The 144,179-nt window shown below is 43.3% G+C and overlaps 3 protein-coding genes across 7 annotated transcripts; all 3 read left to right on the top strand.

The window, feature by feature from the left end:
* Positions 1 to 27,443: 27,443 nt before the first annotated feature.
* LOC119525821 (arylsulfatase L-like) lies at positions 27,444 to 52,716 on the top strand. 3 transcript variants are annotated; one of them, XM_037824612.1, is made up of 11 exons: positions 27,444 to 27,784; positions 33,853 to 33,891; positions 34,532 to 34,681; positions 35,339 to 35,460; positions 37,818 to 37,940; positions 39,198 to 39,621; positions 40,844 to 40,980; positions 45,110 to 45,244; positions 47,598 to 47,760; positions 49,817 to 49,938; positions 52,012 to 52,716. In XM_037824612.1, the coding sequence occupies exons 2-11, from the start codon at positions 33,869 to 33,871 to the stop codon at positions 52,365 to 52,367; spliced, it is 1,755 nt and encodes a 584-aa protein (XP_037680540.1). In that variant the 5' UTR covers positions 27,444 to 27,784; positions 33,853 to 33,868; the 3' UTR covers positions 52,368 to 52,716. The 3 variants fall into 3 exon arrangements, with proteins under 3 accessions (XP_037680540.1, XP_037680541.1, XP_037680542.1); XM_037824613.1 differs by lacking the exon at positions 37,818 to 37,940; XM_037824614.1 differs by lacking the exons at positions 27,444 to 27,784; positions 33,853 to 33,891; positions 34,532 to 34,681 and adding an exon at positions 36,703 to 36,912.
* A 2,215-nt stretch (positions 52,717 to 54,931) lies between these two features.
* On the top strand, positions 54,932 to 93,367 carry ARSD (arylsulfatase D). Its single transcript, XM_037824611.1, has 10 exons — positions 54,932 to 55,267; positions 55,687 to 55,832; positions 64,697 to 64,818; positions 71,649 to 71,771; positions 75,469 to 75,892; positions 76,114 to 76,250; positions 77,813 to 77,938; positions 85,491 to 85,653; positions 86,607 to 86,728; positions 88,907 to 93,367. The coding sequence occupies exons 1-10, from the start codon at positions 54,980 to 54,982 to the stop codon at positions 89,281 to 89,283; spliced, it is 2,028 nt and encodes a 675-aa protein (XP_037680539.1). The 5' UTR covers positions 54,932 to 54,979; the 3' UTR covers positions 89,284 to 93,367.
* Positions 93,368 to 98,529: 5,162 nt separating this feature from the next.
* Positions 98,530 to 135,177, top strand: LOC119525839 (arylsulfatase H-like). Of its 3 annotated transcripts, none has more exons than XM_037824642.1 (11): positions 98,530 to 98,683; positions 102,050 to 102,124; positions 109,191 to 109,331; positions 112,660 to 112,781; positions 114,344 to 114,466; positions 117,991 to 118,411; positions 120,821 to 120,957; positions 121,239 to 121,373; positions 129,342 to 129,504; positions 130,598 to 130,719; positions 134,084 to 135,177. In XM_037824642.1, the coding sequence occupies exons 2-11, from the start codon at positions 102,102 to 102,104 to the stop codon at positions 134,446 to 134,448; spliced, it is 1,752 nt and encodes a 583-aa protein (XP_037680570.1). In that variant the 5' UTR covers positions 98,530 to 98,683; positions 102,050 to 102,101; the 3' UTR covers positions 134,449 to 135,177. The 3 variants fall into 3 exon arrangements, with proteins under 3 accessions (XP_037680570.1, XP_037680571.1, XP_037680572.1); XM_037824643.1 differs by lacking the exon at positions 98,530 to 98,683 and adding an exon at positions 100,321 to 100,363; XM_037824644.1 differs by lacking the exon at positions 98,530 to 98,683 and adding an exon at positions 105,690 to 105,842 and having other exon boundaries at positions 102,053 to 102,124.
* Positions 135,178 to 144,179: the final 9,002 nt, after the last annotated feature.

Below are 144,179 nucleotides of genomic sequence, written 5' to 3'. Positions count from 1 at the left end.
AAAAGCAATAAGGAGAACTCTTGATGGAGAAGACCTTATCATGAGTGAGAAAGAAGAACTGCAGACAGGAAACCACAGAAGCAAGCTCTTTTACCACTGGGGAGTTTCCATGAATCCTATGGGAAACTCTAAGACTGCAGTGAGAAAACACCACCCATAAAAAAGAGAATTAGTCTATAGGGGCAAAGACCCATTATGGAATCACCAAATATTTGGGACAGTCAGCAGCAATTTCCAAGTAAAATAGTTTATACACAAAGTTAATTAATAGACCACTAAGTTCAGGGCCTTATTTATAACTATAAATATAGTTATAGTTAAATTCCTCCAACAAATAAAGGAATGGTATCTATGAAACAAGAATAGGAATTTCTGCTATAGGAATAGTTGGTTATGAAACTGGGATAAGCCCGAGTCTTGGAAATGGTAAACCTAAGAGTTGAAATTTTTTTAAAAAAATTTAAGCTGCAAGTCTGGCTGAATCAAAGAATGGACGTAGCTGAAGAGGATATTGTTAAACTGGAAAATTGAGCTGAAGATTTTCCACAGGAAGCTACAAAAAAAGGAAAAGAGGTTGGAAATGCTGACATTCAGTCTTTCTATTAAGACATTGAGTGGATAAAAATTAAAGCAGCTGGAAAAGCTGAAATATTTGACGAAATATGGTTGATAATTTTCAAGAACTGAAGGAAAACCCAAGTCCACAGAATGAAAGAGCCAGTGAATCAGATAAATACAAAATACCTATACTTTGTGCTGAAGTGTCAAGATACAAAGAAAGTCCAAAGAGCAACTGAAGAGAAAATTGGGTGAGACTCAGACCACATTGGATGTCTCATCGTAACACTGTATACAAATTGCAATGGCAAGACAGTCACATTGCTGAGCTTAATTTCTCTGTAAGTATAATTTGATACTGAGCCCAGACATCAATTGATGCACACATTTGAGAATTGCAGCTAAATAAACACATTTTCAGGGACCCAAGGACTCAGAATCTCTCTGAGGAAATCAGCAAAAGATTTGCATCAGCAGGAAAATATGCATTAGCAGCACACGGGGAGATGTAAGATTAAATGGCGAGCAAAGCAACAGGAAAAACTTCTGTGTTGGGTTGAACCGCATCCCCCAAAGTTTACACCCATCCAAAGCCTGTGAAGTGACCTCACATGGAAAAAGGGTCTTCGCCGATGTGATCCAGTTAAGAAGAGGTCATACTGGATTAAGGTAGGCTCTAAATCCAACATGAGTGGAGTCATAAAAAGAGGGAAATTTGGGCACTAACAAGACACACATGGAGAGGATGGCCATGTGAAGATGGCGGCCGACATTGGAGTGATGTGTCTGCAAGGCAAGGAATGCCAAGCAAGGAATGCTCAGAGATGGCAAGAAGCAGCTTCTTCCCTAAATCCTTCAGAGAAAGAACAGCCCTGCTGCCAACACTTTGATTTTGGACTTCCAGCCCCCAGAATTGTGAGAGAATAATTTTCTGTTGTTTGAAGCTAGCCAGACTGTGGCACTTTTTATTGGCACCCCTGGGACACTTGACTTTATGACAACAGACACCAGAAGCAAAGAAAAAGGGTGAATTGAAGAGAAGGAAAAAAATGTATCTGCAGTATTTTCTATAAATAAATGAGAAAAGAGACAAGCAAAAAATTGGAAAATGGACACGGAATATAAACAGACAATTCACAGAAAACATACAAATGATCAAAAACATGCAAAAATATTCTTTTCTCCCCAGAAACCAGAAAAAGTAAATGTTAACCCTAATGAGTTAGCATGTCCCACATCTGAACACCAATATTTTTTTTCCAAATATTCAAAGTTTGATAGCATATGGCTTTAACACAGATAAAAAGAAAAGGTTGCCTACACACTGCTGGTGAAAGAATGGATACAACTCTGTGAGGGAACCTGGCCTTATTAAAATATAAAAATAAATAAATAAAATATGTAAATATATGTTATATAAAATATAAAAAAAGCTATGACTGAGCAATTCCACTCGTCACCCTAGAGAAACTCTCAGTCAGGGAAACACAGGAAGCAGCAAGAGGGATGCTCATTGCAACATTGTTTTTAATTAGAGGAAAATTGAAACCCACAAAAATAGCTACTCTCTGGCTACATAAATTGGAATATATTCATACCATGGAATTCCATGAGTCAGATAAGAATAAGATAACTCTGTGAATCAGGAGGAGTTCATTTCCAAGATCCATAGCAAAGTTGCAAATAAAACAGCAAGTTTCAGAAAAATAGATACAGTATGACACATTTTATCCAATGTCAATGATTTCCTTCCCATAGATACTTGTAAAAGCATGTAAAAGTTATGGAAAGTTATGACTCATTACATTTGTTACAGATAGGTAGAGAAGAGACCAAAATAGAGGGAGATGGTGGGGGCAGGCAAGAACTTTAGCTTTACTAATAATCACTGTTAAAAAAATAAACTTAAAAAAAAAAAGCAGATAGTGGCTTTTGCATATTAATTCACTGAGTGGCCTTTGCAAGACTGCTTACTTGATCTGGGTTGCTGTTTCCTTCTGAAATAAAAGAGTTGGACTTAAAATATTTCCTTTAAACTAAGGAAGATGAACTAGATGATCTCTAGGTCTCCAAGGGTAAAGTTGTATAATATTATAAGGCATTACCCAAGCATGGGTGGAATAAAAACAATAATTACTTTTACAGGACCTTTCATCCAAGGAAATGGCCATGCAAACTGGATATTATCTCCTTAATCTTCTCCCCTTCTCAGTGAGGGAAGATGGTAGACCCATTTTTACATGGATAAAATGAGCTACATGGGGGCTGGTGTGATTTAAGTTCAACCAATAAATTCCAATGTAACCTCTCCACTAATTAAAATATTCTATGTATTAATATTCATTAAACAAAATAGTGTAGCCACTGAAACTACTCTTACAAGTGCTTGCATTCTTTTAGTAGAAAAGAAACTCCTTCCTTCCTTCCCGTATATGCCTGAAAAAATTGCAGTCATCTACAAAACCCAGAGCAAACTTCCAGAGTGGGAGCTAAATGTGACTTCACATTCAATATATGACGAGGTTATCTTGGTAATAATGTTTAGTGTTTTGAAGAGCACGTCTCAATTGTAATTACAACCCAGAAGACATCCAGCAAAATTCAGCAGTTTATATCCTAAATTGGGGGGAAACAACTTATCTCGCTTTTCATCTTAGCCTCTGCTTCTTTTCTTTGCTGTAATCTCAGAACCAAAATGTGGATGGGGGTCAGTAAAGCTGGAAAATGGCTAAAGCAGAGGAAACACCCCAGTGATCTATACGGAAGTAAAATTCCACATGGGTGAGGCAGGTAGTGGAAGATGCACTTGGAAAGTCGGGCAAAATTTGCTGCCCATGGGTTCTCAACCTCAGCACTGGTGATATTTGAGCACATTCATTTTCTGTGGTGGTTGCGTCCTGCATACTGTAGGATTTCAGCATCATCCCTGGACTCCACCCACTAAAAGCCAGTGACTTATCCCCCCCCACTCTCAGGTGGGATAACCAAATACACCCCCAGACATCAACAAATGTCCCCTGGGGGACAAAACCACCCTCTCCCCTCCCCAAAAAGCATGAAAGGAGACTGATGTGAAATTATCGTCCTGGATGGGATGATACCAAACACTGTCTATTAATGATTCAAGATTCAAAGAGTCATTGGTTTAAAACATAAGCCCTATGATTCTTTTCTCTTACTTATATTTAAATATTTTAATAATTATAAGTTAGCAGTTTCTCAATTGCCTTATTTTTCTAATTCACTCCAGGAAAGAATTTAATACTGTTGGATTTTTGTTTTCTCACAAGGTTCCGCATTTGCATAAGATTTCTAAAGAAATTCACATACATTTCCAAACATCCCCCAAACTGCCTGATATTCAATGATTCTTAGAGTGTTATAATTATAAAATATGTTGGAGAATACGCAATAATTGTGACAGTTGTAAATGAGTGTATTATTAAAAGCATCCTTTTTCTTTTCTAATCATTAGATTTTACCTTTTAGCTACCCCCATCATTTAATTTCCATTAAGAAAAGCACTGAGAATAAAAACATTTAAATATAGCCAGTATAAAGTAATTTCAACATAAAGAAAACCTGGCCAATAAAGTGGCAAAATTGTCATTTTATACTGCATACGTCAATTTCTGATTTTTTAAAAGTGGAGAAAATTATAATATTTGGCTTTCATTTTATTATTGTAATGCCTGCTTAAACCCCTTCAGACATCAAAAAGATACCCTTTCAAAAAAACTAAAAGGCAAATCTTCCAACTGATATCGGCTTCATAATTATACAACTAAACAACCATGGTCTTAGATATACCTGCTTAATTGTTTTCCTAAGAATAACACAAATATTCTTAAACTCAAATGCCACGGATCGCTATAGAAAACATGAGTCGACTCTCCCAGTGTCCACACACAGGTGAGCGAATAAACCAACCCTGGGGCAGACAGAAAACCATGACACAAACTACTGATACAGACAATATTTTGTGGATCTCAAAATGATTACACTGAGTGAGTGAAGCCAGGCAAAAGAGTATATATCATAGGATTTCCTTTATCTAACATTCTAGAAAATGCAAACAAATGTATGATTTGGTAAAATTCAAAAACATTTCATCACTTTCAACCCTGTCAATCATTAAAAAAATAAATAAGGACATGCAACTGGAATTATAATAAACTTAACATATTTTCCTCACCTGCAACAGGCTGTTTCTTCAGCTCCTACATCTGTGGACCCTGGTCTTGGAAAAGGTCAGAACATCAGCTCAGAATGACTGTCTTTATTATTATAATTAAATATTTATTAAGTATGAAGATTGGACACTGCCTTCACCTAGTAATTATTGTTACATTTAAACATAACCTACAGTAACATTTCTTATATAATTATTTAGGAAAGGAATCTTTTATTTCAGCATTTTGGCTCATCTAAGCATGAACATACAATTAAAGGAATTTTATGAAATTCAATAGGTTTCACCCCAAGATAATTAGGGAAAAAATCTTAAATAGGGATGACAGTTGTTCAAAGAAGGCAAAGGGAATAGAATTATATAAAACAGTGCATTCCTGCATTTTAATCAATACTCCTGGCTTTTTAATGCAGTTTTTGTCTTCCAGTCCAAATGCATCACACAAGCATTGCATAATTAAGCCTGGAGTGGAAGAGGGTCATTTGCTGCTTTCTAGACAGAAGTTATCCCAGCATTAACTAAAGACATCCTTCATACAAGACTGAGTTAGAAATTCAGCATGAAACTTCTCCCAGACCCTTTCCTCAAGTAATTTCACTATTTATTAAGGTCTCATTAGGTATGTGATAATGGAGGGTTTGGGTGAGGGTGAGAAGGAATGCAAACGTGAGACTTCCCATGAGAAAGACGGATGTGCAAACACCCAACAGTATTGCAAGCCAAGTCATCATAATTTTGGAGATGCAGGCCAGAAGCTCATGTTGAAAGAAGACCCTACCTCGAGAGCAACTCAATCTTCTTGTCCTCCGAGGCCTCAACCAGGTCCCAAAAGGCTTTTATTCCAATGGACACCTCAGTAAGGCTACAATAGCCGCAGGCCACTACCAGTTTTCTAAAATTAGCCAAGCCAGAGAGATGGTTCACAGCCCTTTCTGTAAGCTCTCAGCCTCCTAAGGCAGTCATAGCAATTACAGGATATGTTAGAAATTCAACAAAATCCACCGCCACTGCTAACACTTCATTGTAGCTGGGAGTTTTTTTTATTATTATTATTACTAGTATTGATTCAATAGGTTTTACCCCACGATAATTAGGGGAAAAATCTTAAATTGGGATGACAGTTATTTGTTCAAAGGAGACAAGAGGGAGTAGATACTCTAACAACAATTTAGGTTTCTTCAGGGGTCTGTATTTTAACGCTAAGTGTGGTCCTCCAGGAACTCCACAAGGCTCTGTTTCACTTTAAATGATTTTCAGGGTCTGCTTATCCAGAGGCCAGAGATGATTGAATGCAGAAAATATGTAGATAGATGACTCACCGTCTAAGTATTATTTAAATCCACCAGCAGAGGCTGGACACATGAAAAATCTGAAATAGTTGTGGGTTTGAGTTTCTTGAGGCTGTTGTAACAAAGGACCACAAAGTGGGTGTCTTAAAACAGCAAAGATTTATTTTCACACAGTTCTGGAAGCAGAAGGCTGACATCACAGTGTGTGCAGGGCTGTGCATGTGTTCACATGCAGATGTACTCATAGGTGTGCAGTGCATGTGTGCATATGCAGGTGTGCTTGCTCAGGTGTGCTCACACAGGTGTGCAATACAGGTATGCACATGCAAGTGTTCACATGCAGGTGTGCTCACACAGGTGTGCAATGCAAGTGTTCACACAGTTGTGCTCACACAGGTGTGCATGCTCAGGTGTGCCTTCAGGTTTATGGTGATGATCCCAGAGTGATGGTTCCATAGTTGCTGCCTGGCCACTATAGGAAGTCCCTAAATCCTACTTTACATCATGAAAATTACTGGATTTGAGGGATCCCACCCTGCAATAGATTAAAACTCTGGCTTCCAGTCTGTAGAGTGTGTCCAAATTGAAAGTGCCCCTTTGTGGAGATTGCGGTCGCAGTTACATTGTCTGGGGGGATGGCGGCCGGTTGCTGAACCCTCGGCTCTCGGCGTTGCTTGGAGGGCACCGGCGGCGGGGGCTCTTTCCCGGAGGCGAGGGCGAGGCGGGGGACTTGGCCAGGTCCCCGGCGGTGGCGTGCAAGGTGTTGAGGGCGGCGAGAAAGGAACAGGCGGGACGCTTTTCTTCGATGGTGAAGAAGCCAAGAGAGTTTATTAGGGGAGAGTACAAGCTTATATCGGGCGGTTTAGAGGGCGGGGTAACTGTAGGGGTTAAAGGCTTGGATTGGTTCTGAGAGGGCGCGGAGGTTGATTGAAAAGGGGCGGGAGTTGCTATGGTAACGAAGAGGGTGGAGGGTGCGGGTAAGGCACGGGGGGGGGGGGGTGTTTCTCCGGCAAGCCCTCCCCAACGATTGTACTTTGGGGTGAGGAAATGGGGCCTGCATTCGGCTCCACTTTCTCAGGCCCGGGGGGCCGTGGAGGGCGCTACCACCCGTGCCCCACTACCTTTCCTAGGGGCTGATCAGTTCCCCTGGCCCAGGCCCGCCAAGTCGGAACTCGATAACAGTGTCCCGCATTTCCCCCTTCTTTTCTAATTAGAGGAAGAAGCTTACCGGAGAGATCCGCCAAGGGATGAGGGAAAGGGGAGGTGGGGGAAGGGATAGGGGTAGATGGTAGTCAGAGAGGCTGGAGCTTGACGTTGGTGTGGCGCCCGGGCGTTCGAGAGGGGCCTCGCTGCTTGCGGGATGGACGAGGGTGGCGACGCTGCGGAGGGTTAGTTTCTTTAGTAGAGGCGAGTTGTTGATACTGGATTTGCACAAATGATGAAAAGACAGCATCGGCTTGGTTCTTAGCAAGCTGGACAATTCTGCGGATAATGCAGGGCCCTAGGGTGAGAGCTAGAATAATCATTAGTAGGGGGCCGAGGAGAGGGAGGAGGTAAGGGAGGAGGGGGGTAAAGATGTGGGACCAATAGTTGGTGGCTTCACGGTTTCTTTTGCGTTGTTCCAGTCCCTCTCGGACCTTCTTTAGGCTGTCCTCGGCGAGACCTGTGGAATTGGCATATACACAGCACTCTTCTCCTAGGGCGGCGCAGAGGCCTCCTTCTTTGAGGAGGAGAAGGTCGAGACCTCGGCGGTTTTGGAGCACTACCTCAGAGAGGGAATTGACAGAATTTTTAAGATGGGAAATAGCGTCTTGTAGGTGACGAATGTCCTCGTCAACAGCCGCCCGGAGGTGAGTTAGGGCGGAGCCTTGACTGGCTAATGCAGCGATTCCGGTGCCAGCGCCTGCAAGACCTAGGAGGGAGGCAATCGTGAGGACGGTGATGGGCTCTCGCTTTTGCAGTGGGGCAGGAGCTGCAGTTCTTTCCAGGCGGAGGAAGAAGTCTTCCTCGCTGTGGTATAGGACCCTAGGGATAAGGACAATTAGGAGGCAAGTTTCATTAGTTGTATTAAGGGTCTGCACGTTAAGGCAGGGGGTAAGTCTTGTAGAGGAGCAGAGCCATTGGGAGGAGTTGTGAGGAATAAGAAATTTGGCAGAGCTGCTGGGAGATGAGTAGTTGGCACAAGCTGTGAGGTTGGGAGAGTTACTTGAGCGAGGGCGGATGCACTTTCCTGTAAAGGAGACTGAATGAAAGGTTAGGGGGACGGCAGAGGTATTCCAATTGCATTCCGAGGGGCTGTTCTCTGTATTTTCTGAAAAGGAAAGGTTGGAGGCGACGGGCTCATACAGGGAGGAAGAGGTGGAGAGGCAAAGCCAACAAGAGGAGGTAAGATTGGGGTTGGAGGAATTCACTGAGGTGAAGGCCGCTTGGATAAGGCCGAGGAGGGGAGAGGAGTAACGAGAGGGGGGTAGGAAAGGTTGGGGCGGTGGAGTTGGCGATGCGCTGTTTGCAGCTGAGGTGCGGCTGGAGGGCCGTGGATTAAGGGGGTTAAGGACTTTGTTGGGGCCAACGCCGCTCGGATCGGTGGCGGTGGGGTGTCTTTTTTGTATAGAGAAGAGACCACCCCAATCATAGCCCTCCATGTAGAGGCGGAGGCCATATGTGCGGCCACCAAGCCAATTGTCCTCGCCGGGGTTTTTTACCTTAAGGGTTATATTGTGCCAATTTGGCTTTGTCCATGACACTTGGAGGTGCTGATCTCTATTGGGAGCTTCAGACCATCCGTAGGCCATTGTTTCACACCCCCAGGAGGGGCAATAAAAATGCGAGGGGTCAGCACAGCCTTTGCCTGTGGAGGGACATATGTAATAACCAGAAACGAGGCCGCCTTGACATTGATTACGTAACCAATTATTGTTGTATAAACCTGTGAATTGAACAAAATCACAAATGCTGGCAGTAAACGAAGGAGCCTCGGCTGTAACATTATAGAGGAGGTCCTTCTCTATCCCCCCCATGATATGGACTGTCCAATTAAAAGGTTGGTGTAGTGAGTTGGCCTGGGTGGAAGAGGCGAGGGTAAGCATGACCATTAGAAGGGAAGCAATGCTTGGGTGGGGGTTATGGAGGTGTAGGGGGCTGGCTTTTGCCTGTCTGTATAGGCGCATGATTTGGACGATTTCTTGTCTTTCCTCTCGCGAGTTTTCAAGCCTCTCCGGGGGTGCTCTCGGACAGCCTTCCTGGTCCAGTTGCAAGGTTGTCATCTGGTACGTTAGGCTGCGGAGACGGCGGCGTTCTCGTCTTGTCGGCCGTCTGGCTGCTGGTGGCGGGTCGGATTGCTTTTCCCGGGATCCAGATTGGTTGTGCTGCATCATCTGGGAAAACACAAGCAAACCCGCGCCCCTGGGCGAGGAGTGGGGAGGAACCCTTCCAGGTATTATTCTCTGGGTCCTTCCAGTAGACCATCGGGGCCTGGGTGGGCCTATACGAGGGCCCCCAATGTTTATGTAGGGGCGAAAGCCCTTCTTTATTGAATGTGAGTAGATTAAGGTGAATAAGGGCTGCTATGATAGGGTCCCCTGGAGTTTCCTGGGGGAGCATTGCCCTTTCTTTTTCAATTTGTGTTTTTAAGCGGCGATGGACAGCTTCCACAATGGCTTGCCCCTGTGGATTATAGGGGATGCCGAAATGATGGGTGATGTTATATAACTGAAGAAAGGCCGCAAAGGAGGCACTGCGATAGGCAGGCCCATTGTCCGTTTTTATGTCCCAGGGGACTCCCATGAAGAGAATTCCCTGTCTTAGGGCCTTGATACAGTGTTTGGCCGTTTCCCCGGCGAGGGGGACTGCATAACACATGGCCGAGAAGGTGTCAATCATTACGTGTACATACTTGAGGCGCCCAAAGGACGGAACGTGAGTTACATCCATTTGCCATCTAGAATTGGGTTTTAGGCCTCGTGGGTTGACTCCCTGAGGTTGCAAGGGGCCAAGCGGTGCAAAGGGCGCACAAGTTGCACAATTGCGGACAAGATGTTTACAGGTATCTAGGGGGAGGCCACATAAATGATGCAATGACGTAGCCAAAAAGTGAAACCTGGAATGCAATAACTTGGCCTGGTTAACAGCATCCCCCGGAGGGGCTGCCGTGTGAGTTAGCATAGCTTGGGTATTCTGAGCTGAGACCGCTTGGTCTACTATACTATTGCCATTAGCCAGGGGCCCCGGAAGGCCTGAGTGACTACGAATGTGGCTAATGAACCAAGGATCCTGTCGATGCTCCAGGATGCTCCTGAGGTCAGAAAGTGCTTTATCAATGGCCGAGTTCCCGGGGAAAAAGGTGGAAAATGCGAGGACTCGGCAGACCTGATAAGTGTAGAGGCTGTCAGTGAAAATGTTAACTGGGTGGTTACAGTGGGTGTTTAGCGCGTATGACACCGCCAGGATTTCCCCCACTTGGACTGAATGAAGGTTGACATAACTGAATAGGCAGGGTTCCGGGTGGTCCTGGGAATAAGAGAGGAAGGCGAAACGGGTTTTGGAGGCGTCAGTAAAGACGGTAGTGGCACCCGGGATGGGTGCAGAGGAGGGGAAAGGGTGGAAGGGGCTGTGGAAGGGAAGCTTGGCGAGCCCCTGTAACAGTCGATGGCTAGGATAGTGGCAGCTGAATTCCCCCTGGAATCCTTCTAAGAGGATTTGCATGTCCGGGTTATCACGTATAAGCAGGCGGGTTTGGCCTGCGTCCAGGGGCCAAACAATTTTTCCCGGCAGCTCTCCAAATACATGAACAGCCAGGGTGACTAGATCTGAAGCTAGGCTGATCCAGAGCCGCACTGCGGGGCAGATTTTCCTGAGCCGACTTTTAGCGGGGTGCGCCCAAAGCAGAGGGCCATTTTGCCACAGGCAGCCCATGGGTGTGCCGGGTGTAGGAAGGATGAGTGCTATAAGATTGCCCTCTTTAGTGCTGAACCTGTTGAGACAGCAGGCGGCGAGCGCCTTGTTAATGGCGGCAATGGCCTCCTTTGCCTCCTGGGTGAGCTTAATGCGCCGGGAGATTGCTAGCGGCGGGGCTTCTGGGACACTCAGCAGCATAAAGAGTGGTTGGAGCTGCGCGGTGGTGATCGGCAACGCAGAGCGGAGCCAATTGATCTGACCGCAGAGCTGTTGAAGCTCAGTGATAGTGACCTGATCCAGTATGTCCAGCTGGGGAGCGGATGGGGCAATGGTTTTATCAATACTAAACCCTAAGAAGGCTAATGGTGGCACAATCTGAACTTTTTCGGGCTGAACCGTAAGGCCGAGGTCAGCTAAATTAGTGGTGAGGTCTTTAAGGATTAGAGGAAGCGCCTTGGCGTCCTCAGAGGCCACCAAGATGTCATCCATGTAATGGATGAGCATGGCCCGCTTTCGCAGGGGGGCCACTGCGTGATTAACATACATTTGGCAGATGGCCGGACTGTTACGCATTCCCTGAGGGAGGACTTTCCATTGGTACCTGCTAGCCGCGCCCGCGTGATTGGGGACGGGAACTGTAAAGGCAAAGCGAGGGCGGTCTCGCTCATGAAGCGGGATGGAAAAGAAACAGTCTTTGATGTCAATGGTGGCTACATGATAGTGGGCTGGGATGGCCACCGGATGGGGGAGACCAGGCTGCGGGGAGCCCATGGGAAGAATATGCTTATTGATTTCCCGCAGATCATTGAGGAGCCTAAATTTCCCTGTGGCTTTTTTATGAATAACAAACACTGGCGAATTATAGGGACTAGTAGAAGGTTCTATGTGGCTAGCGTCCAATTGTTCTTGGACAAGGGCTTGGAGTGCTACTAATTTATGCGTGGGAAGGGGCCACTGCTCCACCCATATAGGTTCCTCAGTATCCCACTGCAGAGGAACGGGCGCTGGAGGTGTTAAACGAGCAGTGGCGCACATTATTGGGGGGGCTGCGTGGTAAGCACTGCCCCAGAGGCGGCGAGGATATCACGGCCCCATAGAATTTGGTCTATGGTGTGTAGGAATAACGGGCGGAAGGTGCCTGAGTGGCCCTCTTCATCCTCCCACTTAATGGGCCCTATGGCCTGAAGAGAGGTGGAGGTACCAGTGGCTCCCACTACCGAGGGACCATCGAGAACCATGCACATGGTGGCATACTGAGCGGGCATGCAAGAGACTTCTGCCCCTGAATCGAGCGTGCCCATGTACCATTGCCCCCCTATTTTTAATTTACGGGTAGGCTTTTCCGGAGTGATAGGGACTGTCCAGAGAAGCGTTTTATTGCCGGTGAGGTGATTAGTTTTATTAGAACCGGCTGGCACGCTGCCTCTTAGGGGCGGGGCTGAGGCTTGCCCCGCTTGGAGTTTAAAGCTTGCTCAGCGTTTTGGCGCTGATTGACACCAGGGCAGCGGCAGAGGGTTTTGGGGTTATTTTTGCAATCGCGCGCCCAGTGATAGCCACGCTGGCAGCGTGGGCAAGGAGTGGGAGGGGGGCGCCCATTGCGCTGCATGAAAGGCGGGCGGTTGACCTCTGCATTGGGGCACTCCCGGGCAAAATGACCGCTCTGCCCGCACTTAAAGCAACCGGTGGTGGCGGCTAAGGCGGCAGTGACAGCGCCAGAGACAGCCTGGGCTAGGGACGCGGCAGCTGGGTCAAAGGCGCTGCAGGCGAGTACCCAATCATGTAGGCCTTTCTCCCGCAAGGGAAGAATAGCCTGCTTGCAAGGGGGATTGGCTCCCTTGAGAATGATTTCTCGAGCGAGAGCCAATTGGGCCTGGGGATCACTAACCTTCCGAGCGCAGGTTTCTTCAACCCTGGAGACAAAGGTGGCAAAAGGCTCATTTGGCTCCTGAAGGAGCTTGGTGAATTTGGCAGGCTGACAGGCGGAACAGCTGGCAAAAGCTCGCAAGGCGATTCCCCGAAGGATAGGCCAAAAGGTGGCAGGTGCATTAATATAAGCAGATGCATTTATAAACGCTCCCGTGCCCAAGTAAGCTTCGGGGTGATGATAGACTCCAGTGGCTGTGTCTTGCTCGCTTTGCTTAGCTGCTTCCGCCTGGAAGTGAGCACGCCAATTAACAAACTGGCCGGGGTTAAGGATGGTACGGGCAAGCGAGGCCCAGTCTTGGGGGAGGCAAAAGTCCATGGCGATATCCTGCAATAATTGGGAAGCGTATGGGCTACCTAACCCGTCTTCCTTGACGGCCCTGCGAAGCTGCTTGATAGTATCCGAATCAATGGGATACCAGTCCTACGGTTTCTGTGGTGTGGGGGTAAGGTTAAGGGGAAAGCAGCGAAAAGCACGAGAGAAAGGAGGACGCGCTTGCAGAGGGCCTGGCACGGGAGTGGGGGTAGGGGGAGCGTTGTCCCAAGGGTTGCCTTGAGGTGTAGAAGGCACCCAGGGGTTGCTAGTCGGCAGGGTGGGAGGAGCGGCGGCAGCTGCCAGTAGCGGCTCCGAGGGGGAGCTCGCCGAAGGGGGAGGCGAAAGTGGGAGGCCCCAAGCGTTGCAAGATGGCGGCGCGGTGGGCATGGCTAAGGCATAAGATGGCGGACTAGCCCCGTCCTGTGAAAGGGCGGGGCCTAAGGCGTAAGATGGCGGACTAACTCCGCCCTGTGAAAGAGCGGGGTAAAGCGCATGCGGTTTTCGGCTCAGCTTAGGGCTGACGTCATCACTAGAGCACTTCCTCCCCTCAGTGGAAGAAGAAGGAGGAAGTTCGCCATTTTGGAGAGGCTTAGTATTGCTTTGTTTTTGGGGGGCGACTTCGAGCGCGTTGTTAATCTGCTCGACTAAGGATTCTGCGTCCGAATCGTGGTCTGCATTGGTCTCGCTGTCTGAATCTGTTGACTGGGTTGATAGGGCCTCCTTGGATTTAATGGGGCCTCGATCAGGGGGGAGGGAGCCTTGAAGGCAGGAGCGGACGGTTATTAAGGTGGGGAGCAAGCCAGGAGGGAAGCGCTTGCTCTCATGTTCCATGGCGTTGGTGACCCGATCAATAAGGCGATTATAAGTAACAGGGTCCCAAAGATGGCAAGTGGTGAGCCATGGGTTAAAGGGCAGCAGGAGGTCCCAGTATACTTGCAGCTGCCGGACAGACACCTTACAGCGATATGTGTCTAGGAGACCCGCCAGAGCGCGAACTTGAGGTGCTTGGCATGCAGATAGACGATTACCCATAGCGGAGGGGGAAAGAAAGAAAAAAAAAGGGGGGGGTTGATTATTGAGTAAAGAAAATGAGGTAAACCGTGGCCGCGAGGCCGAAGGAGACGGCGAGAATAGAAAGCAGGACCCTCTGGTAGCGAGAGCAGTCTGGGGGGGGGCGGTTGCAAAGAGGCACACGGCGCCAAACAAAGAAACAAAGACACAAAGGACCACAGCAAAGTGATGGAGGGGAAGAGGGAAAGCTACTGGAGGAAGAGTGTTAGGAGGAATGGGGGGACATAGGAAGAGAAGACGAAAGGTAGTCGGGGGCAAAAGCCGGGTTAATGCGGGAAAGGAAGAGCGGCCGGGGCGCGGAGCGGCGAGGGAGAGGCGGCTCCGGACGTGGAGCGGCGAGGGAGAGGCGGCTCCGCGGGGCGGCGAGGGAGAGGCGGCCCTTACCTTGCAGGCGAGGAGAAGGGGAGTTGGAGAGGCGTCCGGGCGAGCGGGTGGTTTTACTGGACCGCTGCGTGGAGAGGACCTTCCTCACACGGGGCACCAGTTGCGGTCGCAGTTACATTGTCTGGGGGGATGGCGGCCGGTTGCTGAACCCTCAGCTCTCGGCGTTGCTCGGAGGGTACCGGCGGCGGGGGCTCTTTCCCGGAGGCGAGGGCGAGGCGGGGGACTTGGCCAGGTCCCCGGCAGTGGCGTGCAAGGTATGGAGGGCAGCGAGAAAGGAACAGGCGGGACGCTTTTCTTCGATGGTGAAGAAGCCAAGAGAGTTTATTAGGGGAGAGTACAAGCTTATATCGGGCGGTTTAGAGGGCGGGGTAACTGTAGGGGTTAAAGGCTTGGATTGGTTCTGAGAGGGCGCGGAGGTTGTTTGAAAAGGGGCGGGAGTTGCTATGGTAACGAAGAGGGTGGAGGGTGCGGGTAAGGCACGGGGGGGGGGGTTTCTCCGGCAAGCCCTCCCCAACGATTGTACTTTGGGGTGAGGAAATGGGGCCTGCATTCGGCTCCACTTTCTCAGGCCCGGGGGGCCGTGGAGGGCGCTACCGCCCGTGCCCCACTACCTTTCCTAGGGGCTGATCAGTTCCCCTGGCCCAGGCCCGCCAAGTCGGAACTCGTAAACAGTGTCCCGCAGAGATGAGACGGATGACATTCTGAATCACCCAAAAAGGAAGGTGCCCTGGCATATTTTTGGAAGTAAGGGGTTAAATGCAACATGTATTCTTTGCTGAGAAGCCAGGAGCTCATGGGTTAAGTGCTCAAGCTTGGGTCCAAGACTACCTGGCATCAAACCACTTACTAGAAATGGTTTCTTGGGCAAATTGTATATTCTGTTTGATCTATTCTAAGATAAAATTTTACCCCCATTTTTTTTCATTTTTTTGTTGTGGTAAAATACACACAATATAAAATTTACCAATGTAACCATTTTAAAGTAAATAATTCAGTAGCTCAATATATTCACAATGTAGTGCAACCATCACTTCTTTCTGGTTCCAGAACTTTTTAATCACCTCCCAACAGAAACTGCATACTTATTAGCTGTCAGCCCCCATTCCCCCTTCTCCCAGCCCCTGGCAACCACCAATCAACTTTCCGTCTCATTCTGGACATTTCATGTAAATGGAGCCATACAATATTTGTCCTTTTGTGTATGGCTTATGTCACTGAGCATAATGTTTCCGTGGTTCATCTGTGTTGTAACATCATCAGAACGTCATTCCTTTCTATAGCTAAATAATAATCCATTGTATGGCTAGACCACAAAATTAACTCAAAATGCTTCAAAGACCTGAAGTTAGGGGCTAAAACATGAAAACTCTTTGACGAAGACGTAAGGGGCAAATTTACTTGAGCTTGGATTTGTCAATGGTTTCTAAAATATGATACCAAAAACACAAGGAATAGAATGAAAAATTGACAAATTGGACTTCATCAGAATGAAAAACTTTTGTGCATCAAGGGATGCTATCAAGAGAGTGAAAAGACAACCTGCAGAATGAGAGAAAAGATTTGCAAAGCCCAAATTTTAACGCCTCCGAAATCAAGTTGTACCTGATAGTAACTTCCACTAGGTGGCACCCACAAACCAGCTCAACAGACACCTTCTCGAAAGATCCAGAAAGTACCGGCTTCAGAGCCTCTTGGAGCTTCATGCTTGAGCAGCTCATCCAAAATTCATCGTATCGTTATTTCAATTTTTTATGCTGTCACTTGTCCCAGAAGGCTAGGTCAAAATCTCCCCCTGAGTTATAAGTAGTTACATATATAAATTTTAAGTAATTTCCACTTGCATTCCCCCATGGCTTTAGCAACCTAGGGGTGCTATGGAGTCCCAGTGACAATGCAAACCTAAATGAGCTCTTCTCCTGCCTCCAAAGGCCTCCTCCGTCTTTGGAGGAGTTTTGTGGGGTGCCTCATGTACTTGCAAATATGTCTGGTGGGAAACCCCGAGACCCCTACCTCTACCTGGGATTACTGGAGCCCATGCTCCTTCTACATGTGCCATTCTGTCCAGGCTCTTTGTGGTACCCAACTCTTATGTTGGAGCTGCAGTGATGGCTACTTCCACCTCTCTGTTGTCCCTCTTTCCCCAGGCAGTAGTAAGTGCTCCTCCTGTCCCCCCCGGGGTGATTTCAGAGGAGAGCTAGCGGAGAGTCAGGACTTTCACTCTCACCCAGGAAAGACGAGGCCACCATTCCTGGGGATGTCAGTAGAGGCCACATGGTATTTGCAAGGATGCTTTCCCACCTTCTCCTGCCTGGGAGATACCTGGTGTTGGCTGCCAATCCAAGGCATTCCTTGACTTGTAGACATATCACCCACCTCACTGCCTCTGTCTTCACATGATCTTATCCCCGAGTGTCTATCTGTTTCTTTTCTCCCCTTCTTAAAATAACACCCATCATATGGGATTTTATCCACCCTACTCCAGTATGACCTCACCTTAACTTGTCTACTTCTGTCTGCTGTGACCCTATCTCCAACTACATTTATATTCTGGGGCCCTAGGGGATGGGACATAGTTGTATATTTTGGGGGACACAACTGAACCCATATCAGCTGCTCAGCAGTAAGAAGGAGGCTGAGTAGGGGACTTAGATGTCTACCTCCATTTAGCAGTAACAAGGTGCCCTCCCCCCTCATTTCTGCTGCTGGGGCAGTGCCATAAAAATCCAGCTAAAACGGAAGGTTTACATGTGATCCAGAGCCTCATAAATGTCCATGTTTCAATCAAGATTCGCTTGTCACATCAAGAACCAGGAAGATTTCAAACTGAAAGAAAAAACACAATCAATAGATGTTGTGAGGGTTTGGATATATTATGCCCCCCACAAAAAGCCATGCTCTTTTAATCCAATCTTATGGGCTATTCTGATTAGCTTATTTCCATGGAGGTGCTGCCCCGCCCATTCAGGATGGGTCTTAGATCACTGGAGTCCTTCAAGAGATGAGAGGGAGCCAACAGTGATGTTGAGAGATGCTTGTAGATGTTTGGAGATGCTGTCCCAGAGATTGCCCCAGAGAAGCTAAGGGAGGACCCCCAGATGCTTAGAGAGAAACACCCTGGGAGAACCAGCAAGGATGCACAGGAGCTGAGAGAGAGAAGCTAAGAGAAACAGAAGCCCAGAGACATTTTGGAGAAGGCCATTTTGAAACCAGAACCCAGGAGCAAAGGACCAGCAGATGCCAGCCACATGCCTTCCCAGACAACAGAGGTGTTCGGAACACCATCGGCCTTTCTTCGATGAAGGTATCCTCTTGTTGATGCCTTAGTTTGGACACTTTTATAGCCATAGAGCTGTAACTTTGTAACCTAGTAAAAAAAGTCAATGCATTTCTGGTATTTTGCATAATGGCGGCATTACCAAACTAGAATAGATGTCAACACCATGATGGCAGAGATGTTAGAACTATCTGACAAAGGTTTTAAATCATTGACAATAAAAATGCCTCAACAGGCAATTATGAGCACACTCAAAAGAAATGAAAAAAAAAATATAGACTCTGCAACAAAGAAACAGAAGACATAAATCAACAGCTTCAAACCTAAAACCTTTGCCCTGTACCATCAGCTTGCTTTCTTATTTCTGAAGTCAAGAGCCCACATTACTCCAGAATCCCTCCATCCTTAGAAAATGATCGTGATGCTCTTCTTGAAATAACAAGCCATATTGCGGATCGACATAATTACTAACAACTAGAAAAGCAGGTAAAAGAGTGAAGAATTAACTAATTAGTATCAAAGATATGATTGTAAATCTAGGAAAATGACACCACACCATTTTTCCAGTGTGTCCCTGGGAGGCTTTTTACAGTGATGATCAGAAAAGAAGGGGCAACTGCAACGTACACCTGGTCCTCAACTTCCTGGCTGCTAGGACAAATATCACACGGTGGTTTGGCTTAAACACTAAGAATTTATTGTGTCAAAATTTCAGAGGCTGGAAGGCTTGCTTTCTCCTTCTGGCCAGCTGGCAATCTTTGGGTTCCTTGCTTTCCCTTCCCATGGTGATGTCCTCACTTCTTCCTTCCAGGCCCCATTGACTTCCAGCTTCTCCTCCTCCCCATGACTTTGTTTTCATGAAGGGTCCAGTTGGCCTCACCTTACCCAGAATGAGCATCTCCAAGAGGTCCTATTTACAATGGGCTCACACCCACAGGAATGGATTAAGATTAAGAACATGTTTCGTTCTGACTAAGCATCTCAATCTACACACACATGGACAATTACGCTGAAGGTGTCCCCTTGCAGAAGCTCCCTCCTCTGGAGAAAACATGTTGCTTTGTCATCCTTAGCTTCCTCTTTGCCCAGACTTCCCATGTTATGTGCATACTAATTGCCTATGAGGGCTATTTTCTGCATAAACACTAACCATCCAAGAACCTCTGTCCAGGTGTTGAAAGGAGCAATTTCCCTGCCAACAGGTGAGCACTGAGCATGTTTACATCATAGACCCAGCTTGGAATGAGTTGGAATGAGTAACAGAGAGAGAATGATGAAGAGACTTCTAGCTTGGAATGAGTAATATAGAGAGAACGATGAAGAAATTTCTATCTCATGGACCACAGTGGTTTTTGTTCTGCCGCAAAGCCCACCTTGGCCATCTCTACCCTACTCTCTTTTCTGGAATGCCTAATTCCTCTCCTCCCATCGCCCCTTACCTAGCCTCTCCCTCCAGTAGACTCTTGCTGTCTATTCTCCCATATTTCCCCACTTCTGCCTTGCCCTCACCCACTTCTTTCTTTTTCTTATGAAAAACATTTTAGCTCTGGGCCAGCTCTCCTGGAGTATGATATACCATTATTCCCCATCACTTAATGTGTTCAAAAAAATTTCATTAGGAGGATTTGAAAGAGTGAACAATATATGGCATCTATTGATAATACTATGACAGAAGACAAGAATTTAGCTTTCACACATTCTAGACCCCCTAGGCATGCCCTCATAAACTTCTATTTCCACCCTCCCAATATAACTATTTCATAGCTTGGGGTTAAAGATCCAGAACTTATTTTGCACTGGCTAATAAATATAATTCATAGTTTCCTCTACTAACAACTTAACTGATAATATTTTCAGTCTTGTCAATTAGTCAGCTTTCAACATTTTATAGAAGATAAAGCTTCTCTGTTTTCCCTTAACCCTGTGTATTCTTCAATCCCTTTTCTCTACTTTTTATGAGGTTTCAGAAGGCAAGGGAGATAAATGCATTTATTTATTTTTGGATGTTTAGCTAGAAGTCTTGTGAATATCTTTGTAGTTTGTAAAATATTCATGTCTTATGTTTGATGGGTGATTAGAATTTCAGTGTGGATGTGCCATGAATTCAGTTTTTAGCCAATATCCCACTATTTTAAAAATGAAGTCTCACCAAGAACAATCAGTCATATTTGAGCAACTTGAATAAACATAACATAAGATGGGCTATGTCTCTATGAAGTTAATTATAAAGCTTTATTGAGAGACATTGCAGAAAACATAAATAAATGGAGAACTCTTAGAGATGAAGGTCTGATGTTGGATAAGAAGTCATGTCTTCTTGATACTGGATATATCCATCTTAATATTGGATAAGAAGACTCTTGGAGAAGATGGCTTAATATTAGAGAGATGTCTCCAAATTGATTTATTGACTCAATACAATTCCAGTAGGATAAAACTGAAAAGCAATGCTTTTTTGTCATTGTTTCATTTTGTGAATCTTAAGAAGCTGATCCTAAGCTTTCTAAGGAAGAACAAAAGATCAAAATCAGCTCCACACTTAAGGAAGAACAAGATGGCAGAACTTCCCGTTCCAAGATAAACAATGGTGATGGAACCTATGTGATATTGGCACAGATGTGGACAAACAAGCAAATAGAATGACAAAGAGATTCTAAAAACAATTTTATGCAGGGCAAGCTAACAGGAAAAGAGTGTACTGTTCAATGAATGTGAATGGACACTCAGTTATCCTTACAGAGGGCACAGAACACGTAAGGTCCTGGAGGATTTGGTATGAGTTTTAGATTTCATTCTAACCATAATAGGATAGAAACTTATGTTGTGTTCATTGTGCAAACATTTGCATCATCTTTATTTTCTGACCTAAACTTCCTCAGTAGCACTCAAGTTGATGGGCAAAGAGTAGGAGCAAGGAGAGTGGACAACTTGACAGTTAAAGGGGTCTCAGCTTTTCCAGTTTAAAACTCTTTGTGTGCATCTGTTTGTTTCCAGTAAATTCAGAAATTTAGGGGGTAAGTGTCCTTCAGCTTTTATCCCCTACCCACAAATTGATTGCCTGATTGGAAGGATTGTGGTTGACCTTCATGGTAGAAGGGAAAGGTAGAAGATCCCTTGAATCCTGTTGCAGACAGATTAGCAGGCCAAATATGTTACCCTACCTGGTAAAATGAGCACTGCAGATGGGATTAAGTTAAGGGGTGTTGGGGAAATTATCCTGGACGACCCAATGTAGTTGCAAGGGTCCTTATAAGAGGGAAGTAGGAGAGGCAGATTCAGAGAAAGAGATATTAGAAGATACTTCTCTGCTGGCTTTGAAGAAAGAGGAAGAGGTCATGAACTAAGAAATGCAGATGTTCTCTAAGAGCTAGAAAGGGCCAGGAAACAGTTTCTCCTGGAGCCTCCAGAAAGTCCAAAATGGGTTGGTAATGCAACCTACCAACCCATTTAGGACTTTTTGACCTCCAGAACTGTAAGACAATAAGATTGTGTTGTTTTAAGACCCTCTGGTTTTCATACTTAGTTATAGCGGCAAGAGGAAATGCATTCAGATACACATCATATTTTGCTGTCCCCACATTCAGGTGGCATCTGCTGTAGGATCTTCTGGCTAGTGGCTAGTGACATCCATGGTTTGCTTTCTTGACACAGGTATTGATAATGCACAGGAAGGAGCTTGGAGAAGGTCCTGAAGTCTGGTTGGGCATCCCCATTCATGAGATCCTTAGCAACTGGTGGTCAGGACACAAAAGGGTGGATAAATCACCTACCTTAAAATTGAGAGTGTCTGCTCATCAAAGCACACCTGCTATGGATTGAATCATGTCCCCCACAATGACATGTTCAAATCCTAAATCTGGTCCTGTGGGTGTAGACCCATGTATAAATAGGATCTTTGAAGATGCTATTAGTTAAGATGAGGCCATACAAAAATGAGGGAGAACACCATCCAATATGGCCTGAGTCCTTACAAGCAGAGGGAATTTGGAAGCAAGAAGGAGTAAGAGAGAGACAGTGTTGTGATGGAGCCAGAGGTTGTGTTGCAATTGCCCACAACCACCCCCAGAACTTATCTTCTCTATGAACTGAAGGTCACAAACCTCAGACCACTGAAAGGAAAATGCTATTAACCCCCAAAGACAAACCAATTCTGTATTTTTACCAAGACTGGTTTTTCTTTGTACAGCATGTTGTTTTTCCCCAGAACATCTAAATGCATCACTTTTTGCTTGTGTAAGTAATGATGTTGTCCCTTCTTTTTGCTTTCCCTTACCTTGCTCTCCTCTATCAATCTGACCCTGCCTGGTGGTTATTTTTCAGGACTTCTTCAGGTTTTCTAGCCCACAATATGTCCCCTTTCTTGTTTTCCAGCATCTTGATGGTTGAGAATAAAGGCTATCTATCATCTCACCTGTCATTTCAGCTGACTCTCCACAGAGGTGGCACACGGACATCCCACTCAGTCCACTAGCTTGACCAGAACAAATTTTTTTATATGATTTTGGTCATTCCCTTTTATTTATTTTATTCCTATGATTTGCTTACTCATGAATTTTACTATATCCCAATGGTTAATTTTATGTGTGGACTTGGCTGAGTTATGCTGTCCACTTATTTGGTCAAACACTGGCCTCGATGATGCTATGGAGGGGTTTCATAGATGGAATTAGCATTTACAGTCAGTTGACTTTAAGTAAAGGAGATGGCCTTCAGTAATGTAGTGTGAGTGTGTGTATGTGTGTGTGTGTTTGGGGAGCTCATCTGATCAGTTGGAAGCTTTACGAGCAAAGAACTGAGGATTCCTGGAGAAGAATTTCTCCATCAAGACTACACCTTCCTCTGCTCTCTGAGTTTCTCTCCTATTGACCTGCCCTGCAAATTCTAGACACAACACTGCAAAATTAACTTACTGGAATTTCCAGTCTACTTACCTACCTACAGATTTTGGATGTTCAAGCCCCTGTGATATGTCCACACAGAGAAATATTTAGAGCAGTGTTATTTATAATAGCCCCAAACAGAAATAATCAATTGTCTATCTATAAGGGATAAAGAAATGGATTCCTATTGATGCAAAGGGACACTGTTCAACAATAAAAAGAAAGAAACTCATGATGCTCTCAATGATATGGATGGAGCTATGAAATATTAGGCTGAATGATAGAAGCCAGACACGAAAGTGTGTGATTCCATTTATGTGGAATCCTAGAACAGATGAAACTAATCTATAATGAAGGAAAGGAGATAGGTGGCAACCAGGAGCTCATGGAGTCAGGGGTAGGGGCTGGGTGGTGACTGATCACAAAGGAGCTTGAAGAAACTTTTCGGGTGATGAAAATGTTCTATATCTTGTTTCTGGCAGTGGTTACATGGTTGTATAACTAAGTTCCATCTTATTGTTACCAGACCGAAAAGGTGGATTCTTTGCCCAATGTGCTCAAATGACCAATTCCTGAGACACTGAGGTTTCAAAGAGAGAGTTTATTGTTAGGGGCAAAGCAAAAGAGAAAATGGTCTATTGGTCCAAAATCTGTCTCCCCAAACTGCAGTAATTCTGATAGTTTTAAAGATCAAAAGATGGGCAGGTTTTAGGATAATGAATACAGTGGCCCCACATTATGTAATTGGAGGTGATCTAATTATCGAGCATGCACAGATTGATTACATGCTTATTTATAGAATGTATGTAAGAAAATGGCAGCCTTAATATGATGATGGGCATGATTTTTATTATTATAAGAAGGTATAGATGACTTCTAGATTAAAGTCTAAGCTACTGTGCATGTCAGATGGCCCATTTTGGTTAGATCCAGCTTTGGTTATCAAGATAACATTGGATTGGGGTGGGCTGGTTCTAGGCTGACCCAAGACCCTTCATTAATAAACATTAAGGGCTGTTTTTAGTGATCATAAGATTCTAAAGTAGAAAAACTGGATAAATGGATACAAGTGAAGGTCACCCACAAGGTTTTTACAATCACGAGGGCACAAGATAAAGGCCATACAATCATTAACAGAGATCAAGACAGCTGGATTACAGTTCAGGTTCAGGTATTTCCCTCTGTCTACTCTAACATACCTGAAAGAAAAAAGGAATATCTATGCAATGATTCAGTAATTGTAACCAGCCCTTAAATCCTAACTTCTCGATTACATTATTGAGCTGGATGCTTAACCATTGTACTGTATGCAAAAGTAGACTTCAATAAAATTGACTTTTTTTAAAAAAATTGAAATTAAATAAGAATTAAACAGTCTTGAATTAAACAATTAAGAAAACCTGTGTAATTGTGTTTCCCAAGCTTAGAGAATATTGCTATTTGGTATATATATTTATATATATACTAGTATATGTTTTATTGTATATATAGCATAATATTATTATACATATTTAAGGTCCTATATAAGATATATTATACATATTTAATGTTCTGGGGAAGAGATTTCTGCAGGAAAAAGCTGACTGCAAAGCAGCAGCTCACAAGCTTGGTTGTCCGCAATCAACTGGAAAGATTAAAGAAAACTTATCCTGACTTCAACCCTAAATCTATTGATTCAGAAACTCTGGGAAAGGAATCTGGAAACCTATAATTTTAAAAACTGCCTCGGGCAATTCTGAAGCAGAGCCAACATATGGTTTTGAGCTGTGTACTACAAAGGGTACAGATCAATTAAAAAAAAAATAATAAGAGTATAAATCTCTATGATTATAAAGAAAATGTGATAGTTCCAAAGCACTTGCAACCCTTGAATATGGAGGCATTTTTCCACAGGGGTCTTTGCCAACGGTCACAGTCCAATATCCACCCCCTTTCCTGGAGAAACCACGAAGCAGGATTTCCTGGCGGTTGTGATGTGTACTTACTTACTTGCCTCTGATCCTGTAAGCTAAGAGAGCCCCAAGTTAGCAGGATGTCTTCTCCACAGGAGAGGTTTATTTCCTGGTTTCTGACAGAGACTCCTTAGGGGATGTTTCCTCTTCCATCTTTCCCCTTTGATAAAGGTAGAAATGGGACAAAAGGCACTTACCAAGAAACATTGTAGCATTTATGTCTCCTCTCCTATTCTTTGTGGAGCCCAGCTGGCTTAAATTCCAGAGTTTGACGACACAGTATTGAATCCTCTCTCTGTTGTTTGCACAAAGTGAATTTGGATCCCTTCTTCTTTCCCGAGGGGCCCCTTTACTTCATTTTTTGAAATTGTCATTGCTAGTTTTTAGGCACATTTTTTCTCTTAAGATTGATGATGTGCAATATAAGTGCAAGAAACTTATTGCTACTTCAAGCTAGAAGCAAACACATCCAGCTCTCCTGACTCACACAGCTTGAGACGTGGGTGTTACCGGTGTTACAATTCCTAAAAGATTAGGAGATTTGATAATTTGAGATGAAATAATAAGGACCACATTTTCCAAGATTTGTTGGGCTCTGCTCAAAATAAAGGATAATTGAGATAAAAAGCAGCTCTTTATTGATTTTAAAAAATATGTCAACATACATGACACTTTCTCATGAGAACAAACCATCAATTCTACTCTGATATGTAATTTTTTTTCTTAATAACTTCAAAGCTGAAGCAACTACTTTTAGGAACAGGGATTTCAAGACTGTCTCTCACGTGAAACCCAGATGAAAATTTCCTATTTTCCCTGAAAACTTTCAAGTATTTCCTGTGCAAGCAAAATGGAAAGTGATGCCTGGCTGTAGAAAGCTATTTCTTAGCACCAGGGAGTTGTTCCCTGTGGACCTCGTAAAGGTAGATGTTTACACCGCAAGGAGGACTAATCTAGCAGAAGCAGAATATGAAGTGAAAGGAGGAGGAGGGGAATAAGATGAGGAGGAAGAAGATGAAAGACAAGGAGGAGGAGGACAAAGAGGACAAGAAGGAGGACAAGGATGCAGAGGAGGAGGAGGAGGGGTGGAGGAGGAGGAGGAGAAAAAGGAGAAGGAAAGAAGGGAAGGAGGAGGAGAAAGAGAAGGAGGAGAAACAGAAGGAGATGGAGGAGGAGAAAGAGAAGGAAAGTAGAAGGAGGAAAAGGGGAAGGAGGAGGAGGAGAAGGTGTGGAAAAGAAAGAAGGAAGGAAGGAATGAATGAACGAACGAACAAAGGAAGGAAGGAAGGAGGAAGGAAGGAGGGAAGGAAGGAAGGAAGGAGGAAGGAAGGAAGGAAGGAAGGAAGGAGGGAAGGAAGGAAGGAAGGAGGGAAGGAAGGAAGGAGGAAGGAAGGAAAGAAGGAAGGAAGGAGGAAGGGAGGGAGGGGAGGAAAGAAGGAGGGAGCATAAAGAAAAGAGAATGAAGGAAAGAGAGAGAGAAAAAGAAAGAGGAAAGGAAATGAAAATAAAAAGTAAAAGAGAGAAAAGAGAAGGAAAGGAGAAGAGAAGAAGAGAAAAGAAAAGAGAAAAACAAACTGAACCGGATCTCTTACCAGGTGCGATTCGGGGGAGGTTGACAGAGCTTTCAGGTGCTGGAACATCCTTGTATCTCTTTGTGCCCTTGGGGAGAAAATTTGCAAAGTCATTATTGACACATTGGCCTGCGGCATGCTGATAGGAACTGGCCATTCAAGAATAATGTGTCCACGTCCTTGTAACCAGAGCCTTTTGGAGATGCTAGTGTTATCAGCGCCTCTGACAATGGGTGTGTGCAGCTAAGAGCCAAGAGGTCTAAGCCTCGAGCCCACACGTGCAGGGTCACAGGTTGGCGGGGTTCCATCTTCAAAGGGCCGTCGGAGTGTGAGAAAGAACGAGGTTGAGGTGGGTCACTCCGCACTGGGCTGTAATTAAACATCTTCCAGTCATTTATGAAATGTTTTATCAACAGCGGTTCCCAGCAGGGTGATTCTGCCTGCAGGGAGCATTTGGCAATGTCTGCACACATTTTGGTTGTCCCAGTGGAGAGGGGGTGCTGCTGGCTTCTAATGGGTGGGGACCAGTGGTGCAGCCAGATGTCCTGCAATGTATAGGACGTCCCCCCAACAAAAAACGGACCCTGCCTCAAATGTCATCAGCATGAGCGTTTTGCAAATACGAGTCTCAAATCAAAACCCCGTGGATGGTGAAAATGCATGAGGCATTTCAGGAATGGATATTTTTATGATTAAACACCTAGAAACGTCCACAAAGTTCTAATTTGGAAAAAGTCTTTAAAGAGCATCATTTTACATCAAAAGCGGCCTGAAATACATGTTCTGCTACAATACCAAACACTGTGTTCCCTAATGAGTGAAAAAAGAAAAATTTTGGCATTAAACCCAAAGGAGCTTCACATCTATAGTTACATAGTTATGTAGTTAAGCAGTTATAAACTTATTGGGGTGGCTATAGCCTGGATTCAGAATTCTTCTGTGTCCTCTTTTCTATTTTTACAACAAAAGCCAGAAGAGAAAAAAAAAAAAGACTGAAATCCAAGGGCTGGTTGAGTGACAGTTCAGGGGAGATTTGCAAGACAAGTGCTTTCCCACTTTGGGGAGGAGCCAGCCAGTGTCCCCTCTGGCTTTGCTCAAAACACCGGAGGGTTTCAACCCATTTCCTCTTGAAAGACTCAGTGTTTTGGGCGAGCAGTCTGGAATCCTTCTGTGACTGCTATTTTGGAAATAAGAACAGACACTCTTCAGTAGTAACCCGGGAAAGAACAAACAGCGGACCTCTGGAGACTGGCCTGTCCCTTTCCGGTGACAACCTACCCCGGGTTCTGAGGAATTCCTTGTCGCGGCTTTTGGAGTGCCCAGCTTTGCGTTTGTGTTGAGCCAGGCTGGCGGGTCTACTCCCGGCTGCTGCTGCTGAACGAGCCGGCGAGTGTCTCTCTCTTGGCAAGAACATTCCCCTTCGTGAAGCAACCCCACCCCTGCATCCCAGCCAGCCTTCCGTGAAAGAGCATCAAACTAAGGTAATTGAGCTTCCTTATGCTACAGACGAGCTGCTCCAAACAACGTGCTCTTTGAAACCTGTGTCTGGCAAAACTTCAAAAGCAATCTCCCTTTAAAAAAAAAAATGAAATATGTATTTCAGATCTTGGGAGATTTCTAAAATTAATGCACGAGTGCAATCAACTGGAGAGGATACATAAACACCAGATTATTTTCTTAAGACATGGGGAGGGCATGTGAGTGGAAAGTCGAAGACGTCAGAGATGAAACACGAAACTAGGTTTGGGACCAGGGTCCGAGCACGCAGTCGAGTTCAGGCTGTCTGCCCAGGAGCTGGAGGGCAGCGGGCTGGGGAGTTGGCTGAGATCCTCTCACGTTGGAAGAGAATCAAAGGCTAAAACCTGGCTCATACTTGAAGGGCTTTTCTGTTTCTTTATTTTTCTTGGTACAAAGTTTTTATCTGGAAACATATGAAATATCTAGAATAGACAAATTCATGGAGACAGAAAGTAGATTAGGGGTTACTAGGGGCTGGAGGAGGGAAAAGGGGGTTCTCGCTTAATGGGTGCAGAGTTTCTGTTGGGGGAATGGAAAAGTTTTGGTCTTGGAGGGTGGTGACGGTGATTCCACATCATGCGTGTAACTATGCCACGCAATTGTACACTCAAAAATGGTCAAAACGGCAAATTTTATGTTTTGTATGTATGTGTGTGTATATATGTATATACATCTATATGCATAGATGTATATGTGTATATATGCATATGTGCATAAATATGTATATATGTGTATATATGTATACGTGTATACATATGTATATATGTATATATGTATACATATGTATATATGTATGTGTGTATGTGTATATATGCATACATGTATACGCATGTATATGTGCATATGTGTATGTGTATATGCATACATGTATACGTGTGTATGTGTGTGCATATGTGTATACATGTGTATGTATGTGTATACATATGTATAGATGTATATATGTACATGTATGTATATGTATATGTATGTGTGTGTATATCTATATTTCCACCATAAAATTTTTTTAAAAGTTTTATCAGTAGCCAACAGCCAGACTGACATAAATTATGCAGATTTCTGAGGCTTAAAGGGCTGAGTTCTTTGGAATAGAGAGATATGCTTTTCTTCTGTAGATCAATGTAAAGTTTATCATTGAAAGGTAGACAAAAGACTTGATGCAGCTATACCTTATGATTTTCAACCAAGAGTGAGTCTCAGAGATGACAGACAGGTAGGGAAGGTCAGGTAACAAATAACAGTTGCATCCCCAGAAAAGTTAGAAGGACATTGTATGAGTTTCCTAGGGAAAGTATAGGTTTCCTAATAGGAAATGATTTAAAATTTGAAGTCAAACATCACCAAGTGGAGCAGACAGAGGACAGGGCTATACCTATGGGACAAAAAGAAAGCAATTCTAGTCTCCTATTCCCTTCAAGGCAAGCCATTGAAACCATCCACTCGTAAAAACAAGGCAGGTAAATGACAGCCTCAGCGTTCGTTAGAGGATGCGGAGATACCATCAACGACAGAAGCAGATAGAGGGACCAGGTCTACATCTGTTATATAATTTCTCATAGACCCAAGATTGTGGCAACTTATCAAAAATTGCTGGACCATATGAAATTGAAATCTGTGTTTAAGTAAAAAAGGTTTGACTATTGGCAATTTTGAGTATTGAACTTCATAGATAAACTTTCCAACAATGTTTGATGGACTCACAAATTGTTGACTGCCTAGTTGGTCTTTTAGAATGTTTTATTAATTTTAAATCAGAATTGTCTGGATATGATGATATTATTGCCAACAGCTCACCTATGACAAAATAGTGGTATATAAGATCACTTGGTTTGGTGAAAGTATATGGCTTTTGAGTTCCCCAATTCAGCGATATTGCTCAATTCTGGAACCACTTGGCTCTTCAAGTTAACATAGGAAGAAAAAAAAACTGAATTCAATAATTCCCAGCCCAAAGCAGCATGCAGTTTCTCGCTGTCTTCATGCCTTCTTCTCGTTCATGGTGGAGGGATTCTGGAGAAAATCCAGGGGAAAAGAGGAAGTCCTGCCCATGCTTCTTGTACATTCTGCTTTGGATACAAACCCCGGCTCGGGGTCTCTTCTCTGCCCCTGGCTAACATCCCTCCAAGTCAGTTTTCACAAACCAGAAAAGTAATCAGAACTCAGAGATCTGTGAATTCAGCTCCTCCCTGAAGGCGGGCTGACAAATTTTAGAACCTTCAGGAGATGATTTGGGCAGGTTCCACTCAACCTCAGTCTCAAGGAATTCCAAATCAAATGCATCCACTGTCTTTATTTACATAAAAGAAAAATCAATTCATTGGGGAAAAATTGGAAAAAGAAAAAGTTCATTTAATCATCACACCCAGAGATAATCATTGCTGGGCAACATGGCAAATGTTTTTCCATTTAAAAAAAAATTTTTTTTTAACAACAAGCATTTTTTTGCAAGCATATTGTGTTCATTCATGGTTTTCTGAACATTTACAATGGGCCATCCAGGGTCAGAAAATGAAGCAAAAGGTATTAAATCATCAGTGTGTCTATTTTTGTTTTCTTGTGTGTGATTTGAACTCATTTCCTCAGTCTGTCACTTGGTATTGGGGATTGAATCACGTTCCCCATAGAAGGTATCTGTGTGGGGTGGGAAGGGGGCGACATGGGAATTCTCTACACTCTGCTCCATTTTTCAAGCTAGTCTAAAAAATAAAGTCAAGTTTAAAATGGCCTGGATCCATGTCACCCCACACCCCAGCCGCCCAACAGCAAATACACTTGGGCTCAGAACTTGGTTGAGGTGGGAGTCTCAGCCCCTACTCTACCCACTGTTCACTTCTCCTCCACGCCCATTGGAGGCCCCCATGTCATCACATCCTTGGAATGCTCCAGATGCCCCGTACTGCTTTCTGGGACTCTCTAGCTCGTCCTCCATCCCTCGTCTTCCATTTTGCCTGTGCCGGGGGCTCCCCCAAATTCTCTTAGGGTTAGAGGCTTCCTTCCTGTGTCTGTGGGGCCCTGTGTGATTCTTCACCCATCTCCCCCCCTGTACTATGCTTCCTTGAGTGAGAGTGGGATTGGCTGCATTCTCTGCTCCCCAGAGAAGGAAACAAAACCAATGTCTCCCTCACCATCCAACTCCCAAGACCTACGAAGTTCCCCTCTAACTTCCACTCCTTTGGGTTGATGCCAAGTCCCATTTTCATCCAGGCATTTGAGAAATGCTTATGTTTGTGGCTCCTTGCACTTGTGAAGGGTGTGAGGAGAGAGATGTAAAGCAGGGAGAAGACCTTCACCTGGGTGCATTGTCCCAGCAGCTAGAGGAGCTGAGCTTGGATTTATGACCTCAGGGAAACTCGTGACCCCTTTATCAGCCATCCAAGGCCCCAAGTTCTGGAAGGCAGTCCATATCCAGGAAACATGTTGTCAGGCAATGGGGCCAGGTTTCCCCTTATATTGCAGAGATAATGGGTTCAGCCTTCAAACATCTATCGATACCCAGCCCTCCAGAGCCAAAACATGCTAATCATATTTGGTGGCTTGCATCCCATTAAACTTTCTTGGAAAGATGAAAAACATCAGCAAACAGTTGGCTCATGACTTGGTTGCAGGCATGGTCAGTTACATTGGATTCACCAGGGCTTGTGGAACCCAAGAGTCTTGAGTCCAACTAAGAACATTGAGCTTATATGGGAAATCCAATGAACTTGTGGCTCCCTCAGGGTCCTTTTCCACCCAGGGCTCACCCTATCTCAGGAGCACATAATGGACATGTCCTTCTCTATAGGCCCATGGCCCTATCCTTGAGCCAATGAGATCACAGCTTGGGAAGATGTAAGAAATCCTCTGAAACAGCAAGTGTTGTGGGTTGAATCATGTACTCCCACAAGATATATGGAAATAGATTCTTTGCAGGAGTGATTAGTTCAGATGAAGTCAAACTGGTTTAGGGTGGGTCCCAGTCCAATTCTTTTATCCTCCCTGGAGTTTGGGGAGCTTGAGGTGAAGTCCTATCCGGAGATGGCAGCAGATGGCTCTGGAGAGGCTCTTATGGAAGACAGAGAAGTCAGCTCAGGCTGGGTTCCTGGAGAACAGGGCAGGTGGTGCAGGTGTGGGGCAGGTTCTGCAGGGCTCAGGCCGGTGGAGCAAGTGTGTGGCCTCGCTCTGTGCCTCACTTCTGTCTTTAAAACGAGGCAACCGGACCCAAAACAGATCCTGCCAAAACAAACAGTCAATCCAAGGCAGACGCCAAACTTCAGGAAGTGAATAGCCTTCTGCTTACACTCCATTGTCATAGTCTACACCATATCACTGACAAAGGAGTAGCTAAATACACCTTCCTAAAGTTTTAGTGGAATTCCATTAAAGCGATTTCAGCTTGGGACTTTATGACATTGGTATCTCGACATGGCCACATGCTGCCCATTTATCAGGGGTGCAGCCTGGCACAACTCACGGTAGGTAGGAAGAGCGGTATTGAAGCCATACTGGAAGGAGCAGAAGCAGTAGGGGTGGCAGGAGGAGGAGCAGGACTAATAATGCTAGCAGTAATAATGCTGGTCACAGCAGTATTGGAGTCAGGAGTAACAGCGGCAGGAGGACGAGTGGCAGTCTCAGGAGTAACAGTGATAGTATCATCAGCATCAGGAGTAACAGCAGGAATACGAGTGGGGGTAGTACGAGTAATACAAGTGTCAGCATCAGTACTAATAGCAGTAATGCTAGTCACAGCAGTAACGGTGTCAGGAGTAATAGAGGTAATGTTAGTAACAACTACCAGTGCTAGTGTTGGTAATGGTAGCGCCCGTAGTAATAGTAGAAGAGCCAGCAGGAGTAGTAGCAGCAGTTTTGAGACTAGTAGTCTTCCTCACATTTAAATGCATTCCTACACATAGTCTGCCTGAATCTGCTTCAATTGTAAGCTGAGCATGAACAGACATAACAGATGCAGAGTTTCTAATACAATCACAAACTGTGCCGAGCCCCGACATGTAAACCCAGATACAACTTAGGGTTTGGCGGTTGTGTGGGAGGAGGTTCAGGAGCTACCGGTTTTTCTGCAAGGCTGTCTACAGGCATGAACCGCTGTGGTCTACTCGGAGCCCACCGATCGGAAAGGGGTTGAGTCTGCAGCACCCACCTGGGGTATTCGTGGGTCCAGTCGGACATCAAACACGAGTGTGGCATCGGGCACCCTCAGATGGACATGGGACAGTCACAGGGGATGTCTGTGTATCCTAGTCTGCATTCTTCCCCGCTCCTTTTACTGTTTATACACTTGATAGACCATCAGACTTGCTGCTCCCTGCTGGCTCTTACTTTTTTTCACTTAAAATAAATGAACTGTCCAGAATAGGCAAACCCATAAAGGCAGAAAGTAGGTTAGTGGTGACACAGGCTGGAGGGGACAGGGGAAATGGGGGGTGACTGCTGATGGGTTTGAGTTTCTTTTGGGGTGATAGTGGTGATGGTTACACAACATTACAAATATAAAAAATGCTCCTGAATTGTACAGAAGAATTCAGAAGAATGAAGCGTATGGTGTGTGAATTATATCTCAATACAAAACATTAGAGAGCATTACATATTAATACTCCCACTTAACTTTGCATTTCCTTCCATTGTACTCTACTTTCTCTATCAGGGGTGGCACACTGCAGCCCTCAGGCCAATCTGCCCTGTGCTTCTTTCTCTAAACAAAGTTTTGTTGGAAGGCAGAAATGCCCATTCATTTGCATATTCTCCATAGCTGCTTTCACGTCTCAGTGGCAGAGAGAAGTAAGGACTAAATCCAAAGAATTCACCATTGGGTCCTTTACAGATACATGTTCTGCATTCTTAACCTACTGTTCCACATTTTTAAAGCTTTTCACTAGGGAAGCTCATTAACTTAAGAGTTTTCAATAATTGTTCTTTATTGCTGTCAATAGTACCAGAAAGAATTGGAGTTTTCCCTTCTAGCTATGTGCTTACTCTTTCACATATCGAATTAATCCATTTTCTTCTGCCAATGCCAATATTATCATTTTATTTCTTGCAGGAAAAAAAAAGAGAATATGCTGGATCTGGAATATTTTTGGTAAGATAGGATTCTGTGCACGCATTAATACTCTATTTCTGCTTCTTTGTTGCTTTGTGTCACTTTCTCGAAGTGCATTGGTAACAAAATGGCTTTGCTTAACTAGCATTTGATCATGCATCTCCAGATCAGGCGAGGGACTGGTGATTAATTTCAGTGCTTCATGCTCCCTTACTTTGGGAGTGCCCTAGGCATCGTTACAAGGAAATTAGGTCCATCCTTCCCACTTCCCCTTGGCCAGGTGTCTGACTTTCCAGGGATCCCATCCTGCAACCCTTCTTTGCAGACTCCAATTGCATATCTATTTCAAAACTGAGGACCACGACATATTGCCTTGCTTTTTTATGAGCATGCCCTGGGTAGTTTCCATGGAAAGGGTCTTGGCATAAGCAATAATTTAATAATTTAATTCTACAATAAATATATGATTTTAAAAAGTCTAAATGAAACCATCATTGATGTGAGCTTTAAATACTAAAAAAAAAAAAAGAGCAAATGCCTGAGAGATGCACTCAAGCTATTCTGAAATGTGACGATAAAACTAAAGATACCTAAAATACTGACACAAACTTCCCACTTCCAGAGCAATGTAAATAAAATAGACACATCGTTAATCTTTCTTTGGTGTCTTGTGTTTCAGGAACCGGCTGTTGCTGACACTTGGTGTGCTTCTGGTTTTAAAGCCCTCTGGTTGCGTCCGTACGTCAGACTCGCGGCCAAACTTTCTTCTGCTGATGGCAGATGACCTCGGCATTGGAGACGTCGGCTGCTATGGAAACAACACCATAAGGCAAGCAACACAGCATTGCCAGGCTGCTGCCCCAGAAAACACTGGTTGGAGAAATCTAATGTTTTATGGAATTTTGCACACATTGGTTATTTGAATTCCCCTGAACCCTGCCTTCTCCCAACATTGATTCTGACCCCAATTCAAATTCATCCTCCTAATGATGAACCATTCCATTTTTAGATATAATTTTCTCCAGCATGCTACCTGATGAACAATTAGTTTTTAAAATCATGGCTATTGCCTGTAAGCTGAAGATCAGAACTACACTCGACCTGACCCCCCAGCCCCCAGCCAGCCAGCCAAGCCCACCTGCATACAGAGGATTTAATTCCTCCCTGCCAGAACCTCCACTTCAAACAAACATACCCACCTCTTCCGAATCTGTGCGTATGGCATGCCCATCCAGCATGTCCGTCCATCTAGAATGACTTCCCCCATATCTTGGTCACTCTGGGACCTAAGATGACATTTAATCGAATTAACGTTGATGATTCAGAAGGCACATAACATTCTTGCATTGCCTTGGAGCCACTCTTAGGGACACCCTTACATCTTAGATTTTGACCAGCAGATCTTCTATGAAGTCTCCCATAGCTATGCTTTTATGGAAAAACCTGTTTGTTGAGAAATAAAACTGCTCATGGTTGTCCTTTGCAGGACTCCAAATATTGACCGGCTTGCAGAGGATGGTGTGAAGCTCACTCAGCATATCTCGGCTGCGCCGGTGTGCACGCCAAGCAGAGCTGCGTTCCTCACTGGCAGGTACCCCATCCGATCAGGTTAGTCCTTCTGTCCGTCTGAGCATGGAGATGGGCAGGAACATGCTTTCTTTTATCCTCTAATATCTTCATAAAATTGTGAATCATCGGGCATGGTGTGAACACAGTGGTCTTATCCCATATTTCCACCATCGGACATCAGCCTTGAGCCACTAAAACTTACATGGATAACCATAGAAGACAGGGGAGGGCAAAGTGTCTCTGCACAGGGCCAGATAGAAAATATTTTAGATTTGGGGTCTCTTTTGCAACTACTCAGTTCCACTCCTGTAGCCTGAAAGAAGCCACAGACAGCTCTTTATTGAATGGACGAGGCTGCATCCCAATAAAACTTCATGTATAGACACTGAAATTTATATTAAAATTATATATAATATAAATTATATATTATTTATATTATATATTATATATTATTTTCACACATCAAAAATATTTTTTTAACTTTTTCCCAACCATTTAAAAAATGTAAAAACTCTGCCTATCTTGTAGGCTGTACAATAAAAAATAAAAAGGCATGCCAGTTCTGGCCTGGCTGCCTTAGTTTGCCAACCCTGATATAAAGGATATTTGATGAGATAATGGACACTAGCTTTGCCATAGCTGTGCAAAATTTCAAATAACAGAAAATGTTTAATTGGAAGACGAAGAGAAAGGGAACCATGGAGGTTGCCTTCAAAATTCTGCCCATCACGTGGGAAAGGAATTGTATTTGTTCTCTGTAGCCCCAAGTGGTAGAACTGAGACCTTTGAATGGGTTGAAAGTGACAAATTTTGACAGAGAATCATTTCACCACAGGGCTTTCCAAAGCTGTCCTGCTTGTACCCTAAAAGTCTTAGAGACTTTTTTGGCCAACAGTTCCGCTGCTTTTTTGCTAACAACCCTCACTCTCCCAGGACCCCAGAGTGGAGCTCAGATGTTAGGCATGGGGCAGACCAAAATGTTTGAGAGTCTTTGTGATGTCCTGAGCATCTTCTCCCAACTGAGAGCTGAGCCAGCAGACTTCCAGGAGACCTCAAACACTCCTAGATATGAACATCTGGCACCTTCTCCCATCCCACCAAGAAGAAAGGGTCCTGGCTAGATTAAGCCCACACTGCCTTTCATATGGCCAAGGGCTCTTTAGCTCCCCACCAGTGTTTATTGGACCAGAGCACATGCTCAAAGTTTTGGAAACCCTCAGGAAGAATTCTCCAAGTTTCCAAATGGTGTTGACTGAGAACTATGTTTCCTCTTTGCATCAGGTGGATTCTGTAAAATCAGACTGAGTTAAATGCAACAGAGCGGCTTAAGAAGCTGAAAACATCTTCTTCTACATCAGTGGTTCTCAACTGTGGCTGCATGTGGGAATCATGCCAGGGCTTTAGAAAAATATTGCTGCCAAATTCCCACTCTTGGAAAGGATGATCTAACTGGTCTGGGGACAACCAGGGAGTATGTCCTGGGTTTAGCAGGTCAGTCAAATTATATCAGTGCCTCCCAGCCTTGTCTGTACATCAGAATCTCCCAAAGATTGTTCAACAATTCCAAAACCCAGGTTCTGTCCCAAACCAAATAAAATCACAACCTCCGGGTTGTGACCCCCAGGTGTCTGAATTCTTTGAAGCTCCTAGGTGATTCCAATGATGAGTGAAGTCTGAGAACCACTGAATTATATCAACTTTGGTGAAATCATGCAACTATTTTAAATTCTCATTCCTTTTTCACTCACTCGTTTTTTATATAACTTACACATCACAAGACTATAGGTCTTCTTACTAATTGTATTAGTCAATGTTCTCCAGAAAAACAGAACCAACACATTATTCATTGTGTGTGTGTGTGTAAAGACATTTATTTTAAGGACTTAGCTCATGCATTCACGAGGAGTTGGCAAGTCTGGCATCTATGAGGCAGGCCAATAGGATGGAGACTCAGAGAGAAAGTGAAGTTGCATTCTTTAGGCAAAAGTTCTTGGAATTCTCAGTTCTTTGTTCCTAGGGCTTCCAACTGATTGGATGTGACCCACCCACATTGTGCAGGGTCATCTCCTTTACTTAAAGTCCTCAGATTATAAATGCTAATCCCATCTACAAAATCCCTCCATAGCAACACCTAGTATAGTTCAACCAAACAACTGGACACCAGAGCCCAGCCAAGTTGACACATAAAATTAACCATCACACTAACTGTCTCAATTAATTAATCATTCCCTTTATTGTCAAAAAATGGAATCCAGGGGCAAAGTCAATTGGGAAGTTAATTTTCAATTTAATTTTGAAAACTGGAGATTTTCACCAAATGATCTAAATTTTAAAAATTAATAATAAATAAGAATATGAAAGTGGAACTAACACTTTTTTAAAACAATTGCTTAAAGGTATGGTTTCCAGCAATGGTAACCAAGTTCTTCAGTGGACAGGAGTATCTGGAGGCATTCCAACAAATGAGATGACATTTGCAAAAATATTAAAAAATAAAGGCTATGCCACAGGACTAATAGGTATGTACATTTTTTTTAGTGTTAAGCACATTCCTTTTAAATGGAGAGTATAGTCAACTATAAAATTTGGAAATGAAATGTTTTGTCTAGTGGGATTTTCCACTCAATAAAAAAGCTACATGCACTCAGAAATGGTATTACTTCCAGATTGCCTAGTCCAAAGTAGGGGCTGAGGAAATGCCCATTTAATGCAGTATCTGTCATTTCACACAATGTACACCAGAAGGAGAAAATTAGAAACTCTACAACCTTTTACCAAAAATTTCCATGATGCTATCATTTTCCTCTTTCTTCTTATGGAAATGGGGCTGCCAAGCTTAGGGTCCCCACTTCCAAAAATGGCATGCAATTTTTTCTGTATGTCAATAAACCATGTCATGTATAGAATGAAGTAAAATCAAGAATACTCATTTCTTGACAGGGAACCAAGTTTCCATTATCATTGTTATTATGCTATAGTAATTTTTATTAACAGCTATATTTACTCTTATCAAAGAACAAGACAAGGTGATATACTGAATGTGAAATACAATGGACTCATTGCCTTTAGTTAAGACAGAGGGTCCATCCACATGTGCTGTTTCTTGAGACATTGCGTGAGGTTCTGTGTGTCTCTTTATCAACACCCCAGTCATGGGAGCAGGGAAACTCGGCATTTTCCTTTCATTAAAGTTGAAAGTTGCACTCTGTGAAACCTACCACCCACCTTCATTCTCATTATTATGGTGGTTTAGCAATGCAAAGAAAAATTCAAAAGTCAGTAAGTTTTTTCCCCATGCCAATTATACCACACTGAACTTCCTGGAGCAATCTGACTTTGCTTTCATCATCTGTGGCCTCTGCCATTTGACCATCACAAAACCAGGAGGATAGAAGACTCAACAATGGCCCTGAAAGATCCTAATCCCAGTTCCTAATCCCTGGTATCTGTAAGCACTGCACTATTTGGAGAAATGGTCTTGGTTAATATAGCTAAGTTAAGGATCTTGAAATGAGACATTTATCCCAAATTATCCAGGTGGGACCTAAATCCAATGACAAGTATCCTATAAGAGAAGCACAGAGGAGAAGGTAGTGAAGATGGAGGCACAGGTTGGAGTGGTGCAGTCCCAAGCCAAGGAATAAACTGCCCAGACTTCTCTGGCTCTGCCCCACCCAGCACCACCCAACTAGTGCCTCCAATGTGCCAAGCACACAATACCTTCCCATCAGCTGATGGTCAACATCTTGTTCCATCAACATCCTTTTGCTTTCCAGGAAAATGGCATCTGGGACTCAACTGTGACTCAGCTGGTGATCACTGCCACCACCCGCTCAACCATGGGTTTGACCACTTCTACGGCATGCCTTTCTCCCTGATGGGTGATTGTATACAGTGGGAAATCTCAGAGAAGCGTGCAGGCTTGGAGCACAGACTCAACTTGTGTGTTCAAATCGTGGCCTTTGCTGCCCTCACACTCACCGTGGCAAAGCTCATTCACCTGATATCCATCGCATGGATGCCAGTCATCTGGTCAACCGCAGCAGCTGTCCTGCTCTTCTTGACCTCCTATTTTGTGGGCGTTCTGATTGTTCATGCGGACTGTTTCCTGATGAGACATCACACCATCACGGAGCAGCCCATGCATTTCCAAAGAACCACACCTCTCCTTCTCAAGGAGGTCAGCTTGTTTGTCCAAAGGTGAGCATCCAAGAGTTGGCTTCATCTTCGCCCTCAGCTTCATCATGAAAACACATTCTGAATAGCCTTCGTCTACAATTGGGGTTTGAAGGATGAAGTGGCCCTGGCTCAGAAAGACCTTTCTGGTCAACTTTGGCATGGGTGAAGGCCAGTTGAGTCATGTGGCAGTGACTTGCCTTGCATCCATTGAAACAGATTTTTTGGAATATGCTGCCCGCCTCCCAGCTTTCAGGCAGCTTCCTTACTTAAGTGCCCCCTGATCACCACTGGCCATATATAACTATTGAAACCAACTGAGTCACCTAATGAACCTTTAAAATAAAATCTAAATATGTGTAAAATTCTATCATATAAGGACTATGATGTCCTGTTACTCCCTTCAGCCTAGATGTAAATTTGAGTGATGAACAGAATTAACATCAAGTCAAGAAGGATGTGATAAAGAGCTGCACAGTCTTGGAGGCAGTTCTAACCCCTCACTGTCTCCCGAACTGTTCCAATAAAGAGGGTGATAACATCCACCCCAGTATATCTGGTGGTGATGAGGTTGTGATCCTATTCTAGAACATTCTTAGAGTTCTTGATGCAATTGTCTAACGTGAGTCACTTTCGGTGGTGACAATTAGCTTACACATCAAAACAGCTAAGTCTTGAGTACCTCGACTAAAGCTAAAAAAGTCACCTTTTTTCCTCTGTTTTAAGGAGGTACTTTTGACCATAGCGAGCAGGTGAGGGAGATAGGCCATTTCCCAGAAGGAGGAGGATAATTTTGAAATTAATAACCTAATATGCCTCATTTGTTAAGTGTGTTTTGGTCATAACTACCTCATGTCTAAGCCTCATTTCTTGGTATTATCAATTATAAATAAAACTGCATTACAATATCACTCATTCTACAAGCTAGAGTTTTGAGGTGGAAAAATGTACTGAAATAAATGTCGGGTCAGATAATTGCCAACTTTCAGTTGTCGTAAGTATATAAAGTCAGAAAACTATATGTTCAGGAATAAAAGATGGTAAAATCAATGTGGATTTTTAGATACATGTTAGAAGGGAAAATTTTAAGATTGTCCAATTCAAGAATATTCTCCTGTTGGTGGGCCCAGTATAGAGAGGATCCTGGAGTAAAGAAATGATTGTTCAGATCTGTATTTGGTGACTCTAATACTTTAATGTCTGTTCTACAAAAAGGTAACTCTTGTTGCTTTGTGCTTATTTTTAGAAACAAGCACAAGCCTTTCTTGCTCTTTGTTTCCTTCTTACATGTCCACACCCCTCTTATTACTACCAAGAACTTCTGCGGGAAGAGTCTCCATGGGATGTACGGGGACAATATCGAGGAGATGGATTGGATGGTGGGTAAGTACCCATTTTAGTCTCCTGGATGCTTAAACAAATACCATGCAATGGATTGGCTTAAAGAACAGGAATTTATTGATTCACAGTTTTGAGGCTAGAAGTCCAAAATCGAGGCATCAGTAAGGTGGCACTTTCTCCTGGAAGACTATGGCCCTCTGGAGGCAGCTGCTGGCCATCCTTGGTCCTTGGCTTTTCCATCACATGGCAATGCACATGGTGGTGTCTTCTCCTTTCTCTTTGGGCTCCCTTGATTTCCAGCTTCTGGCTCTTTACTGTGTCTTTCTCTTTCTCCATGAACTTCTCTGTAAGGCCTCCAGTAACAGGATTAAGACTCATCCTGACTCAGTTCGGCCACAGTTTCACGGAAGTCACCACATCAAAAGGTCCTATTTATAATGGGTTGAGATTAAGGACATATTTTTGTGGGGCACAAACCTCCCAGCTACCTCAGTATCTTCACCATGTGTGCAAATGTGATTATTTTCCATCCAGCAACCACTGGGGAGAACAACATAAGAAGAAGCTGAGATTAATCAAAGGGAAACATGCAAGAGGCAGTATAAGCATGGCAATGGATAGAATTTTAAGGGTCTATAATAGTATACCATATATTATCACTGTTTTTATAGGAGCACTTCTGCAACAAACACACGGTAAACAATCTGAATTTGGAGTCGTCAGGAGGATTTGATAAGATCACTGGCAGCTGGAAAATGTCCAGTGGCTCCCAGCACCTACAAAATAAGTCTAAATTGCTTTCCATGTCCATGAGTGTCTACTGCTCACCTCCTTTCTCATTTATGTCTGATCCTTCTTATCTGCCTTCCTGCCCCTTGCACCTTACATGCTGGCTGTCTGGAACTCCCACAGCAGTTTGCTCCACCTCAGGGCTTCTCTACCTGCTAAGGTCTCCCTGTAATGGCTCACCTTGATCTGTTAGGACTCTGCCCAACCTCCAAGAGGCCCCCGGCCAACAAAAGCTGCCCCCATCTCAATCACCTTGTAGTTCATCCCCATCATTTGTGTTGCTCTGTGGTTTTCTTTTGCTGCATAACAATGTTCGGGGTGCGTTTATTTCTCCTTTCCTTGAAGAGAGTGTAAGTTTTCCATGTGTGTTGAAATCGCCTTGCTTTGTTCACACACCATACCCCTGTGTTTGGAACATTCTCTGGCACTATAGAATGGACTTGGCCATGTCCATTCTTGTCAAACAGGGACTCAAGCCAAGGTGTGGACCCACACCCACCAAATAGCTATAATCAAAGATTTTGGGGGAAAATACAATTTTTTCTTAATTTTTAAAATTCTTCTTGGAGTAAAATGTATGCATTCAGTGAAATTTTAAGAAAAATGGGGAACTGTGGAAGAAATGTGCAATTATTCATTTCATGTTATTTTCTCAGTCTGCCTGGTTCCCTTATCTGAAGGACAAATTCATCTTTGCCGCTAGAGATCCTTTGATGGAAAAGATTAAGAATCACTGGAAAATGCAGCCTATATTATTTGATTCCAAACATTAATTGCTTAAAATTGAATTAAATTTGGGAAAAAATTATTTTAAAACACTAAATGTAAAGATTCATGTAATCTCACACTTATTGAAAGGTTAACACTGAAATTTTACAGTACAAAACCAAGAACTTAGTAAATTCATCAATATATGGAATCCATGACAAAGATATATTTTAAAATGCCTTTAATGTCTTCATTTTCACTGTCCCAATATAAAACTCAATAAAGCCACAATATGTTAATTTTTACATGAGAATTAGAATGATGCAAACAGGTGAAACACAGGAGATTTAAAAATTTTTTATACAGTTTATTTCTTTGATCTTTTTATTCACTTCTTTTTTTCAAAGTATCCAGCTTAAACAGTATTATCAGGTACTAGTGGGCCATGCAATTTTACCAGACTTGTAAATTCAGAGGACTCACTTTTTTTTTTCCTTTAAACTTTTATTTTGAAATAATTTCAAACTTACAAGACAGTTGCAAATATAATACAAAACCTATACAGTAACTCCAACACATCCTGCCTCCAGATACCCGGATCTACCAAGTTTAACATTTTGCAGCACAGGGGATTTTTAGGGCTGTGAAACTATTGTGTATGAATCTGTAATGGTAGCTACATGATATTATGCATTTGTCAAACCTATAGAACTGTACAATACAAAGAGTAAATCATAATGCAAACTATGGATTCAATTAAAAATGTATCAATGCAAAGAATAAACCATAACATAAACTATGGATTTAGTTAAAATGTATCAATACTGGTTCATCCGTTGTAACATTCCTCAATGTATCTGTGTACCCCACATCATTCTAAGCAACAGTCTATTAATTAAGAAAAAACTCCATAGTGCCACAATTTTTGAAATCCTTTTAAAAAGAAGGAAGAAAGAAAAGAATATTCCCATGACTTTAGCACAACTTTTTAGATTCCAGTAGCCCCACTATGCATCCATGTGCTGACATAATATCTAGTTGCCACTGAGTGTACAATTTGATATTCTGATGCCTTCCCACCACATTATACCACAAACATATTTTATGTCATCCCAATAATTTTCCTGTTAAAAGCTTCCCATTTTTACCTCTTGCATCCTTTATATAATTGAGGCAGCCAGCCTTCTCTTGTGGAAAATTTCACTTGTGTCAAAGACTCCATGTTTATAAATAATGCTGGAGACAGCAGCTTTGGATGGGTAATGACTTTTGTCTCTGTTTTTGGAAAATTTCTTCAGAATGAAATCCCCCAAGTAGCACTGGGTATAAAAGAATATTTTGTGGAGGGCAAATTACTTCATAGGAGGGTAAAGGAATTGAACCCAACCCTGTACAAATAGAGCTTAGAGTCTAGACAGCAAGAAACAAGATGATGTGGTATGGTGGGGTGTGGCCAGGCCCAGTTTTGGGGAACACAGACAAGGATTAGGTCCTTCAGTCATTTATTTGACCTGCAGAAGTATTGGGAATGGTAAACAGAGGGCTAATATAAAATATTTTCATTTTTCTTTCCATAATTTCTTTGAAAAACCTTTGCCTACTTAAAGCAAAAAAAAAAATTATTTTGGGACTTAACATGTAGGAGTACAACATATGACAACAATAGCAAAAACAAGGAAGGAGGTATGGAGTTGTACTGGTATACGTTTCTCAAACTATACAAAGTGTCAAAAGATTGAGGATACACTGTGATAATTTGAGAAGAATATTTTAAACCCTAGAACAACCAGAAGAAAGTAAAACAAAATCATATAACTAGCACACTAACAGAGGAGGTAAAATATAATATGAAAAAAATAAATAACCTAGTTAATCTGAAAGAAAGCAGACAAAGAGGAATAAATGCCCTCTAAAAGCAGATGGAACAAAAGAAAAAGAGTAATATGGAAGATTTTGAAGCTAACCATATGGATAATTCTCAAATATAGGTGGTCTAATACACCAATCAAAATGCAGAGCTTGCCAGCTGAATTGAAAAGCAAGACCACACCTGAAGAAACACAGTTTAAATATGAAGGCACAGATTGGTAGAAAGTAAAAGGCAGCCAATAAAATAACAAAAATAAAAATAAATAAAAACAAAGGAAAAGGCATCCATGAGAGATGTTTGAAGACATAGTACAGTTCATGACGGAGCTCATTAAGACTGGGAAAAAATTTCATCTGTTATTAGAAGTGAAAATAATTCTTGTGAACTGTTGGGTTTTAAAAAAATCTCTTTGACATTATGAATTCCATAAATGACAAAGTTTCTCTTTTCTAAGAAATTCAGAACCTTGGAGATGGTACCTCTTAGTAGATGCACTTAACATTTTCAAGGGGATTTCCAGCCTTTGTCATCTTTTGTATTTGAATTATTTTCCCTTTTTTATCTTCTTTTGCTGCACTTTTAAGTTTTGCTATTTTATCTTATATAACATATATCCTTGTCACTTTCCTAAAATTTATGGGAAACAAGATGGGGTACATATAAAAAGATATATCAATCTTAGATCAGGGATGCTCAGAACATCAAAATGATACTACTCAATTCCAAAATGTTAAACACAAACCAAATAGTTGGTTTAAGATACTCTTTTATTTTGATTGGGTCAAAAATACCTATTCTTTGCAGGACAGATCCTTGATACTTTGGACAAGGAAGGTTTGACCCAGAGCACCCTCGTGTATTTTACATCTGATCACGGCGGATCCTTGGAGTCTCAGCTTGGAAACAATCAGTATGGTGGCTGGAATGGAATATATAAAGGTAAGGCTGGAAGGTTCCCTGAAACTTGTGTCTGGGCTTTGTCTCTGCTCCATAATTCCTAACCCGTCCCAACAGACTGCAAATACTGCTGCCTCAGGACTTTGGATTTTCATATCCAATACAGAAATTGCAATTTGTAATGCTGAGGTTTGAATTTAAAAAAAAAAAAGTGTGTGTGTGTGGGGGGGGTGGATTTAGTATATTCACAACTTGTGCAACCATCACCACAATTGTAGAACAATTATAGAATACCCCTCACTCTTGAGCTATCATCCTCTAATCTAATCCCACCCAGTCTTGGACAGCCACTAACCTACTTTTGTTCTCTATACATTTGCTTACTCTGGACATTTCATATATTTGGAATCATATGATATGTAGTCCTTTGTGTCTGGCTTCTTTCACTTAGCATGTTTTCAAGATACATCAACATTGAAGCAAGTACTTCATTCCTTTATATGGCCAAATAACATTCTACAACATACATAGATCCCATGTTGTTTATTCAAACATTGATGGCTTCAGGTTTGAATTTTTAGTTCAACAAATGGATTCAAGGAGGATAAGCTCTCAGAACTACCATATTTTATTCAAACTAGAACTCATCGATTATAGACACACCATTATTTGATGTATCACCAAAATTCTGAAATGTGCTGTGGAACCAATGTGGCAGTTTTCTTTTTCCCCCCTCTTAGACTGCCTTAGTTTTTAGTCTCTTAAAGAGCTTGTTTACACTAATTTTGACATTTATGCTTATTGTGCATCAGTCTTGTACATACATAAAAGGGAATATTTATATACATATAAGTTAAATCACTTAAGGCACAACTAACATGTTCTGTGAAGACCTTTTCAGCTTAGTGTCATCAAAATCGGAGTTTTCTCCACCCAGTATCATCCTTTTGGCCTTCAAGAGGTTTGGCAATACAGCACCTTTTAACCATGCTTCACAATGGTTTTCCTTGCACACTTCTGCAAGTTTCCGTGCACATGAGCCGGAAGTGATAGCTACGTGCTAACTGTTGACCAGCCTACAGCTCTTTACAGTTATTGGGAAAACATGTGCATCTCAGAATCTAGCAAAGGTGGTACAGGCATCCTGAGGGGAGACTGGGCTAAGGATTGGGATATTTCAAGGCAGAACACACAGTAGCCCAAATAATCATCATCGCAGACAGAACCACAGCCACCAAACATGCCCACATCCTTGTCCCTGCAGCCTCTGAATATGTGACCTTATCTGGCAAAAGGGACTCTGCAGGTGTGAGGAAGTTAAGGCTCCTGAGATGAAGAGAGGATCCTAGATTATCTGGGTGAGTCCAACGTCGTTGTGAGGAGCTTTATAAGAGGGAGGCAGGAGGGTTGGGGCCAGAGAAGGATATGGGGCGATGGAGGCAAGAAGAGAGAGATTTGCAAGATGCTAAGCTGCTGGCTTTGAAGACAGACCAAGAGGCTGTGAAGGAACCAGGGAACACAGGCAGCCTCTAGAAAGTGGAAAAGGCAAGGAAATTCTCCTTTACAGTCTCCAGAAGGAACGCAGCCCTGCCCACCCCTAGATTTCAGGATTTCTGAATTCCAGAACTCTCAGATAATAAATCCGTGTTTTACTTAAGTCACTAGGTCTGTGGCAATTTGTTACATAAGTCACTAGGTCTGTGGCAATTTGTTACAGAAGAAATAGGAAACTAATCATGAAACTAATCATGAGCAAAACTTTAAGGAAAGAGAAGGATGTTCAGAAATCCTCATTTCGTTTTGAATTGGAACCAAATGGAAACATCAGGACCCCTTCTGACAAAGAGGAGGTCAGCAGTGTCCCCGTCAGTATCTTCACCATGGGTGAAAAGTCATCAAAAGGAAACTCATAAATGAGGGGGCAAAGGCAAGAAAAATAACCAACCGGTAAAGATGAAGAAACAAGAGCAGTACACGACGAGCTTAAAAGGAAGTCTTCCATCCTGACATGAGGAAGAAGCAAGAAGGAAACTAGAGAAGAGTGACAAGAGAGCATTCTCCCCAAAACACAGAACCTGAGTTAAATCCACGAATTCCAGGTAAAGACAAGGCTCCAGAAAACCAACAACAGTAAAGAGAAAATAGGAGAAAGATGAAGTGCTTTTGACAATGCCATCGATGTCACCCAAAGAGTTAATCTAATAATTAAGATCAGGAGAGATAGAAGTCAGGTTTGTAAATAAGATAAAATGTAAGCTTTGCCAGGGAGGAAACTGCTGTTGTAAAGCAGTAATAAAAAGATTGCTTTAAAACAAACAGAAAAGTAAGTCACCTAGAAAAATATCTCATGTATGTTTTTTTAATCACACTCTTTTCTGTTTGTGTTTTAATGAAGGTGGAAAAGGCATGGGAGGCTGGGAAGGTGGGATCCGTGTCCCGGGAATATTCCGGTGGCCTGGGGTGCTGCCTGCCGGCCGAGTGATCGACGAGCCCACGAGCCTGATGGACGTCTACCCCACCGTGGTGCAGCTGGGAGGTGGCCAGGTGCCCCGGGACAGGTACAGAATGTCCTAAAGACAGCTATTCAATGTGAAGCAGAGACAACTGCTATGTAAACCGTCATTGTAATGTTTGCCTTGCCGTAATGCAAACTAGTATCTAGAGAAATGAAATTAGTATCTGGAAAAACACTTTAAGCCTCTTCTTGTCTGCTGAGATCAAATATTTGCTTCATTTTTGATACACAATGTCTATATCCTTTCTCCAGTTTTTAAGTGGGGCACGTGTTAATATGAAGGAGATTGTCAGTGAAAAATCTAACATAAGAAATGATTTTTGATACAGTTTAGTAGGAGTTTTTACAGGATTGATCTCATTGTTTCCTTGTCTTAAGAATTTATAGAAGATTGGGGAAAATAGAAGGCAAAAAAAACTCTAATAATCTTGCCAGCCTAGATAGGAACACATATTTAAATGTATGATAAATATTTTATTTTATTTTTAGCTCTTAGTTTTTGTGCATGGAAAGAAAATGTGATTTTAATGAATTTGAGATACTTTATTTCAACCACCTCCATATCGGTGGATCTTAGCCTTGTTTCCTTTTATTTTATTTATTTTTAAAAATAATACTGTTATCATTTCACTGCCTATTATGATTATCTCTTTAGTGAAAATCTCTAGAAGTTGAATGCCTGGGTCACAGTAAGGCCATTTATAGGTAAATTCCTTGAGACATTTTGTCAAGTTGTCCACTAGGAATTGCTATCAGCAATATACAAGTGTCCATGTTAAAGAGAACAGAATTAAAATCATTTAAATTATGTGTGTGTTATAATTTCCATTGCTTTATCACAAGAAAGTTGAATACTTGATGCATTTATTTTAGATTTCTCCTCTCTAACCTTGTCTTTAAATTGAACTTCATATCTCTGTTTTGTTTTCTCTAATTTCCAGTTAATTTTTTTAAAAGTCTATAATAGCTCATCCTTTTAAAATAAATGTTTTGTCTTTCTTCATATATTACAAATGTGTTTTACTAGAAAGTAAAATAAATCCAGCCATGTTGTATTGCTTTATTTTATTCATGAATATACATATATTTATCTATATCCATATATGTATATGTATTCATGTTTGCATGCACTTATTGATTAATTGGCTGTCTTTTATTTCACTTTTTTTCACAGTGAGTCCAAACAAACAAAATTTACTTGGGTTTTGTATTCTCTATGTTGAGTGTGTACATGAATCCAACTAGAGAAAAGGATCCCCATTTTATCACTATTGTACATTCCCAGCATCTGTAAAAATTATCATTGGTGTTTGTGATTAAAATTCTAGATGCAAGGTCCTGAAATGTTCTCAAAATAATTCAAGAAAAATTAAATCGAGTCTCTGCAGTTTTCAATTTAAAGCTATTTACCTGCCTTTGTTTGCATGGAAAATTAGGGACCCACATCAAAGCACATGTATTTATTAAGCATCCACTGTATAGCCAGCAGGCAGCAAGGCAGTAAAAGTAAAGCAGATGTTGTCTATCTAGCAGCAACTTACAAAAAATTGGGGCAAAAAAAAATGCACAACGCTATAAAGCAGAAAGTGTCAGCACAGAAAATTGCACTGAAATTGAGAACCCTCAACCCTGAAGGGCGACAGAGCCGTGCTCTGCAAAATGAACAGTCTTTGCAGCTAGAGAGGGAAAGACACAGGTCCAAGAGAGGGGAATGTTTGCAGAAAAGGACATTGTATCAAGTCTTGTTAAATAATACAATGTATCCCATACTGATTGAAAGTCAAACGCAATGGAAACAAAAGATGTTTCTATGAACCTTTAATTTATTTTTCCACTGACAGCCAGGTTAGTGGACAAAGACGTAGGTCAAACCAGCAGTGTCCTCTGCCTTAGCCATGGGTGGGGTTGGGAGATGGACAGAGGACTGGCTACCTGCCTGCTTCCCGCATGCTTGCTCACACTTGTGCATGCCTCCCATCCACCTGAATTCACTCCCAGCATTTCCGCCCATGGGGAGTTGCCCACCGGGTGCCGTGGGGACACGGGGAGCTGCCCACCGTCCTTTCTAGCTCTGAGACTGCTGTGCTTCTTCCCTGCAGAGTGATCGATGGCCAGGACCTGTTGCCTTTGCTTCAGGGGACAACACAGCACTCAAGCCACGAGTTCCTGCTGCATTACTGCGAGGACATCCTGCACGCAGCCCGCTGGCACCAGCGTGAACGTGAGTGGGGGCCACATCCCCAGAGGACACCGGGTGGCACCAAAGTGTCCATGATGCAAAGAACAACTTTCATCCTTACACACACATGCCTACAATCACAGACCACACCCACACTCACATACACACACAAAGACATTCACACACACCCTCACATGTGTGCACACCCATTTCTGGACTTTCTCATCTGTTCTATTAATCTAGACTTATTCCCAAATATTTCAAGCATCTTAGCTTAATTACAGGATTTTATCTTTGTTACAACTATTATAACTTTGTAATATATGCAGTAACATGCTTACCAAATAACTCTTTTGCTTTTCAAAGTTTTCTAGATTACTTTGGCCCCATTGTCCTTTGAAAAGGACTGCAAAATCTTTTGCAGATTTAAAAAAATCCCCACATCCCCACTGGAATATCAATTTTAATTGCATTCAGAGTATAAATTAACTTGTGGAGAATCGGTACCTTCCCAGATTGAACAAAATCTTCCCAAACTAAACCTCGTGATGACTCTCCACTCAATTAGTCCTGCATATCAAAGTACCATTTCATCCCAGCTTTCTTCCACCTCCCATATAATTTGCATTGTATGTTTGTTAATTACCTCAGTGTTCATAGCTATCAGAGCTGGGGTTACTGTTTATATCCATCTTTTTAAATTAAACCTCCAGCTCCTGGGATTTCTTTAGCACACCTTCAGAACAGCGCTCACAGCTACTCCAGCCCTCTCTCTCCCAACCCAGGACACCTGTAACACTTGCAGACTCTGTCCTGCAAGCACGTAAAGGATGCTGGAGGGTGCGGGGAGGGGAGCAGAAGGAGGCTGCAGAGCAGAGCAGGCTGTGCCCCACCCAGGTCAACCAGGAGGCTGCAGTGGGCAAGTACAAGCTCCCCATCCACTTTTCCAAAGTTGTCTCCCCAGCCCTGCACCTGTTCTGGTGCCAACTGCCTTTCAGCAGCTGTCCTTCCTAGATGGTGGCAGAGGTTGCTACAGCAAGCTTTTACTTTTTTTTAATTTACAGCTAGGAAGGGGCTTGGGAGAGGCTTCGTGGACAATAGCTAATCCCATTCCATTTTAAACCTCCAAGCATGCAGTTACGAAACTACCTACCAAATCAAGCAAGTCACTTTTTGTCTTAAACAGCTTTTTGAGGCTATAACTCACATGCTATAAACATTCCCTGTTTTGAAGTGCACAGTTCAGCAGTGTTTAGTAAATTCACAACACCCATTAACAGCCATTCCCACTCCCCATCCCACCCCCTGGCATCCACCGGTCTGCTCTCTAATTCTATAGATTTGCCTATTTTGGACATTGCCAATAAAGGGAATCACACAATATGTTGCCTTTTGAGTCTGGCTTCTTTCACTCCACATCATGTTTTCAAGGTGCATCCACATAGCTGCACATATCAGAACTTCATTCCTTTTTATGGCTACATACTATTCCATTGCATGGACACATCACAATTTATTTACCTATGCTCACATGTACTGGAACAGCATTCCTTTTCATGGCTGCATACTATTCCACTGCATGGACACAACACAATTTGTTTACCTATGGATGCATGTGTCAGAACTGCATTCCTTTTCATGGCTGCTATTATTCCATTGCATGGACACATCACAATTTATTTACCTATGCTCACATGTACTGGAACAGCATTCCTTTTCATGGCTGCATACTATTCCACTGCATGGACACAACACAATTTGTTTACCAATGGATACACGTATAGAACTGCATTCCTTTTTATGGCTGCATATTATTGCATTGCATTGACACACCAGTTTGTTTACCTATAAATGCATGTATTGGAACATAGTTCCTTTTTATGGCTGCATACTATTCCATTTCATGGATACATGACAATTCATTTACCTATAGATACATGTATCTGACCTTCATTCCTGTTTATGGTTGTATATTATTCCATTACGTGGACACACAATTTGTTCACCCGTTCATCTGTTGATGGACATTTGGACTGTTCCCACTTTATGCTACTGTGAATAATGCTGCTACTTTTCTATGAGGCTGACCCTCTACCATTCTGTTCCTTCCACCAGGGGGAACAGTGTGGAAGGTCCACTACATGAGCCCAGTGTTCCACCCAGAGGGAGCTGGCGCCTGCTATGGGAAAGCCGTCTGCCCGTGCTCCGGGGAAAAAGTGGCCTTGCACGATCCACCACTACTGTATGATCTCTCGAGAGACCCTTCTGAGGCCCATCCCCTGACACCGGACATGGAGCCCTCATTCACCCAGGTGCTGGAGAGAGTGGAGCAGGCCGTGCGGGAGCATCGGAGAACCCTGAGCCCAGCTCCCATGCAGCTGGACTCCGGGAACGTGTGGAAGCCGTGGCTCCAGCCTTGCTGTGGCCTGTTCCCACTCTGCTGGTGTGATCAGGAAGATGACTGGCAGTGAGTGACAGCCGGCGCAAGCTGGGCCTGCTGCTGTCCCCCGTCACTGGATTTCTTCACTTGGGGCAAAATAAATCTTTGCTGGGAATTGAGGAATCCATTTCTATAGGGCTTAATTGGTTCACCAGGTCAAAAGAGAAAGCATCAAGAAAAAGCAGTAAGGGGCCATCACTAGGTAACAAAACTCATGTCCCCAGCAGCAGGGTGGGTGGGATCCCTGACCCCCAGCCCCACTTGGAGAAGGTTACTCTGTACTCAAGGGCTTGAAGAATCCAACTCCTAAGGGAATGTGTTTCTATCCTTACAGATTTACAGGTGAATGGGAGTGTAATGAATAGAACTGATAAAGTGTGTCTGGGGACAATTTAAATGTTGTAGGTGCATCATTTCAACAGTTACAAATGTGGGCTGTGTTTCAAATTGGGGCTATTTCCAGAGGACCCCTGGTTAACAAACACCCTGGGGGGCAGGGGGTTCAGTGGAACCCAGATTGTGCGAACCCTGCTGGGGGTCCATTGTTTCCCAGAACCCAAAGATCTGGGCATGATCCCTTCACAATGGAGGACCCCATGGGGGTTGGAGAGTGTGGTGGGTCATTTATTCCTGACCCCCAACCCAATTACCACCCCCACCCCCACACCTTGGGAACTCCTTTGAACAGTTCTTACCATATCCGCGTTCAAGACTCAAATATCTCCCCCCATAAACCTCCCCACCCTACTTACAACCTCAAGTACACACTCCTCAAATTACCAGAAGGTGACTGATACAGATACTTTAGGCTCACAGAAATTAGGCTGAGTTCAAGCAAAGTCAACCAGATCCCCCACCCCAGCCTGCGGTGCTCAAAGTCGTCAGATCCCCAGGATTAAAACTCCTACCCCTCCCCTAGAGTACTTCTAAAGGACCCCAGCTCCTACTGCCAGCCAGCCTCTCGGCAATCTGTGGACATTCAGCATAGCTCCTATTGGGGTGCAGTAGGTTTAAATAATTTGCCCCAGGGTCCTCTCTAGTTCTCAGGGAATTGCTACTTCCGGCAACGTCCATCCTTGCCAAAGTCTGTAAGACTTCTTCCAGTGATCAAATCCCAACTCTACTCTTGCTAAACCTCCACGCAGAGCTACCTCTGCAGTCTTCTAACTCCTGCCCCCTCCTTCCACGCACCATTTCCCCCCCTCTTTATCTATCTGACATTCCCTAAAGCAGGGAGGGACACTCACCCACTGATAAGAGTTCCTCTAGAGTAATAAAGCAGGATAGAGATGCATCAAACAATGCCCAAGTATTAACTCCAGATATCAGTTATCACAATAAATATACAGGGGCAAAATTTGGCAATTAAAAGACAAAGGTTATAAAATCAGTTTCCTTTCAACAGACCCCCATATCTCATTTCTGGAGATTTTAATTCAGTGAATTTAAGGGTTGGGGCCGCTCAAAAGCACCCCCCTGGGGTCTGGAGAGGCTAACTCCTTGAATTTAGGGTGAAGTCCCGGATTCTGCTCGCTGGGATTAAGCTAATCCTACCCCTCACAGCCTCCCGGAAACACCCGCCGCAGTCTGTCAGGGACCCGGGAAAACCTGTTTCCAACCGCAGCTCCAGGAGGCCCCAAATCCCAGGAGATTAGAGCGGATTAAGGAGCTGCCCCACGCCCCTGATCGCGCAGCTCTCTCTGGCGGAGCGAAAGCAGTGGTCCCCGAAAGCAGCGCGCTCGGCCCTCGGATCCACCGCGCAGATGGGAGCGCGCCAGCCCCCCCGGCGCGCCGCGCTGGCTTCCAGGTGCGCGGGACACCCGGACGCTGCCTGACTCCGTCCTGGGGGCAGGGAGAGGGGCGACGGGGAGGAGGCAAAGGACGGGCTTCCAGGGTGAGCCTGGGCGGTTGGGAGAGGCGCCTCTTTGCCCGGCGTCTTGGATTCTACAAGGCGCAGCAGGGGCCGCGGCTCCGACGCGCGGAGCTGAGAGGGCGACGGGAACGAGGGGGGAGGAAAGCGAGAATGGGGCGCAGTAGCGGGGGAGGGAGGGGTAAGTAGTGGAGTGAAGCAGGAAGGACCAAGGGGAGGTGGGATCAAAGAGCGGAAGGGTGGAACCCGGGAGAACACGCCCCGGCCTGCTGCGCGCCCCAGGGCCCCGCGCAGCAGAGCGCGTCGGCAACCGCCCCGGGGCTGGAGGGAGGCCAGGGCCCGGATCCGTCTTGGCGGCCCTGTCCTCCCGCCCCCACTACCACTTCCGGACACGCCCCGGGTCCGCCCCTTGGCACCGGAGATGCCCCTGGGCTCCCCAGCGCGAGCGTAGCCGCCCTCCCCCCACTCTCCCGCCCACGCCCCGGGCGCGCCCCCTAAGCCGGGTCCACCGCGAAGCGTAGCTTTACCCACCCCGACCCCACTCACTCTCGGGGATAGGCCTGGGTCAGACCCGGTGGTCCGGTTCCTCTCCACCCCGGAGCGCAGCCCGGGCCGCCCCTCCAGCCCACTTTTCCAGGCGCGCCCCCGAGACCCAGCTCCTCCCCCCCCACACACCCTAAAAGGTCGTGAACGTCCCCACCCCCCCACCCCCCCATCCAGGCCGTGCCTCCGAGATCCCATCACCCGCTGCTGCAAGCTTTCCGGGGAGCCCGATGGGGCGCCAGGTTCCTGCGGGGGTCCCCGCGACACGCTGGAGCTTCCAGCCCAGACCCGGGAATCAATTAGGCCAGCTCCGGCCCGCGTCCCTCCCGGCCTCTGATCTTCATGGGGCGGGCGAGCCCAGGACCCGCCCCCCGGGCCGTTGCAAATCCCTTTTACGCACTTTCGCTTTCTGTGCCCCTTGTTGGCAACGCCAAGATGCCTTCCAAACCCTGGCGGAGGCTGCTTGGTCAGCACAGCGCCGGTTCCCGGGAGAGTCTGGGGCACCCCCTTTTTACACTGTAAGTCCCAGCCAGGTGTCCCCTCAAGCCCCCGCCTCGCCCCTGGCCCAGCTGCCCGGCTCCGCGGACATCCTGGCGCCGGGCGCACGCGGAAAGGCGAGCCTCGGGCCTGAACGCCGGCGCCTGAGGTCTCAGCTGGTCCTCCAGGGACATTTTATCTGAAGTGGCATAAATAAAACGTGATGGGGAAAGGAGGGGTGTGGGGACTTTGGCGAAAGAAACCAAACTTTGATGGAGCTTAGAAACCTCTACTGTGTGCAAGCTCACTGGGGTTTCATAAGGCGAATATAAACTAGATGCAAATGCTTGTCACCTCTCAGTTTACTGGTGACACGTACAGCTGCAGTCAGGCTGGTTGGAAATGCCTACTTTTCATTCTGAATCATAGAGTTATTTCTGCCTTTTGTTTTTCTCACTAGGGGATACTTTCTGGTTCTACTGATTGTCTGCCTCGTGGTAGCTGTGAACTAAAAGCAGCGAGTGACTTTAAACCAAATATTCTACCGATAATGGCAGATGATCTTGGCATTGGCGATCTTGGTTGCTATGGCAATGACACACTGAGGTAAAGTTTGTTGTTTGTGCTGGTGGTGTGTGTCTGTGTGCACGCACGCTTGTGTGTTTGACTGAATGGTGGCTTTGATATCTGCCTGTAGAAATAAGGAAATTCCTTAGTGCATCACAGCTGCGAAAATTTGGGCAGGGGCAGAAAAAGAGGGTCCTAGGCCTTTCAAAGAAACGTGGAACAGTGGTGAGTGGGTTTAGTAGTTTCCAGCGGCTGCTGGTAGCAAATTATCAAAACTGGGCAGCTTACAACAAGTTCTGGGAGCTGGAAGTCTGAAATCGAGGTGTGGGTAGGATCACGCTCCCTCTGAAACCTGTAGGGTAGAATTCTCCCTTGTCTCTCCAGCTTCTGGTGGTTTCTGGCAATCTCTGGTGATATTGACTTGCAGGTGCATCGCTCCATCACCCTCCGTCGTCACGCGGCCTCTGTTTGTCCGTCTCGTCTCCTCCTTCTGGATGGCCTCTTCTTCACCAATTGCATCTGCAATGACACTATTTCCAAATACAGTCCCATTCTGAGATACTGGGGGTTAGGTCTCAGATTTATCTTTTGGGGAGCTGCAGTTCAACCTGTAACAGTATGGTCTGTGCAAATCTGGAGCCTGTAAATCTCTACACCATCCCTGTCCATAGGGCATTTGGACAAGGCTTGCCTGCTTTCCCTTGGGAGTTGAGCTCGCCTCTGCCCCCCAATAGCTCCCAACCTAAGGGCTTTACAAAGAGCTGGGTCTCTCTCCTTTTGGGCGGCCTTCCCAATTGTGCAGAGATCTGCCCTGCCCCTAGCATGTTCCCAGGGACTCAGTGCAGGCTCAGTTATGCATCCTGAATTAGTGAGGGTACTCTAGGGAAACAGGTTCAATAGGAGATATCTGCAAATATTATGAGATTTTATAAAATTGTCTCATGCAACTGTGAAGATGCACAAGTCCAAATTCCATAGGGCAGGCTGTAAGCTGGGAACTCCAACGAAGGTTTTAGACAAATTCCCTAGGAGAAGCTGGCTGGCTGAAGTAGAGATGGAAATTCTCTCTTCTGACTGCTGAAATCATCACTTCTCCTTTTAAAGCCTTCAACTGATTGGATGAAACATCTCTCATTGTTGAAGGCAGTCTCCTTAATTGATTGTAGATGCAATCAACCATAGATGCAATCAACTTACCGATGATTTCAGTCCACAAAATGTCCTCGCGGTAACAGACCAGTGCTTGCTTGACCAGACAACTAGACACCATTACCTGGTTAAGATGACACATGAGGACCTAGCCAGCATACATCTGCTCCTCAAATAACTCAGTTTCTGGACCACTGTCCCTGAGCATCCGACCCCACTGAGCAGGATTCAATACGGAATCCTGCAACCTCTGCCTGGCCAAGGTCTGTCTCTATCCCTGTTACCTGGGTAAGGCACCCATTTCCTGTGCTCAAAGACCTGAGTATTCTCTATATGAAAACTCTCAGGTGTTTTCACCTGCCCACTGGTTTATTTAGACTGGTGCATAGTAGATGCCAAGTTTAGAACCCCGTGTTGCTCCGAAAAAGTTTATCTCGATGAATTCAGCTCATTCTTCCCAAGACTTTTAGAATCTGAGCTGGTGACCCAACATTCTCAGCAGCCCTCCCAGCTTCTAGCTGAACCCCAATGTTTGTGCCTGTGAACAATTCAATCAGGACATGCTGCAAACACATCCAAGACCCCATTTGTAAATAGAACCTATTAAGACATTAAGGCCAAATGGAATCAGAGGGGGCTTGCATCCAATATGACTGGACTCCTTATAAGCACAGGAAATTTGGACACAGTCAGTAGGGGACAGAAGGAGATGGCTGGCCATGGGCAGAGGTTGAGTTAGAGATTGCCAGCAAGCCAGCCCCAGAATGCAGCAGACTTTAGAGAAAGCAGGGCCTGTTGATACCTGAACTTTGGACTTCTGTCCTCCAAAGCTGTTAGATAATAAGTTCCTGTTGTTTAAGCCGACCAATTTGTGGAATTTGTTCCAGCATCCCTGGCAAACTAAGACAAGACTCATATGTGCCATTTGCCAAGTTTTGAGATCCATACCGATTGTACAAGGAACACATGCAGGGTATTGTATTGATTTCCTATGGCTGCTGAAACAAATTACCATAAGCTTAGTGGCTTGAAATAAGAGAATGCGTTTGCTTGATGGTCTGGATGTCGGAAGTTCTGATTTCAAGGTGTTCTTAGGGCTAGAGGCTCCAGGGGAGAAATGTCTCCTGGCCTTTCCCAGCTTCTAGGGGCTCCCCACATTCCTTGGCTTGTGGCCCCTTCCGCATTTTCAAAATGCACCTCACCAACCTCCACTTCCATTATTGTATCTCCATCCAACTCTGGTTCTCCCCTCTTTCTCTCCTAAGAACAAGACATTGGGCCCACCCAGTTAATCCAAGATAATCACCCCCCTCAAGATCTTTAACTTAATCACATCTGCAAAGAAGATGAAGGTAACATAATTACAGTTCTGGGGGTTGGGAAAGGAGCATCTTTGGCTGAGGAAAGGAAGGAGGCCATTATTCAGCTTACCACAAGGATAAATGTATTAGATCACACATTTAAACCATGTGCAAAAAGAAATTACAAAGTACTTTTCTGAAAGGAAAACTATTTTGTGTCTATGAATATACTGCATTCTTTCTTGGCATCCATTGGGAAACCAAGAGTTCTGGATTTGTTGCAGTGTTCTACAAACCATGAAAGTATTATTAAAATTATGTAATTAGTAATAGATAGATGAATGGACGGGTGGATGGATGGATGGGTGGGTGGATAGATGGATGCATGGGTAGGTGGGTGGATGGATGGATAGATGGGTGGGTGGGTGGGTGGATGAGTGGATGGATAGATGAACAGATGGGTGGGTGAGTGGGTGGATGGATGGGTGGGTGGGTAGGTTGGTGGGTGGATGAGTGGATGCACAGAAGGGTAGGTGGGTGGATGGATGGATGGATGCATGGATGGATGAATCCATCAACACATGCATAGGTACACATGCACACACACACACACACCCCTACTAGAGTCAACAAATTCAGCAGGCCACAGAGCTCAGCACACCAGCAGGTACATAAGATTCAATACATTATGTGGGACACTGTAAAAGCAGGTACTTGCCTGGGATTATAATAACTACCAAAAAGCAAAAAGTAGCTCAGAATGAAAAAGAAATAGATTTGAATGGTAATTCTACATTGCTCCAAAGATTTAATTGGCATACTATAATTCTGATGGGTACTGAATTGCCCAAGTTTTGTCTAATAGCCATGTTTTCAGTTTTTATCCTTACGGAGTCTGGGCAGCCCCTTGCAGAGATTGTGTTTGCTCTGTCTTTTTTCAATGGGTGACACACAAAATGCTATTCAGCAGCCCTAATATCTTGGTTTTTGTACTATGAATGTTAGCTTTATTGTTTTTTCCAAAAAAAAAAAAAAACAGCTTTATTGAGGTATAACTCATATATAATTCACCAGTTTAAAAATGTTCGATTTAGTGATTTTTCAGTTTATTTAGAGTTGTGCAACCACCACCACAATCTGATTCTTAGAACAATTCCATCACCCCGATGAAGAAACTGCATACCCATTTGCGTTCACTCCCTGCCCACCCCCACACTCAACTCTAAGCAAATACTTATCTGTTTTCTGTCTCTATAGATTCCCCCTTTTCTGGACAAATCATATAAGTAGAATCATGCAACAGTGGCCTTTTCTGTTTGCCTTCTTTCACTCACTGCAATGTCTTCAGAGCTCATCCATGTTGCAGACAGATCACAATTTCATTCCCTTTTATGGCTGCTAACATCCCATTTGTACAGATAGATCTCATTTTGTTCATCCATTCTTCTATTGACAGTCATTTGGGCTGTTTCTTCTTTGGGGCGATTGTGAATCATGCTGCTGTGAACATTTGTGTACAGGTGTTTGCATGGATCTGTGTTTCCCTGACTCTTGAGTATAAGCCTGGGAGTGCAACTGCTGGCTCATATGGCCCCTGTTCTGGTTTGCTAATGCTGCTAGAATGCAAAACACCAGAAATGGATTGGCCTTTATAAAGGGGGTTTATTTGGTTACACAGTTACAGTCTTAAGGCCATAAAGTATCCAAGGTAATGCATCAACAATCAGGTGCCTTCACAGGAGAATGGCCAATGGTGTCCGGAAAACCTCTGTGTTAGCTGGGAAGGCACGTGGCTGGCGTCTGCTCCAGAGTTCTGGTTTCAAGATGGCTTTCTCCCAGGATGTTCCTCTCTAGGCTGCAGTTCCTCAAAAATGTCACTCTTAGTTGCACTTGGGATATTTGTCTTCTCTCAGCTTCTCCAGAGCAAGAGTCTGCTTTCAACAACTGTCTTCACACTGTCGCTCAACTGCAGCTCCTCTCTTCTCAGCTCCTGTGCATTCTCCAAAGTGTCCCTCTTGGCTGTAGCTCCTCTTCAAAATGTCACTCTCAGCTGCATTGAGTTCCTTCTATTTGTCAGCTCATTTATATGGCTCCAGTGATTTAATTTAGACCCACCCTGAATGGGTGGGGTAACACCTCCATGGAAATTATCCAATCAGAGTCATCACCCATAGTTGGGTGGGGTGCATCAACATGGATACATCTACCCACACAAGGTTGCATCGAAGTTAATGGCATTTTGGGGGACATAATACATTCAAACCGGCACAGCCCCCATACCTTGTTTTGCATCAAGAGAATCCAAAGCTTGAACGTAACTTCATAGCAATTCCATCTCTGCTTTTGAGCCACAGTTTATAAATAATTTAAATCTAAAACAACCCCTTTGTGGCCTGTGGGTTGGTTGCTATGGTTGATTTGGGTTTGGGTTAAAAGAACTACAATAGCATAGGTTTGCATCTCAGCACCCCGTTAAGAGGCAGCACCACCCTCTTGGGTCTCTAGAGCTTCTCCTGTCCATGGTGTAGGGACATGCAAGCAGGAGGTCCTGGAGGGCAGCCTGGGACCCTGCAAAGATGTTCTCTTAATTAAAGTCATTGATGCATTGGCCCAATCATTCAACCAGCAGCAGGTGTTGCCAGGTGTTGCAGTATGTGACACATCGATATCCCTCGGGCATCTCCCAATTAGGAAAATTGTGTTCCCACCAGAACCTATTGCACTCATCTTCAGAATTCTGCCTCCACTGAACTTCTGCCAAATACCCCCAAGAGCAGGATAAGCCCCTACTGAGAATGTGGTCAGAATTGCCAAGAGATGGAAGCAATCCAAGTGTCCTTCAACAGATGGATGGATAAACAAAATGTGGTGCAAACATATGATGGAATACTATGCAGCAGTAAGAAGGAACGAGGTCCTGAAATGTATGACAACATGGATTAACCTTGAAGACATGATGCTGAGTGAAATAAGCCAGGCACAAAAGGAGAGTTATTGTATGTTACCACTAATGTGAACTATCTGAACAATGTAAAATACATGTCTTATAATGTAGAATATTGGGGGCCTAGTGATAGAAGTTAGTGGCGGGAGAATGGTAATCTAATATGTTCAGATATGTTAATGAGAATAAATTCAAAGGTATGGGAATGGATGGGGTGATGATTGGTTGTTAATGGGATTATTTAATAAAAAGAATGTTGTCAAGGAAGTCAGTGACAATTATTTGAGACACATCTTTTGTTTGAGACCCACATGGGATAAACAAATTATCTGTGGTTTCAAAGCAAGAGAGCCATCCTTCAAATCATCTTCCAATTTATTTGCTATGAAATATTTGGGATTCTTCTAGCACATAAGCCATGCCCAGGTGGTAAATTGGTCAGGTGTAATTGGCAATTTTTTTCTGCACGGGGCCACTCAGTAAATATTTTAGGCTTTGTTGACCACGTAAGTTCTTGGTTGCATATGTTCTTTGTTTTCTGGGTTTTTTTTTCTCCTACCCTTGAAAAAGGTAAAAATTATTCTTAGCTGCATAATAAACATAAGCCGTGTACCAGAGTTGGCTGTAGTTTGTGAATCCCTGTTCTAAATCATTAAATTTTGAAGTGTCTCCAACAGAGAGTGTTATGGGTTGAATCGTGCTCCTCAAAAAGACATATTCAAGTCCTTACTCTTGTCCCATAAACATCACCTTATTTGAAAATAGGGTCTTTGAAGATGGGATTAGTTAAAATGAGGCCAAAGGAGAGGATGTGTTGGAGGGTTAGAGGATTAGAGTGAACCCTGATCCAAGAGGGCTGGTTGCCTTTCAAGAAGGGGAAATTCGGACACAGAAACAAACACCAGGGAGAAGAGCACGCGAAGATGGAAGAGACAGAGACTGGTGTGAGGCAGAGAATGGGGTGATTGCAACCATAAGCCAAGGAACCCAAGGACAACTGGCAGACTGCAGAAGCTGGAACAGTCTAGAAAGGACCCTCTCCTACAGGTTTCTAAGGGAGCATGGCCCTGCCGACAGCTTGATTTCAGACTTCTGGGCTCCAGCATGGTGGGACAACACAGGTCTGTGTTTCTGACCCTCCCAGTTTGTGGTACACTCTTATGGCAGCCCCAGCAAACAAAGATAGAGGGAGTGTGGCTCGAGTATGACAACAGTGAGGCTGGTCTAGAATTCTTTATAGCTGACATCAAACACTCTCCTTTCCATTTTCTGGGACAGGGTTGCATTCCTAGTAACTTCATTTGGGTTCTCCCTAAGTAAGAGCACTCCCCACTTCTCGCATGGAAGTAAAGTGGATGCCAGCAGGAGAATACCCCAGAAACTCACCTGGGGAGGGAGCCCCATGAGGGAACCCACTAAGGGTGCAATGAATGTGTAGCCATTGATGGCCGGGAGAACAGTGGGGTCGGGCGGAAGAGAAACTCCCAATCCCAGCTCTCTGGCCCGTCTGCCGCTGCTGAGTAGCTGCACAGTTGATCCGCATCCTTGTGCTTCTTTGGGACTCAATTTCCTCCTTGTGGTATGAGGCCCCTTGGACAGATAATCACCCAGCGCCATACCCAATGACACCTTGAAGATTGAGGAGCTCACCATGTAGTTGTATAAATAAACATGGTACCTACCCATTTTATGGACATAATGGGAAGAAAGGCTGTTTCTTCTCTTAGGAAAATCACATTTATGCAATGTCATCTCATCACCCTCTGATGCTCTGATACTTTCTATTTTTAAAAAATAAAAATAGCTATGATTTTGCAGGCTAGAGTGCTATATAAAAAAAGAATGCATAAAGGAATGAAAGGGATGCAAGAGTAATGTTTTAGGAATGTTATTGCATATCAACATAATGAGGGGGGAAAGGGAGTGATATAAATTGATATAAATAAGATTTTAGAGTACCATTTTTATGTCTTATAAAAGTAGCCTTTTTCTTGTTTTAATATATGTTTTAAAAACGAGGAAAAGATTTTGTAGAAGGTTTCTAGATAGATGCAGAACCCTGTATATATATTTTTATATTTCTTATCTTGTTCCCCAGCTTAGATAATCATAAAGACATCTGTAAGAGATAAATAATTGATTGAGACACAAATGGATGATGGATGGATGGATGTGTGTATGGATGGATAAATGGATGACAGATAGATGGATGATGGATGGATTGATGGATGGATAGATGGATGATGGGTGGATGGATGAATGGATGGAATGGAAGGATGGATAGATGGATGACCGGATGCATGCCTGGGCGCTGGCTCGCTGGCTGGCTGGCTCGATGGCTGCTGGCTGCCTGCCTGGGTCGCTGGCTCGATGGCTGCTGGTGGCTCGCTGCTCGCCCGCTGCCTGCTGGTGGCTGATGGCTAGCTGCTGGCTGGCTGGCTGGCTCGCTGGCTGCTGGCTGGCTGCATGGCTGGCAGGCGGCTGGCTCTGTGGCGCGCTGCCTGCCTGGGTCTCTGGCTCGCTGGCTGCTGGCTGGCTCGCTGCTCTCGCGCCTGCTGGGTGGCTGCTGGCTCGCTGCTGGCTGGCTGGCTGGCCGGCTGCCGGCTCCCTGGCTGCTGGCTCGCTGGCTGGTCGCTGGCTGGCTGGCTCGCTGGTTGCTGGCTGGATCGCTGGATGGATGCTGCTATACAGACAATTAGATATAAGACTTGAGATATAATTGTTTTAAAAACTGGTGAAAATGGGCCAAAACTGACCACAATTATTGAATCAGCATAAATCTATAAGCCATGTAAAGCATGTACTCATTTACCAAAATAATATAAACTCGTAGTTGGGTTATTAAAAACAAGCAACATGAATACAGAATGGGGAATTTGTGATAGCAGCATTTATATTTTAGTTGACTATGATTAAAATATGAGTCAAAGATGACAAATGCTTCCAGAACCATTTTAATTGACACAGAGATTCTTTTAAAACAAAGGTACTCAGGACCCCAGAACTTGCTCCAGGAAGCAGTGTCTAAAATAACAGGCTCAGCTGTGGTTCCCAGTTATGCTGTGGCTCATTTAGATAGCAGAACAGGCAGGAAGTTGAGGGGTCTGCTGGTCACAGTTGAACAACTGGAGATAAAGGCTTTGGAGAAGAGGGTGGGATGGGTAGTCTCAATGTCTTTAAATATTACACATGCAATTACTCTTTCTGGCTGCTGTGGGCAGAAGCCCAATGAAAGCTATTGGGTAGTCCATTGTCAATATGAAGGTAAAAGAACTTTCTAAAGCCTGGTTCAAATTTCCCATTAATCAGAGACCAGGGGAACTCCTTTCAGGAGAAGGATTTCTGTGTAGGATAATGTTCTGTGCAGGCTGAACCAACTGTCTGTAGGATTGCTACTAATTCTAACACCTGACATAATCACTTACATGATAGTGATGCAATCTGCTACAAGGGTTCTGCAAACCCAGCCTGTCCCCTTTCTGACACTTATATTTGTGTGGTCTCCCCAGGACACCAAATATTGACCGTCTTGCAAAGGAAGGGGTGAAGCTCACCCAGCACTTGGCGGCTGCTCCCCTCTGCACCCCAAGCAGAGCTGCATTCCTCACGGGGAGGCACTCTTTCAGGTCAGGTCAGTATCGTGGGTTCAGCCCACAGCGGATCCCATCTGCACCCACTAAAGTCACACTCTCTGAGAATAGGGCAGAGTTGTTTGTAACAGAGAGGAAACAGTGAAATGATAACCTGCAGTTTAGCCATCTCTCTTGTACTTATGTAAAGAATGTTGTGTTTTATGTAATCATGCAAAAAAAAAAAAGTGGAAATTGGAATTCAGAATACTGAAACTCTCCTTTGGAGGCTGATTATGCTTGACATTTTCATTCTTTATTTATTTGGAAAGATCTTGATGTGAAGTCATGGATGGGTGTGGTCAGCTGAAAAATGGTCCCCAACGATCTCCCTGCCCTGAAGTCTAGAACCTGTGAAAACCTCATATGGCAAAAGGGACCCTGCAGCTGTGATGGAGTGAAGGACCTGGAGATGGGGAGAGTATCCTAGATTATCTGGGCATATCCAAAGTCTTCACAAAGGTCCTTATAAGAATCAGGAGAGTTAGAGTCAGAGAAGAAAATGCAAGGAAGGAAGGAAGAGGGGGGTGATGCACGAACCAAGGAATGCAGGTGGCCTCTAAAAGGAATGCACCCTGCTCACAGCTCAATTGTAGACTTCTGACCTCCTGAACTGTAAGAGGATAAATCTGAATTGTTTCAAGACACCAAATTTATGGTCATTTGTTACATCGAGAATAGGAGACCAAAACACTGGGCCATGTGTGGGGAAATGATCATGTTCCACAGTCCAAGAGAACACTCCAAGAATGACAAGAAATGGTGATAACCTGCTCAAGATATACCCTAATATCAACTAAAATATAATCCAAACACCACCGATCCCACTGGAGAGGCTGAGTTGAAAAAGATAGACAATATCAAGTGTTGACAAGGATATGGAGCAACTGGAACTCTCTGAAGCTGTTGGTGGAGGTATACATTGGTACAACTACTTATGAAAGTTGTCAGTGTCTGCTTATGTTGAATACATTCATGCCTCATGACCTGGAAATTCCCTTCCTAAATATGTACCCAACATGTATGAACATGCATGTTCTCTAAGATGGGAACAAGAACATTCATAGCAATGTATTTTGGTAAGACCCAAAGACTGGAAACAGTTAGTCAAAAAGAGAATGGATTAACAAACTGGGGTATATTCACACACTGGAATAACATGTACCAATGGAATAAATAAACTATTGTTAATCATGGGAATGTGAATGGGTCTCACAAATGTGAAATAGAACCAAAGAAGCAAGATATACATGAGTTCATACTCTTTGACCCATTTTTGTAAAGTTAAAAGCAGGCAAAAGTAAACCCACAGAGTAAGAAGTGAGGATAGTGGTTTTAGGGAGGTAGCAAGGAGTTGCCAAGAGAGGGTCTCAGAGCATGGGGCTGGTAATGCCCTTTAGTCTGGGTGTTGGTAGGCTATCTTGGGAGGGTGGTAGAGTCATATACTTATGTGAAGCCAGCTTGTACAACTGTAGAGTCTGTTATGAGACACTATGAACAAAATGCTGAGGAAGAAATTGGAATAAATGCCTAAAGCTTAAAAGAATCAATGAAATGGTGACACTGATTATAAGCAAAGAGAACGTTCTTGAAAGCAGGGAAGGGTAGAGGCAATTATGAGTATGATAAGCACTAAAATAGAGTTATCTCTGTAGGGCAGGGTTGGGGCTAGGGAAGCCGTTCCCCAAAAAGTAAGCTCTGCTGAGTCCCGACAGACAGACAGGAGCTGGCAAGTGGAGAGAGATTCCATAGTCCCTTTCAGACAGCATGTAGGACAATGGCGACAGGTTGAAAGATGTGTCTGCGACCACATCTTATAGGACTTGTGTGTCCAGCTCAAGAGTTTGAACAGAGTTTTGCCTGGAAATTGTCACATTTTTCTTGTTTGTTTCTCCACTTTTTTTAGTCTTCATTGTTTTTCCAAAGGCACATATATCTTGTGAATTTTAAAAGGTTAAAATCATTCCAAATTTTACATATATTACCCAAAGTGATACTTCCCCATTATTCACTGTTTCCCATATCTGTTAAGTCTGTGTGTATTCTTCCAATTCCTTATTTTCTAAAGAATGTTTTTAATTGAAATATAAAATTATTATTGTTATGTGATAAGTGGAAGTTTAAGACAATAAACCATTACCGACATCTTCGAAGAGTCCCCTGGCAAGTAAAGATCACCACTATTTGGAATTTTTTTAACCATTTTCTTTACAGATTTCTCATATAGGTATGTATCCTTGAACAACATGTTTTCATTTTCCTTACTTTTGAAGTTTATCTCAATGGCAGTAAATATATTCTTCCACAGTGTGCATTTTTCATTTCATATGCTATTTCTAAGCTATGTTCATGTTGATCTGGGTATCTATGGTTCATTCCTTTTCACAGCTGTATAGTATTCCACCAAGTGGTTTGTTCCAGTTTGCTAATGCTGCAGAATGCAAAACACCAGAGTGGACTGGCTTTTATAAAAGGGGTTTATTTGGCTATACAGTTACAGTCTTAAGGCCATAAAGTGTCCAAGGTAACACATCATAATCAACACCTTCACTGGAGAATGGCAAATGGTGTCTGGAAAACCTCTGTTAGCTGGGAAGGCACATGGCTGGCATCTGCTCCAAAGTTCTGGTTTCAAAATGGCTTTCTCCCAGGACATTCCTCTCTAGCAAGCTTGCTCTTCTTCAAAACATCACTCACAGCTGCACTCTGTCCAGTCTCTTTGAGTCAGCATGTTTTATATGGCTCCACTGATCAAGGCCCCCTGAATGGGTGGGGTCACACCTCCATAGGAGTATCCCACCGAAGTCACCACCCACAGCTGGGTGGGGCACATTCCAAGCAAATCTAACCAGCACTGCGGGATACTGATTACGTGCTTCAACCTGGCGGGCCTGGGCCGGGGGACCGGATCCACCCCTGGGGAGGTAGTGGGTACGGGTGACGCGCCCTCCACAGCCCCCGGGCCTGAGAAGGTGAGGCCGGAGGCAGGCCCCAATTCCTCACCCAAAACCAAACCGTTGGAGGAAGCTTGCCGGGTAAGACCGCCTCCCTCGTCTAACCACTCAACCCCTCCGTTACAATGCAACGTCCCCTACTGCCAGTGCGCATGCACCAATCATTGTGCAACAACCCAACAACCAAAGACAACCTCCGCGCCCTCTCAGAACCAATCCAAGCCTTTAACCTCTACAGCTACCCCGCCTTCTAAACCGCCCGTTATAAGCTTGTACTCTCCCCTAATAAACTCTCTTGGTTTCTTCACCCTAAAAAGAAACGTGTCCCGCCTGTTCCTTCTCGCCGCCCTCCATACTTTGCACCGCCTCCGCCGGGGACCTGGCCAAGTCCCCCGCCTCGCCCTCGCCTCCGGGAAAGAGCCCCCGCCGCCGGTACCCTCCGAGCAATCCTGAGAGCCTAGGATTTAGCACCCGGCCGCCACCCCCCCCAGACGAATCAACTGCGACCGCAACTGGCGCCCAACGTGGGGCCCGAACCCACGACCCTGGATTAAAAGCCGACCTGGGATTCAAAGTCCTCTCCACGCAGCGGTCCAGTGAAACCACCCGCTCGCCCGGACGCCTCTCCAGCTCCCCTTCTCCTCGCCTGCAAAGTAAGGCCGCCTCTCCCTCGCCACACCCGCGGAGCCGCCTCTCCCTCGCCGCTCCACTCTGGAGCCGCCTCTCCCCACGCCGCTCCACGCCGGGCCGCTCTTCCTTTCCCGCATTAACCTAGCTTTTGCCCCCGACTACCTTTCGTCTTCTCTTCCTATGTCCCCCCGCATTCCTCCTAACACTCTTCTCCAGTGGCTCTCCCTCTTCCCCTCCATTACTTTGCTGTGGTCCTTGTGTCTTTGTTTCTTTGTTTGGCGCGGTGTGCCTCTTTGCGACCGCCCCCCCAAACTGCTCTCGCCACTAGAGGGTCCTGCCTTCTATTCTCACCATCTCCTTCGGCCTCCGCGGCCCCGGTTTACCTCATTTTCTTTATTCAATAATCAACCACCCTTTTTCTTTTCTCTCACTCCGCTATGGGTAATCGTCTATCTGCACGCCAAGCACCCCAAGTTCGCACTCTGGCTGGTCTCCTAGACACACATCGCTGTAAGGTGTCTGTCCGGCAGCTGCAAGTATACTGGGACCTCCTGCTGCCCTTTAACCCTGGCTCACCACTTGCCACCTTTGGGACCCTCCGTCACTTATGATCGCCTTATTGATTGGGTCACCAACGCCATGGAACATGAGAGCAAGCGCTTCCCTCCGGCTTGCTCCCCACCTTATAACCGTCCGCTCCTGCCTTCAAGGCTCCCTCCCCCTCTGATCGAGGCCCCATTAAATCCAAAGAGGCCCTATCAACCCAGTCAACAGATTCAGACAGCGATACTAATGTAGACCACGGTTCGGACACTGAATCCTTAGTCGAGCAAATTAACAACGCGCTCGAAGTCGCCCCCCAAAACAAAGCAATACTAAGCCTCTCCAAAATGGCAACTTCCTCCTTCTTCTTCCACTGAGGGGAGGAAGTGCTCTAGTATGACGTCAGCCCTAAGCCGGGCCGGAAACCACATGCGCTTTACCCCCCCCTTTCACAGGGCGGAGTTAGTCCGCCATCTTTGCTTGGGCCCCGCCCTTTCACAGGACGGGGCTAGTCCACCATCTTATGCCTTAGCCACTCCCACCGCGCCGCCGCCTCGCGACGCTTGGGGCCTCCCACTCCCGCCTCCCCTTCGGCGAGCTCCCCCTCGGAGCCGCTACCGGCAGCTGCCGCCGCTCCTCCCACCCTGCCGACTAACAACCCCTGGCTGCCTTCTACACCTCAAGGCAACCCTTGGGGCAACGCTCCCCCTACCCCCACTCCCGCGCCAAGCCCTCTGCAAGCGCGTCCTCCTTTCTCTCGTGCTTTTCGCTGCTTTCCTCTTAACCTTACCCCACACCACAGAAACCGTACGACTGGTATCCCATTGACTCAGATACTATCAAGCAGCTTCGCAGGGCCATCAAGGAGGACGGGTTAGGTAGCCCATACGCTTCCCAAATACTGCAGGATCTCGCCATGGACTTTTGCCTCCCCCAAGACTGGGCCTTGCTTGCCCGTTCCATTCTTAACCCCGGCCAGTTTGTTGATTGGCGTGCTCACTTCCAGGCGGAAGCAGCTAAGCAAAGCGAGCAAGACGCAGCCACTGGAGTCTATCATCACCCCGAAGCCTACTTAGGCACGGGAGCGTTTATAAATGCATCTGCTTATATTAATGTACCTGCCACCTTTTGGCCTATCCTTCGGGTAATCGCCTTGCGAGCATTTGCCAACTGTTCCGCCTGTCGGCCTACCAAATTCACCAAGCTCTTCCAGGAGCCGAGTGAGCCTTTCACCACCTTTGTCTCCAGAGTCGAAGAAACCTGCGCTCGAAAGAATTGTCCAGCTTGTAAGGAAACAAACAGATACTATTTTTTCCTCGTTCGTGCAAGTCCAGTACCAGCGACTCGCCACCTCTGACGCTCCCTACTCCGAGATGACAACCAACCCTCCATGACCTCACCGCCACCGGTCAACCCGCCGACCGCGAGGCCCTTCTCGATCGCCTGAACATCGCACCAACCTCGAGCTCCAGCTTCTCTGAACCTCGACTTTAAACCCCCACCCTCGTCCATCCCGCAAGCAGCAAGGCCCCTGTCGAGCGCCGGGCGCCACACCAACGCCGAGCTCCAGCCTCGCTGAGCCACCGTCAACCCCTTTTCCCCTCCCCGACCTCCCCTTCCCTCATCCCTTAGCGGACCTCTCCGGTAAGCTTCTTCCTTTAATTAGAAAAGAAGGGGGAATTGCGGGATACTGATTACGTGCTTCAACCTGGCGGGCCTCGGCCGGGGGACCGGATCCACCCTTGGGGAGGGTAGTGGGTACGGGTGACAGCGCCCTCCACAGCCCCCGGGCCTGAGAAGGTGAGGCCGGAGGCAGGCACCAATTCCTCACCCAAAACCAACCGTTGGAGGAAGCTTGCCGGGTAAGACCGCCTCCCTCGTCTAACCACTCAACCCCTCCGTTACAATGCAACGTCCCCTACTGCCAGTGCGCATGCACCAATCATTGTGCAACACCCAACAACCAAAGACAACCTCCACGCCCTCTCAAACCAATCCAAGCCTTTAACCTCTACAGCTACCCCGCCCTCTAAACCGCCCGTTATAAGCTTGTACTCTCCCCTAATAAACTCTCTTGGTTTCTTCACCCTAAAAAGAAACGTGTCCCGCCTGTTCCTTTCTCGCCGCCCTCCATACTTTGCACGCCTCCGCCGGGGACCTGGCCAAGTCCCCCGCCTCGCCCTCGCCTCCGGGAAAGGGGGCCCGCCGCCGGTACCCGCCGAGCAATCCTGAGAGCCTAGGATTTAGCAACCGGCCGCCACCCCCCCCCCCAGACGAATCAATTGCGACCGCACAGCACCAAAACGTCTGTCCCACAAGACCACAAAGATAATGGCATTTGGGGGACACAATACATTCAAACCGGCACATGGTTATTCCACTCCATATTGATCCACCCCCAAATCAATGGACATTTAGGCTGGAAGAGCAAGAAAGCTCCGAGAATCCAAATTCGCTCTAGGACAGAGGTTCTTGACTCAGCACTAGGGACATTTGGAGATGAATAATTCTTTGTCAGGGGGGTCTATTCTGGTCATTGTAGGATGCTGAGCTGCATCCCTGCCTCCATCCTCTAGAAAGCAGTAGCACCACTTGCCCCAGTTGTGACAACCCAACATTTCCCCAGACACCACCAATGGTCCCCTGGGAGGGGGCAAGAGCAGAATTTCCTCCAGCAAATCATCCTTCTCTGATACGCTCCACAGGCATGGAAGCCACCAATGGATATCGGGCCCTGCAGTGGAATGGAGGCTCAGGGGGCCTCCCTCAGAACGAAACCACCTTTGCAAGAATCCTGCAGCAGCACGGCTACACCACAGGCCTCATAGGTTGGTGGCATGGGACACTCATATCATTGTTCAAGGTTGGGGAGATCAGCAATCAATAAGAGCCTGCTTTTCTCCAATGTAAAGAAAGTCATTGTATCCTTCTCTAAGCTCAAAGTTGGTGTCTGATCCAACTTGGGTTGTTTGTGATTTTTAGGCTCCGTCATTGAAGAGTTCTTTTTAAATTCAAAATCTTGGGAGACTGGCCTCTTGCCTTCCTTTGGCATATCACTCTCCTCCTGTTCCAATTTAACAGAAACCTCTTAGAGGTTATCTTTCAGTAAACTGCCTCTCAGCATTCCCAAACACACAGAACTAAAAATCACTTCCTTGCTTTACATCACAGGCTCAGGGAAGGTCAGAAGCTGCCCTCATTATCAGGGAAGGTGTGCTTGGGGATCTCCAAGGCCATCTCAGGTTTGATGATTTGCTAGGATTCAGAGGACATACCATATGGCTATACTCCCAGTTATGCTTTCCTGCAGCAATAGGATACAAAGCACAACCAGCAAAGGGACAAGGCACATAAAATGAATTCTAGGGAAAACCGGGCACATGTTTCCAGAGACCCTTCTCAGGGAGTCACACAGGATGCCCTGAATTCCCCCACTAACAAGCTGGGACAACATGTGTGAAATGTCCTTCACCAGGGATGCTCATGAGAGATTCAGCACCCAGGGCTTTTTCTATTGGAGGCTGGTCATGGAGTAATCCTCTGCTTAGCACCTATGAAAATCCCAGACTCCCAAAAGGGAAGCAGGTATTCTGCATAAACCACGTTATTTTCATAAACAGGCTATGAGCCATTCTTATCAGTTAGGGAACCTTCTGAAAGCCAAGTTCCCAGATGCCAGCCAAGAGCCCGCCTTCCATGCTGGCCTTTATTAGGACAGCACTCTCAGGCCTGCCATGGAAATGCTTTTCTGCACAGAGAGGGAGGGAGGGAGAGGTTAATGCCCAGCTGTCAAGCTCTGGGTACTTCTCTTGTCACCTCCTTACTTCCACAGCTTGTGAGTTTCAAAGTAGTATCCTCATTTCACTCAGGAGAAGGAGGCTGAAAGATGACATGGTCTGCCCCAACCCTACAGTCAGGGGAAGGCTTTCCCCACTTCTCAGCAAGCTCTTCCCACCCTCACAGCTGCTACTCCAGTCACAAGGAACCACAGCACCTCCACTTATTTTTAAATTCAGTTTTATTGAGATATATTAACATACCCTACAGGCATCCACAGTATACAATCAGTTGTTCACAGTACCATCATATAGTTGTGCATTCATCACCCCAATCAATTTCTGAACATTTTCCTTCCTCCAAAATAAGAATAAAAATAAAAGTATAAAAGAACACCCAAATCATTCTACCACCACCCCCACTCCATTTTTCATTTAGTTTTTGTCCACATTTTTCTACTCATCCATCCATATGCTGGATAAAAAGGAGTGTGATCTACAAGGTTTTCACAATCACACTGTCACCCCTTGTAACAGAAAGTTATACAATCATCTTCAAGAATCAAGTCTACTGGGTTGCAGTTTGACAGTTTCAGATATTTCCCTCTAGCTATTCCAATACACTAAAAACTAAAAATGGATGCGTATATAGCACATAAGAATACCCTCCACAGTGACCTCTCAACCCCATTTGAAATCTCTCAGCCACTGAAACTTTATTTTGTTTCATTTTGCTTCCCCCTTTTGGCCAAGAAGATGTACTCGGTCCCACGATGCCGATGCCGGGTCCAGGCTCATCCCCAGAAGTCATATCCTGTGTTTCCAGGGAGATTTCCATCCTGGGACACTCCCCTGTTATAGGGTACAGTTGGCTGGGGGTATTAAGCATTGTTTCTCCCCTTCAGAAATTCCTGATATTTTAGAAATAGCAGTTAAACCCCAGCCTCAAGGGCTTTTTCAAGGGTGTTATACAGGTCTACACTCTTACCTTTATTTGCCTTTCCCATCCTATAATGGAAAGCAAGGATCCTTAGCTACTTGAACTAATTGGAATGTTCCATTAATAACTCGCCACCATTGGGTCACTGTGCGTGACATCTTGGAGTTTTCTGCATCTCCCAATCTTTGAGCAGAATATTTTTTTAACTGGATAGATGGATTTACTCTTGTGTTCACCAGGATTAAAGACCTGAATATCAGTTGCTTCCATAAACATTTATTTTCCATTGCACACGCTCAATCTATTTTTGCAGGAAGATTGTTTTTTGTGGTCCAAAAGGTAGAAAGCTTTGAGGTGGGAAATTCTCCTGCATTTATTTTCTTCTCCACAAAACTCACCGTCTCTAAATATTTTTTTCCTTAAATGTAAAAAGGGAAGTGTGTGGGGACAAGACTCCTACAGGTTCCAAGGACAGTTCTTTTTTTTTCTTTTTTATTTATTTTGTTGAGATATATTCACATACCATACAGTCATACAAAGTGTACATTCAATTGTTCACAGTACCATTATATAGTTGTATGTTCATCACCAAAATTAATTTTTGAACATTTTCATTACCACATACCCAAAAGTAATAAGAATAAAAATTAAAGTGAAAAAGAACAATTAAAGTAAAAAAGAACACTGGGTGCCTTTTTTTCTTTTTTTTTTCTTTTTTTTTGCCCCCATTTTTCTACTCATCCATCCATACACTGGACAAAGTGGAGTGTGGTCCATATGGCTTTCCCAATCACATTGTCACCCCTCATAAGCTACATTTTTATACACTCATCTTCAAGATTCATGGGTTCTGGGTTGTAGTTTGATAGTTTCAGGTATCCACCACCAGCTAACCCCAATTCTTTAGAACCTAAAAAAGGGTTGTCTAAAGTGTGCATAAGAGTGCCCACCAGAGTGACCTCTCGGCTCCTTTTGGAATCTCTCTGCCACTGAAGCTTATTTCATTTCCTTTCACATCCCCCTTTTGGTCAAGAAGATGTTCTCCGTCCCACGATGCCAGGTCTACATTCCTCCCCGGAAGTCATATTCCACATTGCCAGGGAGATTCACTCCCCTGGGTGCCACGGACAGTTCATGAGTGCTGGGAAGGATAAGGTGACTTAGCCTTGGCCTCATGGCCAGTGCAACTCCTCCATCTGGAAATTAGGGCAAACAGTACATTGCAGCTTTTCCTTCTGGTTTTGTACCTGAACTTGAGCTGTCTAAGGGACTGGGGAACATAAAATAGACATGTCTCTGCTGACAACCCAGCTCAGGGACATTCCACTGGAGTTTGAGATATGGGCTTATTGTGTTCCATCCATATGATAATGCTTTAAGTTATTGCCATTAAAAAGATCCTTAAGGTCATTTCAATTAATAATTGATGGAGGGAACCAGTTACTGCTAATCTGTTATAATATTCAAGAGCCCAACACTTACTATCAAGAGGTTTCCTTTTAAGAAAAAATACTGGTAAATGATATATTATAAGCTCTGTGATCGCAGAGCTTGTAATACAAATGCTCTGGAAAATCTTAAGCCTTTAATTCCTTGATAATGATCACTACGTTTATACATTTCTTAGTATTTACAGCATATGGTATATCCCTTTAAACACTAATATCAAATTAATTCATTGCCTTTCTTAGTTCACATGTTTCTGTTTGTACATCTTCCTTCTCATTGGAACATCCAAATTATTCTGAGAAGGTGATGAGTGTTAGAGTATTCTAAATTTCTGGTCTATATATATTTTTTGATTTTTAGGAAAGTGGCACCAGGGGGTAAATTGTGAGTCACGCACTGACCATTGCCATCACCCACTAAACCACGGATTTGACTATTTTTATGGCATGCCATTTACTCTCATAAATGACTGTCAGCCAAGCAAACCCCCCGAAGTGGACGCCACCACGAGAGCAAAGCTCAGGCTGTACACCCAGGTGATGGCTTTGGGAATCCTCACCCTTGCGGCTGGCAAGACCTCTGGTTTGATCTCTGTTTCCTGGAAATTGGTTGTGGGGGCGGCCAGCCTTGTCTTCCTGTTTTTCGCATCTTGGTATGCCAGCTTTGGGTTTGTGCGTCGTTGGAATTGCATCCTGATGAGAAACCACGAAATCACAGAACAGCCCATGGTTTTGGAAAGAACAGCCCATCAGATGCTAAAGGAGGCAGTTTCCTATATTGAAAGGTAATAAAACTATCATTTGGAAAGGTTTAATTCTCAGAGCATCTGAGTGCTTGGGATTTTGTAAACCAGCATTACTAGGAGTGGGTCTGAGGAATTCAACCTTTTCATGTTGATTGTTTTCCAAAGTTAGCGTCTACTTTGAAACAGTGTAACCTATCAGATAGCATAGAAATGCATGTCATTGTATAGCATACTTTGTAATGTTGGGTTTCTTCTTTCAGAAATAAGCATGGGCCATTTCTCCTCTTTGTTTCCTTGCTACATGTCCACATTCCACTTGTTACTACAAAACAGTTTCTTGGGAAAAGCCGCCATGGCTTATATGGAGACAACGTGGAGGAGATGGACTGGCTAGTAGGTATGCCAAATTTATGGCCAAGTCTTACTCCCTTTTGCATTGACAGTATGGGAACAGACTGACCATCTTACGAGGAATCATGTTGCAGAGAAGAAAAAGAAAAAAGACAAAGAAAAGGAAAAAATTTGCAGAACATTCATTTGCTCCTTCAGTGTTTCAGACTCCCTAGCCTAATTAGCACAAATCCATTCTGCTACAAAGTCAATGATTTAAACTAATCATTAACAGTGTCAGAAAGCGAAGCCACAGTGTCGTCTTTTAGGACGATTAAGCAAAATCGCTTTCCTACTGTGGACTCTGAGAAATCCTGGAAAAGAAGCAATGGGGTTATAGAGGCTTAAAGGAAAGTAGACACCCAAATCCTTGCGGTATTTGTAGCATGTCCTGAGACAAGCCTGAAGAGGTGATAAGCCCCCAAATATGTGGATGAGTCAGGTTAAATATTTGCATTTTCAGGGCTGCAAATGTCCTTGTGCTTTTTGTGGATGAAACAACTGCTTTGTTTGCAGGTAGTTCTCTGCCACTGGTGTATCTTGGATCCTTGGAGACTAAAACCCACAGATGCTTGTGGACTTGGGTTCCTTCTCTTTAGACAAGGGCCTCTCTTCATTGTTTTTCACCACTTCCACCCTCCCCACTTCCTCAATACTCTTATTATAGACCTGCAAAACACACAGACAGGCTGTGTTTTAAACACAATGTGTACAAAATATTAGTTTTATGATTTTTTTTCTGTTTTCTGTATTTGCAGTATCTTTGTAGGCAGCCTTGAAGTATATGAACAATTAGATACATCTTAACATTTTGTGATTGTGGTCAAAAACGATGTAATCCCTTTTTAGCACTTTCTCCAAGAGGTGGCTTATACAAAAAGGGGGAAGTGTATTGAACCAGCTGATTCTGTTTTGTTTCCTTTGTCCTGTTTTAGTTTGCTAAAACTGACTTTATACAATATACCAAAAACAGATTGGCTTTTACAATGGGGATTTATTAACTTGTAAGGTTACAGTTATAAGTTACAGTTTACAGTTACAGTGGCAAACTGTAACTATACAGTTTACAGTTACAGTTACAATGGGGATTTATTAACTTATAAGTTTACAGTTCTGAGGCCGTGAATATGTCCAAATTAAGGTATCAACACGTGATGCTTTCTCCATGAAGACCTGCTTCTGGTGATTCTCAATGCACATGGTGACGTCTGCTCATCGATCCCTTCTCTCCTGGGTTTCATTGTTTCCATCTTCTGACTTTGGGGCTTCCTCTCTGTTTTTGTAGCTTTCTCTCTGTTTTCTGTGTCTCCTTCCTTCTCAGCTTCTCTGGCTTTTCTCTCTGAGCTTCTGTGTGTTTTCCCCTCCATATTCATCCCATTTATATAGAACTCCATTAGAGGATTAAAACCCACCTGGGGCATGCTTCAACTGAAATAACCTAATCAAAATGTCCCACTCACAATTGGTCCACACTCACAGGAGTGGTTTAAAAGAACAGGATCTTTTCTGGGGTACATACAGCTTCTAACTATCACAGTCCTGAAACTTTCCCCCTTTTTTTTTGGAAAGGTGAAATTCTTAATGCCATTGAAGAAAATGGTTTGAAGAACACAACATTCACATATTTCACCTCTGATCATGGAGGACATTTGGATCATGGAGGACAGTTGGGAGGATGGAATGGAATATATAAAGGTAAGACAGAAGGACATTGGATTTAAGGGACAGATCCATGATCAATCGATTGATCATCCCCTATGAAGCATCCATAAATGAAAGAGTTTGCTCATTCAACAAGGATTTATTGAGTACCTCCTGTTTTAGTTTCTTACACTACTATTTTAGTTTGCTAGGCTGTGGAAGGCAGCTCCCACAAAATGCGTTGGCATCTAACAATGGTAATTTACTAGCTTACACTTGTGAGGCTGAGAAAAATGCCCAAAATGTCCAGAACAAGTTATCCACTTCCAATATACAAAGGATGGACAGTAATAAGATAAACAGTCCCATTCCCACAGGGAGAAATTGGAAGTAAAACAGGTCATGGATCCAAATAGTTCTGAAACCCTGGAAGGCATATTCCGTTAAATTTCAAGGTCTGAGAGTCATCTATGGAACGATGTTTTGTCCTTTGGGCCTGATGGAGCAGCCAACCCACCCTTTCCAAAGGCTTGTGCAGTGGACATGCTGTCTGCAAACCCTGGGGTGTAACCTCCTCCCTCTGAGAAAATTGGGGTGACAGCCAGGCTCTCTGCAAGGAACTTAGTCTACATACTTATATATTAATTTTCCAGGTCTATTGTAACAAAATACTAAAAGCTGGTTGGCTTAAACAATAGAAATTTATTGCCTCATAGTTCTGGGTGCAAGAAGTCCAACATCAAAATATCAGCAAGTTATGTTTCTCCAAAGTCTGTAGTATTCTGGTGGTAGCTTGCTGTCAGTCAGTCTCTGCCTCCATCACATTGTGATCTTGTCACCTGTATCTTCTGTTTCTTCTACTGACTGATGAAGTCCAATTTTCCTCTGATTATAAGGATTCCCCTCATATTCTATTAAGGCCCATCCTGATTCAACCGGGCCTCATCTGAATAGAATGCTTGAAGATCCTGGTTTTAGTTTCCTAAGATGCTGAAAGCAGATGCTCTGAAATGTGTTGGGTTTAACAATGGGGATATATTAGCTTACAGTTTCGAGGCTGAGAAAATGAACAAATGAAGGCATCACCCAGGCAATGCTTTCTTCCCAAAGACTGACTGCTGGTGATCCTTGACTGCTCTGCAACGTGGCAATGTACATGGCGGTGTCTGCTGGTTGCTCCCTTCTTTTCTGGGTTTTGTTGAGTTCAGCTTCTTATTTCTGGAGCTTCCTCTTGCTCTGTATACTCATTCCATTTATAAAAGCCTCCAGTAAGAGGATTAAGACCCACCCTGAATGAGGTGGGCCACACCTTAACTGAAGTAACCTCATCAAAAGATCCTATGTACAATGCGTTCACCCCCACAGGAATGGGTAAACTTTAAGATCATGTTTTTCTGGAGTGCATACAGGTACAATCCACCACAACCTAAATATAGACCAAGTTCCTACCTTGATGCCAAGAATAGAGAGAAAAAAAGATTCAGCCCTTCCATGAAGCATTAACATTTCAGTGGGAGAGAAAGATTTACAAATAAATCTTATTTGAAATGAAGTTGAAATGAACTTAAAAGAAATGTCATTCTTCATACAGCATACCCTAGGGTGAATGTAATACCTGTTTATGTGATCCTCTTTTCCAGAAAACATCAGTTTTAGGGTAGAATACCTTTATTTATATCAGTATTTTTTAAAAACCTGATGTATGAATCTTTCACACCTTGGGACGTTCCATGAGTATGTATGATTGCACTGGGCAGAATTCTAAAAATGCCTCTAACAAGATGTTCTCCCTAATTCCTGGAACCTGAGAATGAGATGTGATATCACGTCCATGAATTTGTTATGTTTTACTTTAAGATGGGGAGATTACCCAGGTATATCAGAACCCATCACCTGAGCTCTTCATAGCAGGGCACCTTCTCCAGCTGATGCAGAAGAGGAGGTCAGAGATTCAAAGTGTGAAGACTGGACACACCGTCGAGGCTTTCGAGGACGGGGTTGCTGCTTGCAAAGAAATGAAGGCAACCTTTGGGAGGGAGGGTGACTCCATCAGCTAGGAAATGGGGAATGTCAGTCCGACAACTTCCTGGAACTGGATTCTCCTACAAGCTAAATGAGCTTGGAAGTGGCTTCTTTGGTGCAGCCTTCAGATAAAAGCCGAGACTGCTGTCTCCTTTGTTTTAGCCTTGTCAGACCCCAGCCGGATAACCCAGTTGAGCCATTCCAGGCTTCTGTCCTACACATCGGTGACATAATAAATAGATGTTTTAAGCTGCCAAATTTGTAGTGATTTGTTACTCAGCAATAGGAAACGAATGTATTAGCATTAAAATTTTAACTCCAACCAGGAAGCATATTATTAGCAAGATTATGAATGCATCTTTCCCAGTTTAAAATCTTCCCACAGCAACATATTACATTTTAACTCCCATATGCAGGGTCCCTAGAGAGTGCAAGCATATTGTCTTACACTTGGTAGTTATTTGTCTCTCACAAGACCCAGTCTGGTTCCCACCCCACTTCCAGAGGTTCCTGGGTGGAGAGGGATGAGAATGAGGATGTCAAAGAAAACAGGCAGACATGACAAATCAGGAGAGGAAGGAAGGGAGTTCCCAGGCCCAATTTCCAATCCATCCACAAGGAAAAAGGCAGGAAGAAGGTGATGTCAACCATCCTTACATTTGTAAGAAGTTCCTGTACCACTTCCGTGAACTAAGGTGATGCACCGCTGGCCTTGCCATTTTCCAATCTCAACAAATACCTACAGGAAGCTATCTATAGCATCTTGGGGGTCTGGGAGTCTTTGGGAAGAAAGAGAATCTTGTGCTGAGTCTTGGTAATGCAGAGGGTTTCATGAGCCCAGGGAGGTGGGCTGGGGGCTGGTAGGGAACTTTCAGACAAAGCAGCAGTAGGTATAGAAAGCTACAAGGGGGAAGTCAGCAGGATGAGTCCGGGGGCCCACTAGCTTTTGATGGCTTGGACGTGGGACTTGCTTTAGCCATCAGCTGAGACTTAAATGCGGTCTGCATGCTGGAGTGTGTCCTCTCCTGCTGCCCTGAGAGCTTGATGTGAAGAAAGCTAGCCCAGCTTTTGGCCAAAGAGAGCTCAAATGCAGCAGAGATGAGCCTCCTCACGTGAGGTCCCTAGACCAGTAGTTCCTGTGCTGACCCAGGAGCTGACTACAGCAGGTGAGATCAGAAGAAGGAAAACCAGACAGCTGAATCCAGTACATCACTGACCCAGAGAACTGGGAGCTCGTAAAATGGTTATTTTAAGCTGGGTGGATTGCAATGCAGCAATAGATAACTATCATACTCCCATAATATTTAGGATCTAAAACAAGCAATGGTTTGAATATTTTTTTTCTTTTCCTTCTCTTTTTTTTTTATTTTGAAATAAATTCAAAGTTATAGGAACAGTTGCAAAAACAATACTAACCCCATACAAAGAATTCCATCATACCCTGACCTTCCTCCCCTGATAGCTCAATCCACCAACCTTAACATGCTGTCACATCGCTATTTCTTTCCCTCCCTCCCTATCTATCATCCATCATCTATTGCTCTGTCTTCTGAACATATGAGAGCTAGCTGCACACATCCTTGAACATACACTATAATTCATGTATACACTTCCCATGAACAAGAACATTCTTTTATGCAATCCCATTAAGCGCAGCTAAGTACAACAGGTTCAACAATGATACAAAGCTTACACTCTATATTTCCTTTACCTTATGTCTCAACTGTGTCCCTTTGAGCCACCTGTCTTCTATCCTCTAATTCCATCCAAGTTCATCCTTGGCATTCAATCATCTATTTAGACTGTCTTTTTTTTTTTTTTTAGTTGTGGGAACATATATACAGCCTAAATCTTCCCATTCCACCCCCTCCCTAGCCTTCCATTAGTGGGATTAATCACCTTTAGAATGTTGTAATGCTCTTTCCCACCATCCATTACTAGAAATTTCCCCTCACCTCAAACAGCAACTCCACCCTCATTTCTTAACTCCCCATTGCACCGTCCCCCATTTCTCTTAACCCGAACTCTACAATTCATCTCTATGGTTACATTCTCTGATAGTTTCTTTGTGTTTGCTGTGGGGGTTAAAATTAACCTCTTATATCCATAACAATTTTGTTTTTCTTTGATACCACCTCCACTTCAATAGGACACATAAACTATGTTCCTATACTCCTCCATTCCCCCACCTTTATACAGTTGTCTAAAATTACATATTTTACATTGAGTTCAAAACCGCTGATTTGTCATTAGGGTTTGTGTAATTTATATCATGCAGGAAGTAAATAGTGGAGTCACAGTTCAAAAATTATTGACTTCTATTTGTATTCCATTGTGGTTGGAGAATGTGCTTTGAGTATATTCAATTTTTTTTTTTTTTTAATTTCTTGAGGCTTGTTTTATGTCCCAGCTTATGGTCCCTTCTGGAGAAAGATCCGTGATCACTAGAGAAAAATGAGTGTCCTGGTGCTTTGGGATGTAAGGTACTATATATTTCTGTTAAAATTCTCTACATCTCTTTCTTCTTCCTGTTGTTTCTCTGTTGGTAGGGTTCCCTTTAGAATCTGAAGTAGGGCAGGTCTTTTATTGGCAAAGTCTCTCAGGATTTGTTTGTCTGTGAAAAATTTAAGCTCTCCCTCAAATTTGAAGGAGAGTTTTGCTGGATAAAGTATTCTTGGTTGGAAATTTTTCTCTCTCAGTATTTTAAATATGTCATGCCACTGCCTCCTCGCCTCCATAGTGGCCACTGAGTAGTCACAACTTAGTCTTATGTTGTTTCCTTTGTATGTGGTGAATTGCTTTTCTCTTGCTGCTTTCAGAACTGGCTCCTTCTCTTCAGTATTTGAGAGTCTGATCAGAATATGTCTTGGAGTGGGTTTATTTAGATTTATTCTATTTGGAGTTCACTGGGCATTTATGCTTTGTATATTTATATTGTGTAGAAGGTTGGGGAAGTTTTCCCCAACAATTTCTTTGAATACTCTTTCTAGACCTTTACCCTTCTCTTCCCCTTCTGGGACACCAATGAGTCTTAAGTTTGGACATTTTATTTTATCTATCATTTCCCTGAGATCCATTTTGATTTTTTCAATTTTTTTCTCCATTCTTTCATTTTCTGTTCTGTGGACTTCTAGGACACTGAGCTGTTGTTCATCTTCCTCTAGTCTTGTATTGTGAATATCCAGAGTCTTTTTAATTTGGCCAACAGTTTCTTTTATTTCCATAAGATCTTCTATTTCTTTATTTACTCTTGCAATGTCTTCTTTATGCTCTTCTAGGGTCTTCTTTATGTAGCTTATATCCTGGGCCATGGTCTTCTTGATGTCCTTTAAATCCTTCGCCATGCTTTCGTTCCTTGTTTGTGTTTCTTTGAATAATTCTGCGAGGAACTTCGTTTCTTCTGATAACTTGATTTGTGTGTTTGGAGTTGGATTCTCCATATCGTCTGGTTTTATCATATGCATTGAGATTTTCTGTTGTTTTTGGCCTCTTGGCATTTGCTCTGCTCGACAGGGTTCTTTTAGTAAAAAAAAAAAAAAAAAAAAAACCTATCTAATTTTTCAGAAACACTGTTTGGTGACGTACACTTTCTCTAACTAACCAGCAGATGGCGTCTGTGAGTCACCTATACCTCTCAAGTCAGTTCTCCACCTTGTCCCCGCCGTGAGTGGGGAAATGATTCTTGTGGGGTCCAGCCGGAGAACTCAGCCTGGGTGTGTTGCTGGAGCCGTCCGCCCTGAGTGCGGGGCGCTTGTACGGGTGGTCAGGGAGGAGGGACAGCCTCAATATTCAAATCCCCCCGGTTCCCGGAGATTCAAGGCCGCTGCAAGAGTCCAAGCCTTCATTTCATTTCAGCCCCAGCCCCTCTCTCTCGATGTCCCACAAACCACTGGACTTGGCGTAATGTCCCTGGGTTCTCCGAGCAGGTCCCCCCACTCAGCCGCGATCCTCCAGGACCTCTGCTGAGGGAATGCCGTGCTACGTCATCAGCGCGCGCCGTCCCTCAAGGGAAGCCCCAAGCCGCTGAGCCAAGCCAGCTCGCTTTCAGCTTTATGCAAAAATGGCTGAATGGGGCGTCTCCACACCCCCCTCCTCGCACAGTTCCTCCTTCCCAGCTCCAGGACAACTGGCGGGGCTCTGGGCTGTGGGCACGGCCCCGGGCAGGAGTTTATCCAGCCCTCCTGGGAGCGAGCTGCTAGCCGCGGGGATTCTTTCGGCTTCTGGTTCTCCTCTCCGTTCTCCCGGCCCCAGGGATATCTGCTGCGGGCTATCTTCCAGGCCAGACACCGAGAGGCCAGCCCAGCCCCCTCTTGCTGTGTTTTACTGCGTGTTTCCCACGATCGCACCTGCAGCCGATCGCACCTGCAGCCGCTCCTGGCTTTTCCCCTTTTTTCTTTTTCTTTTTTTTTTTTTAATTAAAAGAGCCCGTTGGTCTCCAGACGCCAAACCCTGGCTTCCCCGGATCACCACATGGCTGCGGGACTTCCAGCCAGCTTACTCACTCGTTTCAGAATGCAGACTCTCAGTTCCACCAAGTATATAGCCCCTGGGAACTAGCAGATCTCATCCAGCTGGCACATCGCTGTAACTGGTATTCTGGGTCATTCTCTGGTCCTTATCTAGTGTTTTCCATGGAGGTGTTCCTTAGCCCTGTCTCGCCTAGCCACCATCTTGGTTTCTCCGTCCTCGGTTTGAATATTATATGTTGTTTTGGCATCTCTACTCCTTTATGACCAATCAAGGCCCAAACCTGGAGTTGTTCTTAAAAGATGTTAAAATGTGGCAGTTCCATGGAAAGCAGAATCTTTGCCTCAAAGAATAACATTTATAACTTTTTCCATGTGCTCTCAAAGATCCATATTTCATTAGTTTTGATTGCATGGCTAGATATAACTCAATCCTCATTGGAAATAAGGGATATTCCATTGAGCAAGGTTTAGTTCTCTGCGTGTGAATCATTGACATGGTTCTTGCTGGGATGTGTGTATGTGTGTGCATTGCAGTTATGCAGCGCTGTGTAACAAATGACCCCAACACTTGGTAACTTAGTATCCTCAAACAACAATTCATATTTCACTCACCACTCAGCCATCTCAGCAGTTCTCAGTGGAGACAATTCATATCTGCTCTACTCAACATCAGCTGAGGCAGCTTGAAAGCTGGGTTCCAGAATGATCCAAAGACCCCCTCATCCACGTGCCTGTGGCTGATGCTGGCTGTTGACTGGAAAGATTCCTGAAGCTGGGCTGTCAGCTGGAAAATCTGCACACAACCCCTCTATGCAGCCTGGGCTTCCTTCCACGGCCTCGGCTTCCACATCTGCTTCTATGTCCTGCCTCAAAAGTCATGCACGCTGTTTGTGGAGGCAGCTACAACTTTCAGCTGAATGTCAAGTGCAGGAAATGGACTCCACTGCTGGGCAAGGGAGTGACAATGCTCTGGAAATATTGCAGTGGCCACTTTTAGAAAACACAGTCTACCCCCATGCTCACGTGTCCATGTGGATGTTTACAAACCTCAGTACCCAGCTACATATATTCATCTTGATGTCCCAGAGAATCCTAACAATGTCATTTTCTTGTAGGAGGAAAAGGCATGGGAGGCTGGGAAGGTGGGATCCGTGTCCCGGGAATATTCCGGTGGCCTGGGGTGCTGCCCGCTGGCCGAGTGATCGACGAGCCCACAAGCCTGATGGACGTCTACCCCACTGTGGTCCAGTTGGGAGGTGGCCAGGTGCCCCGGGACAGGTACTTGTGTGATAAGTTGGTTACTTGTCCCCTAATTCCTTAGCGTTGTCCTTTCTTTCTTTCACACTTCTGGGAAAAAAGCAAACAACACGAGAGCATTTTAAAAATTGTCACTTCTTCAAATGTAAGAGACAGCCTCATTTAAAATCAACATAACTGGTAATATATAAGATTAAATAAAATGAGATATTTGGTCAAACTACTTACTTTACATCATTGGCAAAAATGTTACATGTCAGCATAACAATGGGAAGATTAATTAATTAGAATGTGATACATTGTAAAACACCTTCCTATAATTTCCCGAAATAGAAGCCGCCCTGTAGGTTTGCAAGGCTCTGAAAATAGGATTTTGAAATGCTTTATCCCCTCAATATTAGCATATTACCAAGAGAAGATAATAGAAGTTAGCATTCTGTTACCAATTTGGTTTTATTTCACTTAAGGTAACAGATATTGTGTGTAGGCTGTTTCCTACCCTGCCACTCCCAAAAAGCATTTTCCTATATTAGGATGTATAATTAAAAAGAAATAAAGAGGCTACAAGTGGTTTTTATTTAAATAAATTTTATTTTTCAAAAATAAAAAGAAAACACATTTCCAGATAAAATAAAACAAAGGAACAAGAAAAACAAATATCCTGATAATAACTTCATTGCTTCCAATATGCTCCTACCATACCACACACACAAAAAAAATTAAGAGTGGCTTTAAGGAGTTTTAATTTTAGTGGTAATTGTATGCTGTAGAATGTCTGCTTGAAAATGGTTTCCAAAATTATTTTGGTAATTTAAGTATAAGAGGTATAAAGAATGTTTTGTATGACAAGGAAAAGGAAAATAGTTTTGTCCTAAATGACTGGTTATTTCAGAATGGAAAAGAGAAAATGTAGGACAAAAACCTGGATAGTTATAGAAAGTTGCAGAAAGTTTGCTGGTATCTTTCTGAACCAGGGTGATGGACAGCCACAGCCTGCTGTCCCTGCTGCAAGGAGCCACCGAGCACTCAGACCACGAGTTCCTGTTCCATTACTGTGGGGACTCTCTTCACGTGGCCAGGTGGCACCAGAAGGATGGTGAGTAGCTGTGCTCTCCCACCTGGCCAAGGCACACCCCTTCCTCATGCCGGCAAAGTGGGTGAGAGCCCTTTCATGTCCCAAAGAGGATGTCACGTGGTGCTGGGTTATGCATATAATCGGTGTTCTAGTTTGCTAATGCTGCTGGAATGCAAAACACCAGAGATGGATTGGCTTTTATAAAAGGGGGTTTATTTGGTTACACAGTACAGTCTTAAGGCCATAAAGTGTCCAAGATAACGCATCAACGATAGGGTACCTTCACTGGAGGATGGCCAATGGTGTCCAGAAAACCTCTGTTAGCTGGGAAGGCACGTGGCTGGCATCTGCTCCAAAGTTCTGGTTTCAAAATGGCTTTCTCCCAGGACGTTCCTCTCTAGGCTTCAGCTCCTCAAAAGTGTCACTCTCAGTTGCTCTTGGTCATTTGTCCTCTCTTAGCTTCTCCGGAGCAAAAGTCTGCTTTCAAAGGCTATCTCCAAAATGTCTCTGTAAGCTGAAGCTCCTCTCTCAGTTCCGGTGCGTTCTTCAAAGTGTCTCTCTTGGCTGTAGCTCCTCTTCAAAAGTTCACTCACGGCTGCACTGAGTTCCTTCTGTTTGTCAGCTCATTTATATGGCTCCACTGATCAACTCAGACCCACCCCGAATGAGTGGAGCAACACCTCCATGAAAAGTATCCAATCAGAGTCATCACCCACAGCTGGGTGGGGTGCATTCCAAAGAAACACTTAAAGAATTACAATCTAATCAACAATGATAACGTCTGCCCATGCAAGAGTACATCAAAGATAATGGCTTTTGGGGGACACAATATATTCAAACTGGCACAGTCGGTCTCAGTTTCTGGCACTGCTGTGACAAATAGCACTTAGTGGGCCAGCTTGGACAACAGGGATTTATTGGATCACAAGACCACAAGCACAGTATCAAGATATCAGCATAGCTCGCTTTCCCCTGGAGTCTGTAGGGGTCCTGGATTCTCCATCACACAGCTCTCTCTCTCTCTCTCTCTCTCTCTCTCTCTCTCTCTCTCTCTCTCTCTCTCTCTCTCTCTCTCTCTCTCTCTCTCTCTCTCCCTTCCTCCTGCCCTCCCTCCTCCCTCCCTCCCTCCCTCTCTCTCTCTCTCTTTCTCTCCCCCTTGTGTCAGCCCCTCTGGTTTGCCCTGCCTTCTGGCTTCTGCTCACTTCTGGCTTCAGACTGCATCAAATTTCCTCTGCCTTCTAAGTCCTAAGGATTAAGCCACACCTTGATTCAATCTGACCACACCTAAATAGGGTCTTGGAAAGCCATATTCACGAATGCATCCACACCTCAGCTGATAGTAGCATCTTCCAAGATCCTATCTACAAATGGTTCACACGCCCAGGAACACAGCTTAAGACCTGACCATGTCTTTGTTGGGACACAATTCAATCCCCAACACAGAGGAGAGGGTAAAGCTGCTCCCTGTGTTTTATCACAGTCAGCTGCGATTTATCAAGATGCGAACCAGGAGCACCCACCTTTGCCCATCCTGCTATTGAAAATATTACATTTATTTCCATTTATAAAAGTCATCCAGGGACACATGGGCAGTGCCCTAATTCAGGGTAGACGAATTAGCCGTTTTAGATGGACAGTTCTCCAAGGGCAGACGCTGAGTTTGCTCGTTCCTCTGTTACCTGAGAACGCTTATTCCTGCCACTTTGCAAGGCTGTCATGTCAGCAGTGAAATGCCAAGCATACTTTTATATTGATTGGTAAAATATTCAATAATTGGCTCCACAACAATCCCCAGGTTTTAGAAGAGAAGAGTGCATTACTGGGTATCCCTTGTGACCCTCTTATTTCACAGGTGGGGAAACCGATTGTATCACTCCCTGCCCAGGGGGCTTAAAAAGAGGGGTGGAAAAGTTAAGAACTAACCAAATATCTATGATTCTAATTATTGAAGGTAGTAGCCACATGAATGCGTTGCAATGAGTTCTTTCTCCTCTCTTCACCTCTAGCACAGCATATGAAAATAAGCATAAAAGTTGCAAATTGATTAGATGCAATGGAGATCTTAATCACACATACAAACTTGTATCCTCTTTTCTCTTTTCACATAACTTTGCACGTTGATGGCGATTCTATACTAATGAAACCTGAGCCAATGAAGTGGGTTTCTGCAGCTCTGAACGACATCTTGTTTCCTGACAGGTGGAAGACTCTGGAAGGTCCATTACCGGACCCCACAATTCCAGCCACAGGGCGCCGGTGCCTGCTACGGCCGAGGGGTCTGCCCCTGCTCCGGGGAAGGCGTGACCCACCACAGCCCACCTTTGCTCTTTGACCTCTCCCGGGACCCTTCGGAGGCCCAGCCCCTGTCCCCCGACTCTGAGCCCCTGTTCGATGCTGTGATAGCGAGGGTGGGCGAGGCTGTGCGGGAGCACCGGAAAACCCTGAGCCAAGTGCCCCAGCAGTTCTCCATCACCAACATCCTCTGGAAGCCCTGGCTGCAGCCGTGCTGCGGAACCTTCCCATTTTGCTCATGCGACAAAGAAGGGGACAGCAGTCTCCAGACGCCAGGTCCATGAGAGAGGACCCAGGAGAGAACAGCCGGACTATGATAAATGACAGACTCGTGGGTTCTGTAGTTGTGATTTCACCACCGCTGAAATTTATCGGTAACCCCCAAATCAATACTTGTGACGCTTTCTTGGTTATTCGCAGACGTACCCAGAGTGGTGGAAAATTGGAGTTGCCCGATGCATACATTCCCAGCTAAGGTCAAACACAACAACGCTCTGCCTTCTTGTTTCAGCTCTCATGCCATAAGCAAGGGTCTAGTTAGTGCCACAGTTTTGGGGTTTGGTGCTAAGTGCTAGCTGATGCTCCTTAAGCACACAGAGGCTGTGTGTGACTTTTGGGGAAAATACATGGGTTAGTTCAGCTTCCTTCAGGCATGAGTTAGTTGTAGCACTATTGGCTGTGAGTTCTTTGTTAATGAATCAGCAGTATATGCTAAATGAGACGTCTTTAAACAGAAACACACACAAAACAAGGTTATGTACTGATGGGTTGAAGAAAATATTATGACCAGAGACTCGCGGGAGCCCCCACCCTCACCCCGTATTTCCCCAGGAACAGGGGTTCATTATGTAGTAATTCAGTGTTTGCAGCAGCCTTGTAGACAGAACTACTGCACATACTGAAAATTGACTGTATGCTGATCCTTCTCATTTCCCTTTCATGAAAAACATCTCCCAATGAAGGGAGTTGGTCTCAGTTTACCCATCTGTGAAATAAGAGGGTTGCAATGGACACCCCAATAATGCCCCCTCCTCTTCCAAAGCTCAGGGATTATCATGATGCCAGTTACAGATTTATTTTTAAATTTTATTTTTTTACCAATCAACCTTAACATACACTTGGAATTTAATTGTGTATATGAACAGCCTTACACAGTGATGGACAAAAGTGTCTGTGCCTTCTCTTCTTGGGTAACAGAGGGAAGAGTGAGCTCGGCCTCTGTCCTTGAGGAATTGTCAATCTAAAATTGTTAATTCATTTCCCATGCATTAGGGCCACCGTCTTTGTACCCTAATTGTGTTAATTAGAAATTGCTTTTGATTGCTAGTGACAGACACTGAGAATAACCTAGTGCCTTATACGGGAGAGGGGGCTGCTTCTCACAGGTAACATGCGGTCCAGAGAGAAGCAACCCAGAGCTGGCAGGCTCTTTCCAACTCCCTGCTCCACTGTCCTGATGATAACAGAGTTTGCCTCGTGTTCTCAAAATAGCTGCTGCAGCTCCAGACAGCACATAGACATTCCAGGCAACAAGAAGGAGCAACAGCAAAAGGGCATTCTTTCCCAATCAGTCATTCCCTGTGAAGGTGTTTATCTGGAAACCTGAATAGACAGTATATGACTTTTGATGCAACATTTTATTGCCAGATTATGTGGTTTATTTCACTCTGCTTTGATATGCGCCACAGCAAGCGCCTATTAATTGGCTAATTGTTGAAGGATCCACAGTCAGCAGGTGGTATCTGCAGAAAGTTTTAATCTCAGGCAAAGGGGCAGAGGCTCTGTGCATCTCCTAGGAGTGTCAGACCTACAGAGGGAGAACAGCTTGCATTCCTTGACCAAGCATTTTCTCTAAATAAATTCTAGTTCACCTCATTCTCATAATCAACCACTGTGGTTTTCCCCTCCCATGCAGGGAATCACGTAGGTGTAGGAAAACTTACTGGGGTGGAAAGCCCAGATGGGGCTTAAATCCTTCTGACCCCCAATCCAAATATTAGCAGGATCTTGAATTATTCCTCTCTGTCCATCAGGGTCCCTGCAGGAAATAAGCGGCCACTCGACAGGGAGATAAAAGGACTCTAAGGAAGAGCCTGCTTTCATTACCAGGTATGGGTTGCATTCAAAGGACCCCAGATAGGGGGTCATCCTGAGACTCACCCAACAGGACCCCAGAACCATGAGTAAGCCTGAAGGCTTGCAGAATGCCGAGGGGAGGCAGCAGGGGCTGGCGGCAGGGGTGGGGATCTTCAAGAACCGTCGTATCTCTCCTGCTCTCTCTGTCCTGCTCTCAAGCCCACCCACCCATCTCCTGAAGGGGCCTCTGGAGGCCAGACAGAATCCCAGCTGAGGGGTTGCAGAGTCTAGAACTTAGCTTCCTGGGGTGGGGGGACAGGTGGAGGAGGATTGAGCAGGAGCTGGAGGGACAGAAAACCCAGCACAGCCTTAACACAACGAAATAGAAAGATCTACTCGGAGTGTGGGGGTGGGGAGGAGCAGTCTAATCTTTTACTTTACTCACATTGGTGTTTAACAGACCCATTCAGCAAGTCTTTGGCTGGGATTGTGCAGACAGGTCAGAGTCTAAGAATTTTCTGACACTCAATAGAAACTGCTGAGATTTTGTTTTCTCAAAGCTCCATTACAAGCAAGTAAATATTACTCAGTTCTTTACAACTGGCACAAAGGCTCTGAATGTGCTTGGTTAAAGCTCTTAATCAATCAGTAGCAGAATTGAATGCCAAGGGATTTGAATTGGTATAAAGCCGAGCCACTGATCTCTGACAGATAATGTAATCAGTGTATTGATCATGCTGTTTGATGCAATTAACTCATCGATCTCTGTTGGTTAAAGTAATTAATTTATTCATCTGTGCTAGTTGATGTAATTAGCTTTCTGATCTGTGCTGGTTAATGTACCCAAATTTCTGATCTGTGCTAGTTAATGTAACTAACTCTCTGATCTGTTCTTTTTGAGGTAATTAATTTATCAATTTGTGCCAGTTAATGTAATTAACTTATCGATTTGGGCCAGTTAATGTAATTAACTTATCGATCTGTGTTGGTTGATGTAATTAACTTTCTGATCACTGCTGGTTAATGTACCTAAATTTCTGATCTGTGCTAGTTAATGCAATTAACTTTCTGATCTGTGCTGGTCAATGTAGCTAACTTTTGGATCTGTGCTGGTTAATGTAATTAACTTTCTGACTTGGGCTAGTTAATGTAATTAACCTATCCATCTCGGCTGGTTAAGGTAATTAACTTATTGATCTTGGTTGATGTAATTAATTTTTCTGATCAGTGCTGGTTAATGTATTAACTTATTGATCTCTGTTAGATGATATAATCAATTTATTGATCTGTGCCAGTTAATGTAATTAACATATTGATCAGGCAATTTGATGTGATTAACTTATCGATTGGTGCTAGTTAATATAATTAACTTTCTGATCTGTGCTAGATAATGTAATTAACTTTCTACTCTGTGCTAGTTAATATAATGATCTTTCTGATCTGTGCTGGTTAATGTAATTAACTTTCTGATCTGTGCTAGTTAATGTACTTAACTTTCTACTCTGTGCTAGTTAATGTAATTAACTTTCTGACCTGTTCTTGCTGATGTAATTAATTTATTGATCATGCCAGTTAATGTAATTAACTTATTGATATGTCCTCGTTGATGTAATTAACCTTCTGATCTGTGCTGGTTAATGTAACCAACTTTCTGATCTGTGCTAGTTAATGTAATTAACTTTCTGTCCTGGGCTAGTTAATGTAATTAACATATCTACCTGGGCTGGTTAATGTGATTAATGTATTGATCTGTGCTAGTTATGTAATTAACTAACTGATCTGTGCTAGCTGATGTAATTAATTTATTGATCTATGCCAGTTAATGTAATCAACATATTGATCTGAGTGAGTTGATGTGATTAACTTGTCTATCTGTGCTAGTTAATGTAATTAACTTTCTGTCCTGGGCAAGTTAATGGACTTAACTTATCCATCTGGGCTGGTTAATGTGATTAATGTATTGATCTGTGCTAGTTATGTAATTAACTAACTGATCTGTGCTAGTTGATGTAATTAATTTATTGATCTATGCCAGTTAATGTAATCAACATTTTGATCTGAGCAAGTTGATGTGATTAACTTGTCAATCTGTGCTAGTTAAGGTAATTAACTTTCTGATCCACGCTAGTTGATGTAATTAACTTATTGATCTGCACTAGTTAATGCTGTAGGAACTCACCTGGGTCCCATGAACTATTTCACAAATTGTCTTTGCTGGGGAATTTTTCTGGCAACAAGTACATTCATAAGCTAAAACCTGAGCAGAATTACTGAATAAAATCTGGCAGATTTCCCACTGATCATTTTATCTGTTTGTGCATATTCTCCTGTCCCTAATCCTTCTCCCCCATGTCGCCACCCCCTTCTTCTAAGCAGCTTGCCACACATCACTATTAAAGCTCAACAGCCCATGTCTCACCTTTTGGGAAACCTAAATCAAAACCAGAAGCTCAAGCCCTTTGGGATTGCATAGATGGCAGGAGGAGGCTGGATGTGAGGCAATAAAAGACCCCATTTAGTGTAGGACAGTGGGACGGTGTGGGGAGCCAAGGAGATGGCCAGTGCCCGCTGGGGGGGGCAGCCTCGAGCCAGTGGCTGCCGCAGGAGGGCAGGTGGGGCAGCCGCCTCGTCATCGCATCACCTTCCCCTGCAGTCGGTGAATCAGTGGGAGTCATGGGTCAGCCAGGTTCGAGGGGAAGGAGCCGCCTCCACCTCTTGGCATTCACATCCCCCAACCCCAACACGTCACAGGCGACTATTCCAAGTTAACTAGGAGCAGAGACTGAATATTCCTGACCATCAGCCAACCACTCTCGAGCCCCTGCCGACTGTGGATTTTATTAGATGCTGCATGGCATGTGGAAGAGAAGGAAAAGTCAGAGCGTGCCCTTAATTAGATGCCGGCTAATTCACACAGGGAATGATTAGAAATCAATATGGTATAATACAGTCATGAGCCACGTTGTCTGAAATCAGAGTCCAGAGGGAGCTGAAGCCAGCTGCAGCTGGAGCAATCAGTAGGGCTTCATGGTGGAGGTGAGCATCAATGGAGGATCAAAGCGTGGAAGGCTCCAAGCAGATGGTGGGAAGGAGGAAGAACTGAGAAAGTTCCTATGCAGTGAAAGAGGCAGGAATTAGCGTAAATAAAAAGAGGAGATCTCAGGGCACCCCCCAAGCACATCCAGTATAGATGAACATGGAGTTCCCTTGTGATAATTAGCCTTCCTAATCTCCTGTGAATTCAGATGACTGGCAAAAAACACGATGATAGGAATCAAATCGAAGAGAAGGAGCTGATTCGGTAAGCAGAGAAGAAGGGAGTGGGGAGTTGACACAAGATATTTAAGTGTCAACTCACTGGCGAATGCGCCTGACCCAGCCTTTTCTTTCTCAGCTTCCCCAGGACAGAATCCTTCTCCACATTTCTGTCATCCTAGGAAAGGAGAAAAACCTTTCAGGTGGAGTAATAGCAGGAAGACAGCCTTGGGTTAAAAATCAATCCCAATCAGGATCCCTCAACCCCTGACAAATACCCCAAAGCACCCCCATAGCTTTATTTATTAGGGCAAATACCACCTTTTCACTATTCGTTTTTTTTTTTTTTTTTAATTGCTTTGGCCCGGCAATTCTGAGCAACTTAAGAACAAGGATGCAATGTGCTCCTCTCTGAGTGTGCAAAGACCAAAACACCCTCAAAAGAAAAAAAAAAAAAGTTTGCAGAACAAATAAACACCAGAACTTTTAACACTCATCTTCTCTGTTTCCTTGTTTAAAAATCTCAAATTCCCCCCAATGACAAAAATGAACATGCTTTTGATTTAGGGGTTCCAGCAGGCTTTTAAACTGCTAGGATTTCTGCAGAAAACTTCTTTGGGCCTTTTTTTAAACATCTGTTAAAACTTACTTGTTTCATTCCTTATGGCTTATGCTAACTCGGAGGCAAACCTCTTTCCTCTCACATTATGTTGCCAATGTTAAATGCTCCCATCATTTCTTTATAGCTCTTCCCAGTAACTGGTTGCAAACTAATCCTGTAAACTTCAAGCAGTAGGTTGGGAAGTACAGGGAAATGGGGGGATATTTCTGGAGGAGAGACTTGAGTTTGACCCAACTTCAGACTGGCTTCTCCTGGTTCCAAGCCCCGGGCCTCTCTCTTGCCGCCCACCCCCTTACCCTACCCAGGCACCAGAGAGGCTCTAGCCTGGCAGCTCCTTATCTCCCTCCTCCTCCCTGCCCTTATAGATTCCAGACATCCTAATTCCTATAAAAGAAAACCAAGTGGTCATAACTGCATGTTCAGCAAATCCCTTCCCCACTGCAGCCATCTGCCTCCTCACCATCTTCTCATGCTCTGTACTCTCCGTTGGACCTACTCCCACTCCCGACAAACCTGGCTGTCCTGTTGTAAACAGAGCTGGTCTGATAAGGCTGCCCTGAAGAACAGCTTCACACTGTCCAGACAGACATAAAAGGAGCAGAGCTGGAGACAAAGCATCCTGATAAGGGGAGCCCCCTGGGATGTGGGGAGCAGAATTGATTTAAGGCTAGACTGAACCAACTCTGCATGTATCTCAGGGGTGCCTGGGGCTGGTGTTTGGCTCTTGGCCAAGATGAGGACAGTTGGACATGGGATGCACTGTTTAAAGTTCTAAACTGACCCCAGGGGATGTTTGCAGCTTTGCAGCTGGCCCCTCTTCCCCACCTCTCAGGCCACCCTATATCCCACTCCTACTGGGAGCTGCCCGGAAACCCAGATTCCTCCAGATCTTGGTGGTTGAGTTCATGGATGGTGAGGGTCCCTCAGGAGCTGGTGCTTGGATGTCCCTGAACCCCAAGACTGGTCTGCTGGCCCTTTCTCTCCCCCCCCCCCCTATACCGTATCCTTCATCTTTAAATGAAAACTCTACATGAATATGTTCTCTGGGGCCGGTGAGTCTCTAAAGTATCTGAACTAGAGAAATCATGGCAGAAGGGGTCAGCTTTGGTTGGCCTCCTCTACTGGCCCATTAAAAAAACTGATGGAGAATTAAACAAATGGTGCTGGGACAAAGAAGAACTTAGACCCTTTTCTCACAGCATCTACACAGATGAGTACAAAATGGGTCAGAGACCTAAAAGGAAGAGCTAAAGCCACGAAACCTTTAGAAGGAAACAGGAGAAGATCTTCATGACCTTCAGGGAGGACTTGGATCACACAGATAAGTCATCAAAAGGCTGATACTTTAAAAAATATTTTATACAGGAGTATGCCAGTTCGAGGTATTATGTCCCCCAAAATGCCATTATCTTTGATGCAATCTTGTGTGGGCAGACATATTAGTGTTGATTAGATTTTGGAATCCTTTGGGTGTTTCCATGGAGATGTGATTCAGTCAACTGTGGACAAGACTTTTGCTTGGATAATTTCCATGGAGGTGTTGGCCTGCCCATTCAGGGTGGGTCTGAATTAAATTACTGGAGCACTACACAAGCTCAGACAGAAGGAGCAAGCTTGCTACAGCCAAGAGGGACACTTTGAAGAATGCACAGGAGCTGAGAGAGGAACTGCAGTTTACAGAGACATTTTGGAGACAGCCTTTGAAAGCAGACTCTTGCTCCAGAGAAGCTAAGAGAGGACAAACATCCCAATTGCAACTAAGAGTGACATTTTGGAGGAACTGCAGCCTAGAGAGGAACATCCTGGGAGAAAGCCATTTTGAAACCAGAACTCTGGAGCAGAAGCCAGCCACGTGCCTTCCCAGCTAACAGAGGTTTTCCGGACACCATTGCCCATCCTCCAGTGAAACTACCTGATTGTTGATGCATTACCTTGGACACCTTATGGCCTTAAGACTGTAACTGCATAACCAAATAAACCCCCTTTGTAAAAGCCAATCCATTTCTGGTGTTTTGCATTCTGGAAGCATTAGCAAACAGGAAAAATGAGACTTTATCAAAATTCAAAATATTTGTGCATCAAAAAAAAAACAGTTTAAGAATATGAAAAAGAAGAAGAGCCACAGACGGGGGAAATATGTGCAAATCATATATACGATAAAAGATTTATATCCAGAATATGTAAAGAAATCTACAACTCAATAATAAGACAAATGATGTAATTAATAAATGGGCAAAGATTTTAATAGACATTTCACCAAAGAAGATAGGAATGGCTAATAACTGTATGAAAAGATGCTCAACATCATTAGCCATCAGGGAAACACAAATGAAAACCACAATGAGGTACCATTTCACACCCCTTAGGGCTGCTAGAATCAGAAGATTGGCAATAACAAGCATCAACCAGGATGTGGAAAAATCTGAACCCCCATGCATGGCCGGTGGGAATGTAAAATGGTGCAGCCGCTGTGGAAAACTGTCTGGCAGTTCCCCAGTATGTGAAACAGTAGTTACCATATGACCTAGCAATTCCATGCCTAGGTTTATATCCCAAAGAACTGAAAACATATGTCAATACTTATACACAAATACTCATAGAAGTATTATTTATAATAGCCCAAATGGAAGTGACCCAAATGTCCATCATCTGATGAATGGGTAAACAAAGTGTGGCTTATCTACACAAAGAAATGTTATTTAGCCACAAAAAAAGAAAAGAAAGGAAGGAAAAAAGAAACAAAGAAAAGAAAAGAAAAGAAAAGACAGGAAGAAAGAAGTAAAAGGAAGAAAGAAAGAAGGAAAAAGAAGGAAAAGGAAGGAAGGAAGGAAGGAAAGAAGGAAGGAAGGAAGGAAGGAAGGAGAAAGAAAGGAAGAAAGAAAGAAAGAAAGAAAGAAAGAAAGAAAGAAAGAAAGAAAGAGACGGACTACATTTTGACACATGGATGAACCTCTTAAAAACACCATGCTAAGTGAAGGAAGCCAGACACAAAAACCGTATATTGTATGATTCCATTTCTATAAATTGACCAGAACAGGCAAATCTGTGAGTGCCAAGGGCTGGGGGTGGGGTGAGGATTTTACTGGGAATCTTTTTGGGGCTATGCCAGGTCATAGTGATGGTTGCACAATTCAGTAAGTTTACTAATAATTGAATTATCCACTTTGAACAGGTGGGCTTTATGGTATGTAAATTAAACTTCAATAAAGTAAATTTTAAAAATGGCTGTTATGTACCTCCTAATAACAGTGATTTTTGTTTCTCCCAGCTGAAGCTGATGGCTCTCAACTGGGCAGGGCTTGGCAAATATTTATGATGCCTGAATTCTGTCTACCTCCTGTCAATATCGAATTTATCAGCTTCCTTTTTCAAGCTTTTCTAAAAAAGATATTAGGTTTTTCCTAAGGGTAGGTAAGGACAACCAGGCCAGTTTATAAAGTTTAATCAGTAACTAGATATGTCGAAAGACAAAACAAAAACTAAAAATCAGCCTGCATTTCAGATGCCTTGTGCTGCCTGGAAGAGGGACAGTGTTTTATAACAAAGGTTTCATTAGCATAATAGAGAAAAAGCATTCCTTAAAAGGTCTGGGATGAGTCTTGCCCAGCTGCCTTTCTGCCCGGTTAGTCTTCAATATGATTAAGTTATACATTAAAAAGCTTCCAAAGGAAATATTTGCCTTGTGGACTTGTGAGCAAAGAGCAGCAGAAAAGTCTCCATCACCAAAGCAGGTAAGTGTCCTGTAACCCCCCTGGGATGCTTTGTGAGTCTGTATAAATATTGGGGTGCAATCAAATTCCCTGTTTCAGTGCCTTATCGTTAAATATTGCCATCAACGTGAATGGATGTTTTCCTCTGTGCCATTTACTAACACCCTCTCAGGTGTGCCATTGTAAAATTTGCTTTCTGAATATCCCTGCAAATTTTACAAATGGATGCAAAGATGGATCTCCAAAGCTGTTCCCCGTTAGCATACGTCACCTTCCAGGATGGCCACCCCCGGCGATTGGGACCAGGTGAGCAGACAAGAGGCTCTGCTTCTTTCCTCCTACCTGGCTACCTGAGGAAGGCGGTGGAGTTACTCCAACTATCTGATATCTACTCTGTGATTGCACTCACCAGGAAAGCGAGGCTGGGTTTGGAAACCAGGCTTTCAACTAGGTGAACCGAGGGCTGGCTTTACATGACCCTCACTTATCAGGATAGAATATGCAGGGTCATCAAAATTGGGGTTTGGAATCTGATAGTCTTGGGTACAAATTCCTGGCTCTAGGGCTCATGTGTTTTGTCTTTGGGCTAATTATCGAAAGTCAACTTCGGGCTCATGTGTTTCGTCTTTGGGCTAATTATTTAAATTCAATTTTGGTCGATCGCATGAAAGGGTGAGCCATATGCGATTGTCCTTTTATTCCTTTTTTTAAACCATTTACATCAAGATAGATTTTTGTGCAGTTGTAAGAAATAATACATAGAGAGCTTGGAACCCTTTACCCAGTTTCCCCAGTGGTAACATCTTGCAAAGACTGTAACCAAAGGATATTAACATTGATACAACTAACCAATCTTAGATTTCCCCACTTTCATTTCTGCTCTTCTTTGTGTGCATGTTAGTTCTGTGCAGTTTTATCACTCGTCTGACAATTTCCAACCTAAGGTTGCCCTAAGAGCCACCCTTACACAGCCATTTCCACCCAAACCCTGGCAACTGCTAATCTCTTCTCATCTCTATAGCTTTGCCTTGTCAAGAAGCAAATGCCATTTTTATGAATTGAAAATGACCAAAGACAGGCAAGTTTATATGGTCCCACTTAACCCCTCTGAGGACTGAAGGGGTTAAATGGGCAGTGGCAGCTACAGCACCTGGCTCAGGTGGGCTTTCCAGTGTAGCTGTGATGGTTGGGTTCATGTGTCAACTTGGCTAGGTGACCCAGCTGTCTGGTCAAGCGGGCACTGGCCTGACGATTGCTGTGAGGATATTTGAGGCTGGTTAATAAACCAAAGGGCTGGTTTGTTGGATCATCAGTCAATTGACTGCAGCTGACTGATGACTCATCAAGGGGCGTGCTTCCACAATGAGAGAATGCAATTGGCTGGATTTGGTCCAGGTGATCAGCCGGTTTGTTGGATCATCAGTCAATTGACTGCAGCTGACTGATGACTCATCAAGGGGCGTGCCTTCCACAATGAGAGAATGCAATTGTCTGGATTTGGTCCGGGTGATGAGTTGAAGGCTTATAAGCCGGACGGTTAGAGAACCTTCACTTCTTCTTCGGCTGCCCAGTGAAGCATTTCCTAGGGAGCTCGTCGAAGTCACCGGTTCATTTCCCGAGGAGTTCATCGGACATCTTCCTTGGAGTTGACAGTTTGTTGACGGCTCTGCAGAATTTGGACTCGTGCATACCCACAGTTGCGTGAGTCACTTTTACAATTTGATAATCAGAGACATCTCTCATTGATTCTGTTTCCCAAGAGAACCCTAACTAATACAGTAGCTTTGGAAATAATCATTCAAACAACCAACGATTTAATGCCAACAGATCAACACCCATCGATCTGCGAAGTGTTGAAAAAATAATGACCCCTAGTGGCTTTTCATTCTTCACCAAAGGCACTTAGATTCATCTAAGGGAAAATGGGGAGCATTGAGTTCTAAATGACAAAAACACAAAATGCTTTTTTAAGTCATCCTTTCTTTCCAAAATATAAAGAAGAAGCAGAGTGAAGGCAATAAGGTCCAAACAAGATTAAAATGAATGCTTGTGTTTTGGGTTGAAACAGGGTTCAAATGGGACCTTATTTGGAAATAGGGTCTTTGAAGATGTCTTTAAGGTCACGGCAAACTGGAGTAGGGTGGGTTCTAATCCAATATGACTGGAGTCCTTATAAGAAGAGGGGCATTGAGCAGAGTGAGATGCAGGATGGAAGAACATCGTATGAAGGGAAAGACACAGAGAAAGAAGGCAGCCACTGGCAATGGAGACAGAGGTTCAGTTATGCCAAACCCAAAGAACCCCAAGGCTCACCGGCCACCACTGAAAGACAGGAGAGAGGCAAGAAACAGATTCTTTCCTGCAGATTTCAGAGGGAGCACCGGGAGAAAATACATTTCTGTGTTTTTAAACTACCTAGTTTGTGGTCATTTGTTGCTGCCACCCAGCCACTCCCCCATCCCATCTTCCATCAAACCAAGACATATTTGGCAAGAGGGACCCGAATGTAGATCAAAAAGCCTGATGCAAACTTCATTTGTAATAATTACAAATATTAGTTAATAAATTGCCCTCTCCCAGGGTCAGGGCTAAGCACAGTAAATGTATTATTATTTCATTTGCATCCTCACAACGACCCTAAAAGGTCAGGGACTGTTTATATCCCCATTTTATAGATAATAAAAACTGACACTTAGAGAGATAGCTGACTGCATTTGTTTCCCATGGATTCTGTAACAAAGTATCACAATCTGGATGGCTCAAATAACAATGTATCCTCCCAAAGCTCTTGAGGCCAGGATTCCAAAATCAAGGAGTGGGCAGAGCTGTGTCCCTCCGGAGGCTCTTGGGGAGTGTCCTCCAGCGTCTTCCAGCTTCTGCTGACCCCAGGCACACTTGGCTTGTGTCAGCATCACCCAAACCCTTCTCCCTTTATCCTCACATGTGTGTGTCTTTGAGTCCAAATTTCCCTCTTCTTTAAAGGGCTCACCCCATGCCACAGCAACCTCATCCTAAGTAATCACAACTACAAAGACCCCGTTTCCAAGTAACATGAGATCCTGAAGCTCCAGGTGGACTGGATTTGGGGGACACTATTTAAGCCGGTAAAGGGACCTTCCCTAGATAATTCAGTGAGTGAGAATGTAGCCTTTCTGCCATTCATTCTGGCCACAAGAGAAGCCAGGAAGTGACCAGCAATTAGAATAGGAAGACACTGGAAACTTTCAGGAAAATCGCCAGAATTCCACAGAATAACGCAAAAGGAATAAAGCTCCCAAATTGAACCTAGCCCCTCTGCCCAACTCAGTAATTCCAGGAGGGGCGAGGAAGATATTATTTCATAATATATAACACAAAGACTGAGGATGATATTGTTCTGTGTTGCAGGGTATTGATTTTCCCAGCCTGGGCCCACCAGCCAAAAAAAAGGCAAAAAAACATGAACAACCTGCAGAATCACAGGTAAGAGAGGCTGATTTGCTGGTTATGTTTCTATTTCAATAAAACTGGTATTTCTGGCAAGGAACTGTTACATGACTCCCCATTGAACCTCCTAGATGTTGCCTCATTTGTGAGAGTTTAAATGCAAATGACAGCCTTGATTTTGATGCTAAGTTGTGTTGGTGATGGATATGTGTGGGAAAGCATTCTTTTATGGTATCCACAGAAGACAGTTTGCCCAAATCCAATTAAAAATACCAATATCAAAATTTAGTAATACCCACCTCTCTGCCCAACTGCTCCAAAGCTAGGACAAGAGCCTTCAGATTCTCTTGAATGTGTATTAGTTATCACTTGCTGTGTAACAAATCACCCTAAAATGGAGCAACTTAAAACAACACACATTTATTATCTCTGAGTTTCTTTGGATCAAGAATCAGGGCATGACTTAGATGAGTCATTGTGGTTTCGGCTCTCTCCTCAGGCTGCAGTCACACATGCCCAGAGCTGTAGGCATGTCAGGTTTATGTAGGGTGGGAGTCTGCTTCCAAGTTGACTTAGAGGTGGCAGACAGAGCTTAGCTATTCTCTTGTTATTGGACTGAGGCTCTCAGTTTTGGGCTGGCTGCTGGCCAGAAGGTGACTGCAATTCTCTGCCAGGAAGTGCATTAAAACAGCCAGAAAGATTGTATAAGAAAAAAGAAGTCACAATGAAGGGAGTGACTTCCTACTGCTTTTTGCAATATTCCATTATGATTACAGGTGAGTCCTTGGGTTCAGGCCACACCCAGGAGTGAGGATAATTGGGTGCCTTGTCACAGGATGCTATCAAATCACACACACACCTATGTATTTTTTAATTCCTCCCCTACTTTGTATTTTGAAATGTTCCAAACCTCCAGAACATTTCTGACATTCACTCTTTCCCTCTTAATTTTCCTGAACCGTTTGAGAATTAGTTGCAGGTACCATAACACTTCATCCGTAAACACTTTAGCATACATCTCCTAAATACAAGGACAACATGTTCTCCTACATAGTCACCCTGAAACTTTCTCACTCAGAACATTAAACAATGACATCACATAACTGACATATTCAAATTTCCCTAATTGTCCCAAAATCGTTCTTTATACCTGTCCTCTCCCCAATCCTGGATCCCATGTTTTTGTTTCCCAGTTTGCTCAAAGCAGATGCCATGAAATGGGTTGGCTTTAAGCAGCTGAAATTGATTTGCTTACAGCTTGAGGCCATGAGAATGTCCAAACCAAGGCATCATTGAGGTGATGCTTTCTTCCCAAAAACTGGCTGCCAGCAATCCTTGGCTCCTCTGCCACATGGCAAGGCGTGTGGTGACACCTGCTGGTCTCTCCGTTGTCTTCTAGGTTTCATTGCTTTCACTTTCTTGCTTCTGTGGCTTTCTCTCTCTTTGCCTGAATTTTATTCTCTTATAAAGGACTCTAATAAGAGGATTATGACCCATTCTAAATGAGGGAGGTAACACTTTAACTGAGGTAGCCTCATCAAAAAGTCCTACTTCCAATGGGTCCACACCCACAGGAATTAATTAAATTTAAGAACAGCACATATGGATTTTAATTGTGACCTTGTCAAGATTAGCAAAAGACTGGACACATCCCAGATGTCCATCAATGGGGCCAAGTGTTCATAAACATGGCATGAAGCCATTTAGAATGTTGTATTCATTTCCTACAGCTTCTGAATCAAATGATCACAAACTGGGCAGCTTTAAACAACAGAACCGTATCATTTCCACAGTTCTGGAGCCCAGAAGTATGAAATCAGGGTGCCATCAAGACCGCGTTCTCTCCAAGGACTCTAGGAAAGTTTCCTCCTTTGTCTCTTTCAGCAACTTGTGGTCCCAGGCATTCTTGGCTTGTGGCTGTGTCACCCCTATAGCTGACTCTGTCTTCACACAGCCACTTCCTCTTTTAGCTTCTCTCCTGACTCTTTGAAAGACACTTGTCATTGGATTTAGGGTTCACCTGGGTCCTCCAGGATGACCTCATCTGGAGATCTTCGGTTACAACTGTGAAGACACATTTTCCCAATAAGGTGCCATTTGCAGGTTCTGGGACTTGGGTATAATTCTTGGAGAGACAAGAGTCAACCCATCACACTTACTTATAGGGTACAGTTCTGCCACGACATCTTTAGTGAGAAAGAGAAAGCTGCACACAAGTACCTGCAACCTACCCCCTTTGTGTTTATAACACACACATACATACATGCACACTCTGAAGAACGAGCTCAGGTGTGCAGAGGACAGCAATGGAAGGGTTCACAAAAGCCTACCAAACAAGTAAAGGTGGTTGCTTTTCAGAATGGAAATGGGGCAAATTTAGTTGCCACCACATACCCATTAGTGCCATTTGGATTTTGAACTATGAGACTTTGTTATCTGAGTTTGTTTTCTTGAAATGAACTGAAAGACAAGGTAGCCTCAGTTAGGAGAAGGGGTGATTTTTATTTTAATATGGAGCATTTTAAGACACAGACACAGTGATGAAGGACAGCCAGCCAAGACAGCTATGAAACCAAGAAGCACCTCATCTTCTCCGCTCTCACCCACATAAACTTGCTCCTTCCCCAGGGTTATCTTTTGCCTCTTGTCCCAGCTACCCTGTTCCGTCTATATTTTTATTCAGTAGTGCAGGTGGTACGCACAGCTAAGGGCAGCCATGCAGCACACGCTTGCTTTTGCAAATACAGTTTTATTGGAACCCAGTCATTCCAATTAGTTTACATATTGCCCATAGCTGCTTTCCCACCACAACATCAGAGTTCAGTGGTTGCAACAGAGACCAAAATCCTATAAGCTGAAAACCTTTACCACTTGGTCCTTTCCAGAAAAAGTTTGCCAGCCTTTGCAATAGAGTATTCCAATAAAAATGTCTCAGAATGCGTAGTACCTGAGCATATTATCCTGGTCAGGAGTATTCGTTAGTTTACAACTTTAAAGGAGACCGGATGCTTGCAGCACAGCAGGGTGGAGCCAGGGAGAAGGATCACCAATTTCTGTGGTCCCAGGAATTACTTGTCTGTCATGGATAAAAGATAAAGACAAAAATAAAAATAAAAATAAAAATAAAAATAAAGAGGAAAGAGGGACAACTGTTCATTCATTGCTTACTTTGGGCCAGGCACTGTATTCTGAGCTTTGATAGCATTATTTATTTGAATCCCATAGCAGCTTTGTGGTGTCAGAAGAGTTAGATGGAGGCCAGAATTCACTGAGGTAAACCAGTTGGCTCCATAGCAGCTCCCAAAGTTAGTCATGTGATGCTTATTTCAACAACTGATTTTAGTTCCCAAATCCTCTAAACTCTGACTGAGGCAAAAAGTATATGGTAAAGCCCTATCATCCTTAGCCAAGGTGATGGTTGATTTTATGTGTCAAACTGACTGGGTTCTGGCATGCAATTTTTGGTCAACAGTGGCCTAGGAAGAGATGGAAATTCTTCTCTCTGATTGCTGGAATCATCCATTCTCCCTTTAAAGCCTTCAACTGATTGGATGAGGGGACTTGTCTGATTGCTGAAGGCAAGCTTCTTTGTTGATTGTAGATGCAATCAATTGACTGTAGATGCAATTCAGCTATGATCTACCCTCATGGTGGCAATCAAGCCAGTACTTACTTGACCAAACAAATGGACAACAGCACCTAGCCAAGTTGACTCTTGAAACTAACCATCACAAGATCTGACATAGATGTACATGTAAGTTTGAGTTTATTTTCTTGTCATTATACTGTAATTAGACTATTACAGCTTAATCAGTTAGGTGATTAGTGTCATAAAATAATGAACTGATTGAGTTTATGAAATTGTCTCTCAAATGATACACATTTTCCTACTAAAAAATCCACACCCATTATGTAAAATACTCTAAAGTTTAAATTGTATCTTCTCTTTTGCAAACTAGGCAGCTCTTCAATCAAAAGCAAATCATTTACCTGAAATAACTTTTTCCAGTTTATAAGGTTTATTCTTGTACTCTGCTGTCTAATCTGTAATTCAGTAGTTTAATCCATTTCTTTTTCTCATGTTACTTGCTATTCCAACATTTCATTATGTTTTTCCCATTACCCTCTTCTCTTTTTCCTCACATTTTCTTCATTTTTATTTCTCCTACTCAGTCTATTTCTTCCTTTCATATTCTTTTTTGTCTCTCCTGCAGATTTTTGTTGAATTTGTTTTTATTTTTAAATAGTTTGCCAAAGTAATACAAATTTGGAATTTAAAAAAAAGAAACAGTTATCTAAAGACTTATAGTGAAATACAGCAAGCCACTGCCTCATCAGCCTTTAACAAAACGTCTTATTTTATTAACTTAGATCTTATTTCCTGACTTCCTGTATGGCAGTTAACACCCCCCCACCACCATTCTTCAATGTAGCATATAAAATATTTGGATAAATATATAATATATGTTCACATTATTATGACATCTATAGTGTTCACATCAGAACCAATGAATGAATGGATAATGATTGCTTTCCTTTATTTCTGCTCAATTTCCTTTTTCCTGTAGATAATTCTCATGTTTTCATTTCTCTTTGGGTGTAGCTTCTTATCATAGCTCTACTTCTGAGCCTGTGTACCCCAAGAAAGCATGCCCTTAAACTTACTCCATCCAGTGGGTATGCACCCATGGTAAGTAGGACCTTTTGATGAGGTGACTTCAGTTAAGGTGTGGCCCACTTCAATCAGGATGGGTCTTAATCCTATTACTGGAGTCCTTTATTAGGGGAATGAAACTCAGACACACAGATAGAAAGCAACAGAGTCGCCAGAAGCTAGAAGTCAACTGAACCTGGAAGAGAAAGTAAAAACTAGGAAACACAGCCATGCACATTGCCAAGTGATAGAAAGTCAAGGACTAACAGTCTCCCGCAGCTGATCTCAGAATGCCACAGTCTTCTGGGAGAAAACATCGCCTTGATGTCACCCCTACTTTGAACTTTGCCAAGCCTGAAAACCATGAGCCAATAGATCCCTATTGATAATCCAACCCATTGTACTGTATTTGTTTTAGCGGTCAGGAAACGAAAACAGTGTCCATCTTCCAAAATTTACCAAAATCTTACATGTCCTATTGTCTATTCTTCCTTTACTAGGAGTTTTCTGGGGATTGGATCATGTCCCTCATAAGTGAAAAGCTCAGCTCCCAACCCCTGCTCCTGTGGGTGTAGACCCATTTGTAAATAGGACCTTTGATGAGGTCATTAGTTAAGGTGCTCGAACTGAAATGGGGTGGGTCTTAAAACACATAGTTGAGTTCTTACAAGCAAAGGAAATTGGACATGGAAAGAGAAGCCACAGGGAAGAGCCCAAGCTGGGAGTCAATGGAACCCTGAAGAGAAAGGAGAAGATACCACCATGTACTTTGCCATGTGATGGAAAAGCCAAGTACTCCAAAGATTCTGCCCCTTGGAGGAAGCCAGCCTTCTAGCATTTGAAACTATGAGTCAACAAATTCCTGTCGTTAAGCCATACCCTTGTATGCCATTTGTTTCAGCAGCTGGTAAATTAAAACAGAGTTGAAAGCACATGATCCATTCACCCTGTTTAACAGGAAACCTCCAGTTTGTATTCATTACTTAAATGGCATAGTAGTTATCACAAGACCCTCATTAATAGGGGGATAAGATAAGCTGTTCCCTGGAACAGTTTCTTTCATGTAGTATAAGCTCCATAAATATTGGTGGTGCAAGCAGGAGGGTGTATATGCATATAAATTAATGGAAAGGTTTATTGTCTATGATTGTGTAACCAATGATTCCAAAATGTAGTGGCTTAAAAATAAACAATTATAATTGCACACATTGTCTGTGGGGCAGGGATTTGGAAGCGACTTAGGTGGGTCGTCTGGCTCAGCATTTCCCTTCAAGTTGCAGTTATCTGAAGTCTTCACGGGTGATGGCTGGAGGATTCGCTGCCATGGTGGTACCCTCACACTCCTGCCTACGAAATGTCACATTCCTGAATGAGCATCTCCCTTCAAGTTGTAGTTATCTGAAGGCTTGATGGGGGCTGGCGGATTTGCCTCCTTATGCTCCTGGCAAGTTAATGCTGGTTGTGGGCAGGAGACTTCCATTTCTCTCCCTGTAGACGTCTCCATTGGGCTGCCTTCCAACATGGCAGCTGGCTTTCCCCAGCCATCCAAGACAGCACAAGGTCTTTATCACCAAGCATCCGAAGTCACATATCACTATTTCCAGAACATCCTATTGGTCACAGAGATCAGTCCTTTGCATCATGGGAGGGTGTGATGGTTTGGGGGCTTTACATACCCCCAAAAAGCTCATGTTCTTAAAGCTAACCCATTCCTGTGGGTGTGGACCCATTGTAAGTAGGATCTGAAGTTGAGATGTGACTCACCTCATTCAGCATGGGTCTCAATCCTCTTACTGGAGTCCTTTATAAGAGGATAAAAGACAGAGAGAAGACAGAAAAAAAGCCCCCAGAGAAGCTGAACAAGAAGGACACACAGAAAACAGAGAGGAAGTCACTGAAGCCAGAAGTTGGAAGCAACGAAACCCAGGAGAGAAGGGAGAGACCAGCAGATGCCACCATGTTCCTGGCCAGGTGACAGAGGAGCTGAGGATCACTGGTAGCTGGACTTCGGAGAGAAAGCATCACCTGTTGATGCCTTGATTTGGACATTCTCATGGCCCCAGAACTGTAAACTTGTAAGTTAGTAAATCCCCATTGTAAAAGCGAACCCATTTCTGGTATATTGCATTTCATCAGCTTTAGCAAATTAAAACAGAAGGATCTTCAGAAGGGTGAATAGCAAACAAGAATCATTGGTGGCTGTCTTGAGAGCTATGCCCAAGGAATGCAATGGAAAATAAAGCAGTAAACTTGTAGCTAACATGTAAAATGAAAGCAATCTTTATCCCTCTGTGAATTGTGAGAATTCATTAGTGACCACACAAAGAATCATTGGAAATTAAATGTTGCAATACAGATATTCAGAGACACTGAAAAATAAGCCTACATTTTAAATGAATTCCCTTGGGAAATACCATGTTCTGTTTTATATTGTGCCTTTCTTTTCAGTAACTATTGGCTGAGAGTTCTAGTTTTATGCCTGAGTTTTCAGACAAGCCTGGAAATTCCCACTAAACCAAACATCGTACTGATCCTGGCAGATGACTTAGGAATTGGAGATGTCGGCTGCTATGGAAATACTACGTTACGGTAAGGGCCTATTTTGTAAACTCAAATGTGAGATTTCCTAAAATAGTAGGACTGGTTACCAAATGTTCCATAAACATGGTGCAAGAATAAGAATATAGAATCCATATATAATGCAAATGTTTACTCTTTTCCTTTAATTCCAATAAACCTGAGCTCTTTACAAGAAATATACAAACCACAAAAGAAATTCAGCTGGAGTTTGCCTCCTGCCCCTCCTTGGCTAAAGAGAAGATTCTGTTGCATGTCAACAGGGTCAGGAAAGAGAAACATGGAGTTTAAAAATTCCTAGCAATATTGACAGTTATGGGACTGATGGGGCAGTTACCTCACAGAGCTGGTATTTTGTAAGAGATTTTTGGTTCTCAATTTGTATGTGTGAATTTTGCTTTAAAGATTGATGGAGGTGTCACTTCAAATCTGAGAAAACATTAGTTCTCTGGCTTGCTTGTTTTACCAAATCCAAATATGAGTTTCAATTTTGGTGAGTTTCTTTGTGGTTAAGGGTATGCCACAATAAAGAAGTAATTAGACTTTCGGCGAATTCTGAGGCCTTTTGTGCTTATGGCACTTTCATTGCACATGTTCAAAGAGTCCAAAGAGAAGTACTTCAGCAGCGAATGGACACTTGGCTTCCATGACCTTCACCTTTACCAGCACATGCCCTTGACATTGACATAACCTTGGCTTTGGGTGAAAGCCTAGGGTTGATATTCTATTGAAGGAAATGTTCTTGAATGATTTTTTTAGAAGTCATTGCTAACTAGAGCCAAATAGACTGATGAGGATGCATTGAAAGTCTTCAGAATAATTTCTTTGAATGAATATATCAATTAAAGAAGCATTCACAGATTATGATAGATTCAAGGGTATTTTGAACTTTTTCAAATTAGAATATTCAAAAAGAATATTCATTTTGCTAATGAAAAATGCCAGAATGCATTTAGGGAACTTTGGACTTGGGAGATTTTTCTGAAAATTGGTAGCCTTTCAGTAACACATTAGAACTGTGATATTGATGCTTAAAATTTTAGAATTCTGGTAAGGTCAGGAGAGGAGTGCAAATTCTTAAGTCATCTGCAATGTTTAGCTACTAACAATTACTGATTGCAATAAAGAATATTTGATGTGGTTATTGAGGTCCAAGAATGTGCTGTGTTGATGATACCAACCAGAACGGCAACCTTCTTGGATTTTTGGTTGTAAGAAAGCTCCTAAATGTCCCTTTATGATGACAATTTCTGAGTAAACAGCTCAGGAACAGTGAAAAAGCCCCTGGAAGTGGAGATAGTAGGCCCAGATCTGAGCTAAGGGTTTTCCATCCATGAGAGGGAGGTTTGTCTTGCCTTATCCATAAGATGATATCCAGCTCTGAAGTCCTATGATTCCTACAAGGACTGGTAAATCCTGGGATGGGGTAGCAGGAAAACTACCTGTCCACTCTCCTCTCCATGGGACAAACCAGGAACACCACACAAATAGTCAACAGGCTCAGTGTCACCTTTCTATATTACTCTGGTTTGAAATTGTTGTTTGTTTGTCTTCAAATTTATATCCAACTAATGTTGTTGAGTCTTTTGTAGGTTTACTTTCACATCCATTGTCTTAAAAATCAAAACAACTTTGAGAAGTACTTGGTGGTATCCACATGTTGTAGAAATGGATTCTAACAGCCAAATAACTTACTCCCCTCACCCAGCCAACACGTCAGTAGGTGTTTAAACCAAGGTTTGTCAACTCTGAGATCCTTTCCTCAGGTGCTCGTTGACTGAGAACTATGCTTCATACAAAATGGGGCAGTGGATGCAATCCATCACAAAGAGGGGCAAAAGTTTTAGAGTCAAGTTTGCACCAATGTCCACGAGAAACTTCACCCTGAAAGGTGATGTAAGAGTTTTAGGAAAATTAGTCTGTTTTGGTTTACATTGAACAAACTTTAGTTTATAGTTGTCATCATATGGAAATTCTTCAAATGAGCACAGGATTAAACAAGGTTTGCCTTTTTAGGCATATTTTTTTCAACAAAAATTCAATACGTTATCTTTCCCATCATGGTTGAAGCTTCAGAAAGTTCATAAAGCAGATCATTTAACAAAGATGCATAAGGTTCTATCCATTTTCCCAGGGGCATCAAAATGCTTTGCTTTGTTCTTTTTTGAAATCCCCATTGTGCCAATATTTCCTGGGGATGATGTCTCCTATTGTTTGGCTGTCATGAGACATCCATATTTCTATTCATCAAATGCTTTTGGCCAAGAGCTCAGAGGTTCTCACACATCCTTTTATTTTATTTTTAATGCAATTTTATTGAGATATATTTACACACCATACAATCCATCCAAAGTATACAATCAGCGGCTCATATCATGTAGTTGTGCGTTTATCACTACAATCAATTTTTAAAACTTTCGTTACTCCAAAATAAAGAAAAAAAATAAAAATGAAAAAGAACATCCAACACATCCCATACCCCTTACCCCCAATTATATGTGTGTGTATGTATATGTATGTGTGTGTGTATATATATATATATATGTAGTCATTTTTTATTACTCATCTGCCCATACACTGGATAAAGGGAGTGTCAGTCACAAGGTTTTCACAATCACATGGTCACACAGTGTAAGCTATGTAGTTATACACTCATCATCAAGAATCAAGTCTGCTGGATTACAGTTCGACGGATTCAGGTATTTCCTTCTAACTATTTCAATATATTAGAAACTGAAAAGGAATACCTACATAATGCACAAGAATAATCTTAAGAATGACCTCTCTACTCTGTTTGAGATCTCTCATCCACTGAAACTTTATTTTGTTTCATTTCTCTTCCCTCTTTTGGTCAAGAAGGCTCTCTCAATCCCATGATGCCAGGTCCAGGCTTATCCTGGGAGTCCTGTCCCACATTGCCAGGGAGATTTATACCCCTGGGAGCCAACACATCCCTTTTAATGACTCAGCAACTCTGCATCTTTTTCAAGCATTGAGTTTTCCATTTGGAGTCAATTTTCTTTGCACTCACATCCTATGTTTGAAAACCCAACACTTGGCAAGAGACGTTAGCCAGAGGGTGGCTATAGACACTAAAAATGGGTGGGGAAGGATGTCTGATGGAGCAAGACTTTCAGACTGGCCAGTTCCATAGGGGAAAATTGATATAAAGACATCCCTGACTTCCCTCTTCAATCACATGACCGGTGACTCAGGTGATCAAGGGCTGCGTGGCCATGGGGTCCTGCTTTCTCCACACCACCCACCCCCTCCTTGGCCATGGGATCATTGTCTACCAGTCCCAGCTGTGCTTCTCACTTTTTGCACCTCTCTGTTTCAGGACCCCGAATATTGATCGACTTGCAAGGGAAGGTGTGCGTCTGACCCAGCATCTAGCTGCTGCTTCCGTCTGCACCCCGAGCCGGGCAGCCTTCTTAACGGGCAGATACCCCATCCGATCAGGTTTTTAAATACTTAATCTTATAATAATAAGACTATCAGTAAATGTAGCTGTTTCCCCTCCTTTGCTCAGACCTTACCATCCTCACAAGTGGGTTCAGAAGAAGGCTTGGATCTTGGGGTGGTATGTTCCTGGTGAATTGGGGTCCCCATGTTAGGTAGCCGAATTGGGACAGACCCCTCAATCTGCTCATCACACAGCTCATAGCAGTCATTTCCAATCTCATGGATGGCTCCTTCCATTGACGTATAGCAGGGCCACAAGATAACTAAATGCAACATGCTTCTTCACTTCATCAGCAAAGCTCACCATGTGCTGGGATTTGTCCTGTTCTTCACCTTCACAGTTTGCTCTCTGTGTTAGGATTTTTCCAGCCATAAGCAGCCGAAAACTCAAGACAGTGTCTGTATTAGTTTCCTATCGCTGCTATAACAAATACCATAAACTTATTGATTTAAAATACCACAATGTTATTTTCTTACAGTTTTGGAACAAGGTCAGAAGACTGAAACCAAGGTGATGGCAGGTTTCAGGGGAGAATCTGTTTTCTTGCCTTATCCAGCTTTTAGATATCACCTGCATTCATTGGCTCATGACCATTTCCTCCATCTTCACATCTCTCTCCACCTCTGCTTTCATTGTCACATCTCCTTCTCTGACTCTAACCCTCCTGCCTCCCTCTTATGAGGATGCTTGTGAACCCATTAGTCCCACCCAGTTACTCTAGGATAATCTCCCATCTCAGAATCCTTTAACTTAATCACACCTGAAAAGTCCCTGTTGCCACATAAAGCAGCATAATCACAAGTTTTTGGGATAGAGATGTTGTCCTCTTGGAGATGGCATTATCCAGCCTATGCAGTGTCTGAAGCAAAGAAACATAAATGGGGGATTGGGGACAGGTAGCTATTAGTCTGTGTAACTGAAATGCTCAGGTTTGGTTCTAGCACTGGGCATGGTTGGCTACCTGGAGATTCAAGGATGACCCACCTCTCCACCTTGGTCTGTCTTGGTTTGGCTTTGTTCCCAGGGAAAGCCCTTCCTCCATGGTGGTGGATGGTCACCAGCTAATAAAGGGTTATTTATTTGCCTACTTAAAGTCATGGGGGAAAGGTGAGCTTATCCACTCTGTGACCTGATCCTCAGAATCAAGTCCCTTAGAATAAACTGGGGTGCATGCACCTCTATCCACTACTCTCTGTGGCCCCAAGCCTCCCACTTACTGTCCATGGCTTAGTTCCACCCAAACCCCATGGCCCAGGAGTGGAGACCAGGAGGTTCCAAAGAAACCAGTCATTGCCGTAGAAAGGGAAATTGACCTCTGGGTGGGTACAGGCAATGGATTCCCCTCAATGTTTCCCCTGGGATCTTCTGTCTACAATGCCCATCACTGAAAACAAAAATAAAAACGCTGGTATGGAGCACTGAACAAGGTTCTACAATTAAAAAAAAAAAAGATACCTTGGGTTATCTGTTTTTATGCCAAAGCCTAGACATGTAAAGGAAGATGAGCTAGAGTTTAGAGCTTTCATTTCACATTGTTTCCCTTTGTTGCTACATTCAGGGATGGCGTCGGAAACTGAAGCCCAAGTGTTACTTTGGACAGCTGCCTCTGGGGGACTGCCTCCCAATGAAACCACCTTCGCCAAGATACTGCAACGGCAAGGCTATGCCACAGGGCTGGTGGGTAGGTACCCAACTGCTATGGTTACTATTTGCCATTGCATTCCAAATATACGCTAGCAAAGGGAGTTATTACCAACCCCCCACTCAAACATGACTAGGGCAAGTGATACCATGGTGGAAAGAGCATTTAGAAACTTCTGAAAGTTATATAAAGAGTGGGTACATGCATTCTTTTTAAAAAACAGTTTTATTGGGATATAGTCACAAACCCTACAATCATCTGCAGTGTACAGTCAATTGTTCACAGTACCATCATATAGTTGTGCGTTCATCACCACAATCAATTTTTGAACATTTTCCTTACTCCAAAAAATAAAAAAAAGTAAAAATAAAAGTAAAAACAAATACCTAAAATGAAGAATTGCTTTTAAAGAAAGATTTTTTAAAGTGCAGAGAGGGGCATGGGAAATTATTCAGAGACTTTTAGTGCTTAGCTAATTTTGCTGATTTTTTAAAACACAGTTTTATTGAGATATATTCACATACCCTACAATCATCCACAGTGTACAGTCAGTTATTCACAGTGCCATCATATAGTTGTGCATTCATCACCAGAATCAATTCTTGAACATTTTCCTTACTCCAAAAGAAATAAAAATAAAAGTAAAAAAGAATATCTAAAACATTCGTCCCCCATCCCATCCCATTCTTCATTTAGTTCTTGTACATGCATTCTTACTGAAAAGAAATTGATCCCAATGGATGTCTTCCAGTGGATTACTCCTGAATTGTAACATGGGGTATTTATATATCAGTACTTAAAATTGTGATAGTTTAATTAAACTTTGAATGTCAATCTAAGGAACAAAACACTATTGGATTGTAAAACAATGTAGCTTATAAGGGGTGACAGTGTGATTGTGAAAACCTTGTGGATCACACTCCCTTTATCCAGTGTATGAATAGATGAGTAGAAAAATGGGGACAAAACCTAAATGAAAAATAGGGTGGTATAGAGGGGTGATTTGGGTGTTCTTTTTTTATTCTTATTCTGATTCTTTCTGGTGTAAGGAAAATGTTCAAAAATAGATTGGGGTGATGAATGCACAGCTATATGATGGTACCATGAACAGTTGACTGTACACCATGGATGATTGTATGATGGTATGTCAATATATCTCAATAAAACTGAATTTAAAAAAAAAACACTATTGGATCTATACCAGTATGTCATCAAGTCACCAATTAGACTGATGTTCTAGGCATTTAAATGGAATTATGCAACTATAACCTGTATAAAAATTAACTAAAAATATAGAATTCCAACACAAAGACATAAAAAACTAGTGTGTAGGAAAAAAAGGTGCCCAAAGTTTATATCTCCAATGAAAATGTGCTGATCTAATACTCCATTCATTTGATTTATAAAGTTTGAAAGTATTTGCTTGGCTTCATCAGATCACCTAATATGTTTCCAGGGCTATACTAGAATTATAAAGAATAGCAAAAGTGTAGAAGAAATGTCCCCTGCCCTTAAGAAGCTTCAGGTTCCAAGAAAATAACATGGAAGGGTCAGAGCCCCGAGGCTGACCTAGTGCATCTTAAAAGGCTGCAGAAACTGGCAGCAGCCTTTTGAGTTTTCTTGGGAGGAAGTTTTCTTGGGAGATTGCACCTAAGATCGTAAAGGATCAATGGACAAGGCATTGAAGTAGATGAGCTGGAATGCTCTTGAAAATTGAGGAAACAACATGAGCAAATGAGAGGCTGTCCAGATTCAGGAGAGCTCAGGGAAAGCAGCTTTTCTCTGGGAACAGTAAGATGTAACTTTGGCAGGAGAAGAGTGGTGATTAAAAGGGGCCTTGGCTTGCTTCCAAGCCAACAAGTTCTGGTTTAAATTAGGAAGTCACCGGGTGCTTTGAGCAGCTGAAGGATAGAAGGGGATAAGGCTAGTGTGATACCTGGGAGGCAGAGAGAGTTTTCCTGATACAGTGAGTGGCTTGTAGAAGTGATGCCAGTTGGAGAAAATGAGCGTGTGGTATAAAGCAGCAACTGTGGACACAGAAAGCATCAAGTTCTGAATTTTAAAGTTGAAAACATGACTCTCATGAAAAGATAAAGTGACTTATCAATGAGGGACTAGCAGGATGATGAATGTGGCAAAAAGGAGTTTAGGAGAGTATAGAATTGCATTGTACTGAAAACAAGTTTTGTAGTGGTTAAAGAATATATCATCTATGAGAGAAAGAATGTTCGTAGGAGATTGCAAAGTTAGATACAAAATGGGTTAATGTTCTACAGACGATAAAACCATAATCTTGTGGTAGCTTTCCTATGAGACTTCATTCATTTGCAATATACAGGTCTTCTTCTACAGGCTAAATCTAACTTCTTATCTGAATTCATAGTAAATATTAAGTCAAATCAAGGCACTTCCTGAGAGCAGTGTTTCTCAAAGTGTGGTCCCCAGGTCAGCAAGCTCCATCATCACCTAGGGACTTGTTAGAGATGCAAATTCTCGCGGTCACTCCAGGTTTGCTGAACTTCTAGGATCTCTGACGTGGGGCCTTAAGTCTGTCTTTTCATAAGCCCACAGGTGATTTTGATACCCACTCAAAGTTTGATGGACACTGCCCTAAAAAAACCATCATCCTTGACTGTTAAACAATCATCCCCTATGATGCATGAAAGGCATGCAGTCATCATTTTGCTTTTTCCCCCCATGTTGGGTAATTCTTCTTAATAAAGATAAAATCTAAAAGAGATTATGATGAGAGGCAGGGGGAATTTAAATATGCTTGTGTAAAGGACGTGATGAGGAAAGAATTGAATGTCAGGATGTCTCCAATTGTAGGAACAGTAGTGGGGGAGTTTCAAATGGATTCCACCAGAGGTAGAAAATCCATCCTAGCATCCTTAAGGAAAAAGAAAAGGCAGTCTTTTAATTCCATAAAAAGTTACTGAGCCTAGGGCATAATGTTAGAAAACCATCTTCCATTTTTGGACAGGTGTCCTTTCAGACCCTCAGGATCTTCCTCTGTAAAGGAAGACAATGGTTGATATCCATCTCAGAAAGATGTCAGAAAGTGCAAGTGCCACAATGCATGTGAAATGGCTTGCAAAAATAAAAACTGATCACATATCATGCAAATGGAAAGGTAACCACTACTCTGAGTCCCGACTCCCCTTATAATATAAATCAGATACTAAATCAGTTGCATGTTTATGCTGAGAATCAGTGTGGACCCCATTGACCAAGATGAACATATTTCACATAAAGAGTCAAATGAGTAGAATAAGATGTTTAATGTGTTTTTTTTTAAATGGAACCCTAAACCACGAGCTTTTGCCCATTGCAACGCAGTGTGCACATCTTCCTGCTAACTTTGCTCGGTTAGTGGCTAGCGATCTATGGCTCGCCATAACCAGAACTTCCGCAAGCCACCCAACGGAATCAGAGAACTTTGTCGGAAGCTCATCAAACATCCTATCATCGTTCCTCATGTAGCAAAGGATTTTCTTGGCTTAACCATTTGATAAACACCATTCAAATGTTTTGTCTCCTTCAACTCTTCCTTCCGTGCCCAGGGAAGTGGCATCTGGGCGTGAGCTGTGAAACCCGCGGTGACCACTGCCATCACCCTCTCAACCACGGATTTGACTATTTCTACGGCATGCCTCTGACGTTGCTCCTCGACTGTGGAACCAGGCACAGTCAGATATGCCGAGCCCAGAGAGCTGAGCATTGGTTTTACACACGGATGCTAAGCCTTCTGCTGCTCCTCCTGACCCTTGGCAAGCTCGTGCGTATTCTCCCCATCCCGTGGAAGGTCATCACCTGCTTTGCCGTTTGCGTGCTCCTCTATTTCATCTCCTGGTACTCCAGCTACGGATGTTTGAGGCACTGGAACTGCATCCTGATGAGAAACCACCAAGCGTGTGAGCAGTCGATGGCGTTAGAGAGAACCACCCATCTCATCCTGAGGGAAGCGCTGTCATTTATTGAAAGGTAGCAACCGACACCATGAATTCTGATTATTATTTGGGAAAGCAGAGAAGGAACCTCAGAGAATGTTTCATTTTCTTTTCTCTTTGTTTTTACTTAGACAAGACAACTCTTCATCGGTGTTTTCCAGTTGACAGCCATTAAGATGCGATTGATTTAAGATACACCCTAATTTCAGAGAGCTTAGAAACTTTTTTTTGCCACGATGGTGACACTTTTTTTTATAAACACCTGGAAATTTTCAGTCTTTCCCACACGTCTTCTCAAGACAGCTCATGTGGGAGGGAGGTCCTGGGAGGGTGAGAATATTGGGAAAATGCTTTCCTACAATGCCTCATGTTTCTTTCCATTAGAATGAAATTCAGTGAATGTAATCCCTCATCTCTCCACCTTTTACTCACTCCAGGGAGAGTGAAGGCACTTCTTTGATTGGTAAAATTGAGAAGAATAAGCTGGGCTTGCTTGGCTCAACAATCCTGTCCACTTGAGAAACCAGAATGCCCATAGATAGCAAGTTTTCTGTACTGTGAGTTTAATCATAAAGTTTCTGCCCTTGTCAGAGAAAGCCTGAAGTGGTTCAGCATTTTCTGTAAGCTGGTGTGTATGTTTGTCTAGTTTTGATGTTCAGTGAGCAAGCTCATTTGGCTCTCAATCTAGGCTATATCCTTCAATCTAGCTTATATCAGTATAAAAGTGAGATTTCACCTTCCATCTACCTCTCTTACATTATTTTTCAATAGTCTCAGAATTCAGGTGAGAAATAAGAAGCTATTTAGTGCTTAATCTACACTCAAAATATTTCATTTCTTTCTTCTCAGTGAGCCATTTTATTTCTGATTGTAGTTCTTTGCATGATACCAAACACAACTAATATTCACCTGGCTTGATTCTGTCTGAATGGTCCCTGACGCATCTTGGAAATTGACTGATGAAAACATAGGAACATCCTGGATCATTCAAACTTCATCAGAGTCTAGAGTTGCCATTTGGATCAGTCATTTCCACCAACTGATGATGTTAGAAAACCTTCTTCCATTTCTGGACAGGTGTCCTTTCAGACCCTCAGGATCTTCCTCTGTAAAGGAAGGCAATAGTTGAGCATGGTTTTTCTTAAGAATAACAGAAAATATAATGGCATGCATGCTTCTAGATTCAAAATTATGAACTATTTTTTTTCCTAATTTGAAAAAATCCCATCTTGTATTTTTAAAATGATTTTTTTTTTAAAAAAAAAGATTATCTTCAAGTGTACATCATATCACCTGGAGGTGCAGATGGCAATAGGTAGATAATTACATTTTAAAATAATACAAGATGTGTTTACCAAAAAGATACTCAAATCTGCTCTTCTAAATTATTTTTTCCTGTAAAATTGTGCATTTATTTCTTAAAGAGGAATTATATGTACTATGTTCTTTGAAATTCAGAGGTTCAGAAGCAAGCATAGTGAAATATCTCCATTCTCAGCCACACATTCGCCATTCCAGAGGCAACACATTTATCAGTTTCATGAGAATATTACAAGAGATACTTTATGCATAATTAAGCAATTACATATAAATATCCTTCCCTACTCCCAATGTTATTTTTAAAGTGTTAACGCTGTTGGGGATTCTTTAATGTGCTTGGTAATTCTGTATCATTTTTGCTCATAATTTGTTTGAAAGTTTACCATTGAATTGGATTCACAGATACCTTGAATCTGAAGTTCAAGTAAATATGTTGAAACTGTAGTCATTTTTTTCTGTAGAAATAATCTGCAAAAAAGTTGCAATTTCTTTAATGATGACATTCTTGTGCCAACATCACATGAAGAAATGTGCAGGTATCATTCAATAAAAGGCATTCCCTCCTCACGGAGTACTTTTTTTTTTCCACACTGGTGCATTTTCCCAATCATACACCTCCTCCTAAGCTATGCATCCTCATAGAAAGGAATGCTCAGTTCCCACAATTTGTGGTGTGTTCTGCCAGCTCGATTGACATTCATTTTTCATAAGTTGCTTATAATTTCAGAGCCTCATGTCAAGAAGATATTAGGAAGCATGAGGATAGAGATCCCAAGAAATGGGTTTTAAGAGTATTGAACTATTTAACCACCTGGATAATTTACCGTTAATGTCTATCCAAGTATTGAACTTGGTCCATTTTCTTGCAGATGCTGTCTCCTTGAGTTCACTCGAGTAATCAAACTCCAGGAATCTATACATACAGACACAAAGAGGAAAGGGTTTTGCAATTAGATTTGACCTATTATCATTGGATCTTAAGAATCTTCCAAGAAAAAAGTAACCTATTTAAGAATACATATGTTCTAGCTGAAGTTCTTTTAGAGAAAGTGGTTTCCAGCTTGCTAAAACCATTTTTTAAATAGAATGCTTAATGATCTTATGTCTGGATTCTCCTTTTCAGAAACAAGCAGAGACCTTTCCTCTTTTTCCTTTCACTTTTGCAAGTTCACGCGCCTCTTCCAACAACAGACAACTTTCTCGGGAGAAGCCGACATGGCTTATATGGAGATAATGTGGAGGAAATGGACTGGATTGTGGGTGAGTTCCCCCAAATGCCACCAAACTCAACATGCATCTTCAGTGAAGCTCATCAAACTCAACATGCTAAACTGTTAGATCGACACTGAACAGCTTCTGAAAACCATTAGCTTGCAGGTCAGCAGGAAAGCAAACATGTCCAGTCCAGTTTGTTGAATGCAACATTCAACCCTTTGTGGACATATAAATAAAGATACAAAGGAATGCTATTGCCCAACACAGTTCCACAATTGACCCTCCTGGCTGCCCTCTTCACTTTATTCCTTGATTTCCTTCTGTAGGCAAAGTTCTCGATATCCTTGACAGGGAAGGCTTGACCAAGGACACACTTGTGTATTTTGCCTCGGATCATGGCGCGTTTTTGGAGGCTAGTTTAGAAGACACGCTACTTGGGGGCTGGAATGGAATCTACAAAGGTAGGGGAATTCCACAGTGCTTTAATGAAAAACCTGTTTTGGAATATTTGCCACAGGAATTCCTTTTTTTTTTTTAGTTTAAATATGTAATATACCCTAAGATAAATGGATGTCTGGGTTTGAGCAGATGATCTGATTTTCACAAAAGGAGAAGACTGTGGATCTTATACAGAAAGGGGTGAGTTGTAAGAGGACCTTGGGCAGAATTTTAAAACAGACCATGAGCAGTTATTTTGGGAACTTTTATCTGGAAAAAGCACTAATGACCTCATGTTCTCTAATTTCCCCCAGAGCACTATTTCCTTTTATGGTAGGCTTCCCAGGCTGGTAGATGGGAGGCATGTCACACATGTAGCATTTGACAGCCTTTGTGAGGAAATCCATGTGAACAAGATGAGTAGATATGGTTTGTGCAAGGGAACAGTAAACATTTATAAAGGTTTGCACAATTATACAAAAGTGCTAATGTTGCCATCCTGGTTGAGACTTTCTTGGAAGTGTGTTACTGGGTTGTGCTTGTGTCCTTCTTCGGTTCAGCATTTTCAAGAGCTTATGTTCTTTATATCAAAATAATAATATATGCTCAAATTTAAATCTTTCAAAAGCCTTATCATTAAAAAGGGTATTTTTGTGTTCCTAGCTTTTTCTGACACCCTGCCCCCCTCAACTACCCTGACCCAACTCAACCCCAAGAGACAGCTCCTTACACATTAGCCATTGGCTTCCTACCATGCACGATGATGACTCTCTTTTCCTTTATCCTCTCTTCCCTTCCCCCCAAATCCATATGTACTTAGATCAAATTTTTAACTTAACTCCATATTCAAAGATTTTGTCTTTCTGACTACTTAAATAATGTCCGCTCCTTACAAAAGTGGTTTTCCTTGATTTTATATCTTTCCTTGTAAAACATTTTGTTTTTCCTGGAGGTTAATAATAAATTTTTTGGTCTTCTGTGACTGCTCCCCTCTCCCCCAACCCAGTTGAGCTGCCCCATTCTTTCAAACCGCCCTGTATATTCCCTCCCCATGTAATTTTCCCCATGATCAGGCATGTCAGATCATCAACCTGTTCCTTTTTATTTTTATTAAACCTTTTTCGATCTGGACTGTGGCTCCCAGCCTGGATATCCCCCAGTATCTTCATCCTAGAGACAACTTTCACTGCTTTATTACCTTCTTTCCTGAATCCATAGCTTCTTTTTTCCTGGTTCCTTGCTGTTTTAAGTGGAGACCATCTTTCAATCTCTTTCCAGTAAAGGATGAATCTGAGGTAATTATTTTTAGATTCTCCACATCTGGAAATGCTGTGGCTCTACTCTCACACTTGACTGATGGTTTGGCCAGATATCGATTTCTCCATAGAGAATACTTCTCCAAATTTTGCAGGCATTGACAGCCATTACTTCTGGCTTCAAATAGGCAGTGAAAAGTTGAATGATGTCCTGCTTCCCAGGACTTTGTATGTTACATCCCTTGTCTTTCTGCAAACTTTGAGGGTCTTCTCCAAGAGTTCAGTAATCTCACTATGTAGACCCTTCTTTTCAGCCTTTCCCCCTCAACCAGGGACTCAGTGGCCCTTTCAACCTGGAAAATGGTGTCTTTTATAAATTGTCTCCAAATCATCCCCTCTGATTTCTCCATTCTCTCTTTTAGGAATTAGTCTGATTTTAGAGCTACTTCTAGACTCATGCTCCAATTTTCCCATTCAATCCCTTTCTCATTTTGTTCTCCTTTCTGGGAGATTTTGTTGACTTTCATAAACATTAAAAATAGTAATAATTCTAATTTCTAAGAGAGCTCACAAATTGTTCCATTTTTAGAGAATCTTGTCACTATCTCACTGAGAATAAGAAGTATGTATTTTTAAAGCTTTCCTCTTCTCCCCAGTTATTTCTTTTCTGTCTTTTAAGTCAATGGCTTTAGTTTCTCCAGGGAAGAATTTTTCCCATCTCCTGAAGACGGATGGAGGAAGGGTGTGTGGTATCACATTTGACAATGCAGAATTCTATGGAATCACCCAGTTTTCCACCCAGCATCTTCCCTGGCTCTCACTCATGCTGCTAAAACCTTCTTCATTTGCTGTCTCTGAAAATCCCTTTCCTGTGTCCTGTTAGGGAGGCAATGAGGAGGCATGTGACTATGTGGGTATAGGGCCACTGTGGCTATACTTGTTTCTTACGCAGCCTTGCCAACCATCACATGATATTCTCTACTGTATATCTCTCCTCCAATATTTGTGGTTCCTAAATGTTCTAGAGCCCTTTCAGGGTTTTATGAGAAAAATTGGCTGGAATACTCTACGCATAGGATTATATGATTATATACATATATATATATAGTGTGTGTGTATATATATACACATATACATATATACATATATGTATTTTTTCTTCTTATCATCTTAATGACTAGAGACTACTTGCCTTAACATTAATTAATATTTAAATAAACATATACAGAAATAGTTGAATAAACACACACATATATAGATATACATATATATATTTTTCTTCTTATCATCTTAATAACTAGGGAATACTTACCTTAACATTAATTAATATTTAAATAAATATATACAGCAATAGTTGAATTAGTTAAATAAACATACACATATATAGATATACATATATATATATTTTCCTTCTTATCATCTTAATAACTAGGGAATACTTACCTTAATGTTAATTAATATTTAAATAAACATATACAGAAATAGTTGAATTAGTTAAAGATACACATATATACATATATATATATATATTTTTTTTCTTCTTATTTTAATAACTAGGGAATTCTTGCCTTAACATTAATTAATACTTAAATAAACATACACAGCATTAGTTGAATGTGTACAAATTTAGCAGTATGGTATGGTTTCTAAGATAAGCCAATTCAATATTAGGTTTCAATGATCAATATTTGTTAGACAACTGAGAGAATGGGGGGCATAAGTTCAATTCTTTTTTTCACTGGCTAGGCAATGGCGTTCAGTGCTTCATGTCACATTTTAAGAGAGATATTAAAAATTAGACTTCGTCCTCAGACCTGGACTGGTTGTCAAGCCAATGTATGGGGGATGGTTGAGGAACACAGAGAAGAGGGATTTTGGAGATTAACCCTTCATCCTTTCCCAATGCCATTCACATGGCACCTACCACAGGCAAACGTGTGCTAAAATACAAGCTGAGTGAAGATCCAGGCTTTGGGGAGGAAAAGTGGAGTGAGCTAAACTGCATCCCCATCAAGACAGATCTGGGTCCTAACTGTGAGTTCCTGCAAAGGTGGCCTTATTTGGAAATAGGGTCTTTGAAGATGTGATCGCGTTAAGATGAGGCCAAAGTTGCTTAGCGTGGGCTCTCAAGCCAATGACTGGAGCCCTCAAAAGAAGAGGAAATTTGGACACAAACAGACAGATGCAGAGGGAGGAAAGCCATGTGAAGACAGAGGCAGAGAGTGTCGTGATCAAGACACAAACCAAGGGACGCCCAGGACAGCCCGCAAACACCAGGAGCTGGAAGATGCAGCCTCTGGAGCAGCATAACCCTGCCCACAGCTTGATGTCGGACTTTTTGCCTTCAGAATGTCAGAGAATACATTTCTTTCATTTTAAGACACCCAGTTTGTGGAGCCGCAGGAAACCCATACAAGGAAGGCTAAAGCCATTTTGGCTGGCTTTGAAGAACACATGAGAACCGATTCAAGAAATCCAGAGAGATGACGTCAGATCAATTCAGGATCAAGCTCTCTGTAAATTGAGGTTTCCATCCCCAGGATGGAATATCAGCAGGGCCTGTGAATTTTCTATTGCTCATGAGACTCAAATAATGGCTGGCTGGTTAAATCCCCCAGGGCATTTGCTAGAGGAAAATGTCTGGAGTAGATGGTGTAAAAGTCCTTTGGAAAACCCCAAGGTTCTATGAGTCCACAAAAGGAGAAAGGGTGGATATAGAATATCAATAGCAACTATACAAATATCCAGATATTCAGATGTCTGTTCCTAGAGTGGCCAAACCCCTGCCTCGAAGATGACTCCTGCCGGGAGATTGTTGAACAGAAAATGAGAGGAAATACAGCTTCCAAGATGCAGGGTCCCAACCAAGCAAGATGGTAGTGCCTACCAAGCTAGCAAACCATGAGCTGGAAATGAATGCACACCACCTGAAAAGCAAAGGACACACGTTGGCTCTTGACAAAAGGGACAAACACATCAAAACATCTAGACTTGCTTATTTCCCTCAAAGTTTCAAAATCTAAGAAATCTGGAACTCCTGAAATCGTCAACCAAATTCAAACTCAAATGAATATCCCTGATAATAATATGGGCTGGATTATTCCAGAAGGTCAGTGTTTTACTGTAGGAAATGATGTAATGTGAATTTGCAAATCAGAGAGATGGAAGGTTCCGGATGCTTTATTATTATTATAATTATTAAACTAATAAAAGGTTCTCAGATGTCCCCAAAGGGGCATTTGCATTCACATTGCATATATTTAGCAAATCTGTTCTTGGGTATTTGGGCAATTCACTCAACTTGCAGAAGCAAAGAGAAGCCAAGTGTCTGAAAACACTTTCCTTCATCACTGGGAGCTAGACTAGTCAAGATGAACATCTGTTGTCCTAAAACTGGTCCTAAGGTTCATTTCTTGGTGGAATTCATCCTCTCCTTATTCGCCCTTGCTCCTGACAAGAAGAGACAGGTGATATGGAGTCCTAATCCCTCAGTACTTGAGTACCTACAATGGTGGAATGAAACCCAGGGACCAGTTGATTCAATTTGTTGTATTGCAAAGGACAACTGCAGAATTTAGCTGGAGGGTTCATGTCTTTGAAACGATATCCTTGGATATGGTTGATTCTGGGTTTGTGACTGTTTAAATTTTAGAGTTTTGGGTGTTTTCCATTTACTTTGAGATGTTTTCTCAACTGTCGTTTTTCCAAGCTTTAAGGAGGGACCACAGTGAGGAGATCCTTGGAAGGAACCAAGCCCTTGGGGATGCTGTCTCATCCACCTCCCTGTTCTTGACTCTCCTTGGAAAAAGAAATGTCACCTTGCACTCTGCCCCCTCCCAGTATATGGAGGTGGTAGTATATGGAGGTGTGTAAGGAGGAGAAAGCCAGAAGTGATGACTGTCTGCTGGAGGCACCACCTTTCCAACCTGTAGCCCACTGACTTAATTTGCCACAGCTGCTATGACAAATACCACACACTGGTTTTGGCTAAACAACAGGAACTCATGGACTCATGGTTTTGAGGCTAGAAGAAGTCCAAAATCAAGATCTCACCAAGGCTTGCTTTCTCCTGGAGTCTGTAGCATTCTGGTGTACTTGGAGTTCCTTGGCTTGGAACTCTCCCTCCCATCACGTGGACTGTCCTCTCCTTTCTGGCTTTTGTAACATTCAGGTTCTCATTATAAGGCCTCCAGTAGTCCAGATTAAGCCCCACCTTGGTGTTGGTGGCCACATCTAAATAGGACCTTCGAAGACCCTATTTACAAATAAGTCCACAGCATGGCCCACTTTAACAGATTCAAAGATCCTATGCACAAATGGGTACAGATTAAGACTCTGTCTTTCCTGGGGGCATGATGTAACCTACCACCCTCCATATACTAAACACTGGGCTGTTGCAGGATGAAGGAAGAAGCAAACAGGTTGGGAAACCCTTGGATGTCGTGAGGGGAAACCAAGGCTGCCAGGTAGCCACAATGCACAGTGGACATGTTTCCACCAAAGTATCACAAAGGGCTTGCTGGGGCTTGCATGGGGAAAGAAGAACACAGAGCAGGGTGATTCTGCCCTCCCCCCCAGAGCACATTGGAACATCTGCAGACATTTTTGGTTTCCATATCTGAGGATGCTCCTGGCATCTAGTAGGTGGAGGCCACAAGGGCTGTTCAACATCCTACAGTGTCCAGGATGGCCCCTGTGACAAAGAACAACCCAGCCCCAAATGACAGTGAGGGCAAGGTTTAGTATCTATCTCTCTATCTCTCTATCTATCTCTCTATCTCTCTATCTCTCTATCTCTCTATCTACCTACCCATCCATCCATCCATCCATCCATCTATCCATATAACCATCCATCCATCAATCTCTATCCATCTATCTAATCTATCTATATCTATCTATCTATCTATCTATCTATCTATCTATCTACCTATCTATCTATCCATTCATCCATCAATCAATGCATGTAACTATCCATCCATCCATCTCTATCTATGTATCTATCTATCCATTCATCTATTTTCCATATAACTATCCATCCATATCTGTCTATCCACCTATCTATCTATTGTCTAACTATCCATCCATCCATCGATCAATATCTATCTATCCACCTATCTATCCATATAACTCTCCATCCATCCATCTCTATCTAAGTATCTACCTATCTATTCATTCATCTATCTTCCATATTACTATCCATCCATATCTATATATCTATCCACCTATTTATCTATCTATCCATCGAATTATCCATGCGTCTATCAATCTCTATCCATCTATCTATCCACCTATCTATCTAGATAACTGTCCATCCATCCATCCATCAACCTCTATGTATCTATGTATCTATCTATCCATCAATCAATGCACTTAACTATCCATCCATCCATCCAACTCTATATATCTATGTATCTATCTATTCATTCATCTATTTCCATATAACTATCCATCCATATCTATCTATTCACCTATTTATCTATCTATCCATCTAACTATCCATCCATCTATCAATCTCTATCAGTCTGTCTATCCACCTATCTATCCACATAACTATCCATGCATCCATTAATCTCTATCTATCTATTCATCCATCTATTTATCCATATAACTATCCATTCGTATCTATCTATCTACCTATCTATCTACCTATCTATCTATCTATCTACCTATCTATCTATCTATCTATCTATTGTCTATTATCTATCTTTGGCAGTGGTCTGCAATTGGAGGGTATTTTGCTCCCTAGGGGTCACTTGGCAATGTTTGAAGTGATTTTCTGGGTCACAACTCAGAAGGGGGCTACTAACATCTAATGTGTGGAGACTGGGAATGCTGCTCCACACCCTACAATGACCATGGTGTCCCCACCACAAATAACAACTCCACCCAAATATCAATAATCCTGAGGTGGGAAACCATGAAATAAAGTGTATGCATGGAGATCTTCTTTGGAGAGCTGCAGAATTTTAAAATCAGCTTTAGTATAATTGTGATTTCTTGTTTTGTTTTCTGTCAAATAAGTCAACTTTAAATCTCTCAGTGGCTGAGAGATTCCAAATGGAGTCGAGAGGTCACTCTGGTGGACATTCTTATGCACTATATAGATAACACCTCTTAGGCTTTAATGTATTGGAATAGCTAGAAGTAAATACCTGAAACTACCAAACTCCAGCACAGCAGTCTGGACTCCTGAAGACAATTATATAATAATGTAGATTACAAGGGGTGACAGTATGATTGTGAAGACCTTGTGGATCACACCCCCTTTATCTAGTGTATGGATGAGTGGAGGAATGGGGATAAAAACTAAAGGACAAATGGGGTGGGATGGGGGGATGATTTGGGTGTTTTTTTTTTCACTTTTATTTTTTATTCTTGTTCTGGTTCTTTCTGATGTAAGGAAAATGTTCAGAGATAGATTGTGGTGATGAACGCATAACTATGTTATCATACTGTGGACAGTGGATTGTATATCATGGATGATTGTATGGTGTGTGAATGTATTTCAATAAAACTGAATTTAATAAAAAAAAAAAAAAAGACATTGCCAAAAAAAAAAAAAAAAAAACCTCTGATACTAATGCAACAATCCACACCATTATATCCTCAAAACTTGATTTTTTTTACAGTGATGTATTACAGGATCATTAAGATTTCTACCAACTTAAATACCCTGTGACAATATATCCAAAAAGTGACTTAAATTATTTTTGCTGATGACTGTTTTTATTCAAGGTGGAAAAGGCATGGGAGGCTGGGAAGGTGGGATCCGCGTCCCAGGAATATTCTGGTGGCCTGGGGTGCTGCCGGCTGGCCGAGTGATCGATGAGCCCACAAGCCTGATGGACGTCTACCCCACCGTGGTCCAGCTGGGAGGTGGCCAGGTGCCCCGGGACAGGTACTTGTGAGATAAGTTCACCAGTCTCCCAATCTCTGAGAGTTGTCCTATCATTTTTTAACAGATAGAAGGAAAAAAAAAAAAAAGAATGTTAGAATTTTTTTTTTAAACCCTCTTTCTCCAATACAGTGGAAAAGCATAATTTATAATGCTGGTGGATATTTAACAGAATTGCCTGTGAAGTCAAGAATGAGGAAATGATACCATCTCTCAACCACTGCATCATATAGAAGTTTTAGCTAAAACAACACAATGACAAAGAGAAAAGTTATAAGAACGGGAAAGGAATTAGAAAAACCAGAATATCACTCAGAAATGATATGGCCACATAAGTATCCAAGAGAATCTATAGACACAATATTAAAACTATCAAGAGAATTTAGCAAGATTATTGAATACAAGATCAATAGATAAAGATAATCAACATTGACATGCAAGACCAAACGGTCAAACCTGTAATTCTGAAGAGACCATTTATAATAGGCAAATAAACTCGAATGTTCTTGGAAGGAAGTTATCAAATAATAGGCAAAACTTTTAAAGAGAAATTTTAAAGCTTTTATCATAAAAATGAGATTGTCATATTCATCAACAGAAGACTCAGTATTGTAAGGATGATACTTCCCTCTTAATTAATCTATAAATTCAATGTAATTGCAATCTACACCCATATGCAGATGCTCTACTCCACACCCATATATATGTTTTATATATGGATAAAACAGATGCTCACAGGCAGATATTCAAATGCATACAAAAGAGTCAAGAGCCAAGAATAGCCTCAACAATCTGAAGAATGAAGGTTTATGGAAACATAGCCATGAAACTTTGTGGTATTGGTTCAGGAATAGATAGGCAAATGGAATAAGTTGGAGAGCCTGAGAGAAAGGGGTTTTGAATCTAACAGAAGTGGTGTTATGGAAGACAGCCCCTAGTTCAAAAATGATTGAGGATTTCCAAATGGAGACAGCAGAGCTCTCAGTCTGAGCAGGGTCCTTGTGACCACTCAGCATGCACGTGACCACTCAGCATGCACGTCCATGCGGTGGCTGTGCTCTTGTGACCGGAGCATCCCTTTGCTCTCTCTCCCCAGGGTGATCGACGGGCGGGATCTGATGCCCCTCCTGCGGGGCCATGTGCCCCACTCGGGGCACGAGTTCCTGTTCCACTACTGTGGCTCACGGATGCATGCCGCTCGCTGGTACCAGCGGGAGAGTGAGTGTCTTCTTTTCCATCCCCCTTCTCTTGCCTCCGTGGACATCTAGGCAGCAGGGTAGCCTTCCACCTCAACAGGGAGGAGATGGGGGGGATGGGGGTGGCGGGATGGCTTGGGGGATGCCATCTGGTGGCATTTCCATGGGACCACAGAGGGTGCCAAGTTCAGTAGGATGCTTGGATTCCTACGGGTGCCATGTTGGTTCCCATTGGCTGATCCCAACATCGAGACAAACTCTTGAAAGCATTTGTGTCACTGCTGGGATTAACTGGGAGGGTCAGTTTAGATTCTAGAATGTTCACTTTGGCAATTCTGGTGATTTAAGGGAAACAACAGAAGAGAGACCATTTCAAATTGGAATATTCCAAAAATATCAGATTATAAGGCTGCTGTTTTCTCCCATTCTTTATGCATTTATAAGCATCACAAAATAAGGGTAAACTGATATTTTCTACTGGGGTTATTTAATAATCCCACTAAACCTGGTTATTTGTCTACTGTCTGACCAGAAACACCCAAAACAAATGGGTGGGGCATAGGGTAAATTCTATGTTTAACATATTAGGAACCACCAAACTTTTAAGTTCATTTTTAAGGCATTAGTTGCATAAGACTGAATTTCCTTTTAGAAATAGTCTTGATTTATACTTCTACCAGTGTTGTAATGGAGAGCCTGCCTCTCTGTGCCCTTGCTACCTTGAGGTATTGCTGTCTTTTTATATTTTTTCCAATTTCCTCAGGACAAGTTAAGAAGGACATCTCATAAGACTACATTTTGGATTAATCCTACTACTTTATCAGTCATTTCTGTTCTTCTCTCATGAATTGCTTTTGCTTACTCCTTGTTCATTTATCTTTGGGCATGTTTTTCTCTTCTTCTTGGATTTTCCATTCTTTCCATGCTAGAGTTTCTCAAAAGTTAGCATGCATAAGAATCACCCAAGTTGAGTGTTGAAATGCTGGATTCCAGAAAACCAAGAAGATATATTTACTCTAGGAACTAGGTCCTGAGAACTCAGGAGGCTCACCTGTGGTTGATTCACCACCTCCATTCTGTGTAGCCAAAAACCTTTTTGCACTTTTTTTTAGTATTCTGGATAAGTGAGGTTGGTGGGAGACAGAGTCCAGATAACCAAGGCATCAAGTTTACCCTGATTAGTAGGTTCTGAGGAAGGCTGGGGAGGCTGTCATATGGTTGATTCACCACCTCCATTCTGAGCAGCTAAAACTCTCTTTGCACTTCTTTTAATATTCTGGATAAGTGAGGTCAGTAGAGATAGGTTCCAGATAACTGAGGCATCATGTTTACCCTGATTAGTAGGTTTGGAGGAAGGCTGGGGAGTCTTACCCATGATTAATTCACCACCTCTATTCTGAGCAGCCAAACTCTTGGAATTTCTGCTCATTCTTGCCATGTACTGGATAAGTGAGGTTGCTGGGGCTTGGCCCCAGATAATGGAGAGGTTGCATTTACCCTGAATTGAGTCAACAGGCATTCATTGCTGCCTTGTGTGGATGTGGACATGAGAATGTCAGTCAGAACAGGGCAGAGGCACAGCCCTGACACTGCCTGAGTGGAGGAGATGAGTGTCCATGGGCTTTTGTTTCAGACCAGGAATTGCTATTGGAGGGGAAGGAACCCAGGGGAAACCTGTAGGGCAAAGCAGAGCAGAAGAAGCACTACAGACCCTGCCCTAGTTCTCAGAGGACAAACAAACCAGCAGGGGAAGTGCTTGAGGGGCAACTTGTGTAGACTTGGGTCCATGATTCATAGCTCTTGGATGGGTGGCTTCCTTACTGAGAAATTAGCTGATTTCAAGGCAATGAGAGATTGGGTTCACTAATCAAAAGCAGTCAATCCAACATTTTTCAACTACCCACACTTGCTTGATGTGCTAGAATCACCAAGATGCTTTGTGTACAATCAAGACTCATCATTTGCAGCAGTTATGTTCTATAAAGTCTCCATGAACACTGAATTACTGAATCCTGAGACATTGCTCCCAGTACAAATGCAGGGACGAGCTCCTGCAGCCTCTGGCCACAACATTTTCATCAACCAGTCAACACATCACCTTGTTTTATGTGTGCTTGTGTTTAAAGGCACCTGGTTTAAAATATGCTGCTGGTTCATTAAGGTTTGCTCATGGTCAATGGCACTAAAACTCGTGCCCGAACAGAGCCGATCTAACACACATATTTCTACATAAGGCTCACGGCAGTCGACTTGTGCTTAGGGACACTGGACAGCACTTCAGCACTGCACTTGGGGGCCGTTGTAAACAGCAAAATTATTCACAGGAAGCACAAAATTGCAAAAAATGTGGCACTAAATGGACCATGAAAAGATCACTCATTTACAGCATGAGGGTTGAAATGAGAAGACAGAGCTTTGCCTTGTTCAGTCTCAGCTGGTAACGTGCACTGGGAGAACACCCATGTCCACAACCAGTCACAAAAGGGTGTGAGCATTGATTTTGGTGTTACCAGTGAATTTTGTCAAGTGGGTGTATTTGCAAATACAGACCCTGCAAATAATGAGGATCCACTCTACTTACATGGATCAGCACAAAAGTCATGGTATGTGCTGCAAGCAACTGCACAGTGTTCTCCAGGCTGCATGAGGTCAGATGCAGTAGCAGCTCCAGGGAAGGCTGACAAGAGAGACCCAGAAGGGACCACGGGGTGTTCCAGGCTGCAGGGAGCCAGTTAGGCTGGCCTAGATGAGGAGATAAGGCAAGGGTGTGTCTTAGTTTGCCCAGCTGCTATGACAAGTAGCACACAACGGGTTGGCTTAAGCAACAAGCATTTATTCACTTATGGTTTTGCAGCCTAAAAGTCCAAAAGCAAGATATCAGCAAGGCTGTACTTTCTCTTGGGGTTGGCAGTCCTTTGTCAACCTGTGTGCGTTTCTCTGGTTCACTATGTCCTAATTTCTTCTGCTTATAAAAAAACCCGGTCATATGGATTAAGTTCCATCCTGATTCAGTTGAGCTGCTTCTAAAAATAGGATTTTCTAAGAGTCTATTCAGAAAAGAGGTCATACCTTTACTGATGCGACAGCTTCAAACATGGGTTAAGATTAAGAACATGTGTTTTTATTGGGGTGCATGCTTCAATCTACCACAGGGAGGTCTGCCCGTATTTGGGGGTGATTCCAGCAGCTCAACTTTGCAGCTCCCATCCAAAGTGTGGTTTGTCCACAGCATCACAGAACTTACCTGGAAGGGGCTGGTGCAAAATGCACAGCCCCATACGTGCAGCACCCCAAGCTGCTTCATTCTACCTGGATCTTGGGGGATACGCCCGCAAGGTCCACTCTGGAAGCTTGTTGCTCAGAGGCTGCTCGGGTTCCTCTCCCAGGTGGCCAGATCTGGAAGGCTCATTTCGAGACGCCCACCTTCCTGGAGGGCTCTGTGAGCTGCTACGTGGACAGTGCCATGTGCCCTTGCTATGGAAGCATGACCCGCCACGATCCACCATTGCTCTTTGAGCTCTCTGCTGACCCCTCAGAAGCCAAGCCCCTGTCCCCCAGCTCGGAGCCCTCCTTCCACGCTGTGGTCAGCCGCATCAAGGAAGCCACCCAGGAGCACCGGAAGACCCTCACCCCCGTTCCCCAGCAGCTCTCAGGCTCCAGCAACACGTGGAACCCATGGCCACAGCCGTGCTGTGGCACCTTTCCATTCTGCAGCTGCCAGGAGAGCCCCCTCCCTCATGCTGAGCTGTGAAGGTGGCAGGGGGCAGCCAGAGGAGGAGCAGAGAGGGGGACACAGGGGTCCCCAGCCTCTGATGCCTGCCTACTCATACATGCCCTCACTGTCATAGCTCCCTGGGGCTGCTGAAGCAACATACTGCCAACTGGGAGCCTTGACACAACAGACATTCATTGTCTGATGGTTCTGGAGCCAGAAGTCCAACATCAAGTGTAAGCACGGTCGTGCTCCCTTTGGAGGCTCCAGGGAGATTCCTCCCTGCCTCTCCCAGCTCCTGGTGGCTCCAGGTGCTCTTCGCTTGTGGCTGCATCGCTCCAAGCTCTGCCTCCATCTTCACATGGGCTTTTCTCTCTGTATCTTTTCTCTTCTTATAAAGACCCCAGACAATGGTGGATTAGAGCTCACCCTCATCCAAAAGGATCTCACCTCAATCCCATCTTCAAAGACCCTATTTCCAAATAATGTTACATGCACAGGACAATGATCAGGACTTGAATGTATCTTTTGGGGGAAACCTGTCCCCCCAAATGCAACCCATGACACTTAACAATTGTCCTCCTTTTTCCAGCTACAATTTTGGCCACAAGGTCTTCCCAAATGGTTGCGTTCCATCCTCTTGTATAAGAAGACATGAAATTTTCTTTTCTTTTTTTTGCTAATTTCTCTTGGGACCTTGGCACAGAAAAAAACTCAAGAACCAACAAATGAAACAAAATATTAAAAATTTCCAAAATAATCAAATTATCCAGTTGTAGGTTATTGACAATCCAAGGGAAAAGTAGAGGAAAGTGAGATGGTTGGAAACAAGTTGTGATACATGAGGGGAAAGGGGGCAGAAAATAAGCCTTTCAATAGCTGGAGAGGAGTGAGCTGTGTGGGTCCCCCAGGCTCCCCTCACTGGTGTCATCACACACACACACACACACACACACACACACACACACACGCGCGCGCGCGCGCGCGCACGCTTGTGCTTCTGTCTGCCTCCCATCCCGTTTTTCCCTCTCCCCCTCTGCTGATATGATTCAATTAAATCAAGGGTCCTAGTTCCTATTGTGCCTGGGGCAGAAGACTCCCCACCCAGCCTCACGATTATTTCCTGGGTCAAGGAAATCCCCAGTTGAAGCAAATAACTAGAGAACCACTTTAAAAGAAAGCTTGGTGTCAGAGTTTATGTATATAGCATTCACTGAAGTATAGAGCAAAGGTGTTTTCAGGTATTTTTAACTTAGAATAAAAAACGGGGCATCTTTTTATCCATTGAATCCTGCAGTATTTGCAGTCAGCATGGTGGACCACCATCTGTCATGCACAAAAGCCCATTGCCCTCTCGGCTCAGCCCTGTCTCCCCTCTTCTCACCCCCCTCCCAGGTCTAATCTGGACTTTTCTCAGTACCTCCGCACTTCTCTCAGTCCCCTCCACCTGCCAACCACCTTGTGTCTGGCTATCTCCTGGACAGGGCTGTACCCCCAAACTTTCAATTTCCTCCCAGCCACCCTCTTTCTACTTCACTTTGCACACAACACTGTAATTTCAAGTACAGAGCCTGTTGGCCCAACTTCAACCTCCTGCTTCTTGTAAGTTTCGCATGTAGCTGCCACAACAGATACCGTATCTAGTCACCTCCAAGTTCAGCAAAATGCCACCACCACTCTATGATCAGCTATGAGGAGGAATTCAGTAGCTTCTCATTGGAATTAATGAAATATTCACTGCAATACAACTTTCACTGGCCAATGTCAGGTACACACAGTGCAAAAAGACAGCCCATGGCTTTTGATAAGGGTTAACGTAATCATGTATTATTGTCTAGAAAGCATAATAATGTAATAATCTTAAAAGAATATATTAATGGTTTATATACAGAAAAATAATCAAATGGTGTTTGAACAACTGAATAGACAATAAGTACGTTAGATTCCTAATCTATAGCATAAACAAAAATGAACTTCAAATGATTTCAGTATCTAAAGGTAAAAAAATAGGAATTATTGGATAAAAATATAGGTGGGTAACTTTCTAATATTGGGTCAGGAGAGTTCTTCTCCATCAGAAAACACCCAGAAGCATTAATGGAAGGTTGATCAGCGTAACTAAGCATTCCAGTTTGCTAATGCTGCCATTTGCAAAACACCAGGAATGGATTGGCTTTTATAAAGGGGGTTTATTTGGTTGCACAGTTACAGTCTTAAGGCCATAAAGTGTCCAAGGTAATGCATCAACAATCAGGTACCTTCACTGGAGGATGGCCAATGGTGTCCGGAAAACCTCTGTTAGCTGGGAAGGCACATAGCTGGCATCTGCTCCAAGTTCTGGTTTCAAAATGGCTTTCTCCCAGGACGTTCCTCTCTAGGCTGCAGCTCCTCCAAAATGTCACTCTCAGTTGCTCTGAGGTCCCTCTCTTTGTGAGTTCTTTTTATAGGACTTCAGTGAACTAATTAAGACCCACCGTGAATGGGCAGGGTCCACATCTTCATGGAAACATTCAATCAAGAGGTCACACCCTAATCAAAGGGGTAACTCACAGTTGGGTGGGTCACATCTCTATGGACACACTCAGCCACAAGGTTCCAACCTAATCCATGCTAATACGTCTGCCCCCACAAGATTGCATTAAAAAATACAGCTTTTTCTGGGGGACATAATGTATACAAACCAGTACACTAAGAAATATGAGTCTCCTATTCTGCAAAAAGCACCACACACAGAGTTTAAAAGCTGGGGGAAAATAATGGATTGAAATACATAATGGTAAACCAATGCTCCCACCCAGAACTAGGAAACGTGGATACAACGTATTTTATCTGCTTGAAGGCATTGGAGAATCTTCCAGGAAGGCAAAATCACAGGGTGGCTGTTCCAGAGGGAAGTGGGGAGAGTTATTGCAGGCCTCTTTTCCCATTGGGTTATTTGTCAATTCTGGGCACAGAAGGAGAGATGAACAATTGGGGTAGAGGGCCACTGCCAAGAGGCAAAAACCCAACTGAGCTTTCAATCCTTTCAGAGGGATGGCATTTGGGGCTGCCAATGAAGTAGTGAATTCAGCAGCCAAGATCCCAGAAAGAAGAAAGGCACAGAGACAAGAGCCTGACAGTGGCTGGTTTCCCTCAAAACATTCGTGGAATTCTTAACTTGCATGAGGCTGGAAGCTAAGTAGTTAAGCAGAAACTTCTGAGAATTAAGTGAAATTTGGGACAGTTATGGGTGCCAAGGAAAAATAAATTATATTACCTTGATAGCAAAACCGGACAAACAGCTTACAAGAAAGGCAAATTATAAGCTAATCTCTCTGAAGAACATACAGGTAAGAATCTGAAACAAAATACCAGCAAACAAAAAAGAATAATACAATACCTGTGGATTTATTCCAGGAATATAAGGTTAATTTAATATAATAAATTCTAAGAAATGTGCCACTTTAATACATTAAAAAGAAGGAAATCATATGATTATCACAAAAGATGCAAAAAAAAAGCATTCAATAAAATCCAACTCCAATTTATGGTTAAAAAAAACCTCTCAACCAATAAAGAATAGAAGGGAACATATTTAATCTGATAACAGGTTATGTACAAAAACCTATACCAAACATTGGATTTAGTGGTAAAATACTGAAATTCTTTTTACCTGTTATTTGCAATAACTGCTTATTCTTGCCAGTTCTCTTTGATTGAGCACTGGAGGTCCAAGCCAGTTATATTTGTTACTTAATTGCTGCCGAATCAATAACTCCAAAACTCGGAGGCTTAAAATAACATCATTTATCATCTCAAAGTTTCTGTAGGTGGTATAGATGGGTCCTCAGCTCAAGTCCTCTCACAAAATTGCAATCAGGTATTGGGCAATCTGCATTCATCATAGAGTCAGTTGGGAGAGGATTGGAGTAAAGAATTCTCACCTGGTTGCTTTCAGGAATTGGTTCCTTATGGGCTCTTGGACTGAAGATTCTGGCTGGCCATTGGGCAGAGGCCATCCTTAGTTCCTTGTCACATGTACCGTTGCAAAATGGCAGCTTGCTTTATGAGAACAAGCCAGCCAGAAGCATCAGAGAAAAAGCAAAGCAAGACGGAAGTCACAGTTCTTAATAGCTTCATCTCAAAGAGCTAGAGCCATATTTGATTCACTCGGTCAGCTCACCCTCAAGGGGAGGCAATTCCACGTGGATGTAATGGGGATCATTGGAAGCCCCTTTAGAAACCGACTACCACACCAGTGTGATACAATAAGAAAAAGAAATGCACGCAGATTGGAAAGAAAAAATAAAAATGTCATTATTTAAAGATGAACTGCTGGTGTCCATAGGAAATCCAAAAGAACCTACAGGCCATTGAAACTAATATGCACCTTTGTAGGATACAAGGAAAACATGCAAAAACCATTCATATTTCTATAAACTATCTACAAGAAATAGGTATGAAGATTTTAAATAGATACTATTTTCAATAGCATAAAAAAAATCAAATGCCTAACTCTAAACAGAAAACACACTCAAGAGCTTTATGCAGACAACTATAAAATGTTTACTGATAGAAGGCCTAAACAATTTATAACATTTTTGTGGAATGGAAGACACAATATTGGTAAGATGTAGAATTTCTTTATATAGACAGTGAAAATACAAGTCAAAGAGTAGGAAAAAAATATTTGCAATGTGTATCGCTGAGACAGGCTCTTATCCAGAATATATAAAGACTCCCTATAAATCAACAAGATATTGACAAACCAATAGAAAAGTGGGTGTATAAAAATGTGTGCAATGTCATCATACATAAGGGAAATGTCAACTGAAACCATGATGAGATATCACTAAACATACTCCAAAATGGAAACATGCACACACACACAGCACAACACAACACACTCTAAATAGTTTTCCCACTCCCCTTTTGGTCTCTGCCCAATGCAAGTGATGGTGGCCAACTCCCTTGTTACAGCAACTTTTGGATTAATAGCCTTCATTTGGAGGGTCTTCATTTATTTCCACAGTTTCTAAAACAGCTGGTTAGAGGGTGTTCCAGTTTGCTAATGCTGCCAGAATGCAAAACGCCAGAAATGGACTGGCTCTTATAAAGGGGGTTTATTTGGTTACACAGTTATAGTCTTAAGGCCATAAAGTGTCCATCAACAAAGGATACCTTCACTGGAGAAAGGTCACTGGCATCCAGAAAACTCTATTAGCTGGGAAAGCATGTGGCTGGTGTCCACTTGTTCCCAGGTTGTGTTTCAAAATGGCGTTCTCCAAAATGTCTGCATCAGCTTCCAACAGCCATCTTCAAAATGTCTGTCTCAGCTACAGCTAGCTGTGAGCTCTTTCTGTCTGAGCTTTTATAAGGCTCCAGTAAACTAATCAAGGTCCATGCTGAATGGGTATGGCCACACCTCCATGGAAATACTGAACCAATAGGTTCCAACCTAATCCACACTAAAACATCTGCTGCCCCCAAGACTGCATTAAAGAACATGGCTTTTTCTGGGAGACATAATATATGCAAACCAGCACAGAGGGCATGACTGTTTAAAGACCTACAGCTTCTGGGAAGGAGGGGTTTTCATATCTACTTATAACGAGTTGCAAATGCACGATGGCCACCCCCTCCCCAACCTACCCCCATCCCCACCCCTAGCCAGACATCCCTCTTCGATTGCATCTCTTCTCACTGGGCTTTAATGCAGCAGCAGACATCCATGGAGCTCTTAATATATTCCAGACACTTTTCTAAATTCTTTACAAAGCATGGCTCCTTCAATCTCTAGCAATTTGGGGTCATTCAAGATGCAATATCTGCAGGCATGAGGCCAGTTTATCCATTAGTATATGAGAAAACCACGTCCTGCGCTGGCTGAAGAATAATAAGCCAGGAAACCAGTTCTGGCCTTCTGATGTTTTCCCTGCTTTTCTGTTGCACCCTTTCTTTTGAGAACACTCCAACCTGGCTCTGCTGCTTGTCCCCTTCCCAAATGGGTACAAGGTAAGACGGTAGTCAAAGGGCGAGCAGAGACCCAGGCTTGGCTCCAAATTGCAAACATTGACAGCAGCTTTCTGAGAAAACTGCCTGATAATCCTCTCTGCCTCATCCCAGGGACTGCTCTCGACCTTGCTTTTGACAAAACGGAATCTTCAGTTTGCTTAACCTTGGAACAATCCCACCTACTCAGCACCTACATTGTTTGGCTTCGGTAACCCAGGTTCACTTCTGTTGCTAGCAAACACAGATTCTTATCTGAGCCAGAAAAAGGTGCAAACAATGGGCTGGTGAAAATCTGCAAAATGCCCAATTCAAGGTCATTCTATCCCATGGTAGTGGAAGTGGGGGAGGCCACCATAAAGGGGGACAGAATGATCACCCCAGGGGAGAAACTAAATAGAGTGTCCACCTGGGGTTAAGATGCAGCAGAGTGAGGGAAAAGATGCAAAGCTGGCCAAACCCAGTGAAGGGGCTGATGGAAATCCTTGGAGAAAACCGGCCACACAGCTCCACCACTAAAGGCTCAAGGGCTTCTGGCCAACACTGTCTACTTGAGAGTGGTTTATGTAAGGGCAAACTGCCCAGACTGAGCCCTTCATCAATAGTCAGCTTACCAAAATAGGGGACACAAACAAGATTCACTCTTCCCAGACTCTTTACAAACTCCCCCTTATAAATTCTGGTTGCTCTTTGTTGCTTGACTCCATCTCCAACTGACGTGAATGCGCAATCACTAACCAGAGTGCAGAAGGAATAAATAAACATCTCTAAGTGTGATTCTTGGCTAAATGTCAAGGAACCAAGTCACACAGCCTGAACCGGGCAACAAGGCAGTGATGAAGAAACAGTTCCAAGAAAGAGAGGCCCTGGTCAAACTCCCTGGGATTTTGGGGCACAGCTGTAACTTTCTCATTTTTGCTGTTTTGCATTTTCACCCTCTGGGTATGGCCCCATCAGGTGCTATATCTCAGTGAGTGTTCCTGTTTGCTAATGCTGCCAGAATGAAAAACACCAGAAATGCATTGGCTTTTATAATGGGAGTTTATTTGGTTACAAAGTTACAGTCTTAAGGCCACAAAGTGTTCAAGGTAAGTCATCAACAATCGGGTACCTTCACTGGAGGATGGCCAATGGCATCTGGAAAACCTCTGTTAGCTGGGAAGGCATGTGGCTGGCGTCTGCTCCAAGTTCTGGTTTCAGAAAACCTCTGTTAGCTGGGAAGGCATGTGGCTGGCGTCTGCTCCAAGTTCTGGTTTCAGAATGGCTTTCTCCCAGGACGTTCCTCTCTAGGCTGCAGCTCCTCAAAAATGTCACTCAGTTGCTCTTGGGGTGTTTGTCCTCTCTTAGCTTCTCCAAAGCAAAAATCTGCTTTCAAAGGCCATCTCCAAAATGTCTCCATAAGCTGCAGCTCCTCTCTCAGCTCCTGTGTGTTCTTCAAAGTGTCCCTCTTGGCTGTAGCAAGCTCACGCCTTCTGTCTGAGCTTATATAGTTCTCTAGTAAACTAAGCAAGGCCCATGTTGAATGGGCAGGGCCACACCTCCATGGAAATTATCTGATCAGCTATCACCTACAGTTGAGTGGGTCACATCTTCATGGAAACACTCAAAGAATTACAATCCAATCAACACTAATACATCTGCCCACACAAGATTTTATCAAAGGTAATGTCATTTTGGGGGACATAATACATTCAAACTGGCACAGTGGGCTGTACAACTTTTTTTTTTTTTTTTTTTTTGGCTTATCAACCAGAATTTATTGGCTCAAAGTTTTGAGGCTAGGAGAAGTTCAAAATCAAGGTGTCAGCAAGGAGATGCTTTCTCCCTGAAGACTGTGGTGATCTGGTGCTGTCTGCTGGCGATCCCTGGGTTCCTTGGCTTTCCCATCACATGGCAATGCATATGGTAATGTCCTCTCCTCTGTCTTCTGGTTCTGTTGACTTCCACTTTCTCACTTCTCCACATGGCCATCTTGTCATAAAGCTACCAGTAATAGGATTAAGGCTCAAACTCGTTCAGATAGGATACACCATAACTAAAAATATCATCTTCAAAATGTCCTATTTACAATGAGCTTACATGCATAGGAATAAATTAAGAGTAACAGCCTCCCCACCCAGGGTACATAATTCAATCTACCACACCCACTGATATATTTTACTTCTTCCATGTAATAGCTTAAGTTATTGCTAAATAGGTTGAATAGAACAAAAGTAAGCATAGATCCCTAGATATACCACCAGAGAAACTTTCTTCTGGTTGATGTAAAGTAGAATACAACTTTTAAAGAGAGAAATACTTGTGTACTTATTTCTCTTTATGGCCAGAAAGAGGGGCATTATGGGGTGTGTAACCTCCTCTTGAAAAGCAATCTTGGTGGAAGGCAAACACCAAGAGGAAGACAAGGTGGGGGCAGCCAGGAAAGGAAATTCAGCCAATTCCCCACAATCCAAGGGGAAAAAAGGGTTCTTGGAGAGCCAGCCCTGATGAAGCAATCTTAGTCTTAGCTTTCAAGAGCCCCAGTTGGTTTCTAACAAGATGCCACATGGCTGAAAGATTAGCTTTTTCTCCACAGGGGTCAATAGGCACCAGTCATTGGGAAGTAGATGGAGATAAAATTCTGCCGCATTTTATAAAGATTAGATATAGTCAAAAGAAGGCATGGGATACCTCCCCGAACAGTTAGTTCTTCTCCATTCAGAGCTATAAGGGGATTAAAAGAGAGCCAGTTTCCCTTGCTTGGAGTCTTCCCATCTTTTCCTTTGCTTTCTCTTCTCTCTTCCCCTCCCCCTACTTTTTGTGCTCCCTCCCCCTCCCCTGAACCTTGAGAGACTGAAAGACTTCTAAACAGCTCTTGAAAGCACTGTTCTGTGAGTCACTGGGAAGGATTTGCTCCAGCAATCACAAGTAAGAGGCACAAAAAATGCAACAAATTCCAACTGTCTCAACTTCATGTTTTGCAGCAGTTAAACATGAAGAAAATCGGAGTCTGGCAGACCACAAGGTCATATACCCCCTTCTTCTCCTTCTCTCTAAAAATCCCATCTTGCTTCTGCTCAGCGAGTTACTTGGTCTCCAGGTATTCCCGAAAGCATATCAGCTAATAAGCCTTTAACCTGGACTTAAGTCACTTTAACCATTTTTTTTCCCTTGACATTCTGTTCAAGCAGAATATAGATGATGATCATGTTTATCAATATTTGCTTAACTTTTAAACATTTTCACATGCTTGAAGCATGTGAATAACATAATGGGCTAAGAACTTTAGATTCCTTATTCCATTATTATCTCAAGAAAAATCCTATTAAAGCTCCTATATTACAGATAAGGAAAAAGGACATGGAAACTTATTGTTTATTGCAAGGATGCTTCAGAGAAGTGGTTTTCAAGCTATAGGCTACATGATTTAGAACATCACAAGTAGCAATGTAATACAACTAGCTTTAAAAAGTAAAATAGACCTTTAAAGTAAGGGCTGATTCCAGATTTGAGGGAAGAAAGTACAAAGTGATACTGGGGAATCTTATTTGGCCAGGAAACCATGAAATGGCCAAAGAGTAAGGGGGATTTGATCATTATTTATTGAATTAAATGTTTGTATCTAGGGCAACAGTTGCTGTTGTCTTCAAAATACCAGTTGAACATTTTCTTTTTTTTTCCTGCTAAAAAGAAAACTTGTTTTATCTGCAGAGTATGTTTCTCATGCTAGATATAATTGGAACTGTGATGAAGCACTTCAGAAAGTGTTCCTTGTGCCAAAAAGTACTGCAATTTGTTTT

The sequence above is a fragment of the Choloepus didactylus genome (assembly GCF_015220235.1).
Source record: "Choloepus didactylus isolate mChoDid1 chromosome X unlocalized genomic scaffold, mChoDid1.pri SUPER_X_unloc1, whole genome shotgun sequence".
Lineage (NCBI taxonomy): Eukaryota > Metazoa > Chordata > Mammalia > Pilosa > Megalonychidae > Choloepus > Choloepus didactylus.
This window is presented reverse-complemented; position numbering and strand designations above follow the sequence as displayed.

Coding starts and splice junctions, on each gene's coding strand:
- LOC119525821 (XM_037824612.1), top strand. CDS start 33,869: ATGCTGGATCTGGAATATTTTTG. Junction 35,461..37,817: donor CAGGTACCCCATCCGATCAG/GTTAGTCCTTCT, acceptor AATTGCTTAAAG/GTATGGTTTCCAGCAATGGT. Junction 39,622..40,843: donor GTCAGCTTGTTTGTCCAAAG/GTGAGCATCCAA, acceptor GCTTATTTTTAG/AAACAAGCACAAGCCTTTCT.
- ARSD (XM_037824611.1), top strand. CDS start 54,980: ATGGGGCGCCAGGTTCCTGCGGGGGTCCCCGCGACACGCTGGAGCTTC. Junction 75,893..76,113: donor GCAGTTTCCTATATTGAAAG/GTAATAAAACTA, acceptor TTCTTCTTTCAG/AAATAAGCATGGGCCATTTC. Junction 86,729..88,906: donor CAGGTGGCACCAGAAGGATG/GTGAGTAGCTGT, acceptor GTTTCCTGACAG/GTGGAAGACTCTGGAAGGTC.
- LOC119525839 (XM_037824642.1), top strand. CDS start 102,102: ATGAACAACCTGCAGAATCACAG. Junction 112,782..114,343: donor CAGATACCCCATCCGATCAG/GTTTTTAAATAC, acceptor TGCTACATTCAG/GGATGGCGTCGGAAACTGAA. Junction 120,958..121,238: donor GGAAATGGACTGGATTGTGG/GTGAGTTCCCCC, acceptor TTCCTTCTGTAG/GCAAAGTTCTCGATATCCTT.